General features: G+C 39.4%; 2 protein-coding genes and 1 long non-coding RNA gene across 3 annotated transcripts in view; 2 read left to right on the forward strand and 1 right to left on the reverse strand.

Moving 5' to 3' along the window:
- NR2E1 (nuclear receptor subfamily 2 group E member 1) overlaps positions 1 to 10,383 on the forward strand; it is a 20,619-nt gene extending 10,236 nt beyond the window's left edge. The window contains exons 5-9 of the mRNA XM_049899833.1: positions 970 to 1,116; positions 3,231 to 3,327; positions 3,715 to 3,864; positions 4,132 to 4,237; positions 9,043 to 10,383. Of these exons, the coding sequence (XP_049755790.1) occupies positions 970 to 1,116; positions 3,231 to 3,327; positions 3,715 to 3,864; positions 4,132 to 4,237; positions 9,043 to 9,205 (663 nt within the window). The 3' untranslated portion in view covers positions 9,206 to 10,383. The remainder of the gene's footprint in view (positions 1 to 969; positions 1,117 to 3,230; positions 3,328 to 3,714; positions 3,865 to 4,131; positions 4,238 to 9,042) is intronic.
- Positions 10,384 to 64,769: 54,386 nt separating this feature from the next.
- On the reverse strand, positions 64,770 to 103,282 carry SNX3 (sorting nexin 3). Its single transcript, XM_049900505.1, has 4 exons — positions 103,028 to 103,282; positions 74,631 to 74,726; positions 67,114 to 67,238; positions 64,770 to 65,526 (listed from the first exon to the last, which is right to left on the reverse strand). Exons 1-4 carry the CDS (start codon positions 103,187 to 103,189, stop codon positions 65,421 to 65,423), a joined length of 489 nt encoding a protein of 162 aa, XP_049756462.1. The 5' UTR covers positions 103,190 to 103,282; the 3' UTR covers positions 64,770 to 65,420.
- A 232-nt stretch (positions 103,283 to 103,514) lies between these two features.
- LOC126085449 (uncharacterized) lies at positions 103,515 to 121,693 on the forward strand. Its single transcript, XR_007519285.1, has 3 exons — positions 103,515 to 103,719; positions 120,068 to 120,159; positions 120,461 to 121,693. It is a non-coding gene; the product is annotated as an uncharacterized LOC126085449 (long non-coding RNA).
- Positions 121,694 to 121,896: the final 203 nt, after the last annotated feature.

The following is a 121,896-nucleotide window of genomic DNA, read 5'->3' on the forward strand; positions in this document are numbered from 1 at the left end:
GAAAAGAGCTGACCAAAGCTGGTCGCTGGTCCGAAGGACCCTTGGATGCAAACCTCAGGGATCTATTAAGCAAAATTGTGGGTCCCTAATGCAAGAGAGAAATGTGGAACTCACACTGTTAGGGTACTTTGAAGGACCTGGCTTGATTTCCACTCACCGCTCACTCTCTCCTGAGCTGCTTGGGTTTATACCAGGATTGAGCCCCTAGTGTAGGGGCCACTTCCTGAACCACCTCAAAAGGCTGCCACCTAGGGACTCCCCTCTGGCCTCTTGCTGGCACCCACCCAACCCCCACCTCCAGGCAGAGTTAGAGGGGCCTAGAATCTCCCCCAGAGGAGGGCCAGCTGCAGCCCCATACTGCAGGGAAGCCAAACACCTGGGCACACACACATGCACAATATTTAATATTGCTTTCTTACCCTTGATGTGTATAATAAGCTCGGGAAAGTAGTGTTATGAATATGTTGTCAGTTATGAATGGGAATGCTCTGTGAATGATTAAGATGTCTAATTGAAATATTTCCATAATATACTAATCCCTTCTAAAAATACTCATATGCATATTTGTGTTTGGGATGCCTATTAATTTATACTTTTTTCACATCTATTTTTATTTACACAAATACAAGCAGCTCTTGTCTAAATTGGGAGCCAGGCCTGGCACTTGGCTCAGCCTGAGGAAAATTTGCTGCAGGGGATAGGAAATCCAGACACCCCTCTCACCCCTCTAGAAGGAACAGGCCCCCAAAGAGTGGAAATGGGCCTCTCCCAACCATTTTTATTTCTCAAGCTATATCGATACAGATGTTTCATTTTTACTCACCTATGGCAACTGCACATCAAAACAGAAAGCTGGGATTCCTTTTTATTTCCTTCTTTGTTCTAATCACAAAATTAAAAGGTAGGCTCTTCTGGCAAAGCTGTGGTTTCCTCACTTCCAGGTGTCTTTTCTTTTTCCCCCACTCTCAGTACCCACATGAAGTGAACGGAACTCCGATGTATCTCTATGAGGTGGCCACGGAGTCTGTGTGTGAGTCAGCTGCCAGGCTTCTCTTTATGAGTATCAAGTGGGCCAAAAGTGTGCCAGCTTTCTCAACGCTGTCTTTGCAAGATCAGGTATGACCAAGAGGACACTCAGGTCTTGGGGAGGGGTGGCTGGGAAAAAAGCAAGAATAATCAGTCCTATAAAACTGCAAGTTACCTGGATAAAAATCACCAAGGCCAGACATCAGTTCTTAACAGCGATAAAGAAACTATTTTTACTAGCTTCTTTCTAGGGTTCAAAATGTATGGCTATGGAATTCTTAGTAAGAAAAGCTGAATCTGGTCTACAAAAAACAAATATTCAGAAATATTATATATGTATATATTTTAATTTAACTGAAACATCAAATTTAATCTCAAAATCGTATATTAATAAATTTTTAAGTTGTTGATAAAGCAATGCTTTCTTAAGAGCTTTGGAACTGAGGAAAAATACAAGGTGACAGGAGTGTTCTCCTGTGAGATTTTTGGAACTAGTCTCATTGTGATTTATAGTCTCCTTTATGGTCTCCAACATGATGTTCACAGCTCTGGCCATTGATTTATCAACTTGTAGGATCAAAGGATGCATTGCCTACCTCCTTCAGGCTGGGATCTTTTTTCATTCTTTAAGTGATTTTAGAGATTTTGTAAATAAATATACATTTGCATAATTCTATGGTTCCCAGATAACACCCAGAAAGAGGAAAAGTATGTGCTGTTAAAAATTGCATCGTACCAAAATGCAGAAATTTTGATGTTACGAATATCAGAAATGGTCACTACCAGCATTTTTCTAACCTTAAAGGAAAGAAAGAAAATGGAGTGCTCACAACCATTGGCTGTTATCAGCACATTCAGGAAATTAATGACAAATTCTACAAAAGGCTGAGAAGTAGTTCTACAAGCAAAGGATTTGTTTCTTTAAATCGTTTCATACCTAATTAAGGCATAATAATGCCCCTTAATCTGAAGTACATTTCCTACAGAGAAACCTGGCAATGTGCTAAAAACATTTAATCTTCTAGCGTGGGATATTCTTTTTTTCACAGCCTGGACTTCTAGACATGACCAGACTTAGATAATTTTTTATTTTGAATTTTGAAAGTATTATTTCCTGTACTTAATGAAAAAAAAAAAAAACTAAAAATAAAGCATTTTGAAAATTAAACCTTTTGGTCTAATTGTAATTTTGGCCACAAGCTTTCACAATTCGGCTCTTAACTCCACAAACAAAATCCTTTCACATAGATTATCCAGAATTGGCTACGTTTTAAAGGATTTTTCAAAATATGAGGCTATGAGAGTATTCTCATGTAGGATTTTTGGAACTAGTCTTATTATTTTTGAAGGATTTTTCAAAAATAGACATTTTTAAAGGTGGTTAGGTTTTTTCTGTGACCAGATTTACTGGTTGACTGTAACCATTTGTTGAACGTATGTATGTGTGTGTGCATAAATTGGCTATTTTTTTTCTTAAAACAAGTTATCTGTAGACTCTTTAATCCAAACAAAATTTTACTTGCTGTCTGACACTTAGTCCTTTGATCCAGTATATTAATTTGGAAAAGGAGCCAGATTTTTATCTTAAATATTCAGTAGCACATTTTATCAGAATGAAAATGACAAGCACCTTGCTGCTGTCCACTTATGATTCTCAGAAAAATCAGACAGTGAGATGAGGTAAACTCAGCAAAACCCCATTAACATAATTACACCCTGATTTCCAACCCCCCTCCCCATGCCTCTTGGGAATTAGTGGTCTCTCTCCCAGCCCAACCCCCTCAGCCCTCCAAGAAGATGGGGGTCCAGATCTGCAGGCTTAGTCAGGAATCCTCCACCCTGATAACATCAGCATTTTATGAGGGTGTCAGCCTGCTGGGCTGCTGGTGGCATTTCATACAGCCCGGGTCTTGTGAAGTTTCTAGGTGGTCAGGAATGAGTGGATACAAGGACGAGAGGAGTGAACCCTTTCCCGAGGGAAGCAACTTTGGGGAATTGGAAGGGCTGGCTCTCAAATGCCTGAGTTTCTCTATAGGCACCTTTTCAAAAAAATAAAGGGAAAGCTAGAATATTCAGTTTTTTTTTTTTTTTACTAAGACAGACATTTAAAACACTTTTTAAAATAATGGAAATTTACATACTGAAATTGTTTATAAATTTATAAATTACATGCTATATTATATTATACATCTATTGTATGACAGCTGATGCTTTTGGAAGACGCTTGGAGAGAACTGTTTGTTCTAGGAATAGCACAATGGGCCATTCCGGTTGATGCTAACACTCTACTGGCTGTATCTGGTAAGAATTGCACAATTTAATGACTTTGTTGTAGAAATTACCATAAAAATACATTACTGAAAAAAGAACAACATGTAAAGAATAACAAATTCCTGCTGAACAATAGAGTATACCTGTCATTTATAAATCTATATTTAAATGCAAATAATGTTGTTTTGTTGCATTCATGACTGCTTGCATTGTTATTTAAATGCAAATTACTGTGTTTGTTATCATCCAAGAGAAGATTTTATATTAACTTTCATACACTATAGCCAGTTTACATGGAATCAGATATCTTAGAGTGACAATTGAATAGATATTGATATGCAGGATTTTGTCAAAAATCAATATTAAATCATCAAAATGCCTTCTTATTAGAGTATTTATTCCATATTTTTATTCTAGGCATGAATGGTGACAACACAGATTCCCAGAAGCTGAACAAGATCATATCTGAAATACAGGCTTTACAAGAGGTGGTGGCTCGGTTTAGACAACTCCGCTTAGATGCTACTGAATTTGCCTGTCTAAAATGCATCGTCACTTTCAAAGCTGGTAAGCAGACAGAAGCCCCTGTCTCTTCCTTTTTGCCAGCTTTGTCACTTCACTAATTCAGCCAACTCAAAGTTCAGACCGGCTCTGCCAGAAGGAGGTGATGGTTTTGAAGGGAGCCAATGCTTTTAATGCTTCTAGTCAGGCCCCGTTTTCAATACCTGTGGGGACCTGCATGTTCTCCTGGCTGGCCATCCACTTCCAGAGAGGTGCTTTCCCCACCTGCATTCCCTGCACTGCATATTATAGTTTCCTGGTCTTCATTTCTAGTTCCTACACACAGTGGTTCTGAACTAAGAAGTTTCCGGAATGCGGCTGCCATCGCAGCTCTTCAAGATGAGGCTCAGCTAACTCTCAACAGCTACATCCATACCAGGTGACCCTCGTTTGCCTTGAATGTGTACTTAAGAAAATTGCTTCCATTGTGAATGTGTGAGCAGGCAGTAATAAGCCAGTTCAAACATTATGACTAATTATCCTGTTGCCAGTGAGTTAATTTAGTTAGAACTATGCCCTCACCTATCTCTCAGGGTGGGTGAGAGGAGCAAATCAAATTAGATTATCAGTGAAAGCATTGCCAGATACTCTACAGCTGTCCTGGTGAACAAGTCGAGCCATCAAAATAATTGAACACAATTGTGTGAATGGACTCAGATATGGGAAAAATAAAAAATGAAGGCCAAAGTCATGGTTGATATATTAGAGAGTAGCCAAATCATCCTTTAAAAAAGGCAGGTGCCTTTCTTTGGACGTCAATCCCACATAGAAGACCCAGAGAGCTGTCCAGAGAGGCTATCCTTATGCTTGTTTGGCTTTGGTGACTGGTATCTGGTGACAGGTATTTGTTGTTTTGAGTCATGTTGTTGCTGTTAGCAGTTATCAAGTTATTCCCTTACTCACGGTGACCCCATGCACAATGGGGTGGGACTATCATGATCCATAGGCTTTTCTCTGGCTGATTTTTTTCAGAAGTAGATTGCCAGCCCTTTTTTCCTAGTCTTAGTCTAGAATCTCACCTGAAATCTGTTCAGCATCATAGCAACATGAAAGCCTCCACTGACAGATGGGTGGTGGCTGCACTTGAGGTACCTTGGCTGGGAATTGAACCTAAGTCTCCCACATGGAAAAGTGAGAATTCTATCACTGAACCACCACTGTCCCCATTTTGAGTCATAGAACCAGATGACTCTGGCCACTCAGGGCCTGCTGGTGGAAGCTTGTCTTGGCTATTCATAGAAATTTTCAGCCACTGGGACTCCAGCAATGCTCCTTCCCATCCACTATTGGACAAGTGCACCAAGAGGACTTGGTTTCTGATTCCATTTTCAGATGAAAAATGCAAGGCTTTTAAAGAGCAGTGGAATTTCTCTAACCTAAAAAAAAAAAAAAAAAATTTTTTTTTTTTTTTTTACAGGTTAGGACTGTGGTAGATCTGAGGTTGGAATGTAGTTGCTATTCTTGTTTATGCTCTAGATTGATCTTGAAGGGGAGTCCATGGAAGCCTGTCTCTATCATCTCAACACCACCCACAGACACTGTGCTGGGAATGACTAAATCAAATGGTTATAGGCCATTAATGCCTCTCTCACCCAAGGGTTCATAGAAAGCCCGAGTCAATTATATCCACTTGGGGTGATACCACTTCTGCCAGGATCTCCTTATTTCTATTAAAAACCCTCTTTTGAATGCTAATGAATGAAATTGCTTTCTGCCTATGGAATAGCATCGGAACTGTGTTGAATGACAGTTCATATATCCTTTTCCAAGTTAATGTTCCACTGTTTTTTCATTTAAAATTCACATTGAATTTCAGAATATATAGATTGTTGTTAGCTGCCATAGAGTTGGCTCCCAACTCATGGTGACCCCATGCACAACAGAATCGGACCTGGAATATATATAAAAACCCTCATTGTTGTGGAGTCGATTCTGACTCATAGCGACCCTATAGGACAGAGGAAAACTACCTCATAGGGTTTCCAATGCTTTAAATCTTTACAGAAGGCGAGTGCCACATCTTTCTTCTACGAAGTGGCTGGTGAGTTCAAACTGCAGACCTTTTGGTTAGCAGACAAGCACTTAACCACTGTGCCATCAGGGCTTCTCAGAATATACACAGTAGGTTTTATAAATGGAGCAGTATGTAATTTGGGCACTTTAACCCCCTAAAAGCTAATTTGCATTTCGTAGCTGATCTTTGACATTTAGAACAATTAAGGTATAAAGAGTCTCAAACTGAGAAGAATGTGAGATCCAGTTACTGGTTCAGTCAAACCTTTACCTAGGATTCAGTCTGTGGAGGGCTCCCAGTGGGCACTGTGGGGTACTGGAAAGGACCAGACACCACCCATTATCATCATGTGATCTAGGCAGAAGTGTTATTCTGATTCAGACCATAGAAGAGAGAAAAGCAAAGTGGGAAGTGGGAAAGGCATATTCTAGTTGGAGGGGATGAGGAGAAAGGGGAAATCTGGAAAGGCTGCTGGACAAGACAACACGCAACTTAGTCCTTGAGTAGTAGAAGGGCTTTGGCAGGAGAAGGGATGCAATGGGAGAGAGTAGTGGAGCTGATGAAGAGGCCTGGTGGTGCAGTGGTTAAGCACTTGGCTGCTAATGGAAAGGCTAGCAGTCGAACCTACCGGCCACTCATTGGGAGAAAGATGTGGCAGTGTGCTTCTGTAAAGATTTATAGCCTTGGAAACCCTATGGGACAGTTCTACTCTGTCCTACAGGGTCACCATGAGTCGGAATCAACTCCACAGGAACGGTTAATGGGCCTGGTAGGAGTGTGTGGGAGGTGCTGGAGAAGCCTGTAGGGAGAAAGTCTGAGGGAACCTGAGGGAGCTGCTTATAGGGTAACCTGAGAAAATGAAGCCACAAAATAACAAACATGGAGAGACAGCAAGTATACCACTTCTCCCTTGCCCCCAAAACAAGGAAATTATTTATGGAAGGAATATTATCAGCTATGACATGGGATTCTTATTTCAGGATATCAGCTACAGCTGTAATTTAATATTACGATCTACAGTCATGCATGTGACAAAACTGACTATGCCTTTTTCCTTTGCTCCTTCAAATCAGTGAATACTCTTTTCATGAGCACTTTCATGTCTAAAAAAGTAAAATCCAGAATTGAAATGAAAAGTTAACATGCTCATTGAGCTAATTGTATGTTACAGCTCTGTTAGCTAGTTCTCTCATTAGGACATAAGGAGGCTAGGAATTAGCATTTCACACAAACTACATGTTATAATTAAAGGTCAAATACATGAAGCCGTGGTAGACCAAAAACACATATCTGGAGAGAGAACTTCTAATTATTCATGCTAACGAATGGAGTCAGGAGCATAGATACTCTACAAAATAATTGTGAGCAGTCCAAGACACCATCACACACACATTCTCTGTTTCTCTGTCTCTGTCTCTGTCTCTCTCACACACACACACACATTGTTATTGTTTCTGGGTAGTACAATACTCCACACATAATAGCCACTCAATTAATCCTCGTTAACTGACTAACCAGCCCCTTTCCAACTAGAGAATAAAAGGTGGGTGAGTAGATGAGTGGATAATCTACTCACAGAAAATCAAAGGCTAATTGTCTCTGGATTCTCCAAAATCTATCATTTTTGAAAGTATTTCCCACAGTGGTTTCTCACCATAGGAAACTTTCAGCACATTAGGTGGAGGCTGCAGGTATGGTGGAGACTTGTCTAGGCAGCCAGCACCTCCTACCCACTGCAGGGTTATCTCTTTTCCACCTGATGCTCTAAAGGGAAACAGAGATGTTGAAGAGGGGCTGTGGCCAAGATAAAAGGGAAATTGGGTCTTGGGATTACATTCCAGGGAACATAGGAGGTACATTCAGCAAAGAGAGCAAGTGGTGGGATTTAGGCATTAAAAAAAAAATGTAGATAAGCATCACCATTTCCATACCCTTATTCCTGGGTGTTCATGAAGCTGGGCAGTGAAAGAGTCAAATGAGGTCCTCGGAGACCCAGAATGAATTATCAGCCTAGCTAGAGTCTCTGGATGGTACAAACAGTTAGGAGTTTGAGCCCACCTACAGATGCTTTGGAAGAAAGACCTGGTGATCTACTTTTGAAAAAATCAGCCATCGAAAACCTTGTAGAGCACAGTCTTACTCTGACACACATGAGGTCACCATGAGTCAGAATCAGCTCGGTGGCAACTGGTTAGTTTATATCAGGTTGAGGTCTCATGTGCTCAAAGCTCAGAGACAAGCATGAAAGCTACTCTCTTGGAAGGTGAAGTTATCAGGTATTTAAACATAGTGTTCATCTATCTAACTCCTTTGAAGAAAATTTGATATACCTCAGTTTATAGCACCTTGTGGCCGTGGACTGAACCCAGCTTAGTCACAAATATGTCTCCTTGGGCACTTTTTTAGGTGCTTTGTTTCATTGAAATGAGCCCTCCTTGTGGAGTGTGTTGATACCTGATTCCAAGCGACTGGCTGAAGAAGTACCAGGGCTGCAGTGAGGGGTGGCTTACAGGCATCCAAAGGCAGCAGAAAATTGAACTTCCACATCTGAGCACGGATGTATGTTGCACGTCAAGAGAGGAATTTTTTAAGCAGTGTCTCACATCTTTAATTATATGCCAATTTCATTGACATGAATATTGGGTGGCAGTGCCATCCAACAGAACTTAGAGTTTAATTTGCAGGGTAAAAAGGATAGAATTAGTCCTGAGAGCGATTAAGTATAATGCCTGAATAATAATTTGGAGAATTTCTTAGAAGCCATTTCATTTGAGGGAAATAGCCTCATGAAGGAACCCTGAGAATTAGGAAATGTGGATTCTATTGCTAGCTTTATCATCGACACCGTGGTGGTTTTCTACACTGGCAACCAAAAGCTTATCATGTGGCCTAACATTAGTACCATGTTTCTTAAAACTGTTTTTTCTCCAAGCAAAATGCAACCCTTTTGCTAACATAGAAAGTGTTACCATGTGGTTTAACAACATCATTTAGGTTGCCCATGTGTCAGTTGTTCTACCTGTAAAGCAGGGATAGTGGTAACTGTCTAGGGCTCTGTTGCAGAGATAGTGTGTTCGTAAGAGTCCCAAAACTGGAAATCATATGTATAAGATTTTAATTACTGTTAATAATAGACTTTGACCTTGCTTTCACGGCCTCTCCTATTCCAGATATCCCACTCAACCCTGTCGCTTTGGAAAACTCCTGTTGCTTCTGCCAGCTTTACGTTCTATTAGCCCATCAACCATAGAAGAAGTGTTTTTCAAAAAAACCATTGGCAACGTACCCATTACAAGACTGCTCTCAGATATGTACAAATCCAGTGATATCTAAGCTCTGAAAGTATCCGCTTTTCAGGATGGGACAGTATCAGATGAACTTCTACCCATGGAGAACAAGCCTCAACTAACAAATCCTTCAGGAAGCATAAGTCTGGGAATGTGTAGCCTTCAGGAAAAAAAAAAATTTCCAACCGACACAAAACAAGTCCAGTAGCTCTGGCTTGCTGCTTCCACCAGGGTAGGGTGGCCCAGAAGGAAAGGGAGCCAAAGGGGACCACCTAAGCAGAGACCTCATGGCTGCCATGCCCTGGAAGTGGGGCGGAGTTGGGGTTACTACGGTCTGTGTCATTCTGCCTCTTACCTGGAAGACTGGGCTGAACTACCCAAAGCTGAAACACAAGTAGTGCTTTCTTTTCCTTCTTGGCATATAAAGTTAGGGAACCAAACATTGCTGTGTGTAACGTAGTACAGCAGCCTTCAGAACGATCATGTTGGAGCATTTATTTTAAAAATAATGGCTAGGTTTTAAATCATTTTATCGAAAGTTTCCCTTCTATTGTAATACATCATTAAGTGGCCTTCAGAACTGAGTTAGTAAGTGAAAAGTAGCTTATGCTATGTGATTTGCTTTTTCCCTGCCTTCCTTTTTCTTTTGTTTCTCTTTCATTCTTTCTTCTTCTTCTTTTTTAATACCATAGGCCAGGCAACCTTGTCAAAGGAACTGGTGGGTGGAAATGAGATTTTCACCAGGACTTCAAGTTGGATAACATCTCAAAAAATAGAAGAGCTTTACTAAAAGAACACAGTCGAGGGAGGATGAATAAAAACAGCAAAACCAAATAGAGTGGAGATGAGTGGCTAAGCGAGGCAGATTGCTGTCCCGTTAGCATAGTGCTGAAACCAAAGGCAGTGGGGGTCCAAACTCGTGGTTCGTTGAGTCACACCAGACATGGAAAGAACACAGACATAATGCCAGAAGGGACTTTAAGGAGATGAACACGAAAAGGTTTCTTGATTGGTCTATTGCAAACAGTCTGAGACTCTTGAATGCCTTTCAGAAAACTCTGGTGTCTAGTAAAGCCTTGGTCACATGCACATGCGTGTACACACACACACACACACACACACACACACAGACAAACTGTCCTACACTGTAAGCTGCTCCTTTGGTATGAATCTATACTGATGGAAATGTAGAAACAAACATTTAAAACTAGCTGCTGTACTTTTCACATTTTGAAATATTAGGTACTAGCACTGAGGAAAAAAAAAATCAGCACTTGGACTATCATAGGAGGAATAAAAATTTTCTTGTACAAAGTGGATTAACTGATTTGTGAAGTTAAAAAGTTGTACTCATTGTATTTACAAAGAATAAAAATATATTGAATTTAAATGAACTGTGCCTGATTTTTTAGCCTACCTTCCTGGCTGGTCTCACCCACCAGATACAAGGTGGCAGCAGCAGCTGGCATTAAATCAGAAGCTCAGAGCACTCCAGCCCAGAGCCGGAAGAACTGAACTACAAAGGCAATTTCCTTTTTACATTGAGTCCCATTTATAAAATGATGAATAAAGAAATAAAACATAAGATTCCGTGCTCTCGAATGTAATTCCATCTGTTAGGAAAAATTGCTGTGTGAGGAGGAAGAAGGAGGCCGGTTACCAGAGTCTTCATTCACTTCTCTGTTTTTAACTCTCTTGTCAACATTTCAATCGTGATCAGGAACCTGAAATCATTTAACAATCAGAAAAATAAAGTGCAGAGAATTATATTGGTGAGTGAGATGTGGAAGAAATAGTAGAAAGGGCATCCAGATGTTCTCAGAAAATCGCAGGGCACTGGCCCCACAGCCACAGGCAGGTGATAGAAATCAGAGGTGCCAAAGGCCGTGGGTGCTGTGGGCTCCTCCAGGCTGGCAGCTCCAGCAAGGGTCTGGGGCTGAGGCACATGCAACTCTTGGCTAAAGTGACCTTGCAGATTGTATGTGAGAAAGTTCTATTAGCACACACTCCTTGTCCACAGAAAATGAGAAATTTGTCTTACTAAAGAAAAGTGAGATACTCAAGGATGTAACAAGAGTGTTCATTGCAGCGCCTTTATATTTTTAACAATTTAAATGTCTGTTAACAGAGAGTAGATACATTGTAGGATATATCTACAATGTGGCAGTAGTTAAAGCGAATGGACTAGAGCCAATATATCACCATGGATAAATCTAGGATAAAATGTGAATGTGTGTGTGGGGGGGGGAATTAGAGGATACATATAGTTTGGTACCATTTATATCAAGTTTCATGAGGCATCGACGGTTCGGTGGTAGAATTCTCGCCTTCCACGGGAGAGACCTGGGCTCAATTTCTGCTCAATGCACCACCTGTCAGCGGAGGCTTATGTGTTGTTACGACGCTTGTCTTAGTTTCTTAGTGCTGTTACAACAAAAACATCACATGCAGGTGGCCTTAATAAACATACATTCATTTCCTCACAGTTTAGGAGGTGCCAGTTCTAGAGGAAGGCTTTCTTTGTCCGCTTTGGGAAAACAAAGCCCTGTCTTAGCTTCTCTAGCATTATTCTCGTTGTTCCTTGGAGGTGATGTCTATTTTTTCCACATTTGTGCTTCCTTGCTTCTGTGCTTAATCTGCTCTTTTGTATCTCAAAAGTGATTGGCCTAAGACACACCCTACACTAATATGGACTCATAAACATAACAAACAAAATTGTATTCCCAAATAGGATTACATCCACAGGTATAAAGCACCCAGAACCCATTGCCGCCGAGTCATTGCTGACTCCTAACAACCTATAGCACGGAGTAGAACTGCCCCATAGAGTTTCCAAGGAGCACCTGGTGGATTCGAACTGCCAGCCTTTTGGTTAGCATCCATAGCACTTAACCACTATGCCACAGGGTTTCCATCCACAAATATAGGGATTGGTATTTACAACACATTTTGAGGGGACACAATTCAATCCATAACAATGCTGAACAGGTTTCAATGGAGTGTCCAGACTAAGACAGACTAGGAGGAAAGGCCTGGTGATCTACTTCTCAAAATCAGTCAGTGAAAACCATATGGATCACAACAGTTTGATCTGTAACTAATCATGGGAATGATGCAGGACTGAGCATCCTTTCATTCCATTGTGCATGGGGTCACCATGAGCCGGTGGCTGACTCAACTGGAACTAACAGCAACAACAGCATATAAAGTTTTATAACATACAAAACCATACTACATAATGTTTATGGATTTGTAAATATATAGCAAAAGTATAAAAACAAGCACGAATATGATAAACACTAATTGCATGATAACAGTTATTTCCATGAATGGATGGGATTGGTGAAGTGTACAAAGGGACTTTCAAATGTTCCTGTAATGTTTTATTTCTAAGGAAAAAAACAATCTGAAATAAATGATACAAATGCCAAGATTTAATAAACTGGGTAATGGGTCCAAGACTGTTCATTAATGTATTAGGTTTTGCTTCAACAATGATGAATAATAACCCCAAATTTTTACAACAACAAACACTTATGTCTGAATCATGGGACTGCCCACCACTCATGGTTCTGCAGGGCTTGGCTGAGATCAGCTGGGCTACAGACTGGGATCAAGTCTGCTCCAGTGTTTCCTAAATCTGGACTAGTAACTTCCTGAAACATGCTCTTTTCATGGCAGAGTGCAGACATACAAGAGGGAGAGCCAAACCATGCAAGCACATTTAAAACTGCTGTTCACATCATCTTTGCTCATTTTCCACCAGCCCAATGTCAAGGGGACAGGAAATTGTACTCCTCCCTTGAAGGTGTGGGGAGGGGGGAATACTCCCCAAGTATAATGAAATCTATCAGAATCAAAATCTATTTTAACCTATTTAGAATATTCACAATAAAAGTAAAACGGGCTAAGATTCCTGTGACAAGCCACAGATTTCTGTGACTTGCCTTTGTTTTTGGCAACTTTCTCAGTCATCTAGTGCTGCTGTAACAGAAATACCACAAGTGGATGGCTTTAACAGTTTATTCTCTAACAGTGTAGTAGGCAAGAAGTCCAAATTCAGGGCATCAGCTCCAGGGGAAGGCTTTCTCTCTCTATCGGCTCTAGAGGAAGGTCCTTGCCATCAATCTTCCCCTGGTCAAGAAGCTTCTTAGGGGCAGAGACCCCAGGTCCAAAGGATGCACTCTGCTCCTGGTGTTGCTTTCTTTGTGAGGTCTCCTGTCTCTCTGCTCACTTCTTTCTTCCATATCTCAAAATTGTAGATTAATCCTGTAGATTGAGTTTACATAACTGCCGCTAATCCCATCTCATCAGTGTCGTAGAGATAGGATTTACAAAACAGGGAAATCACATCAGATGACAAAATGGTGGACAATCATACAATACTGAGAATCATGGCCTAGCAAAATTGATACACATATTTTTCGAGGACACAGTTCAATCGTTGACAGCATCTCTGCTGTTATGAACAAGAATCAAATTCAGTTTTCAACGCTTGTAAAGACTCAGGCTTAAAAACTCTGTGGCAGTCTGTCTCTTCTGAGATTTTGAGATCCCTGCTGGATGTAGACTTAGGATAGGCTTTCTTGGGTACTTTAAGAACTTCATTGCTTGCATAGATTTTAAGGCAGACATCCTGTATGGCTGGTATTGTTGGGGAGACTCCAAAGCAGGCTTTGAATATACAAATAAGAGAAGATGAGCCCAGTCATGTGGTTACTGCAATCAAAAACCAGTCTTTAGTGGTTCTCTGTGGACAAATGTTTTTTTCTAAATATGGGAAGGCCTTTTTTTTTTAATATAGATTTTATTTTTTAATGAAAATCTACACAGCAAAACATACACCAATTCCACTATTTCAAATGTACAATTCAGTTACATTGGCTGCATTCTTCAAGTTGTACAACCATTCTCACTATCTTTTTCCAAATTATTCCACCAACATTAAGTTAAACTCACAGCCCTTTAAGCTTTTCATCTAACATTTCAAGTTGCTATTGTCAGTTTGATTCCATATAGATAATTCCTTAAAAGATTACAGTACTCAAGGCAGACATTCTTCACTTATTAAGCTAAACAATTGCTTGGTTTAAAGATGACTTTAGGGTAAAGTTTCAGTTTAAGGTTTAAAGATTATCTCATGGCAATACCTTTTGGGGGGCATTCAGCCTCAATGGCTCCAGAAAATCTGGATTCCATGAGAATTTGAAATTCTGTTTCACATTTTTTCCCCTTTCAATCTTTGATCAACAATTCTGTAATGGTAACTCACCAGCCACTCCATGGGAGAAAGATGAGGCAGTCTGCTCCGGTAAAGATTACAGCCTTGGAAACCCTATGGGGAAGTTCTACTCTTACAGGGTCACTATGAGTTGGAACTGACTAGATGGCAATGGGTTATTTACTTATTTATTTATTTAAATAGTAAACAGGCACTATTCAGTTCTTCTGATCTTGTGGCAGAGGAGGCAGTTGTTCATGGAAGCAGCGAGACATGCCTTCCAGCTCCTCCTCCAATTCCTGCCTCTTCTTCTCGGGAACGTTGCTTTTTAAAAATGTGGTTTATACACTGTGACAACTAGTTATTGAGTCCTGCATTTGTCTTTGAATTACTTTTAGTTGTTCTTTGACACAGAGGAAGAGAAAGAACAGAGGATGAATTTAGGAACTGAATTGAGACTCCCAAATTATTTCACTTGTAGTTCAGGTTTTTAATCCAGTCTAGAGCCCAACAACTGAACCCATTGGCCAGAGACCTACTCAGTGGTTGACTCCCTTAACCATTTTTATAAAAATGGGGATACTCTACTTTTCTGTAACTTATTTTTTTGTGGCTATCTCTCCTGGTGTGTACATGTGGAGCTACCTCACTCTTTTAACATCCGCCATTCTATGGATGGACTACTGTTTATCCAACCAATTTCTTATTGATAGACTTGGGTTGCTTACAGTTTTTCACTATAATAAGGCAAACTCCGAGAACCATCTTTCTATGTACACTTCTGTGAACTTGTGGAAGTATTTCTGCAGGATAAATTCTTAGAAGTGGAGTTTCTAGGCCAAAGATTATATGCATTTTTAATTTTGATGGATACAGCCAAATGGCTCTTTAAAAGAGTTGTATCAATTTGCACTCCTGCCAAGAGGGTATGAGAGGGTCCATTTCATTGCTCAGAATTTAAAAGAGCTTAATCAGGCACTGGCTTGATGAACACTTCAGAAGCTGTTAGAAAAATAAAGGGAATGCATATATTTCTATTATAACTATGCCTCTGTAAGATGCTTACTGGACTGGTAAAGTAGGTTTCACCCTGTACTAGTGGTTAGAACTTGGTTTCCCAAACTTTTCGGTCTAGGCCACTTCTGTGAACTTTCAGGAGTATCCATGTCACGATGAATGTAGAGAGAAAGTGGATAAATGAAAATGTAGAAGCAGCTGGGCAGATGTTCTCTGCTGCTGAGATGCTCCTTTAAGAATCTCAAGCCACTCGTTTTACAGTAATACTTTTTATAAGCACTTTTGGAAATTGAAGAACAACAGCTTCTTTAACTGAATACTGTAACTCTAGTACCTTTACCACAAATGATTAATGGCTTATTTTCTACATAGTCTGTTTTTTAATTTTTTTAATCATGTTTTTAGACTTTGGAACCTCACTTTGGAATGCAAAGTGGCTTTTTTCCCTCCAATATTGCTGATCTGAATATAGACCACTAGGGAAGGTCATCAGACTTTCAGCTGCACACTCTGAGCTGGGTTCAGTCAGCAATGTGGCAGAGGGCAGGATATTGCCACATGTCCTGGGCATCTTCATGACATGTCAAGTATTGCAATGCTCCATTGGGAAACCGTGAGTGGGGTCAATGCATTGAGAGGGCCAAGGTCACAGCTTTGATCCTTAGGTGAGCCAAGAGGCTTTACTCTGTTCTTTGCACTGGTACCCCTAATATCAGTCAGTCATTACATCCCAGGACACGGAGCAAGAGAGAAGCTTGGGCACCTCTACCACCAACGCTGGAGGGCAGTGGTAGTTCAGTGGTAGAATTCTCCCCTTCCATGTGGGAGAACTGAGTTCAATTCCTGGCCAAAACACCTCCTGAGCAGCCACCACCTTTTCTGTCTTGTGCGTTGCTGTGTGTTGCTATGCTACTGAACAGGTTTCAGACTAAGACACACTAGAAAGAAAGACCTGGTGATCTACTTCTGAGAATCAACCAATTAAAACCCTACAAATCACAGTGGTCCAATCCCATTGTGCATGGGACCACCATGAGTAGGGGTGAGTCAACAGCAGCTAACAATAACGTCAAGGCTAGAAAACAGCTCACAGCTCCTGTCTCACCTATTGTTAACCCAGAGCATCTTTTTTGCACATGAAGAGGTTGCCCCAGTGGGGAGCCTGGTCAAAGGAGTATTGGCCAGGGTGAAGAAGCAAAGGTTCTAGTTATGACCACGTAATCTTGGGCAAGCCAGTTAGCCTCTATGCGCCTCCACGTTTTCATCTGTATAAAGAAGCACAAGGTTCAGTGATGTCTAATTTCCCTTTTTCTATCCTCACATCTCATGGTCATTATCTTTAAATGTGGCAGGAGACCACCAGGAGAAATTCTCCTCGGCAGTAAGAATTAGTCAGATTAAACATATTTCCAAATACGCTTCACCTTGGCTCCATTGCAAAAGAATTCTTTCATTTAGACAAGTTGTTCTCAACCTTAGCAGCACATAAAGTCACCTGGGGGAGCTTTTCAAGCTCTCATGCCCAAGCTACATCCCAATCCAATCACGTCAGAATCTCCGGGTGGGGCCCAGCATCAGAGTGTTTAAAGCAGCTTCCAGTGTGTGCTGAGGAGGAGAAACACGGTGCAGGCCTCAGTCAGGAACCCTGGGAAGGAGGTTCAGCTTCAGGCCCCAGAATTGTCTGTGCCCCTCATCTCTCACGCCTGCTTGCTTTCTCCCTACTCTCTGATGACCTTTAAAAAAGTTAATTCTTTCCCCCTTTTTCTGCTCTGGCCTGTCACTGAACTCACCCAGCTGATTGTGGCGCTTATGATTGAGAACCACTTCTGACCGCTTCCCTTTCCCCAGAAATTAACGTGATCATTAAGGCTTATAATTTCACTCACCAGTGCTATCAATCAAGGGGCTGTGAAACAGAGTTAAGAGTCCTCTTGTAATTGGCAGCAGCCTGTGATTCGGAGCCCAGCATCCAGGGTCTGTGGGAAGGCTGGAGGAGGGGAGGCCTGGGGTGCAGAGCTGTGTCCCTTGGGTGGACTCCCAAAGCTCTTTGTGGCCTGCTCCCCCAGAGGTTAGCCATGTTCCCACTTTTATATGCTCTGAATGTCAAAATGAAGAAGCCAGTTCTTGCCGACAGCACTGCAGGCTTGCCTACCCCAAGCGCTCTGCAACAGAAAAGGTCTTTTCAGCATCCCTGGGCTAGGGAAGGCCAGAGGTCCTTATGCTGGGGACTTGGTCTGACTGGGCAGAGGCAGTGGGTCCAGATTATCAGTTCAGAAGCAATGTTGAAACTGTCAGACACAAGAGAATGAGGTGTTCCTTTCCTTACCCCGTTGTTGAGAGATACCTTGGAGTCTCACACACAGCAGCTGAGCCCAGAGCAAGGCTCATTCTAGCCTCCTTGAGCCAGACTCCTCCACCCCCACCCCACACGCGCACACACACACAGCCCAGTGCAGCTCCGAGCTTCCTCCTGCCCACAGGGAGCTGCGTGGTCTGGTCTGGGACTAGAGTTGAGTTTTCCCCTCCTGAGAGGGTGGGCTGTCTGATTCTGTTTCTAATCCAGGCAGTGCCTAGAGGAATGAATATCTGATGCGTACATACACAGCAGGTGGCATTTGGACCAGAGGTGAGGAATAGTCATTTTATTTCAAATACAACATTAAAATAACATTAAAAGTGACTTTGTTTTAGGTAACACTATAGCAAAATCTGGAGGGAGAAAATCATCTATAATTTCACCTCTCTAATACAACTATTTGCATTTTTGTCCAGTTTTTCTAGTTCTTGCACAGTCATGTGTATATTTTAATATAGTTGTAATCATAATGTTATGGATCGAATTGTGTCCCACCAATATCTAAACCCCCCAAATCCTAACCCCTGTATTGCTGGTTATAATGCCATTTAGTAATGAGTTTTCTTTGTTATGTTAAGGAGGCAATATTAGTGTAGGATGTGTCTTAAATCAATATCTTTTGAGATATAAAAGCAGATTAAGCAAGCAGGCACAAATGGAGGGGAAGATGCATGTCCCATGATGGCCAAGGAACCTAGGAATAGAAGCTGAAAAGAGACAAGGACCTTCCTCCAAAGCAGTCAGAGAGAGAGAGAGAGCCTGCACCCTGAATTTGGACTTCATGTTTCTAAAATGTGAGAAAATAAATATCTGATTGTTAAAGCCACCCACTTGTGGTATTTCTGTTACAGCAGCACTAAATAAATAAGACACATAGTGACCATATTATTTTGCATTCTAATTAAGAACACTATTATTAATATTTTGTATTAGTAGTTACGAAGTCCTAGAATTCCTTTTTGGTGTTTACGTAATAATTCATTATTAAGCGTGCCATAATTTGCCTGCCATTTCCTGTTTGGATAATTAGGCTCAATGAAAATGTTTAATGAAATAAATTTATGGTATATGGAACAGTATGGTAAGGCCTACCAGTAAAGATTGTTAAAAATGTAGATTTCTGGGCCCCACCTACTGAGGTTGGGATTCAGCAGATGTGATCTGGGGCCCAGGCGTCTGTATTCTAACGATCCTGATGCAGTTGGTCCGAGCTCTGTGCTTCCAGAAGCACTGCCTTGGAGCTTGCTTTGAATGTTCTTTAGAGCCACTAAGGATAGTGGTTTGGTCATACTTCCACCATGGAGACGCCAAGAGAAATTCCTTTCATATTGGGCTCTTCCAGTTGGTACTGAGAATGAGCACAAGATCGGAGTTCAATGTCTCTTCAAAAGTGTAGGTCACAGTAGAGCTTCTTCCCCACCTGGCTGTTCCTCAATATTCACTGGGCATTGGCCCTCCTGGCAGGCCCCGAAGAAACAGGGAAGGCAGTGGACCCTTAATCATGGCAGGAACCCAGGAACTCTAATCCTGGTACCTTTGTTCCAGGAACTAATATCCAAATGATGGATGAGGGAATGCTATCTACCCTTTCTGCCTGTGGGGAGATGTGGGGGAGATCTGAGCAGTCCACCTGGTGAAGGCGGTCAGTGAAGGATGGTGTGGGTCACCATTTGGTTCGTTGTTGCTCCAGGCAGTTCAGCCTTCTACCTATGTGCACACACATGTTCTACCCTTCAGCCTTCTCTTCTCTCCCAAGCCAGAAACATTGGACAGTCCCCTCAGCCTGCAATCTTTCCTCACCATTGAGTTTTGGTGGTACACAGCTATGTGAAAAAAAGGAATATGCCTGCCTCACTTTCAACTTGTTTGCTTCAAACCCTCCAAGTCTTGGCCCGGCTATAAGCAAAGAAGCTGGGCAGGTCAGGATCCCTGGAATGAAGGCTGCGTTAAGGACAAGGCTCTGGAAACTACCTGGTGCACAATGAGTAGACTGTGGTGACAATCTGGAGTAATTGTTATGTGCTTCCCCCCAATATCTGGTTGCAGTTTGATTTCTTTCAGAAAGGAAGAGGAAGCCCCTCTCCCCCTTTTTAACTTCTGAAATCATGTGAGTGGCCAGGCCAGCTACCCCTGTGTGCCCTATTCTGAGTTTTGTTCAGGGCCACAGTCATGGGCTCATTCTTGCTTTGCCTTCATTTTAAGCACATGCTGTGTGATTTTTTTTTTTTAATTGTGCCTTAAGCGATAGTTTACAACTCAAGTTAGTCTCTCATACAAAAATTTATAAACATATTGTTACGTGACCCTAGTTGCAATCCCTATGATGTGAAAGCACACTCCCCCTTTCCACCCTGAGTTTCCCGTGTCCATTCAGCCAGCTCCTGTCCCTTTCTGCCTTTTCATCCCGCCTCCGGACAGGAGCTGCCCATTTAGTCTCATACGTCTACTTGAACTAAGAAGTACAGTCTTCACAAGTACCATTTTATGCCTTATAGTCCAGTCTAATCTTTGTCTGAGGAGTTGGCTTTAGGAATGGCTTTAGTTCTGGGTTAACAGAGAGTCCAGAGGCCTTGTCTTCTGGGGTTCCTCTAGTCTCAGTCATGACTATTAAGCTGGTCTTTTTATGTGAATTTGAGTTCTACAGCACACTTTTCTCCTGCTCAATCGGGGATTCTCTGTTGTGTTCCCTGTCAGGGCGGTCATTGGTGGTAGCCAGGCACCATCTAGTTCTTCTGGTCTCAGGCTAATGGAGTCTCTGGTTTATGCGGCCCTTTTGTCTCTTGGGCTCATATTTTCCTTGTGACTTTGGTGTTCTTCATTCTCCTTTCCTCCAGGTGGGTTGGTACCAATTGATGCATCCTTAGATGGCGGCTCGAAAGCTTTTAAGAGCCCAGACACCACTCAAGAAAGTGGGATGCAGAACATTTTCTTAATAAATTTTATGTCAGTTGATCTAAATGTCCCCTGAAACCATGGTTCCCGGACCCCCTGCCCCTGCTACTCTGTCCCTCAAAGTGTTTGGTTATGTTCAGGAAACTTCTTAGCTTTTGGTTTAGTCCAGTTGTGCTGACTTCCTCTATATTATGTGTTGTCCTTCCCTTCACCTAAGATAATGTTTCCTTCTGTGTTTTAGCCTTTTCTTGAGTTCTGATAATAGTAGTCTCATACAATATTTGTCCTTTTGCAACTGATTAATTTCACTCAGCATAATGGCTTCCAGATTCATCCATGTTGTGAGATGTTTCATAGATTCATTATTGTTCTTTATCATTCCGTAGTACTCCATTGTGTGAATGTACCATAGTTTGTTTATACATTCATCTGTTGATGGGCACCTAGGTTGTTTCCATCTTTTTGCTGTTGTGAACAGTGCTGCAATGAACACAGGTGTGCACATATCTATTCGTGTGACAGCTCTTAATTCTCTAGGATGTATTCCAAGGAGCGGAATTGCTGTATTGTATGGTACTTCTATTTCTAGCTTTTTAAGGAAGTGCCAAGTCAATTTCCAAAGCGGTCCTACCATTTTACATTCCCACCAGCAGCGTATAAGTGTTCCAGTCTCTCTACAACCTCTCCAGCATTTATTATTTTGTGTTTTTTGGATGGCTTTAACAAAGAAAAATTTATTTTCTCACAGTCTACTAGTTAGAAGTCTAAATTCAGGGAGTCAGCTCCAGGGGAAGGCTTTCTCTCCCTATCAGCTCTGGAGGAAGGTCCTTGTCATCAATCTTCCCCTGGACTAGAGAAGCTTCTCCTCACAGGAACTCCAGGTCCAAAGGACTCGCTCTGCTCCAGGCATAGCTTCTGTCGTGGTATAAGTTCTCCCAAAAATATGTGTCAACTTGGTTAGGCCATCATTACCAGTACTGAGTGGTTGTCTTCCATTTTGTGATTTTCCTGTGTGTTATAAATCATAATCTCTTCCTGTAGTTAAAGAGGATTATGGCGGGATGTAACACCCTTGCTCAGGTCACATCCCCGATCCAATGTAAAGGGAGTTTCCCTGGGGTGTGGCCTGAACCACCTTTTATCTTACAAGAGATAAAAGGAAAGGGAAGCCAGCAGAGAGTGGGAGACCTCATACCACCAAGAAAGCAGTGCCGTGAGCAGAGCGTGTCCTTTAGGCTGGGGGTTCCTGCACAGAGAAGCTCCTAGTCCAGGGGAAGATTGATGATGAGGAACTTCCTGCAGAGCTGACAGAGAAAGCCTTCTCCACGAGCTGATGCCCTAAATTTGGATTTCTAGCCTACTAGACTGTGAGAAAAAAATTCTCTTTGTTAAAGCCATCTACTTGTGGTATTTCTGTTTATAGTAGCACTAGATGACTAAGACAAGGGTCTTCCTCTTTTTCAGTGACCCTCTACTTTACCAAGCATGATGTTCTACTCCAGGGACTGGTCCCTCCTGATAACATGTCCAAAGTATGTGAGAAGTAGCCTTGATAGTCATCCTTGCTTCTAAGGAGCATTGTGGCTGTGCTTCTTCCACAAAAGATTTGTTCATTCTTTTGGCAGTCCATGATATATTCAATATTCTTCACCAACACCATAATTCAAAGGCATCAATTCTTCTTCGATCTTCCTTATTCATTGTCCAGCCTTCACATACATAGGAGGCAACTGAAAACACCATGGCTGGGGTCAGGCACGCCTTAGTCTTCAAGGTAACATCTTTGCTTTTTAACTTTGTAAAGAGGCCTTTCGCAGCAGATTTGCCTAATACAATGCATCGTTTGATTTTAGTTGTATTTATTTTCACTAAATTTTTTTCTTGAACTTTAGATGAAGGTTTTCAGAACAAACTAGTTTCTCATCAAACACTATACACATTGTTGTATGACATTGGTTAACAACCCCAAGACATGTCAACACTTTCCCTTCTCAACCCTAGGTTCCCTATTACCAGGTGTCTTGTTCCCTCTTACCTTCCAGTCCCTGCCTCAGGGATGGGCACCCCTTTAGTCTTGTTTTGTTTCATGGGTTTGTTAAACCTTTGGCTAAATGGTGAACCTCAGGAGTGGCCTCATTACTGAGCTGAAAGGGTGTCCGGGGGCCATACTCTCAGGGTTTCTCCAGTCTCTGATAGGCCAGCAAGTCTGGTCTTTCTTTTTGAGCTAGAATTTTGTTCTACATTTTTCTCCAGTTCTTGTCTGGGACACTGTATTGTGATCCCTGGCAGATCAGTCAGTGGTGGTAGCTGGGCACCATCTAGTTGTACTGGACTCAGTCTGGTGGAGGCCGTGGTAGATGTGGTCCATTAGTCCACTGGACTAATCTTTCCCCTTTATCTTCAGTTTTCTTCATTCTTCCTTGCTCCCGAAGGGGTGAGACAAGTGGAGTATCCTAGATGGCTGCTCACAGGCTTTTAAGACCCCAGATGCTACTCACCAAAGTAGAACAGAGAACATATTTTTTATAAACTCTATTGTGCCAATTGAGCTAGTTGTTCTCCAAGACCAGGGTCCCCACAGCCCTCAGCTCAGCAATTCGGTCCCTCAGGGAGTTTGGATGTGTCTATGAAGCCACCATAAGCTTGCCTTGTACAGGTTGTGCTGGCTTCCCCAGTATTGCATACTGTCTTACCCTTCACCAAAGTTACCAGTTATCTATTGTCTATTAAGTGCTTTTCCATCCCCACCCCTCCCCTCCCTCGTAACCATCAAATATGATTTCTTTTTGTATGTAAACCTTTTCATGAGTTTTTACAGTAGTGGTCTCATACAATATTTGTCCTTTTGTGACTGACTTATTTCACTCAGCGTGATGTCCTCCAGGTGCATCCATGTTATGAGATGCTTCACAGATTCATCGTTGTTCTTTAGCATTGCGTAATACTCCATTGTGTGTATGTACCACAGTTTGTTTATCCATTCATCTGTTGATGGGCATCTAGGCTGTTCCCATCTTTTTGCTATTGTGAACAATGCTGCAATGAACATGGGTGTACATATATCTATTCATGTGATGATTCTTATTTCTCTAGGATATATTCCTAGGAGTGGGATTGTTGAATCAAACAGTATTTCTATTTCTAGCTTTCTAAAGAAGCACAATATCATTTTCCAAAATGGTTGTATTATTTTGCATTCCCACCAGCAGTGCATAAGAGTTCTGATCTCCCTGCCTCCTCTCCAACATTTGTTATTTTCTGTTTTATTGGTTTGTGCCAGAAATACCAGGGTGAGATGGTATCTCATGGTGGTTTTGATTTGCATTTCTCTGATGGCTAGAGATGGTGAGCATTTCCTCGTTTGTCTGTTGGCCACCTGAATGTCTTCTTTGGTAAAGTGTCTGTTCATTTCCTTTGCCCATTTTTTTAGTTGGATTATTTGTCTTTTTGTTGTAGAGGTGTTGGATTTTCCTGTAGATTTTAGAGATTAGACCTTTGTCTGACTTGTAATAGCCAAAATTTTTTTTCAGTCTGTAGGTTCTCTTCTTACTCTTTTGGTGAAGTCTTTTGATGAGCATAAATGTTTAATTTTTAGAAGATCCCAGTTATCTAGCTTATCCTCTGGAGCTTGTATGTTGTTCGTTGTGATTTGTATCCTGTTAATGCCATGTATTAGGGCCTCTAGCTTTGCCCCTATTTTTTCTTCTAGGAACTTCATGGTTTTTGGCTTTATATTTAGGTCTTTGATCTATTTTGAGTTAGTGTTTGTATATGCTGTGAGCTATGGGTCCTGTTTCATTTTTTTTTTGCAGATGGACATCCAGTTTTGCCAGCACCATTTCTCAAAAAAGACTGTCTTTTCCCCATTTGATGGACCTTGGGCCCTTGTCAAAGATCAGGTGACCATAGGTGGTTGGATTTACATCTGGGCTCTCAATTCTGTTCCATTGGTCAACGTATCTGTTGTTGTACCAGTACCCGGCTGTTTTGACTACCGTAGCTGTATAGTAGGTTCTGAGGTCGGGTAGTGGGAGTCCTCCTACTTTATTCTTCATCTTCTATAGTGCTTTACTTATCTGGGGCTTCTTGCCTTTCCATATAAATACAATGACAAATTTTTCCATCTCTTTAAAGAATGTTATTGGTATTTGGATTGGTATTGCATTGTATTTGTAAATTGCTTTGGGTAGAACTGTCATTTTGACAATGTTGAGTCCACCTATCCATGAGCATAGTATGTTTTTCCATTTATGTAGATCTCTTTTGGTTTCTTGCAGTAGCGATTTGTAGTTTTCTTTATATAGGTCTTTTACATCCCTAGTTGGGTTTATTCCCAAGTATTTTATTTCTTTTTAGGGGCTATTATAAATGGCATTGTTTTCCTGATTTCTTTTCTCATTGTTCTTTTTACTGGTGCATAGGAATCCAATTGCAGGAATCCAATTGATTTTCTTTTTCTTTCTTTTTTTTATTAACTTTTATTAAGCTTCAAGTGAACGTTTACAAATCCAATCAGTCTGTCACATATAAGTTTACATACATCTTACTCCCTACTCCCACTTGCTCTCCCCCTATTGAGTCAGCCCTTTCAGTCTCTCCTTTCGTGACAATTTTGCCAGCTTCCCTCTCTCTCTATCTTCCCATCCCCCCTCCAGACAAGAGCTGCCAACACACTCTCAAGTGTCCACCTGATATAATTAGCTCACTCTTCATCAGCATCTCTCTCCCACCCGCTGACCAGTCCCTTTCATGTCTGATGAGTTGTCTTGGGGCATGGTTCCTGTCCTGTGCCGACAGAAGGTCTGGGGAGCATGGCCACCGGGATTCCTCTAGTCTCAGTCAGACCATTAAGTCTGGTCTTTTTATGAGAATTTGGGGTCTGCATCCCACTGATCTCCTGTTCCCTCAGGAGTTCTCTGTTGTGCTCCCTGTCAGGGCAGTCATCGATTGTGGCCGGGCACCAACTAGTTCTTCTGGTCTCAGGATGATGTAGGTCTCTGGTTCATGTGGCCCTTTCTGTCTCTTGGGCTCCTAGTTGTCGTGTGACCTTGGTGTTCTTCATTTTCCTTTGCTCCAGGTGGGTTGAGACCAATTGATTCATCTTAGATAGCCGCTTGTTAGCATTTAAGACCCCAGACGCCACATTTCAAAGTGGGATGCAGAATGTTTTCATAATAGAATTATTTTGCCAATTGACTTAGAAGTCCCCTCAAACCATGTTCCCCAGACCCCCACCCCTGCTCCGCTGACCTTTGAAGCATTCATTTTATCCCGGAAACTTCTTTGCTTTTGGTCCAGTCCAATTGAGCTGACCTTCCATGTATTGAGTGTTGTCTTTCCCTTCACCCAAAGCAGTTCTTATCTACTGATTAATCAATAAAAAACCCTCTCCCTCCCTCCCTCCCTCCCCCCTTCGTAACCACAAAAGTATGTGTTCTTCTCAGTTTTTACTATTTCTCAAGATCTTATAATAGTGGTCTTATACAATATTTGTCCTTTTGCCTCTGACTCATTTCGCTCAGCATAATGCCTTCCAGGTTCCTCCACGTTATGAAATGTTTCACAGATTCGTCACTGTTCTTTATCGATGCGTAGTATTCCATTGTGTGAATATACCACAATTCATTTACCCATTCGTCCGTTGATGGACACCTTGGTTGCTTCCAGCTTTTTGCTATTGTAAACAGAGCTGCAATAAACATGAGCGTGCATATATCTGTTTGTGTGAAGGCTCTTGTATCTCTAGGGTATATTCCGAGGAGAGGGATTTCTGGGTGGTATGGTAGTTCTATTTCTAACTGTTTAAGATAACGCCAGATAGATTTCCAAAGTGGTTGTACCATTTTACATTCCCACCAGCAGTGTATAAGAGTTCCGATCTCTCCGCAGCCTCTCCAACATTTATTATTTTGTGTTTTTTGGATTAATGCCAGCCTTGTTGGTGTGAGATGGAATCTCATCATAGTTTTAATCTGCATTTCTCTAATGGCTAATGATCGAGAGCATTTTCTCATGTATCTGTTGGCTGCCTGAATATCTTCTTTAGTGAAATGTGTGTTCATATCCTTTGCCCACTTCTTGATTGGGTTGTTTGTCTTTTTGTGGTTGAGTTTTGACAGAATCACGTAGATTTTAGAGATCAGGCGCTGGTCGGAGATGTCATAGCTGAAAATTCTTTCCCAGTCTGTAGGTGGTCTTTTTACTCTTTTGGTGAAGTCTTTAGATGAGCATAGATGTTTGATTTTTAGGAGCTCCCAGTTATCGGGTTTCTCTTCATCATTTCTGGTGATGTTTTGTATTCTGTTTATGCCCTGTATTAGGGCTGCTAGGGTTGTCCCTATTTCTTCTTCCATGATCTTTATCGTTTTAGTCTTTATGTTTAGGTCTTTGATCCACTTGGAGTTAGTTTTTGTGCACGGTGTGAGGTATGGGTCCTGTTTCACTCTTTTGCAAATGGATATCCAGTTATGCCAGCACCATTTGTTAAAAAGACTATCTTTTCCCCAATTAACTGACACTGGTCCTTTGTCAAATATCAGCTGCTCATACGTGGATGGATTTATATCTGGGTTCTCAATTCTGTTCCATTGGTCTATGTGCCTGTTGTTGTACCAGTACCAGGCTGTTTTGACTACTGTGGCTGTATAATAGGTTCTGAAATCGGGTAGAGTGAGGCCTCCCACTTTCTTCTTCTTTTTCAGTAATGCTTTGCTTATCTGAGGCTTCTTTCCCTTCCATATGAAATTGGTGATTTGTTTCTCTATCCCCTTAAAATATGGCATTGGAATTTGGATCGAAAGTGCATTATATGTATAGATGGCTTTTGGTAGAATAGACATTTTTACTATGTTAAGTCTTCCTATGCATGAGCAAGGTATGTTTTTCCACTTAAGTATGTCCTTTTGAATTTCTTGCAGTAGAGCTTTGTAGTTTTCTTTGTATAGGTCTTTTACATCCTTGGTAAGATTTATTCCTAAGTATTTTATCTTCTTGGGGGCTACTGTGAATGGTATTGATTTGGTTATTTCCTCTTCGGTGTTCTTTTTGTTGATGTAGAGGAATCCAGGTGATTTTTGTATGTTTATTTTATAACCTGAGACTCTTCCAAACTCTTCTATTAGTTTCAGTAGTTTTCTGGAGGATTCCTTAGGGTTTTCTGTGTATAAGATCATGTCATCTGCAAATAGTGATAACTTTACTTCCTTCTTGCCAATCCAGATACCCTTTATTTCTTTGTCTAGCCTAATTGCCCTGGCTAGGACTTCAAGTACGATGTTGAATAAGAGCAGTGATAAACGGCATCCTTGTCTGGTTCCCGTTCTCAAGGGAAATGCTTTCAGGTTCTCTCCATTTAGAGTGATATTGGCTGTTGGCTTTGCATAGATGCCCTTTATTATGTTGAGGAATTTTCCTTCAGTTCCTATTTTGGTAAGAGTTTTTATCATAAATGGGTGTTGGATTTTGTCAAATGCTTTTTCTGCATCAATTGATAAGATCATGTGGTTTTTATCTTTTGTTTTATTTATGTGATGGATTACATTAATGGTTTTTCTGATATTAAAGCAGCCTTGCATACCTGGTATAAATCCCACTTGATCATGGTGAATTATTTTTTTGATGTGTTGTTGGATTCTATTGGCTAGAATTTTGTTGAGGATTTTTGCATCTATGTTCATGAGGGATATAGGTCTGTAATTTCCTTTTTTTGTAATGTCTTTACCTGGTTTTGGTATCAGGGAGATGGTGGCTTCATAGAACGAGTTGGGTAGTATTCCGTCATTTTCTATGCTTTGAAATACCTTCAGTAGTAGAGGTGTTAACTCTTCTCTGAAAGTTTGGTAGAACTCTGCAGTGAAGCCGTCCGGGCCAGGGCTTTTTTTTGTTGGAAGTTTTTTGATTACCATTTCAATCTCTTTTTTTGTTATGGGTCTATTTAGTTGTTCTACTTCTGAATGTGTTAGTTTAGGTAGGTAGTGTTTTTCCAAGAATTCATCCATTTCTTCTAGGTTTTCAAATTTGTTAGAGTACAATTTTTCGTAGTAATCTGAAATGATTCTTTTAATTTCATTTGGTTCTGTTGTGATGTGGTCCTTCTCGTTTCTTATTTGGGTTATTTGTTTCCTTTCCTGTATTTCTTTAGTCAGTCTAGCCAATGGTTTATCAATTTTGTTAATGTTTTCAAAGAACCAGCTTTTGGCTTTGTTAATTCTTTCCATTGTTTTTCTGTTCTCTAATTCATTTAGTTCAGCTCTAATTTTTATTATTTGTTTTCTTCTGGTGCCTGATGGGTTCTTTTGTTGCTCACTTTCTATTTGTTCAAGTTGTAGGGACAGTTCTCTGCTTTTGGCTCTTTCTTCTTTTTGTATGTGTGCATTTATTGATATAAATTGGCCTCTGAGCACTGCTTTTGCTGTGTCCCAGAGGTTTTGATAGGAAGTATTTTCATTCTCGTTGCATTCTATGAATTTCCTTATTCCCTCCTTGATGTCTTCTATAACCCAGTCTTTTTTCAGGAGGGTATTGTTCATTTTCCAGGTATTTGATTTCTTTTCCCTAGTTGTTCTGTTATTGATTTCTAGTTTTATTGCCTTGTGGTCTGAGAAGATGCTTTCCAATATTTCGATGTTTTGGATTCTGCAAAGGTTTGTTTTATGACCTAATATGTGGTCTATTCTAGAGAATGTTCCATGTGTGCTAGAAAAAAAAGTATATTTTGCAGCAGTTGGGTGGAGAGTTCTGTATAAGTCAATGAGGTCAAGTTGGTTGATTGTTGTAAGTAGGTCTTCCGTGTCTCTATTGAGCTTCTTACTGGATGTCCTGTCCTTCTCCGAAAGTGGTGTGTTGAAGTCTCCTACTATAATTGTGGAGGTGTCTATCTCACTTTTCAATTCTGTTAAAATTTGATTTATGTATCTTGCAGCCCTGTTATTGGGTGCATAAGTATTTAATATGGTTATGTCTTCCTGATCAATTGTCCCTTTTATCATTATATAGTGTCCTTCTTTATCCTTTGTGGCGGATTTAAGTCTAAAGTCTATTTTGTCAGAAATTAATATTGCTACTCCTCTTCTTTTTTGCTTATTGTTTGCTTGATATATTTTTTTCCATCCTTTGAGTTTTAGTTTGTTTGTGTCTGTAAGTCTAAGGTGTGTCTCTTGTAGGCAGCATATAGATGGATCGTGTTTCTTTATCCAGTCCGAGACTCTCTGTCTCTTTATTGGTGCATTTAGTCCATTTACATTCAGCGTAATTATAGATAAATAAGTTTTTAGTGTTGCCATTTTGATGCCTTTTCATGTGTGTTGTTGGCAATTTCATTTTTCCACATATTTTTTTGTGCTGAGACGTTTTTCTTAGTAAATTGTGAGATCCTCATTTTCATAGTGTTTGACTTTATGTTAGTTGAGTCGTTACGTTTTTCTTGGCTTTTATCTTGAGTTATGGAGTTGTTATACCTTTTTGTGGTTACGTTATTATTTACCCCTATTTTTCTAAGTAACAACCTAACTTGTATCGTTCTATATCGCCTTGTATCACTCTCCATCTGGCAGTTCAATGCCTCCTGTATTTAGTCCCCCTTTTTGATTATTGTGATCTTTTACCTATTGACTTCCATGATTCCCTGTTATGTGTATTTTTTTTAAATTAATCTTAATTTGTTTGTTTTTGTGATTTCCCTATTTGAGTTGATATCAGGACGTTCTGTTTTGTGACCTTGTATTGTGCTGGTATCTGATATTATTGGTTTTCTGACCTAACAATATCCTTTAGTATTTCTTGTAGCTTTGGTTTGGTTTTTGCAAATTCTCTAAACTTGTGTTTATCTGTAAATATCTTAATTTCGCCTTCATATTTCAGAGAGAGTTTTGCTGGATATATGATCCTTGGCTGGCAGTTTTTCTCCTTCAGTGCTCTGTATATGTCGTCCCATTCCCTTCTTGCCTGCATGGTTTCTGCTGAGTAGTCTGAACTTATTCTTATTGATTCTGCCTTGAAGGAAACCTTTCTTTTCTCCCTGGCTGCTTTTAAAATTTTCTGTTCATCTTTGGTTTTGGCGAGTTTGATGATAATATGTCTTGGTGTTTTTCTTTTTGGATCAATCTTAAATGGGGTTCGATGAGCATCTTGGATAGATATCCTTTCTTCTTTCATGATGTCAGGGAAGTTTTGTGTCAGGAGTTCTTCAACTATTTTCTCTGTGTTTTCTGTCCCCCCTCCCTGTTCTGGGACTCCAATCACACGCAAGTTATCCTTCTTGATAGAGTCCCACATGATTCTTAGGGTTTCTTCATTTTTTTTAATTCTTTTATCTGATTTTTTTTCAGCTATGTTGGTGTTGATTCCCTGGTCCTCCAGATGTCCCAGTCTGTATTCTAATTGCTCGAGTCTGCTCCTCTGACTTCCTATTGCGTTGTCTAATTCTGTAATTTTATTGTTAATCTTTTGGATTTCTACATGCTGTCTCTCTATGGATTCTTGCAACTTATTAATTTTTCCACTATGTTCTTGAATAATCTTTTTGAGTTCTTCAACAGTTTTATCAGTGTGTTCCTTGGCTTTTTCTGCAGTTTGCCTTATTTCGTTTTTGATGTCTTGAAGCATTCTGTAAATTAGCTTTTTATATTCTGTATCTGATAATTCCAGGATTGTATCTTCATTTGGGAAAGATTTTGATTCTTTTGTTTGGGGGGTTGTAGAAGCTGTCATGGTCTGCTTCTTTATGTGGTTTGATATGGACTGCTGTCTCCGAGCCATCACTGGGAAACTAGTTTTTCCAGAAAATCTGCTAAAAAAAAAAAATGCAGTCAGATCCCTATCAGAGTTCTCCCTCTGGCTCAGGCTGTTCGGATGTTAATGAAGCCGCCTGGGGAGGGTGGGGGAGGGATCAGAGAGATAGGAGAGTAGCACCTCAGAATATAGCCAGAGTTGCTTGTCTTGCTTGGAATGACTATTATATCTGAGATTTCCGCGGGGCACATCGCCTATGTGTGCTGGCTGTGTGGAGATTGCCCCCGGGGGGTCTGGCCCGCTGGAGTCACGGTCAGATCCTCCGCTGCCAGCCTGGGACGGTGCCCTCCCGACTCCAAAATCAGTCACTGCCTCCTGGGGACTCCCCGTCCGGTCTGCCGCGTTGCCACGCCACCCCCGAGAACCGGCTGGGCTCCCCCCCGGGGTCAGCTCAGGTGAGCGGAGCTGCTCCCCGCGCCTGCACCGCGACCGCGCGTCCCGGCTGGGACGCCACTCTCCCCGCTCCAAGACCCGTCACTGTCGCCCGGGGACTTCTTCCACCGGCTGCGTCGCCATGCCATCTGCGCGAACGGGCTGGGCCCCCTCCCGGGGTTAGTTCGGGGGGTGGAGCAGCTCCCCGCACTTGTGCCGTGCCTGTTCCCAGCCAAAATCCCGGTGGGACAGCTCCCCGGCTGGGACACTGCTCTCCCCGCTCCAAGACCAGTCACTGCCTCCCGGGGACTTTTCCCACCGGCTGCACCGCCACGCTGCCCGCGTGAACTGGCTGGGCTCCCTCCCGGAATGAGTTCAGGGGCCAGGGCTAGGCCCCTTGTTTGTGCCATCTGCCCCCCGGGCTCTGCCGCAAATCAGGCGCCGAAGGTCACCTGACTAGTACGCTGGCTCCAGGCTCGGAAAACAATCGCTGCCTCCCCGTATTTGTTCGTTCTCCGTCTCTAAATCAGTGTTTGTTGTTCAGGGTTCGTAGATTGTTATGTACTTGATCGATTCACTTGTTTTTCTGAGTCTTTGTTGCAAGAGGGATCCACGGTTGCCTCCACCTAGTCCGCCATCTTGACCCTGCCTCCCCAATTGATTTTTGTATGTTTATCTTGTATCTTGCAACTCTGCTGAATCTTTCTATTAGTTCCAGTAGTTTTCTCATGGAGTCTTTTGGGTTTTCTGTGTATAGTGTCATATCATCCACAAATAGGGAGAGTTTAACTTCTTCATTACCAATTTGGATGCTCCTTATTTCTGTTTCTTGCCTTTGCATATACACCCTTTATTATGTTGAGGAATTTTCCTTCTATACCTATTTTATTGAGAGTTTTTATCAGGAATAGGTGTTGGACTTTGTCGAATGCCTTTTCTGCTTTGATTGAGATGATCATGTGATTGTTCTCTTTCTTTTTATTAATGTGGTATGTTATGTTGATTGATTTGCTAATATTGAACCATCCTTGCATACCTGGGATGAATCCTACTTGGTTGTGGTGTATTATTTTTTTTATATGATCCTGAATTCTATTGGCTAGAATTTTGTTGAGAGTTTTTGCATCTATATTCATGAGAGGTATTGGTCTGTAATTTTCTTTTTTGTAGTGTCTTTGCCTGGCTTTGGTATCAGGGTTATGCTGGCTTCATAGAATGAATTCGGAAGTATCGCTTCCTTTTCTGTGTTTGGAAATAGTTTGAGTAGTACTGGTGTAAGCTTTTCTCTGAACGTGTGGTAGAATTCTCCAATAAAGCTGTCTGAGCCCGGGGTTTTTTTTTGTTGGGAGTTATTTTTTTTTTGCCTTTTCAATCTCATTTCTTGTTATGGGTCTGTTTAGGTTTTCAACATCATTTTGTGTGAGTTTGGGTAGGTAGTGTGTTTCTAGAAATTTGTCCATTTCCCTAGGTTTTCAAGTGTGTTAGAGTATAGTTTTTCATGGTACTCTGTTATGATCCTTTTTATTTCAGCTGGGCCTGTTACAATGTCCCCTATTTAATTTCTTATTTGGGTTGTTCGCGTCCTCTCCTGTTTTTCTTTTGTCAGTTTGGCCAGTGATTTGTCGATTTTGTTGATCCTTTCAAAGAACCAACTTTTTGTTTTGTTGATTCTTTCTAGTGTTTTTCTATTCTCTATTTCATTTGTTTCTGCTCTGATCTTTATTATTTCCTTTCTTCTGGTGGCTGCGGGCTTCTTTTGCTGTTCTCTTTCTATTTGTTTGAGTTGTGTAGCTAATGGTTTGATTTTGTCCCTTCTTTTTTGATGTGTGCATCTATTGCTATAAATTGACCTCTGAGGACTGCCTTTGCAGTGTCCCAAAGGTTTTGGTGTGATGTTTTTGCATTCTCTTTTGATTCTAGGAATTTTTTGATTCCATCTCTGATTTCTTCTGTTACTCAGTGGTTTTAAAGAAAGGTTTTATTCAGTTTCCATTTAATTGATTTTTTTTTCCTTATTCTTCCTGTTGTTAATTTTTACTCTGATGGCATTGTGGTCAGAGAAGATACTTCATATTATCTCAATGTTTGGGATTTAATTGAGGGTTGCTTTGTGGCCTAAGATATGGTCTATTCTGGAGAACCTTCTATGTGCATTGGAAAAGAATGTGCACTTTGCAGCTGTTGGGTGGAGTGTTCTATATATGTGTATGAGATCAAGTTGGCTGATTGCGCTCTTTAGCTCTTCTGTATCTTTGTTGAGTTTCTTTCTAGATGTTCTGTCCTTTACTGAGAGTGGTGTGTTGAAGTCTCCTACTATTATTGTGGAAGCGTCAATTTTTGTTTTCAGTGCTGTTAGAGTTTGTTTTATGTATTTTGGAGCCATGTCATTGGGTGCACAGATTATATAGTGCCCTTCTTTGTCTTTTATGGTGGCTTTTGTTTTAAAGTCTATCTTATCTGAGATTCGTATTGCCACGCCTGCTCTTTTTTGGTAGTTATTTTCTTGATATTTTTTTTTCCTTTGATTTTTTAATAAATTTATGTCTTTGTTTCTATGGTGTGTCTCTTATAGACAGCATATTGATGGATCCCGTTTTTTTATCCATTCTGTCACTCTGTGTCTTTTTATGGGTGCATTTAGGCCATTTGCATTCAGTGTAATTATTGATAAGTGTGAGTTTATTGCTGTCATTTTGCAGTCCTTTTTTTTTTTTTTAAGTGTGCTAACATTTTCTTTGTTCCTCTTACTCTCCTCTGCTGAGTTCCTTTTGTTTGTGGATTTTATTTTCATTTCTTTTGTTTTGTAGATTTTGGTTTTATTGAGACTTTATGTTTTTCTTCTTTATTTTGATGAATAGGTTTGTTAACTTTCTTTGCAGTTACCTCGAAATTTTCCCTTATCTTCCTAGGTTTGAACCAGTGTATTATTTGTTGGTATCTTCTTGTCTTCCTCTCTATTAGAAAGCTCTATACCTATACTCTTTGTTCTCTCTTTTATTATCAAGACATTGCTGTCATTTACAGATTAACCTGTCTGGTTCCCTGTTGCAATACTTTTGGTTTGGAAAGTCCTCCAGAGTTCATTTCTGGCTGGTAAAATCTTGCATTCTAAATTTAGGCTGTGGTCTGATGTTGTTTGTTCTCAGATCGAAGGACTCACTTTAACAATTCTTATAAGTTTGGTTTGGTTTTTATGTATTCCCTTAACTTCTGTTTATCTGGAAATGTCCTAATTTTATCATCATATTTGAACAAAAAGTCCTAACATCCCTCCCCAGCCCGCTTCCTGTCAGCTGCGGTCTTTAAGCCAGGAGGCAACTGCTTCAGCTTCAGGCTGCTTGGATTCACCCTGCCCACAGTGGCCAGGCCTCTGAGCTGGTGTCAGTTCTTTCTATCTCTTTTGGTTTCTTCTGTGCCTCCTACCATCTCCTCCTTTCTCTGGAACACCTGGCTCCCTGCATCGTATTTGCTTCTTCTTGAAAAACTGTGAAGCCACACTCAACTGGGGAACCACTCACCAGATCTGCGACCACGCTGATGGGATCCCTGGGGCCTTTTTTCCCTCTTGTGTTGCTTTGTTCTGTTTCGTTTGTTTTTCTTTTTCTTTTCACGGCTTAGGAGCCCCTTGTAGCAGAGCTGCACTGCACAACTTAGGAGCCATCCCCCAATTTGTGCAGCCACATAGGTGGGATCCCTGGGGGGCATTTCTTTCCTTCTTTTTTTTTCTTCTCCCTCTCTACCTTTCTCCATTTCTCAGTTATCATCTCTCTACACTTATTTTCTTTTCCTGTCTCCTGAATACCTGGTGCTGTGTGAAATCCATTCCCGCTCTAGCCAGGCTATATGGGGCAGCCTGGGAGCCACTTCCCCAGTCTTAGCAGTCCCACCTGTGGGACTCAGGGACTCCTGGTGGCTTTTCTTTTCTTTCTTTCTTTTCCAAATTTTTATCTCGTTATTTTTTCTTTCTTTTCCCCTTTTCTTTCTCTTTTGCTTTTCTCCATTTCTCAGTTTCCCATCTATCCACTCCAATGGCAAGCTCCCTTAGCACTCTTTTTTTTTTCTTTATTTGTTTGCTTGTTTGTTTTTGGCTCCTATTTCTCTCTCCTCTTTCCCATACCCCTATTGGCTTGACACATCACAAGAGTTGGGTAAGTCACCTGGACTGTGAAATGAAGGGTTAAATTAGAGAGACCTCCAAACTCCTGCCCAGCTCAGGTACTCTAGCCTCCATAATTCAAAATAAGAATTTTGATTGGGGGAGGCAAGAAGATACCATAATCTCATGGGTTATGATAATCATCATTTGTTCATTCAGTCATTCATTCAGTAAGACTCACTGAGGGCCTACTGTATGCCAGGGCTCAAGCTAAGTCAGAAGGACACAAAGATGAATAATAAAGCTCTCAAGGACCTCCTGTCTAGTAAGGGAGAGACAGATACACAAAGAATTACTGTGAGGGGACACCATCACAAATAGAGACATGGACATTTTGCTAAGGGAACACCAAAGAAGAAGAACCTTAACTCTTCCATGGGACATGCAGTAAGCCTTCTTGAGCTGGTGATAGTTAAGCTAACTCTTGAATGATGAGGAAGGGTGAACCAGGTTCTGTAGTGGACGTGAACAGCAGTTTAGCTGGAACAGCATGTGCAAATGCCTGCTGCCATGGCATTTTAGGTTAAAGCTTCAGAGGCTGAAGGGCATGGTATGGCGGTTCGAGGGTGGGATTAGGATAGCAGATGATTTGGAAAATAGTAGGTTGGGGCCAGATTTTGAAGGGTGTATACAGCTTTCTTTAATATACTTTTTTCTGCCTTGAGTTGCCCTTCTTTACATACACACCTTCAGCTTACTAGACTGCAAACTCTTTGTGGGCAAGATTCACATCTGATTCGTGTTGTATTAAAACACCCAGAGTTGTGTACTGTACTTAGGAGGGAGTCAATAATGTTTGTTGAAGAGTTAAATGAACTAACAGAGTGTATGGGGCTAATTGTGCTGAAGAGATAGGTTCTCATAATTCATTTGACAAGCATAAAAACCAAGGTGATGAGGGGCTTGGGGACTTCTCTAGTGCAGTCAGTAAAATTTTGTGGTCACCCAGAACCCCTTTAGGAATTATTGACTGCTGTGTTTTCCACCAAACCCTTCAGGGTAACCAAATATCTGACATCTGTTCATGGATTCCATTTCATCCTGCACCGTCCCAAAGAACTTTACTTTTTGTTTAAAAAAAAAAAATTAATCTCATCTGCAACTGAAACTCAGCCACCCCTGGAGAAAGAAAATGGTAGCAGTCTATTGCACAACACTACCTCCATGATAGCTCAAAAATGTAAGAAGTGACTACCAGAGGGAATTTAGGTCAGCAGGCTATATTGCCTAAATAGCTGCCTAAGACCTGGAAATAGTATATCTCTTCTAGAGAGCAAGTCAGCAGAGGAATTAGTACCCCAACTTTACCTGCCAGCTGAAACAATACATCTACCAATAAGACATCTTCTCCAAATTAAAAGATTTGTTGTTGTTGTGTGCTTTCGAGTTGATTCCAAAACTCATAGCGGCCCTGTAGGACAGAGTAGAACTGCCTCATAGGGTTTCCTAGGCTATAATCTTTACAGGAGCAGACCACTAGGTCTGTCTTCCAAGGAGTGGCTGGTTGGTTTGAACTGCTAACCTTTTGGCTAGCCGCCAACTCTTATCCATTGTGCCATCAGAGCTCCTAATTAAAAGTAACACAGTGAACTAAGGAGCCCTGGTGGCACAGTGGTTAAGAGCTTGGCTGCTAAATGGTTAAGTGATTAAGAGTTGGCAGTTCAAATCTACCAGCTGCTCCTTGGAAATGCTATGAGGAAGTTCTGCTGTGTCCTGTAGGGTCGCTATGAGTTGGAATCGACTCGATGGCAATGGGTATGGTGAACTAGCCATTCTTACAAATTGCACATGACAGTAAGTTGGTACACAACTCTTGGGAAAAGCAATTTAGCAACTTGTATCACAGACAGGAAACCCTGGTAGTGTTGTGGTTAAGTGCTATGGCTGCTAACCAACAGGCTGGCAGTTCAGATCTGCAAGGTGTTCCTTGGAAACTCTATGGGGCAGTTCTACACTGTCCTTTAGGGTCGCTATGAGTCGGAATCAGCTCGACAGCAGTGAGTTTTGTTTTTTGGATGACAAGACAAAAAAATGTTCACTCACATCTTTGTATGTACTTCTGGAAGTCTGGCTCAAAGAAAAATCTAAAATGTAGGAAGAGCTTTATGCATGGAGATGCTCACCGTAAGTAGTGTTATTTAAAATATAGAAAAATAGAAACTTAAAGTCACTGAACTATACACATGAAGATTGTTGAAATGGTAAATTTTTACTACCTATATAAATATAATTACCACAATGAAAAGTTAAAAAAAAGAAACAATACAAATGTTCAATAATATAATGATGATTTTAAGATGGTAGTACAAACACCAAACCTCCCCGCCCTCCCCCCCCCCCAATTTATTGTTATATCTACAAGATTATTGTGTGGTTATTATTACAACATGAAAATCTACATGGAGCTATAGGTAAGTTATTTTTCCATCTATCTTTCACTCTATGGTGTGGTTTTATTATTCTAGAATGTTTGATATATATTAATTATATTTGTTTTATTTTATACTATTTATTTTTATAGTTAAACTATAAACTTATTCAAAATTTCCAAAGCTGGAGTACTGGCTGACTTTACTTCAGGGAATTTACAAGTGGTAGAAAGTCTGTGGTGATACATACAGTCTAGAAAACAGCATGTCTGTGAGATAAATTCCTAGAAGTGGAATCCCTGAGCTTATATTTTTGATAGTTATGGCCAAATGGCCCTCCATGGAAGTTATACCAATTTATCCTCCTACCAGACAATGCAAATGAGGACCAGTTCCCCTATATTCCTACCAACACAGATGTTATCTGCAAGATCCATTCACTTCAGTTTAAGTCAGACTGTCGACTCCCAAAATGGTCATGAATGAAACTCTCTAGTACACTGTTACAGAACAGTGGATATATTCTCAAGCAGGTAGTGGAGGCAAGCAAGGAGGAGAAGCCAGGCAGTAAAGAAGTGATAGCCAAATGATTTGTTGTTGTTGTTAGCTGCTGTCCAGTTCATCCCAGACTCATGGTGACCCCACGCACAACAGAACAAAACACTGCCCTGCCTGTGCCATCACTGTGATTGGTTGGGGGTCAGGCCATTGTGACCTATTGGATTTTCATCCACAGGGTTTTCATTGGCTGATTTTCAGAAGTAGATTGCCAGTCCTTTATTCCTAGTCTGTCTTAGTCTGGAAGCTCCACTGAAACATATTCAGTATCATAGCTACATGCAAGACTGCACTGACAGATGGGTGGTGGTTGTGCATGAGGTACACTGGCTGGGAATCAAACCTGGGTCTCCAGCATGGGAGGCAAAAATTCTACCATTGAACCACCAATGCCTCTATTGTTATTAGCTGCCGTCAAGTTGTCCCTGACTCAGCAACTCCATGAACAACTGAACCAAATGCTGCCTGGTCCTGCAATTAGCATTCCGTAAATCAATTACCGTACCACTGTCATCAAGAGAAGACATTCACAGAAGGGTATTGTCTCTGCTCCACAGCACACAAAGGGTCAACCCTCACAAATTCACTCATAGTGGGGGGAAAAAAAAACCTACAGGTCAAAGCGTTCAGATTACAGGTCCTGGAAAATCTCTTTGCAGAAAGAAGACAGCAAATACCCAGTGCAGTTGAAAGGACAAAACTTTATTCGCCTCGGAGACACTCCAAAGAATAACCGGTTAAACATGGTTTGGATTTACTGAACATGAAAACAACTGGATTAAAGTATAATCTAGGTAGAAAGGAACTGAAATGTACCGAGAAAGCTAAGTGATGACAAAACTTCAGTGTTTACACCTGCCAAGCAGGGATGGTCATTCCAGTTTTGTAATCAAATTCTCTGAAATGTTTAACTTTCCTTTAAATCAAGATAATAAGTCTCTGCTCCTGCTGGCCTCTCTGATAACAGCATTGACGTGAAGGCAACTGTGCAAGCAATAGGGCGCAACTGTGCAAGCAATATGCGCAGACACCAGCTGTCAGGGCAGGTGTTCTGGGATGGGGTCTGACTAGCTGCTAACAGTCTGTGCAATCCATACTGAGGCAGCATCGCACAGCTGCAGGTTTTAGAATCAGCAAGACCTGGCTTTGAATCCCATTTTCACTTTTCTTCTGGCTGTATACTGTCTCACTTCTTCTCTTGGTAAAATGGGACTAAAACCCAGCAGACAGGATTGTTTTGAGAATTAAATGAGATAATACATGTTTAGAACCTAGGCGGAAATATAAGCACTTAGTATATGGTAAGTAGGTGTTTCTTTCTCTTTCTCCTCTCTCTTTTTTCTTCCTTCCCTCCCTTGTACACACACACCTAAACACCAAGCAAACCTGCTCTACGTCATGCTGACTCAGAGCACATCCAAATCTCACTCTATGATGGGTGGGTTCAGAATATTCTATATCAGGGGTTCTTAACCTTTTTTTTTGTGCCAAAGACATCTGCTCAGATGTTTACAAAAGCATGAAATAAAATATGTAGTATTATGAAGGAAATCAATTATATTGAAATACATTTATTAAAATATCTTTTCCAAGATGAACGTTGTCATTCTCATCGTTAAAATAACATATAAAGTAATAGATGCATATTTCTTTTTGGACACATTAAATAAGATCTTAGGGTGGGTCTAATAAAAAATAACTACAATAAATTTCAAGTAGTAACGAGTGTAAATAATATTTCAAGAGCTGTAGTTACAAATGTAATACAAAATATTTGCATTTTTATTGGTGACAGTCACAAGTTCCACTTATAGTAATACTGTGGTGGTTTGCTCCTATATCCATAATGAAAAAGAAATGCTAAATTTTAGCCAGAGAATAAAAAATATAAAGATGTAACTTTTTTCTAATGCAAATTCAGACCACATTTTGAGAACCTAGGTGTTACAATCAAAATGTCACCACCCCTAACCTTAAGACTACTCATAAAAGTTATGTGAAAACTAGCAAGACAAGGGTGCCTCCTATCTCCACTTTTATTCAATACTGTATTAGAAGTCCTATCTAGAGCAATAAGACAAGAAAAAGAAATAAAAGATACCAAGATTGGAAAAGAAGTAAAATTATCTCTATTCATGGATATGATCTTATATATAGAAAATTTCAAAAAGTCCACAAGAAAACTTCTAAAGCTAATAGAAGAATTTAGCAAAGTTGCAGGGAACGAGGTCAACTAACAAAAATCTCTTGGGCTTCTATACACCAGCAGTGAGAATTCTGAAAGGGAAATTACGGAAACAATTCCATTTATAATAACATGTAAGAGAATAAAATATCAAAAAACCAAACCAAACCCACTGCCGTCGAGTCGATTCCGACTCACAGCGACCCTATAGGACAGAGTAGAACTGCTTCATAGAGCTTCCAGGGAGTTCCTGGAGGACTTGAACTGCCAGCCTCTTAGTTAGCAGCTGTAGCACTTAACCACTATGCCACCAGGGTTTCCAGAGATAAAATACCTAGGAATAAACCTAACCAGGAACTTAAAGGACATATACAATGAGAAGAATAAAACACTGCTAAAAGAGGTTAAAAAAGGCTTACATAAATGGAAAGATGTTCAATGTTCACGGATTAGAAGACTTATTATTGTTAAGATGTCAGTACTACCCAAAGTGGTCTATAGATTAAATGCAATCCTGATCAAAATTTCAACAGCCTTGTTTACAGAAATAGAAAAACTAATCCTCAGCTTAATGTGGAATGGCAAGGGGGCCCTGAATAGCTAAAATAATGTTGAAAGAGAAGAACAAAGTAGGAGGACTCATACTGCCTGATTTTAAAGCATACCGTGCAGCTACAGTAATCAAGACAGCCTCATACTGCTATAATGATAGACACATAGACCAATGCAATAGAATTGAGAGTCCAGAAATAAACCCACACATCTATGGTCAATTGATTTTTGACAAGGGTGCTAAGTCCATTCGATGGGGAAAGAAGAGTCTTTTCAATAAGTGATGTTGGGAAACATCAATAAATGATGTTCTGCATTTTCATATGCAGAAAACTGAAAGAGAAGCCGTCCCTCATACCATATACAAAAACAAGTTCAAAATGGATTAAGGACCTAAATACACATACTAAAACTATAAAATTCTTAGAAGAACAAACAGGGGCAACGCTGTCAGGCCTAGCTTTTCAATAATGGATTATCTAATATAATAACAAAAGCACAAACAGCAAAACGCAAAATGAATAAATGAGAATTCATAAAAGTTAAAAACTTCTGTTCATCAAAAGACTTTACCACAAGGAGGGGACACGAAAGCTAGTAACAGGGAACACAAGGTCGAGAGGGGGAGAGTGCTGACATGTCGTGGGGTTGGTAACCTAAGTCACAAAACAATATGTGTACTAACTGTTTAATAAGAAGCTAGTTTGTTCTGTAAACTTTCGTCTAAAGTACAATAATAAAAAATTAAAAAAAAAAAAGGCTTTACCAAAAAAAGTGAAAAGACAAGCTATTGACTAGGAAAATGTCTTTGGAAGCCATGTACCCAACAAAAATCGAATAACCAAATATACAACTTAAAAACAGAAAGACATACCACACAATCATAAAATGGGCAAAAGGCTTGAATAGACATTTCATCAAAGAGGACATTCAGATGACCACCAAACACATAAAAAGATGCTCATCATCGTTAGCCATCAGGGAGATGCAACTCAAAACCACAATGAGATAGTGTTTCACTCCCACTAGGGTGGTTAAGTTAAAAAAAACAGAAAACAGCATATGTTGGCAAGGACGTGTGGAAATTGAAACCCTTGCCCATTGCTGGTGGGAATGCAAAATGGCACAGCTGTTGTGGAAAACAGGCATTTCCTCAAAAACCTAAAAACAGAATTACCATATGACCCAGCAATTCCACTCCTAGGTGTATACCCAAAGGACTCGAAAGCAGAGACTCAAAAAGAGACTTGTATACCAATGTCCATTGCAGCACTATTCCCAATAGCCAAAAGGTGGAAGCAACCTAAAGACACATCAACAGATGAATGAATAAACAAAATGTGGTATATACATACAATTGAATATCACTCAACCAGTAGGAGAAATGAAGTCTTGATACATACGACAATTTGGATGGAGCTTGAAGACAGAATGCTGAATAAAATGAGCAAATCACAAAAGGACAAATATTGTATGACCTCACTTATATAAAAAGACAAGAAAAGGCAAATGTACAGAGAACCAAGTTTATTAGTGGTTACCAGGGGTGAGAGGGAGGAGAAAAAGGGAGGTTAACAATGATGGAAAAATCACATTTATTTAGGGTAGGGTTGCACAGCCAATTATTGTAATTGCTGTCATTAAATTAATTGTACACCTATAAAAAGTTGAATTGGTAAAAGTGTGATAGATATATTTACAAAAATAACAACAACAACAACAAAAAAGAATGGCTGCTGAGGCTGCTTATGGACAACCAAACACCTCATGGGATTTTGTTTCTTGGTTTGGGGGTTTAGGGTCATGGTTTCATAGGACATTCCAGTTAATTGGCTTAATAACATGTTTAGTGCTTCTGTGCTACCTCCTAGTTTGTTGCATAGTGCCTGGGGTCTGAAAACCTTGCAAGTGTCCATCGAACACACAACAACTGGTCTCTATTCATCTGGAGCAAAATAGGAAGAAGGAGAGTCAAGAATAGGAAGAGGACATGAAATGTGTCCCCACATGTCTGTTGTACTGTGGTGGCTTGTGTGTTGCTGTGATGCAATGCAGGAATCAAATCGACTACATCTGTGGAAAGAGATGATGGAAAAGCTCAATATCATCAGTCAGAACAAGGCCAGAGGCCAACTGCAGAGCAGACCATCAATTCTCATATGCAAGTTCAAGTTGAAGCTGAAGAAAATTAGAACAAGTCCACGAGAGCCAAAATATGACCTTGAGTATATTCCACCTAAATTTAGAGGCCATCTCAAGAATGGATTTAACTCATTAAACACTAATGATCAAAGACCAGATGAGTTTTCGGATGACATCAAGGACCTCATACATGAAGAAACCAAGAGGTCATTAAAAAGACAGGAAAGAAAAGACCAAAATGCATGTTAGGAGAAACTCTGAAACTTGCTCTTGAATGTAGAGTAGCTAAATGGAATGGAAGAAATGATGAAGTAAAAGATCTGAACAGAAGATTTCAAAGGGCTGCTCGAGAAGACAAAGTATTATAGTAAAATATGCAAAGACCTGGAGTTAGAAAACCAAAAGGGAAAAACTCGCTTGGCATTTCTCAACCTGAAAGAACTGAAGAAAATATTCAAGCCTTGGACTGCAATATTGAAGGATTCTATGGGGAAATATTAAACAACTCAGGAAGCATCAAAAGAAGATGGAAGGAATTCAGATAGTCACTATACCAAAAGGAATTGGATAATGTTCAACCATTTCTGGAGGTAGCATATGATCAGGAACCGATGGTAATGAATGAAGAGGTCCAAGTTACACTGAAGGCACTGGTGAAAAACAAGGCTCCAGGAATTGACAGAATACCAACTGAGATGTTTCAACAAACAGATTCAGCACTGGAGGTGCTCACTCATCTATGCCAAGAAATTTGGAAGACAGCTAGCTATGTGGCCAATCAACTGGAAGAGATCCATATTTGTGCCCAATCCAAAGCAAGATGATCAAACAGAATGTGGAAATTATTGAACAATATCGTTAATATCACACCCAAGTAAAATTTTGCTAAAGACCGTTCAAAAACAATTACAGCAGGGAACTTTGACAAGGAACTGCCAGAAATTCAAGCTGGATTCAGAAGAGGACGTGGAACCAGGGATATCATTGCTGATGTCAGATGGATCTTGGCTGAAAGCAAAGAATACCAGAAAGATGCTTACCTGTGTTTTATCGACTATGAAAAGGCATTCAACTGGGTGGATCATAACAAATTATGGATAACATTATGAAGAATAGGAATTCCCGAACACTTAATTGTGCTCATGTGGAACCTATACATAGACCAAGAGATAGTCGTTCAAACAGAACAAGAGGATACTGTGTGGTTTAAAATCAGGAAAGGTGTGCATCAAGGTTGTATCCTCCCACCATACTTACTGAATCCATATGCTAAGTAAATAATCTGAGAAGCTGGACTAAAAGAAGAAAAACGTGGCATCAGAATTGGAGGAAGACTCATTAACAACCTGTGGTATGCAGATGACATAATCTTGCTAGCTGAAAGTGAACAGGACTTGAAGCACTTCCTGATGAAGATCAAAGACCACAGCCTTCAGTAGGGATTACACTTCACATAAAGAAAACAAAAGTCCTCACAACTGGACCAATAAGCAGCACCAAGATTAAGTGGAGAAAAGATTGAAGTTGTCAAGGATTTCATTTTACTTGGACCCACAATCGATACCTATGGAAGCAGCAGTCAAGAAATCAAAAGATGCATTGGGCAAATCTGCAAAAGACCTCTTTGAAGTGTTAAAAAGCTAAGATGTCACTTTAAGAATTAAGATGCGCCTGGCCCAACCCATGGTATTTTCAATCACCTCATATGCGTGTGAAAGCTGGACAATGAATAAAGAAGACAGAAGAAGAATTGATGCCTTTGAGTTATAGTGTTGGTTAGGAATGTTGAATATACCACAGTCTGCCAGAAGAACAAACAAATCTGTCTTAGAAGAAGTACAGCCAGAACGCTCCTTAGAAGCAAGGATGGTAAGACTTTGTCTAACATACTTTGGACATATTATCATGCTTGGCAAAGTAGGAGGTCAGCAAAAAAGAGGAAGACCCTCAAGGAAATGGGTTGACACAGTGGCTGCGACAATGGACTCAAGCATCACAATTGTGAGGATGGCACAAGACCGGGCAGGCAGTGTTTTGTTCTGTTGTACATGGAGTTGTTATGAGTTGGAACCGACCTGACAGCACTTAACAACAACAACAAAATGGAATATGTGGCTAATTGCCTACATGAACAACTGTCTCCTTTGCCATGAGACCAGAAGAACTGGGTGCTGCCTGGTTACTATTACCAAACATTTGATCCAAGATTTCACTGAAGAGTCCTGATCAAAAGGGGGAAAATGGAGAAGAGAATTGCAAAGTCTCACGGACTTTAGACTTTCTGGAGCCATGGAGGGTGGATTAACCTCAAAAACTATTGCCCTGAGATAGTCTTTAACACTTAAACCAAAAATACTTCCTGAAGTCATCTTAAAACCAAACAGCAGTTTAGCTTAACCAGTAAAAAAGTATTATCCTCTTTTAAGGACTATCTATACATGATCAAATTGACAACAGCAACTCAAAAGATTAAATAGGAAACTAAGGGGGAAGTGAGTTTATGTTAATGGGGAAGGAACAACTCAGAAGAATGAGAATGGTTGCACAACTTCAAGAATATAATCAATGTCACTAAATTGTACATGTAGAAACTGTTGAATTGGTATATATATCTTTTGCTGTGTATATTCTCAACAACAGCAAAATAAATAAAATTTAGAAAAAAAAAAAAAGGTGTATAAAAATTGTCAAGCCGGCACCCCTTTATTTTACTTTTTTTCCTCTGGCTTTTTTCAAGACTTTGTCTTTGGTTTTCTGCAATTTGAATGCCTAAGTGTTTTTTTGTTTTTTGCTTTTTTTTAAATCCTGTTTATCCTGTGGAAACCCTGATGGTGTAGTGGTTAAGTGCTGCGGCTGCTAACTAAGAGATCGGCAGTTTGAATCTGCCAGATGGTCCTTGGAAACTCGGGCAGTTCTACTCTGTCCTATGGGTCACTATGAGTTGGAATTGACTCGATGGCAGTGGGTTTGTTTTTTTTGGTTGGATTTATCCTGCTTGGTGTTTTCTGAGCTTCTGGATCTGTGGCTGGTGTCATTAATTAGTTCTCAGCCATTATTATTTCAAATATTTCTTCTACTTTGTTCTTTTTCTTCTGTTATTTCAATTATATTTTTTGAAATCGTCCAAGTTTTTGGACTTTTTTTTCCCCCTCCCATTCTTTTTTCTTTTTGCATTTCAGTTTGGGAAGTTTCTATTGACTTATCTTCAAGTTCACTAATTCTTTCCTAAGCTTTGTCGATCCTAGCCTATGAGTGTATCAAAGTCATTCATTTATATTAGTGATTGCTAGTATCTTCCTTTGATTCTTCATTTCCATCTTTGATTACATTGCTCATCTGTTCTTGCATGTTGTCTAATTTTTTTATTACACTCCGTAACATATTAATCACAGTTATTTTTAAGTTTCCTGTTTGGTAATTCTAACGTCTGTGTCATATCTCTTTCTGATGATTACTTCCTTTCAAACTCTTCAGACTATTTTTTCCTGCTTTTTTGTCATGCCTTGTAATTTTTGTTGAAAGCCAGACATGTAGCTGAGGTAAATAGACCTTAAATGAGGATTTATTGTAATCTGACAAAGAGATGGGTCGTGTTTTCTTTTGTAGCTATAGGTGGAAACTCTGGTGGTGTAGTGGTTACATGCTATGACTGCTAACCAAAAGGTCAGCAGTTCGAATCCACCAGGTGCTCCTTGAAACTCTATGGGGGAGTTCTACTCTGTCTTACAGGGTCACTATGAGTCAGAATCGACTAGATGGCAGTGGGTTTTTGGTAGCTATAGGTGCTAACCAAAAAAAACAAATCCGTTGCTGCTGAGTTGATTCTGACTCATGGTGACCCCATGTGTTACAGAGTAGAATTTTGCTCCATAGGGCTTTTTTGGCTGTTATATTTATAGAGGTAGATCCCCAGGCCTTTCTTCTGTGGTGTGGTTGAGTGAGATCAAACTGCCAACGTTTATGTTAGTAGTTGAGTTTAAACTGTTTACACCACCTAGGGACATTGCCTATAAATGCTAGAGGCTTCAAGTTCCTCTAGTGTCCTTGTTTTTATCTCCACCTTTGACTTTGAGTTTGCCTAATTATGCCTCCTCAGAGAAAGCCTGTGTCTTTGTAATGTGGCATAAAGGATTGCCTAACTTTGTGAGGGATAAGAATCAGGATCAGCACAAAGCTGGTTCCTATGAGGTAGAGGTCAGACATACCTCCACTGTCCAACTTTCTCACCATTTCTGACACCAGCTATAGCTCCTGTGGCCCTCTCTGCTTCTCTGCTGAGTTTGATAATTTGTTGCAATGGCCACACAAAACTCACAGACCATACTCACAGTTATGCAGTTTATTAGGGAAGTAACAGGTTACAACTCAAGATCAGGATCAGCTTGGAAGTAACAGGAACAACTCGGGATCAGATTCAGAAAACACATGGGCAAAATCTGGAAGCATCCCCCGAAGTGGAGAGCACATCCTTCCCTTCTTTAGTGCAGGATGGCTTCCAACCAGGACATCTCTTTTAGCTGCTCTCTGCAGCTAGTAGACCTCTCTGCTTTCGACTTCTCTGCCTTCAGCCACTCTGCTGCTAACTGCCCCAATTCATAGCTAGTGTAGCAGCTTGCTCAGCTGCTGCCCTCTTAGCAGTAGCTTCTGTAGTCACCACTGGCTGTTGCTGGGCCTCTCCCAGGCCTCTCACTGTCTTCAGTGTTAGAGCCCTTGACCCGTAGTATAGCTCTTTTACAGATCTTTTTCCCCTCACAGGAACCCCAACTCTCCCTGGTCTTGAAGTTCCCTCCTTGCCTCTTCCCTCTTCTCTCAAATCCTCTTAGGGTTTGGCCGTTTATATAAGCAATCTCTTTGTCAGTTTCAAGGTGTGGCCTGGCCAGCAGGACCACAAACCAATGAATCCCTTCAGTGTACCACAAGCCACTCAATCATATTGGATGGTTTTACACACCACCTTTATAACTAGTAAATCGACCAATCCTGCAAGGTGAGTAAAATAAAACAATCACAAGGCAGACTGTGACCCAACCAATCTTTTTTTTTTTTTTTTTTTTTGCAGAATAATAAACTCAGGGCCAGAAAAGGCATATATAAGAGAAACACATTGCACTGTAGTCTTGAAGCTATTTTAGTATAATCCACTCTTTTTTTTTTTTTAATACTTTTTATTGTGCTTTAAGTGAAAGTTAACAAATCAAGTCAGTCTCTCACACAAAAACCCATATACACCTTGCTACACACTCCCAATTACTCTTCCCCTGATGAGACACTCTCTCTTTTTGTGTCCATTTCGCCAGCTTCTAACCCCCTCCACCCTCTCATCTCCTCTCCAGGCAGGAGATGCCAACATAGTCTCAAGTGTCCACCTGATCCAAGAAGCTCACTCCTCACCAGTATCCCTCTCCAACCCATTGTCCAGTCCAATCCATGTCTGAAGAGTTGGCTTCGGGAATGGTTCCTATTCTGGGCCAACAGAAAGTCTGGGGGCCATAACCACCGGGGTTCCTCTAGTCTCAGTCAGGCCATTAAGTCTGGTCTTATGAGAATTTGAGGTCTGCATCCCACTGCTCTCTTGCTCCCTCAGGGGTTCACTGTTGTATTCCCTGTCAGGGCAGTCATCAGTTATAGCCGGGCACCATCAAGTTCTTCTGGTCTCAGGATGATGTAGTCTCTGGTTCATGTGGCCCTTTCTGTCTCTTGGGCTCATAATTGCCTTGTGTCCTTGGTGTTCTTCATTCTCCTTTGATCCAGGTGGATTGAGACCAATTGATGCATCTGAGATGGCTGCTTGCTAGCATTTAAGACCCCAGATGCCACTCTTCAAAGTGAGATGCAGAATGATTTCTTAATAGATTTTATTACGCCAATTGACTTAGATGTCCCCTGAAACCATGGTCCCCAGACCCCTGCGCCTGCTACGCTGGCCTTCGAAGCATTCAGTTTATTCAGGAAACTTTGCTTTTGGTTTAGTCCAGTCGTGCTGACCTCCCCTGTACTGTGTGCTGTCTTTCCCTTCACCTAAAGTAGTTCTTATCTACTGTCTAATTAGTGAATGCCCCTCACCCACCCTCCCTCCCTCCCCCCTCTCGTAACCACAAAAGAATGTTTTCTTCTCTGTTTAAACTATTTCTCAAGTTCTTATAATAGTGGTTTTATACAATATTTGTCCTTTTGCAACTGACTAATTTCACTCAGTGTAATGTCTTCCAGGTTCCTCCATGTTATGAAATGTTTCACAGATTCATCACTGTTCTTTATCAATGCGTAGAAGTCCATTGTGTGAATATACCACAATTTACTTATCCATTCATCCGTTGATGGGCACCTTGGTTGCTTCCATCTTTTTGCTATTGTAAACAATGCTGCAATAAACATGGGAGTGCATATATCTGTTCGTGTGAAGACTCTTATTTCTCTAGGATATATTCCAAGGAGTGGCATTGCTGGATTGTATGGTAGTTCTATTTCTAGCTTTTTAAGGAAGCGCCAAATCGATTTCCTAAGCGGTTGTACCACTTGACATTCCCACCAGCAGTGTGTAAGTGTTCCAATCTCTCCACAGCCTCTCCAACATTTATTATTTTGTGTTTTTTGGATTAACGCCAGCCTTGTCGGAGTGAGATGAAATCTCATTGTAGTTTTGATCTGCATTTCTCTAATGGCTAATGATCGTGAACATTTCCTCATATATCTATTAGCTACCTGAATGTCTTCTTTAGTGAAGTGTCTATTCATATCTTTTGCCTATTTTTTAATTGGGTTATTTGTCTTTTTGCAGTTGAGTTTTTGCAGTATCATGTAGATTTCAGAGACCAGGTGCTGATCAGAAATGTCACAGCTAAAACCTTTTTCCCAGTCTGTAGGTAATCTTTCTACTCTTTTGGTGAAGTCTTTGGATGAGCATAGGTGTTTGATTTTTAGAAGGTCACAGTTATCTACTTTTTCTTCTACATTCTTTATAATGTTTTATATACTGTTTATGCCATGTATTAGGGCTCCTAACATTGTCCCTATTTTTTCTTCCATGATCTTTATCGTCTTAGATTTTATATTTAGGTCTTTGATCCATTTTGAGTTAGTTTTTGTGCATGGAGTGAGGTATGGGTCTTGTTTCATTTTTTTTTGCAGACCGATATCCAGTTATGCCAGCACCATTTGTTAAAAAGACTGTCTTTTCCCCATTTAACAGTTTTGGGGCCTTTGTCAAATATCAACTGCTCATATGTGGATGGATTTATGTCTGGATTCTCAATTCTGTTCCATTGGTCCATGTATCTGTTGTTGTACCAGTACCAGGCTGTTTTGACTACTGTGGGAGTATAATAGGTTCTAAAATCAGGTAGAGTAAGACCTCCCACTTCGCTCTTCTTTTTCAGTAATGCCTTATTTATCCGGGGCCTCTTTCCCTTCCATATGAAGTTGGTGATTTGTTTCTCCACCTCTTTAAAGAATGTCATTGGGATTTGGATCGGAATTGCATTAAATATATAGATCGCTTTTGGTAGAAGAGACATTTTTATAATGTTAAGTCTTCCTATCCATGAGCAAGGTATGTTCTTCCACTTATGTAAGTCTCTTTTGGTTTCTTGCAGAAGTGTACTGTAGTTTTCTTTGTATTAGTCTTTTACATCTCTAGTAAGATTTATTCCTGAGTATTTTATCTTCTTGGGAGCTACTGTAAATGGCATTGATTTGGTGATTTCCTCTTCAACGTCCTTTTTGTTGGTGTAGAGGAATCCAACTGATTTTTGTATGTTTATCTTGTATCCCAATACTCTGCTGAACTCTTCTATTAGTTTCAGTAGTTTTCTGGAGTATTCCTTAAGATTTTCTGTGTATAAGATCATGTCATCTGCAAATAGAGATACTTTTACTTCTTCCTTGCCAGTCTGGATGCCCTTTATTTCTTTATCTAGCCTAATTGCTCTGGCTAGGTCTTCCAGCACAATGTTGAATAAGAGTGGTGATAAAGGGCATCCTTGTCTGGTTCCCGATCTCAATGGGAATGTTTTCAGGCTCTCTCCATTTAGGGTGATGTTGGCTGTTGGCTTTGTATAAAGAAAAAAAAACATGCCCTTTATTATGTTGAGGAATTTTCCTTCTAGTCCTATTTTGCTGAGAGTTTTTATCATGAATGAGTGTTGAACTTTGTCAAATGCCTTTTCTGCATCAATTGATAAAGTCATGTGATTCTTGTCTTTTTATTTGTGTGTTGGATTACATTAATTGTTTTGCTAATGTTGAATCATCCTTGCATACCTGGTATGAATCCCACTTGGTCATGGTGAATTATTTTTTAATATTTTGTTGAATTCTATTATGTAGAATTTTGTTGAGGATTTTCGCATCTACATTCATGAGGGATAAAGGTCTATAATTTTCTTTTCTTCTGGTGTCTTTACCTGGTTTTGGTATCAGGGATATGGTGGCTTCATAGAATGAGTTTGGTAGTATTCCGTCCTTTTCTATGCTCTGAAACATCTTTAGTAGTAGTGGTGTTAACTCTTCTCTAAAAGTTTGGTAGAACTCTGCAGTGAAGCCGTCCGGACCAGGGCTTTTTTTTGTTGGGAGTTTTCTGATTGCCTGTTCAATCTCTTCTTTTGTTATGGGTCTATTTAGTTGTTCTACCTCTGCGTTACTTTAGGTAGGTAGTGCGTTTCTAGGAATTCATCCATTTCTGCTAGGTTTTCAAATTTGAGTATAGTTTTTCATAGTAATCTGATATGATTCTTTTAATTTCAGTTGGGTCTGTTGTAATATCGCCCATCTCATTTCTTATTCAGGTTATTTGCTTCCTCTCCTGTTTTTCTTTTGTCAGTTTGGCCAGTGGTTTATCAATTTTGTTGATTTCTTCAAAAAACCAGCTTTTGGTCTTGTTAATTTTTTCAATTGTTTTTCTGTTTTCTATTTTATTTAGTTCAGCTCTAATTTTTATTATTTGTTTTCTTCTGGTGCCTGAGGGTTTCTTTTGTTGCTCTCTTTCCATTTGTTTAAGTTGTAGGGATAACTCTTTGACTTTGGCCCTTTCTTCTTTTTGGATGTGTGCATTTATTGATATAAATTGGCCTCTGAGCACGATTTTGCTATATCCCAAAGGTTCTGATAGGAAGTGTTTTCATTCTCATTGGATTCTATGAATTTCTTTATTCCATCCTTAATGTCTTCTATAATCCAGTCTTTTTTGAGCAGGGTATTGTTCAGTCTCCAAGTGTTTGATTTCTTTTCCCTGCTTTTCCTGTTATTGATTTCCACTTTTATGGCCTTATGGTCAGAGAAGATGCTTTGTAATATATCAATGTTTTGGATTCTGCTAAGGCTTGCTTTATGACCTAACATGTGGTCTATTCTAGAGAATGTTCCATGTGCACTAGAAAAGAAAGTATACTTGCTTGCTGTTGAATGGAGTGTTCTGTATATGTCTACGAGGTCAAGTTGGTTGACTGTGGCATTTGGATCTTCCGTGTCTTTATTGAGCTTCTTTCTGGATGTCCTGTCCTTCACCGAAAGTCGTGTGTTGAAGTTTCCTACTATTATTGTGGAGCTGTCTATCTCACTTTTCAGTGCTGATAGAGTTTGTTTTGTGTATCTTGCAGCCCTCTCATTGGGTGCATAAATATTTAATATGGTTATATCTTCTTGGTGTATTGTCTCTTTAATCATTATATAATGTCCTTCCTTATCCTTTCTGATGGATTTAACTTTAAAGTCTATTTTGTCAGCAATTAATATTGCCACTCTTGCTCTTTTTTGATTGCTTGATTTTTTTTTTTCATCCTTTGAGTTTTAATTTGTTTGTGTCTCTAAGTCTAAGGTGTGTCTCTTGTAGGCAGCATATAGATGGATCTTGTTTTTTAATCCATTCTGCCACTTTCTGTCTCTTTATTGGTGCATTTAGTCCATTTACATTCAGGGTAATTATGGATAGGTAAGAATTTAGTGCTATCATTTTGATGTCTTTTTTTGTGTGTTGACAGTTTCTTTTTCCCAATTGATTTTATGTGCTGTGTAGATTTTCTTTTTATATTGTCCTTTCATCATAATTGTTGGCGTTGATTTTGTTTCTGCTGAGTCTCTATTTTTCCCTTGTATTTTATTTTGATGAGTAGGATAGTTTGTCTCCTTTGTGGTTACCTTATTACTTACCCTTATTTTTCTAAATTTAAAACTAACTTTTATTTCTTTGTATCGCTGTATCTTCCTCTCCGTATGGAAGGTGCATGATTACATTTCTTACTCCCTCTTTATTATTTTAATGGTGTCTTCTTTTATATAATAACATCGCTGTTACCATTTTGGGCTTTTTTTTTATCTTGCTTTGTTCTTTTGGATTTCCCTGTCTGGGTTGACTTCTGGTTGCTCTGCCCACTGTTCTTGTCTTGGGTTGATACCTGATATTATTGATTTTCTAACCAAAGAACTCCCTTTAGTATTTCTTGTAGTTTTGGTTTGGTTTTTACGAATTCTCTCAACTTGTGTTTATCTGGAAATGCCTTAATTTCACCTTCATATTTAAGAGACAGTTTTGATGGATATATGATTCTTGGCAGGCAATTTTTTCCTTCAATTTTTTAAATGTGTCATCCCTTTGCCTTCTTGCCTGCATGGTTTCTGCCGAGTAGACTGAGTTTATTCTTATTGGCGCTCCTTTGTAGGCGACTTTTTGTTTATCCCTCGCTGCTCTTGAAATTCTCTCTTTATCTTTGGTTTTGGCAAGTTTGATTATAATATGTCTTGGTGACTTTCTTTTCAGATCTCCCTTATGTTGAGTTCGATGAGCATCTTGGATAGATATCTTCTCATCTTTCACAATCTCAGGGAAGTTTTCTGCCAACAAATCTTCAACAATTTTCTCTGTATTTTCTGTTATCCCTCCCTGTTCTGGTACTCCAATCACTTGTAGGTTATTTCTCTTGATAGAGTCCCACATGATTCTTAAGGTTTCTTCATTTTTTTAAATTCTTTTATCTGATTTTTCTTCAAATATATTAGTTAGTGCCAAGTGATTTATCTTCAAGTTCAGAAATTCTAGCTTCTACTTTCTCAATTCTGCTCCTCTGACTTTCTATTGAGTTGTCTAATTCATAATTTTATTGTTAATCTTCTGAATTTCTGATTGCTGTCTATGGATTTTTCCACCTTATTAATCTTTTCATTATGTTCCTGAATAATCTTTCTAATTTCTTCAGTTGCTTTATCTGTGTGTTCCTTGGCTTATTCTGCATATTGCCTCATTTCCTTCCTGATGTCTTGAAGGGTTCTGTATGTTAAACTTTTGTATTCTGCATCTGGTAATTCCAGGAATGCACTTTCATCTAGAGGATCCCTGGATTCTTTGTTTTGAGTGCCTGTTGAGGTGATCATGTTCTGTTTCTTTATGTGACTTGATATTGAATGTTGCCTGCGAGCCATCATAAGTTATTGTATTAGTTTATGCTTACCTACTGTGTCGTAGCTGATTGCTTTGGTTTGTTTTGGTATATCCCTATGGGTTGCTTGAGTGAGCTAGCTTGATTATTTTCACCTTTGGCGCTCTGGTGTCCTGTCCCCAGCTGGCTAGAGCTGTTATCAGGTATATGAGTCTAGGAGTCCATTCAGCCTTCTTGTATGAATTCAGCTTAGGTTTCTAGGTAGCTGATATCAAGTGTGTGGTACAGGCTCTGTCCTACAGTCTTAGAGGGGCAAGGGTGATTGGCATATATACCAGGATCTGACTACAGCAGAGGGTCATGCTCTGAACAAGGCAGAGGCTGAGAATCAACCCTCAAGTGTCTCTGAGGAAAACGTGTCTCTGTTCCCTAGAGCATGCTGGTGGGTGGGTTCTGCAGACAGACCATGGGCACCCAAAGTTTTTGGTCATAAGGACTGGGAGGTACCAGTTACCTTTGGACTGCTGTCACACGTGGCTGGGTGGCCTGAGTGGAGCTACCAGTCCTTAGGTCACTGATGTGGGTAGGTGAGGACCTTGCTTAATAGGAAAGGCAATGTCAAACATCAAACACCCACCTCTCCACTGCACAGCTGAAATGGTTGGAGTTTGCCAGCAAGGGCCTATTCTCCCGAAATAGGCCCACACAGGTCCATGCAGAAGAGAAAGGTGCTCAAAGTCCACAGACGGTTTATGCCTGGACAGGAGCTGCTTCTGTCCTGAGCTCCCCCGGTTAATGGAGCTAGGAAATTATCTTTTCCCCCAATTGCAATTTTTTTTTCTTCCCCAAGGCCAGAAGGATGTCTCTAGGTGCTCACCAGGGTCTATCTCAGGCCCAAGGGTTCAGGCGCTGAAGCCAGCTTGGGGGTGGGGGGTGGCGCTGTAAAATATACACAGGTACTTAGCTTTTTCTGAGAGGCCATTCTCCTCAGGTTCTGGAGGTGTGAGTAGGCTGTGTGGCTGGCTCCTTCTCCCTGAGGAAACTGTGGCCAAACACTGGTAACAGCCCGCCACTGCTGCTGTCGCTGCTGCTCCAGAAATGGTGCCTGAGGCCTCCCCGTGATTCAGGCCTGGTAACTCCTCTCCACTTCTGAACAGTCTCTTCCTCCCCCTGCCCCTCAGTTCATTGTCTGAGCTTGCCTTTGATGCTCAGGGCTCCCAGCTTGTCACAAATATACTCGTTTCACTTGTTTTTTCAGGTCTTTGTTGTAAAGAGGGCTCGCTGGAAGCATCTATTACGCCATCTTGGCTACGCCTCCTATAATCCACTCTTTTTAAAAGAACTTTATTGTGATACAATTCACATACCATGAAATCCACCCATTTAAAGTGTAGAATTTGATGTTTATTAGCTTATTCCCAGTTGTGCAATAATCATTATGATTTAATTTTACATTTTTTGTCGCCCCAGAAAGAAATCCATACCCAGTAATAGTCATTCCTCAGTCCTCTCCCTACCCCCAGCATAGGCAACCTGTAATCCATTCTTATTACAATGGACCTCTATTGGCGTAGTGGTAAAGGGTCAGCGAGGGGGAGAGGTCAATACTGTGCTGATTAAATCTCAGAGTTTTAGAGTTCACAAATGTTTTTCCACTGGTACACTTTTTCCCTCTGCCCCCTACTCCATTCTCTGGCCACATCAAGCCCAACCTGTTTCCTTGAAGCCCTTTTTTATATTGACTATGTTTTTTTCCTCCCTTAGGTGGGACAGAAAGGCTTAGTGTTGCTGGTTGATTTTGTTGAGTCACTTCCCTTTATGGCACTCACTTTGACAGTAAAAAGCAGCTGTGATGAGGTGTTCCCCAGCAACCTCTAAACTCCCTTTTGTGCTTTTGAATTAATTTTCCTGGACTCCAAGTCAAGGTGTTATGATTTTTTAAACAATATTTTATTGAGTTTTTGGTGAAAGTTTACACAGTAAGTTAGGTTTCCCTTTAACAATCAGAGACATTGGTTACATTTTTCACAATGTTTTAATATTCTCATTAGTTACCGTCTGGATGTTTCACTTCCAGTAATCTGGTTTCCCTGTCCCCTTACCCTTTCATCTTTGCTTTAGAGTAATTGTTGACCATTTGGTCTCATATAGGTGATTTTTTAAATGTGTGCAGTACTCACCGGTAATACTATTTTATGAAACTTTTAGCTAAAAGTTGCCCTCAGGGGGTAGTTTTAGTTCAAGGTTTATGGAGAATCACAGGACGATAGTCTTGGGGAGTCCTCTAGTCTCAACTGGTCTAATACGTCTGGACTTTTTAATCCATCTATTGTAGCCCTGATCAGAAAAGCTGGTAGTGGTAGGTGGGCACTATCTAGTTCTTCTGGTCTCAGGGTAGGTGAGTCCTGTAGGCTAGTTTCCTCCCTGGGTCTTTGGTTTCCTTCTTTCTCTTTTGCTCTGGCTGAGATGAGACTGATAGTTGTAATTCAGATGACCGCTTGCAAACTATTAAGACCCCAGAGGCTACTCACCCAAAGTATAATGTACAACATACTTTGTGAACTATATTATGCCAAATGACCAAGTTGTCCCACGAGACTATGATCATAAGGCTTCAAACCCAGAAATCCAATTCCACGTGTTTGGTTCTAAGAAGTATCTGTAACTGTGCCCCTATGTGCTTTATTAGATCTATGAACATACAAGCACACACGTGTGCACACACACACATACATAGCTATATACATATGTGCATGCACACATACCCATGCAACTACACAAATATTTTTTGGTTGTTGTTGCAAAATTATATATTTTCTAGCATTTACCAGAAACGTCTGTTTGTGTGTCTGTGCAGTTTAGTGACATAATTTACCTTGGTTAAGCTGCGTGCACTTCACCGATATTCAGTGTTTCCTTTCCCATCACCAAAAATAACAAGTGTCTACTATCTAAGGAGTTATTCCCTCTCTTCCACCTACCTCTCCCTGGTAACCATCAATGAACACTGGTTTATATACATATTTTTGTCTTTTTATAAAAGAAGGATCATGCAATATTTGCCCTTTTGTGACTGACTTATTTTACTCAACATGTCCTCCACATTCACCCATGTTATATATTTCGAGTACTCATCATTGGTCTTTACAGTTGCATAGTCTTCTGTTGTATGTATGCACCACATTTTGCTTATTCATTCATCTGTTGATGGGCACTTAGGTTGTTTCCATTTTTTGCTATTGCTAGTGCTGCAATGAACATAGGTGTGAGGTCTTATTTTATTAGTAAGATTGGAATAAGGCAAACTTCACTTACTGTATCAAGATTTACAAAAGTAATTTCTCAAGATCCATCAAGTCCTGATTTTTCCTGATTTGGTAATGGCTTAAGTAGCTGGGTAAGGTCAAATCTGTTCAACGCCATCCTTATAAAAACTCCAACAGCTTTCTTTGCAGAAATGGAATTTTTTTTTTTTATTGTGTTTAGGTGAAAGTTTACAGAGCAAATTAATTTCTCATTAATCAATTAAAACACAAATTGTCCCGTGACATTGGTTGCCAACCCTGTGATGTGTCAACACTCTCCCCTTCTCCACCCCAGGTTCCCTGTTCTTTTCGTTCAGTTTTCCTTTCCGTTCCTGCCTTCTCGTGTTTGCTTTTGGGGCTGGCATGCCCATTTAGTCTGGTATATGTGATTGAACTGTGGAGCATGATCCTCAAGTGTGATATTGTTTGCCCTGTAGACCTGTCTAATCTTTGGTTGAAGAGCAAACCTCAGGAGTGACTTCACTACTAAGGTGTCGGGCATACTCTCAGGGTTTCTCCAGTCTCTGTCAGATCAGCAAGTCTGGTTTTTTTATGAATTTGAATTTTGTTCATTTTTCTCCCATTCGGTCCAGGACCCTCTATTGTGATGGATGTCAGAGCAGTTGGTGGTGGTAGCCGGACACCATCTAGTAGTTCTGGGCTCAGTCTAGTGAACGTTGTGGTAGTTTTGGTCCATTAGTCCTTTGGACTAATCTTTCCTTTGTGTCTTTGGTTTTCTTCATTCTCCTCTGCTCCAGCTGGAACGGGACCAGTAGAGGTATCTTAGATGGCCACTTGCAGACTTTTTAGACCCCAGATGCTACTCACCAGTTAGATGTGGAAAATTTTCTGTATAATCTGTTACGACAGTTGAACTAGATGTCCTCCGAGGCCATGGTCCCTAGCCCTCAGCCCAGTAACTTGGTCCCGCAGAGTTGGGATGTGTCTGTGAAGCATATATGACTTTGCCTTGGTAAGTTGTGCTGACGTCCCTGGTGTTGTGTATTCTTACTCTTCACCAAAGTTTCCACTTATCTACTATCTAGTTAGTGTTTTTCCCTCTTCACCCCTCCCCTCCCTTGTATAACCATCAAAGATTGTTTCTTTCAGTGTGGAAACCTGGAGTTTTTAATAATAGTGGTCGCATAGTATTTGTCCTTTTGTGATTGACTTATTTTATTCAGCATAATGCCCTTCAGATTCGTTTCTATTTGTAGCTTTTTAAGGAAGTGCCTTATCATTTTCTAAAATGGTTGTACCATTTTGCATTCCCACCAACAGTGCAAGAGTTCCAGTCTCCCCACAACCTCTCCAACATTTGTTATTTTCTGTTTCTTTTTATTAGTGCCAGTAATATCAGGATGAGATGGTATGTCATTGTTACTTTGATGTACATTGCTCTAATGGCTGCTGATCGTGAACATTTCCTCATGTGTCTGTTAACCGCCGAATGTCCTCTTTAGTGAAGTATTTGTTCATATCCTTGGATTATGTCTTTTTGTTGTAGAGCTGTTGGATTTTCCTATAGATTTCAGAGATGAGACCACTCAGATATGCCATAGCCCAAAATTTTTCCCTAATCTGTAGGTTGTCTTATTATTCTTTTGTTGAAGTCTTTTGACAAGCATAAGTGTTTAATTTTTAAAAGATCCTAGTTATCTAGCTTATCTTCTGGTGTTTGTGTATTGTTAGTTATGGTTTGTATCCTCTTTAAGCCATATATTACAATGGAAAAGTTAATTTTTTAAATTCACATGGAATTGCAAGGGGCTCTAAATAGCCAGAACAATTTTGAAAAAGAGCAAAGTAGGAATTATACTTACTAATAACAAAATGTACTATAAAACTACAGTAATCAAAACCATGTGGTGGATGTATAAAAATAGACACACAAAGCAATGGAACGGAATATATCTATTGTCAACTGATTTTCAACAAGGGCGCCAAGTCCATTCAATGAGGAAAGAACAGTCTCTTCAATAAATGTTTCCGGGGCACCTGGATCTCCACACGCAAAAGAACGAAGTTGGAGCCATACCTCATACCATAAACTAAAATTAACTCAAAATGGATCAAGGATCTAAACATAGTAACTAAAACCATAAAGCTCTTAGAAGAAACATAGGAGTAATGCTTTAGGACCTATTTTCTGATAATAGTCATCCTATTAGAGCAAAGTGTTATCTCACTGTGGTTTTGATTTGCATTTCCCTAATGATAATGTTTGACAATGGATTCTTTGATAGGACATCAAAAACATGAGAAACAGAAGAAAAAACAGATAAAATGGACTTCATCAAAATTAAAAAATTCTGTTCGTTTTATCAAGAAAGTGAAGAGGCAACCTACAGAGTGGGAGAAAATATCTGGCAACCATGTATCTGATAAGGGTTTAACAGCCAGAATATATAACCAAAAAGCAAACCAAACCCATTGCCGTCCAGTTGATTCCAACTCATAGCAACCCTATAGGACAGAGTAGTACTGCCCCACGGAGTTCAAGGAGTGGCTGCTGGATTCAATCTGTCAGCCTTTTCGTTAGCAGCCAAGCTCTTAACCACTACATCATTAGGGCCCCAGAATACATAAAGAACTAAAACGTAGTAACAACAAAAAAGAACTCCTAAAATGTAACAAAAAGACAACTCAATTAAAAATGGGCAAAGAACTTAGACATTTCTCCAAAGAAGATATATGGATGGCCAGCAAGCACATGAAAAGATGCTCAGCATCATTTATCATTAGGGAAATGCAAATCAAAACCACAGTGAGATAACACTTTGCTCTAATAGGATGACCATGATCAGAAAAACAGAAAGTAACAAGTGTTGAAGAGAATATAGGAGAAATTGGAACCCTCATCCACTGTTGGGGGGAATGTAAAATGGTATAGCCACTATGGAAAACAGTTGGTCATTTCCTCAAAAAGTTAAACACAGAATTGCCATATGGCCCAGCAATTCCACTCCTACGTATATACCCAAAAGAACTGAAAGCAGGGACTCAAACAGGTATTTGTACACCAATGTTCACTGCAGCATTATTCACAATAGCTAAAAGGTGGGAACAACCAAAGTGCCCATCAACAGATGAATGGATAAACAAAATGTGGTATATCCATACAATACTATTCAGCCGTAAGGAGAACTGAAGTTCTGATACATTTCAAGGATGAACCTTGAAAATATTATGCTGAATGAAGTAAGTCAGACTCAAAAGGCCAAATATTGTATGATTCCACTTACATGAAATATCTGGAACAGGAAATGTGGAGAGACAAAAGTTTATCAGTGGTTACCTGGGGCTGAGGGGAGTGGGGGTGAGGAGTGATTGTTTAAGGGGTACTGGGTTTCTGTTTGGGATAATAACATTATTAATCCTCCAGGGCCACTTCCAACATAGAATATCACTATATAGGTGACATTTAACCTGCTTCAACTGTAAGTCTAGTCATGATTAGGGTCTTGTTTTGAAACTGGAAAGAATAGAAATGATAGTATGGTGTAAAGGAAAAATATAGGATTTAGTTAAGAATTTTAGGTTCAAGTTTAGGTTTTACTATATTCATCTCTAAGGAGCCCTGGTGGCACAGCGGTTAAGTGCTCAGCTGCTAACCAGAAGGTTGACAGTTTGAACCCACCAGCCGTTCCGTGGGAGGAAGATGTGGCAGTCAGCTTCCATAATTACCGCCTTGGAAGCCCTATGGGGCAGTTCTACTCTGCTCTATAGGGTCGCTATGTGTCAAAGTCAACTTTACAACAATGGGCTTAACTTGGTTTATATTTGTCTAGTTTGGTTTATATTCATCTACAAATTTCTGAGTATTATAAGTACTGGGAAAAGCTTTATTTTGAAGGACGTGTAAGACAAACAATTTAAAAGACCTTTTTACCCTTGGGTGAATTCAGGTTACTCCATGAAGATGTGTATTTCAAACCTACCTAAGAATAATAATTAGTTAAGAGGAAAAAGCTGCAAGAATGCTTATATCAGTTTGGGTGGAACAGAGATAAATGAAATACTGTTCTCCGCATCAAGAACGCTCCTAACACCAAAACCAGCCGCTACTCTGGCGTCCTACTCTTTCTGCATTATACATTTCAAACTTAATCTTAGTATAAAAACATATACGTAAGTTTACTTCTAGCAGTACTTCCTATTTATTCTGTACATCTAAAATTCTTGGGATTTGTATGTTTTCTTGGATGCGTTATATACCAACTTATTTGCTCCATTGTAGACCTTGTTATTCGGACTCTAAATTTTATCCTTAAACAACAGTATACAGATTAACAAATAAAAAACAACGGTAGAGCCACATAATGGAATGCAACACAAATGAAGACTTCCAAGTACTGATATGGAAAAGGGGGAAAAAAGCAAGGTGCAAAGCAGTGTGTAGAATACGTTTTGTGTGAGAATGGAAACAAAAATGATTCACGTTTGCTTCCATTTGTATAAACACACACCGGAAGGATAATAAAAAATGAATAAAATTTAGTAGAGAAAACACGGTAGAGGGGCATGCAACTGTAAGACTTTGACATGTACCTTTTGTTTGGATTGTTGAACCTCATGAATTACCTGTTAAAAATAAATGAAAGTAAAAAAACCTCAAGTACCACTGAAACGTCAGAGGTATCGGCTGCCAATTGGATGGGAAGAATCAAAAAGTGAAACCTAAATGATCAAAATAGCTAGTAACTCTTCCAGATGGAACATGCCAGCAGCTGTTTGAGCCATATGGCTCAATTTGAAATGGACCAACATGCAAATACATTAAAGGAAAAGATTTGGAGGAAGGTAATTTGTTTTAAGAGTAAAGCTTGACATGATAATATTCACTTAAAATTTTTAATGAATGATAAACAAGTGTCATCTCAGCTAATTTATAATTTGTGAGTCTTTTTGTGGACCAAAAATGTTGTTTACCATTAGAACTGAGTTTCTCAACATCAGCACTATTGACATTTTTTGTTGTGGAGAGGCTATCCTGTGTATTATAGGATGTTTAGCAGCATTTCCGACTTCTACCCACTAGATTCCAGTGGCATTCCCCAGCTGTGAAAACCACAAGTGTCTCCAGACATTGGTGACGGAAAATCACTTCCGGCTGAGAACCATTAGAGGGATTACTCAGCTTTGCAGAGCTACCACCACTCCATTCTGCATATAAAGAAACTGACAGTTTTTTATTTTACTTATCTAGCTCACTGAAATAAAATTCACATGCCGCTTACTTTTGTACCTTCTCAATTTATAGTTACTGAAATATTCAGCATTATGGAATGATGAAATACTGTTTGAACAGAAAAGATCTTAAAGACAGCTCTTATGATTTCCAATCTGCTTCGGAGATTTTTTTTTTATATAAAAAAAAAAATATATATATATATATTTTTTAGGAGATACCCTAGTTTGGCCAAGATCTAAGCTTATTTCCTCTCAAGTGGCCTGATCTGGCTGAAAAGAGCCTCTGGAGTGGACAGACAGACTTTCCTTACCTTGGAGTTTAACTCTAGGTCACTATGGATCCCAATACTAAGTGAAGTTGTGCAGATTCAAACTAGAGACCACACTCTGCAGTGATTTGGCACAACACAAGTTAGGCAGCAAGGAGTCTTGGCACTAACAATTAAGTGGTCAGCTGCTAACTGAAAGGTGGGCAGTTTAACCCACCCATTGGTTCCATGGGAGAAAGATCTATCAATCTGTTCCCCTAAAGATTACAGCCAAGAAAACCCTATGGGGCAGTTCTACTCTGTAAACTGGGGCTACTGTGAGTTCAAATCAACTCAACGGCATCTAATACCACCACCACCAACACAGTTTATACTAGTCAGGCTAGAATATTGTGCCCTTCTTCCTTGTAAAGGCTAAAGTGTACCCCTATGTCAAGCCAAATTAAAGAGAAAGCATCAATCTGCTAAGAAAAGGGTTATTATAGCCTTGATAAGTTTATTTAAACAAATCACTTGGAAAGACTAGGAAAAAAAAATTCTTCTGAAAAACAGGAGGCATAGTATTGATTTATCTTAAAAGGCCTTTTGAAGAATGACTTAAGATTATAAAGCATTTTTCAAACACACAAAGTGCTTCATAAATGACTCAATAAGCCTTAAGGAATGCTTTTTTTAGTACATCACTGTTTTGTTGTTTAAAAGAAAATACCCCATTCAAAGGGCGGTAGTATATTTGATATCACCGTGTTTAAAAAGGAATGGAGTTACAGGAATGAGAAGTATATAATTAGTAAATAATCCCTCTCAGCAAGTGAGTTAAGCAGCAAAGCCTTAAAGGGAAAAAGAAGAGCCGGAGGCGACCCAATAAGTGCATGTCAGAAATGCATTTTTATTTTTATTTGAAAACAACTTAAAATTTTAGACAAATGATTTTTAGTATATAAATTTGATTTTGTTTTTATACAGAATATAAAGATGTCCCTCATTAATTTTCCATGTGAAGCGTTTTATGAGCCTGACGGAGATACTTTCTGCACACAGCTGTGTGTCTTACATGTGTGGTATTGGAGACCAGTGGTGTAGTGCTCCTACACATAAATTAGGACAAGTGACATCACATATTAAAAAGGGCATAACAGAAATATTCTAGTTAATCAGATTCAAGAAGCAAACATGACACAAAATCTGTGCAAGTAAGACCAAGGCAGTAACTTTAGTTAGGACACTGCAGATTATACTGGAGTAACTGGTTTGTGAGGCTATAAAGTGGTGTGCACCACATTAAAACAGCAGGGAAGAGCTATTTATAGAAAGGCTGGAATGAGGGATTTTCGCTAAAGCAAATTAACTTCTTGTCAACTGCCAAAACAAACAAAATTGAGCATCATAATGAGTGTTAGTATACTGAAGGCATGTCATACCATTTCTGTGCAGCATGCTAAAAGTTAGTAACTTCTTCACTGGTGCATACGAATAATAGTCACGGAAAGTTGTTTTTTTTTTTGCCTCCTCGCCAAATTTTAGGCATGTCTTATTTTGGATGGAGTATAGCTTTTATCTATTATTTCATCCTGTAAAAACATGTGAAGACAACGTTCATTCTGTGCCAGAGGATGACCAGCGACCCTAGGAGTAAAAATACAAATTTAGTCCAAAATTTTACAAAAGTGGCAGTGGGATGTCAACACACATATTTTAAAGTTAGGAAGCATGTATAATTTATTTATAATAAGTCTTATTCTGGACTGCCTGAAGATATGCTTTACCAATTAATGGTACATTTCCCTTCTTTTGGTTCCTGACAGTACTTGAGAAAATATTCAACCCCAGACTGGCTTTATACTGCTTCTGGTACGTGTACCCAATTAGCTTCTTTACCTATCAGTTGGTATATTTGTAAGAAACCTAAATGAATTTTATTTTTAAAAATGAAACATGTCATTGATGCTAAGAATTTATTTTAAAGAAGAAAGTATACAGGATTGGGGTTAAAGATACACAATAAAGTTCAAAAAAAGCCCAAAATACTAGAGAAACAGGCACAGATGTCCTCTTTTTTGTTTGGTTTTTTGCCTGCTTTTCAAAGTTTCTATTACAGGCTAAACATAAGGCCAGACTGGACAACTTCATTTTTTAATGTAGCATTAGGAGTCCTGGTGATACAACAATTAAGCACTCAGCTGCTAACCAAAAGGATGGCAGTTTGAACCAAGAGAGTAGCTTCGACGGAGAAAGACCTGGCAATCACTCCCATAGATATTATAGCCTAGAAAATCCCATGGGGCAGTTCTTCTCTGACACGTGGGGTTGCTATGAGTCGAAATCAACTCGACAGCACCTAACAATATAGCACTGCCTCCTCCTGAAGGAAAGTATGTGCATAAAAAGGCAAAGGCAGGCTGTATGCTCTAGTAGATACGCAAGAGTTAAAGGTGACTTTGCGTAGCCCTTTCCTTTCTTCCATTTGTCACTTGCAGATCTTCAAAGCACTGGATAAAATTTCAGGTGCTGCTACTAAGTAAGTTCACAGAACTATGTTCCCTAGGACTTGACCTGACTTGGTCGGGTCAAACTTAAGGCCAATGCACAACCATAGTGAACCCCTTCCTGGCATAATTCTCCCTATTACATTGCTTTTACAAAATAACTATGTTTCAAACAGGAATAAAATTGACAGGTAGAAATTTTCTAAAGTAAAAGACAAGCAATCCTAAGTCTTCTTTTATTTTCAAAAGAATACATTTTGCCATGGAAATTTAAAACGTGCACCTTTACACAAGACATGGGGATAATACCTCCATCTGCAATCACACAAAATGATGCAAGTGTATTGAAAGTTTTATTGTTCATGCCAGTACATACCTTAAATCAGAAAGAATCATAAGTAAAACTGTATTCTTTAAATACTATAATTTTAAATGTAATTTGCATAAATTAACCAAGAAAAACAGATACAAAACCTAGGTCAACACAAAGATACTCATTTCAATCACGCAAGTGTGTTAATATTTATCACCTGATATTCAACTTGTGAGATACTTTTACTTAGTTTAAATTATACAAAAAATTAGTTAGGAAATAACCAAAAGGAAAAACAACTAGTAGTTTATATTTAAAAAAAAAAAAAAATTTAGGTAGTCACCTAAATTTGAATCTATGAAGTAGTCTCAGAAAACCGTTCGTTCTTATACCTTGAGGGATAGAAGTACTTACTTGTTTATAAACTGCTCCAGCCCTTGCTTTCTTTCCTCAATAAAACTGTCATCAAATATTCCATCATCTCCTCTAAAAGGAAGTTGACGCAAAAATGCTTTTCCAGGGAGTGGGGGAACTACAACCTAAAAAATACACGAGGAAACAAAGTTCTGATCATGGTGACTTATTAACTGGATTATGAAAACTTACAAAACACAACATGAAGTCAAAGTATATCCTCACTGTAAGAGGCATACTACTCTCAAGCTAGTTTAAATTAAAAAAATAATCAGTAAAAAACACACTGAAATAAAGACATTTTGGAGGCAAGATAATCAAATGCAGAACTGTCTGTTAAGGGCAGGGCCAAAAGCTTAATCATAGTTGTTCCTGGCCTTACCAAGCACAAGTATACAAAGAGAACATTCAAGCAATACTGAAAAAAGGCTACTATGCCCCTCAGGCACCTTTGATGCCACTTGAGGAAGACAATGCCTTACTGCAATAGGAGCTGCAGAGATGAAAATCGATTCTCAATTAAATGAAGAATAGATAAAATACTAATAATGTTCTGTCTGGCATGGATATATAAGAATTCCGTAGTCAATTTCCTCAACCTCTCACCATGTGCATATAGGTCTTTACTCATTGTATTTGAGGCGATGACAAAATAAACAACCCTATACACTGCCACTCTTTCATTTCCTAGGCTAGACAACATGTCAGCTTTCTCCCAAATCCTATCTGTTCCCAAAGACTTGTCATTTCTTCCTTCTCCTACTATAGGAACATCCCAAATCTTCCCCTTCAAAGCCTAACAATTTCCAGGGTCAACTCATTCTGATCTCTCCCTTCTGGGAATTAGCTGGAGCTCACGTATTTGTTTCAATTAAATTTGTTGTTGTTAGGTGCTGTTGAGTTGGTTCCGACTCATAGCGACCCTATGCACAACAGAACGAAACACTGCCCAGTCCTGCACCATCCTTGCAACCGTTGTTATGCTTGAGCTCACTGTTGCAGCCACTGTGTCAATTCACCTCGATGAGGGTCTTCCTCTTTTCCGCTGACCCTGTACTCTGCCAAGCATGATGTCCTTCTCCAGGGACTGATCCCTCTTGACAACATGTCCAAAATATGTAAGACACAGTCTCGCCATCCTTGCCTCTAAGGAGCATTCTGGCCGCACTTCTTCCAAGACAGATTAGTTTGTTCTTTTGGCAGTCCATGGTCTATTCAATATTCTTCACCAACACCACAATTCAAAGGCATCAACTCTTCTTCAGTCTTCTTTATTCATTGTCCAGCTTTCACATGCATATTATGTGACTGAAAATAGCATGGCCTGGGTCAGGCACACCTTAGTCTTCAGGGTGACATCTTTGCTCTTCAACATTTTGAAGAAGTCCTTTGCAGCAGATTTGCCCAATGCAATGCGTGTTTTGATTTCTGGACTGCTGCTTCCATGGCTGTTGATTGTGGATCCAAGTAAAATGAAATCCTTGACAACTTCAATCTTTTCTCCGTTTATCATGATGTTGCTCACTGGTCCAGTTGTGAGGATTTTTGTTTTCTTTATGTTGAGGTGTAATCCATACTGAAGGTTGTGGTCTTTGATCTTCATTAGTAAGTGCTTCGAGTCCTCTTCACTTTCAGCAAGCAAGGTTGTGTCATCTGCATAATGCAGGTTGTTAATGAGTCTTCCTCCAATCCTGATGCCCCATTCTTCTTCATATAGTCCAGCTTCTCGGATTATTTGTTCAGCATACAGATTAAATAGGTATGGTGAAAGAATACAACCCGGACGCACACCTTTCCTGACTTTAAACCAATTAGTATCCCCTTGTCCTGTCCAAACAACTGCCTCTTTATCTATGTAAAGGCTCCTCATGAGCAAAATTAAGTGTTCTGGAATTCCCATTCTTCACAGTGTTATCCATAGTTTGTTATGATCCACACAGACGAATGCCTTTGCATAGTCAATAAAACACAGGTAAACATCCTTCTGGTATTCTCTGCTTTCAGCCAGGATCCATTTGACATCAGCAATGATATTCCCGGTTCCATGTCCTCTTCTGAAACCAGCCTGAATTTCTGGCAGTTTCCTGTTGATATACTGCTATAGCCATTTTTGAATGATCTTCAGCAAAATTTTGCTTGCGTGTGATAGTAATGATATTGCTCTATAATTTCCACATTCGGTTGGATCACCTTTCTTGGGAATAGGCATAAATATGGATCTCTTCTTGTCAGTTGTCCAGGAAGCTGTCGTCCATATTTCTTGGCATAGATGAGTGAGCACCTCCAGTGCTGCATCTGTTTGTTGAAACATCTCAATTGATATACCATCAATTCCTGGAGCCTTGTTTTTCGCCAATGCCTTCAGAACAGCTTGGACTTCTTCCTTCAGTATCATCGGTTCCTGATCATATGCCACCTCTTGAAATGGTTGAACATCGACTAATTCTTTTTGGTATGACTCTGTGAATTCCTTCCATCTTCTTTTGATGCTTCCTGTGTCGTTTAATATTTTCCCCATGGAATCCTTCACTATTGTTACTCGAGGCTTGAATTTTTTCTTCAGTTCTTTCAGCTTGAGAAATGCCAAGCGTGTTCTTCCCTTTTGGTTTTCCATCTCCAGCTCTTTGCACATGTCATTATAATACTTTACTTTGTCTTCTCGAGAGGCCCTTTGAAATCTTCTGTTCAGTTCTTTTACTTCATCAATTCTTCCTTTTGCTTTAGCTGCTCGATGCTCAAGAGCAAGTTTCAGAGTCTCCTCTGACATCCATCTTGGTCTTTTCTTTCTTTCCTGTCTTTTCAGTGACCTCTTGCTTTCTTCACGTATGATGTCCTTGATGTCATTCCACAACTCGTGTGGTCTTTGGTCACTAGTGTTCAATGCGTCAAATCTATTCTTGAGATGGTTTCTAAATTCAGGTGGGATATACTCAAGGTCAGATTTTGGCTCTCGTGGACTTGCTCTGATTTTCTTCAGTTTCAGCTTGAACTTGCATATGAGCAATTGATGGTCTGTTCCACAGTCGGCCCCTGGCCTTGTTCTGACTGATGATATTGAGCTTTTCCATCGTCTCTTTCCACAGATGTAGTCAATTTGATTTCTGTGTGTTCCATCTGGCGAGGTCCAAGTGTATAGTCGCCATTTATGTTGGTGAAAGAAGGTATCTGCAATGAAGTCATTGGTCTTGCAAAATTCAATCATTCGATCTCCGGCATTGTTTCTATCATCAAGGCCATATTTTCCAACTACTGATCCTTCTTCTTTGTTTCCAACTTTCACATTCCAATCGCCAGTAATTATCAATGCATCTTGATTGTACGTCCGATCAATTTCAGACTGTAGCAGCTGAGAAAAATCATCTATTTCTTCATCTTTGGCCCCAGTGGTTGGTGCATAAATTTGAATAATAGTCGTATTAACTGGTCTTCCTTGTAGGCGTATGGATATTATCCTATCACTGACAGCATTGTACTTCAGGATAGATCTTGAAACTTTCTTTTTGACAACGAATGCAACACCATTCCTCTTCAAGTTGTCACTCCCAGCATAGTAGACTATATGATTATCTGATTCAAAATGGCCAATACCAGTCCATTTCAGTTCACTAATGCCTAGGATATTGATGTTTATGCATTCCATTTCATTTTTGATGATTTCCAATTTTCATAGGTTCATACTTCGTACATTCCAGGTTCCTATTATTAATGGCTGTTTGCAGCTGTTTCTTCTTATTTTGAGTCGTGCCACATCAGCAAATGAAGGTCCTGAAAGCTTTACTCCACCCATGTCACTAAGGTTGACTCTACTTTGAGGAGACAGCTCTTCCCCAGTCACCTTTTGAGTGCCTTCCAACCTGGGGGGCTCATCTTCCAGCACTATATCAGACGATGTTCCGCTGCTATTCATAAGGTTTTCACTGGCTAATGCTTTTTGGAAGTAGACTGCCGGGTCCTTCTTCCCAATCTGTCTTAGTCTGGAAGCTCAGCTGAAACCTGTCCTCCGTGGTTGACCCTGCTGGTATCTGAATACCGGTGGCATAGCTTCCAGCATCACAGCAATAGGCAAGCCCCCACAGTACGACAAACTGACAGACATGTGGCTATTTACTTGAGTCCCTTGGTGGTGCAAATGGTTAATGTGAGCCACTGCTAATTGAAAGACTGGTGGGTCAAGTGTACCCAAAGACACCTTGGAAGAAAGGCCTTCAATCTATTTCTGAAAAATCAGCCACTGAAAACCCTATGGGGCACAGTTCTACTCTGACACACATGGGGTTGCCATGGGTCAGAATCGACTTCACAGCAATTGGTTTCAGAGGTTGCTGGTGAGCTTTGCAAGAACACTTTTTGTAGCCTGGTGAGCTAGACAGCCAGAATCCTAGTGAGGGTCAGGTGCAGTGGTCTAGGAGGGACACAAAAGACCACATGTTTCATGCTTCCATTTATAGGAAATGTCCAGACTAGGCAAATCCACTGAGACAGAAAGTAGATTAATGATTGTATGTGCTGGTGGGGGCAGGTATTGGAGGGGAATGGGTAGTGACTACTAATGGGTATGGGATTTCTTCTTAGGGTGATAAAAGTGTTCTAGAATTGACTGTAGTGATAGTTGCACAACTCTGTGAATATACTAAACACCATTGAATTCCATGCTTTAAATGGGTGAATTATATGGTAAGTGAATTATATATCAAAAAAGCTGTTCTTGGGAAAAAAACGTAAAGTATACATTCAGCAAAACACCCCAATGTGCCAGGTCTATGTTAGGCAAAGCCCAAAGTCTATCAAGGACCTTCTTTCCCATGATCATAAAAAATCTTCTTTTTTACTCAAAACTTTCCAAACTAACTTTGTACATTTACATCTTCAAACCACACATAATTTGTATATAAACAACAACAAAAAAACCCAAACTCATTGCCATCAATTCTGACTCATAGTGACCCTATAGGACAGAGCAGTGCTACCCCACAGGGTTTCCAAGGAGTGGGAGGTGGATTCGACCTTTTGGTTAGCGGCCTGAGCTCTTAACCACTGCACCACCAGGGCTCCAATTTGTATATACCAAAAAACCTGTTGTCATCGAGCCGCTGCTGATGTATAGCGACCCTGTAGGACAGAGTAGCACTGCCCCATATGGTTTCCAAGGAGCGGCTGGTGGATTGGAACCGTCGACCTTTTGGTTAGCAGCAGTAACTCTTAACCACTGTGCCACCAGGGCTCCAATTTGTATATAGTGAGCTGTAAATCTTACTACCAAATAGATATCTAAATGTTTCAATCCCATTTACTGAATATACATTCCTTTTCCCACTGATCAACAATGTTATTTTTGTTATAAACTAAAATTCCTATAAACATGAGTCAGTTTCTACATTCTACTAATCTATTTGCCCATCCCTAAACCAAAACCCTGGTGGTGTAGTGGAAACCCTGGTGGCGTGGTGGTTAAGTGCTACGGCTGCTAACCAAAGGGCTGGCAGTTCGAATCCGCCAGGCGCTCCTTGGAAACTCTATGGGGCAGTTCTACTCTGTCTGTAGGGTCACTATGAGTCGGAATTGATTCGAAGGCACTGGGTATGGTTTTGTTTTTTAAAGCAATACCACATTGGAGCCCTGGTGGCACAGTGGTTAAGAGTTATGGCTGCTAACCAAAAGGTAAGCAGTTCAAATCCACCAGCTGCTCCTTGGAAACCCTACTGGGCAGTTCTACTCTGTTCTACAGCGTTGCTATGAGTTGGAATCAACTTGACAGCACCTAACAGCAATAACAACAACCAATACCACACTATTTTAATTACTCCTAAGACATGTTCTAATGTCTCCTAGCTCAGTATTTATTCAAAATAATTTTTTGGCTATTTTTGAGACTTCTCTGATTCTAAAGCTCACATACAAATCTATAAGTTTATAAAGAACCCCTTTAAGGTTTCTATTAGTATTTTATGAATACGTTAGGAGATAATACCTTAGTTCCTTCAGGTCTGTGCTAAAATGTCATTTGTAAGTAAGGCCTCCCTTGGACCATGCAATATAAAAGAGTAACTCTCCTGGTACTCTTTATTTCTCTTACTTTAATTTTGCTTTTTAAAGCTTATTACCCTTCTGACATACTATGTATTTTAACATTTTTTTTTCTGTCTTCTCTTCCCTTCACCACCACCCTGATTTATCCAGTAGAATGTGCACACCACAAAAGCAGGGGTTTTATTTTGTTCTAAACTCCTACAACACTCAAATGTTTGTAGGATAAATTAATATTTAAAATAGTAAATATTGTAAACTGGGAATGTAGTATTTCCATTTATTAAGGTCTACTTTTATATCACTTAGTGAAGTATTACAATTTTTTTTACACGAGTCTTATATTGTTAGTTTTACTAACACATATTTTATGCTTTGATATTATTTTGAGTAACTTAGTTTTTCCTTGACGTTTTTGGTAGAATGCTATGATTTGTATATGTTGCTCTCATATCCAGCCACATTCACCTGGTTTAAGAAGTCTTGCTTCTAGTCCTAGCTTACGAAGCTTTAGAAACAAGCACAACACAGCCTTAACCTACTGCATGGCTCCTACCATACCCATGTCTTTCCTATCACACTCTAGTCATAAATAACTTCTCACCATTCTAAGCATACCATGTGCTTCCGTGACTCTATGCCTTCAGTGTCATTCTGACATAGGGCTGGAATGAGGGACATGAGAGTGAGACCTTTCTCCCTCAAATTTATTTTGTAGACGAAGACACCAAATTTTCTTCTGATAGAAGATAATCTTTATCAAGGTATTAAAAAAAAAAAAAAAATCCATTGCCATCAAGTAGATTTTGACTCAAAGTAACCCTATATGACAGAGCAGAACTGCCCCATAGGGTTTCCAAGGAGCGCCTGGTGGATTCGAACTGCAGACCTTTTGGTTAGCAGCCTTAGCTCTTAACCACTACACCACCAGGGTTTCCAAATTGCAGGTAGCAAACCCACTAGTATATTATGGCCATCATTTTAAAAAACTAACCCGAAGAGAATATCAGCATGTATTACCCAGAGTAAGGCTAAGTATTATTTTATAGAATTTTTATTTGTCATATGTATGTGTGTGCTAAAAAATGTATTTATGACTCAGTAAAAAAAAACTGGAAATACACTGCCATGAGATGTAGTGAGGAAGAGAAACTTGGCAAACGGTGTGTGTGGGGGATGTGGAACAGGAAGATGGGGAAAATGAAGGAAGTAATAGCAAGAAAGTTCTAAGAAGTAGGTGTTACAATCCAAGTGAGAGTCAACAAAGACCTCAACTGGGCCACTGAAGTAGACAAGAGAAAGAAGAGATTTTCAAGGAAATATTAAAGACTCCTTCTCTACCTCCCTTGAAACAACATGAAACTGAGCTATTTGAAAAAAAGAAATCCTATTTGCTTTTACCCATTTTATTCTGGATAATTTTCCTGCAAAATTTTTTAAACATTAAAACTCATAATGTTTTGCTTTAAGGTAGCATTAAAAATAATTCTTACCTTGCTCTCTCTCTCTAATTCACTTCGCAGCCATTCAAAGTCACTGTATCTTCTTCTAACAGTAGATTCCTTCAGCTTGAAAATAGGAAGATTTGTCTGAAACAATTAAAAGGTTACTCCTAAAGTGAAGCACTATGAAGTTAAAGGGGACTTCAAAGAAAGAGAAACCTAGGTTAATCAAATTGCTAATACAGCAAGCCCAGTTACATTTAGATAATAATAAAATTATTAAGATGGCATTTTATATCTCTAACAAAACAAAACTTTGCTAATTGTTAAAAAGTATATTTACACTAGAGTACAACTTTTAAAATGCATACTGCACATGTGCTCTGGGGAAACCATTCTGTGTTAGGTTACCTACATAAATATAGATCATTTTTCTATTATTTCAATGTGTTGTAAAATACCAACTGAGCAGGAATGAGAAAGTGCTATCTCTAACTGCCAGCCATTTAGATAGCACCTTAGGATGCAATGCTCATGGTGGAAAGAGACCTTATCCAAAACAAATCCACTGCTGTCTACTCATAGTAACCCTGTAGGACAGAGGAGAACTGCCCCATAAGGTTTCTAAGGATGTAATCTTTACAGAAGCAGACTGCCACATCTTTGTTCCATGGAGCTGCTGGTGGGTTTGAACTGCAGACCTTTCGATTAGCAGCCAAGCACTTCAACCACTGCGCCACCAGGGCTCTCTGCAAAGAGACCTTAACTACTTTAAAATAAAATAAAAAATATTTCGTCACTAGAGCTGGAGCCCTAGTGGCATAGTGGTTAAGTGCTACGGCTGCTAACCAAAAGGTCAGCAGTTTCAATCTACCAGCTGCTCCCTGGAAACCCTATGGGGCAGTTCTACCCGTCCTATAGGGTCGCTATGAGTCTAGCTCGACTTGATGGCAATGGGTTTGGCTTTTTTTTTTTTTTTAGTACTGGATTGTTGTACACAGGGTTGCTATGAGTCGAAATCGACTCAAGGGCACCTACCAGGACTAGATTTGCTCTTGTATAATGAAAGAAATGAATAAGCACTATTCATAATGGCCTTCTTAAAAATATGCCAGAAAAGAGCAGGTGAGGAGTTGCAGCATCCAAACTCTTACCGCTAGTAAGAAATTAAGAGTCACATACATTAAAAAAAAAAAAAATTTTTTTTTTTTTTTTTTAACATTAGATCAGGTTAATAGATCCCGAGTACAGGCTGGGGGCAAGTTTAAGAACTGAAAACATAATGCCCAGCACTTTGTAAGTTACATCTGAATGTAAAAAAGAAAAAAACTTTCAGAGACATTGTTCTCTACAAGATTACAAAGGCTACTACTTGCTACTTCTGTCAACTTCTAAACTTAAAAAAAGTTAACAAAGAAAGACTTCTATCTTTTACAGGATTCTTCTTAAAGAGAAAATATGCTATCGAATCCAATAAAAAAGTTTTCTGAATAAGCACTTCTAGCAGAGCTGTTTGATACTAGTATTTTATTATCAAGAATAGATTTTAAAATGCACATAAAGGTGTCATGGAAGTAAGGCCTGGTGACCTGCTTCCAAAAGGTTACAGCCTTGAAAACTCTATAGAACAGTTCTACTCTGTAACACACGGGGTTGCCATGAGTTGGAATGGACTCGATGGCAATCAATAACACCAACGATATCACTGAAAGTTTGTAGGGGACAGAAATGATCTAACACATTTCAAGCCATAACTTGCTGGAAATGTTATTTAATACCGCAAATTTTCTTAGATTGTATTTTGTCCTTAGTCTTTGAGTTTGTAGAATTGTAGAAAAAAGGTAAGTGCCACCTGAGGGAAAGACTGGCTTCCTACTTTGTATACAGGGACAACAACATTGTGCAAAATTCAACTCCTAAGAAAATTCCAGGCATTTGTTGAACTTAATGCCACTGGTTAAGTAAATGTCATTCAGCAAAAGAAAAGCTTTTTATTCAGGACCTGAAACCCATTTTGCAGCGGTCTCAATTTTTTTCCAAAGTGTATTAACTTCTATGTTGTATACCTTACAGCTTGAAATCTTCTACAGATGCTATTGGGCATAACACCGTATAGGTTTCAAGCATGAAACCAAATATCACAAGAGGTTTAAAAGCACTTGAATTTTCTTTCCCAGGTAACCACAACATTTGTTCATTGTATTAATGCCTAGGAGCAAAATTGCACCTAACAACACTCTTATTATACTAAAAGTCAAGCTTATATTTAGAGATGCCGTCTTGCTGTACAGAGGGGTATTCTCCTCCCCCACAGGGAATAAAATTAAGTCCCCTGGAGAGCAGGATGATAACTCCCAGCAAGAAAGCACTGGATTATTTCTCTCTAATTTCACCCATTGGCTTTTTAACCAGGTTCACCCTTCCGCATTAAAATATTAAGTCTTTGTAAGTGTCTAACGATAGAAGGGCCTTTACAGAATTGGGTGTTTTCTGCAGGTGAGATTTTACATTTTGAATTCCCTCCTCTCAAATTACTTTACAAAAGGGATTAACTGCTCTCTTTATTCAATACGTTAAGATCAAGCTTGTGAAAAGAGTTCCCTAAGAATTTTCATACTTCTGGGCACGGAAGTCTATAAAGTTAATCTCTGAAACAACATATCAAGCTTACAGGTACAATGTTGAGGGAAGTGAGCCAATTCAGCTCATTTTACCTTCCATTTTCCCTTTTGAACTTTTGACACAATCATGACTATATCTGACTCATTCTAATAGAGCAAGTAGACTCCACCTTTTGGGGAGGGGGAGTAGGAGGGGAATATCCCTTCTCTTCTATGACTAGCTTATAGTTGGATAGTTTATATATTAAAGGATCATGGTTTAGTTTAAGAAAATTCTTTTATTTAGTTTTCGTACCTGGCTATAATTTCTCTTCTTGTGTGAAGACTCCTTTAGAGCTTTGATAAAGCTGTGTCAAGAAATTTTTAATATTATTTGCCCATTACATTTAGAGTAATTAAGTTCTGCTTGTTAACTCCTTCTTGACCACAACAGAACCAAAATCAAATCCACTGCCACCTAGTCAATTCTGACTCATATCGACCCTATAGGACAGAGTAGAACTACCCATAGGGTTTCCAAGGCTGTAATCTTTACAGAAGCAGACTGCCACATCTTTCTCCCTGGGAGCGACTGGTGGGTTTAAACCGCCAACCGTTTAGTCAGCAGCTGAGCAATTAACCACTGGGCCACCAGGGCTCCCTTCTTAATCATTTCAAGAACTTTAAATTCAACTTACTTGATCAAAATAGACACATGGAAAGTGCTAAGGTTTTCTGTTTAAGCCACTGAATTATCACAGTTAATTACCAAACATCTCTGAGCAGGAAAGTGATATGCTAAAACTCTAGGCTTGAGTTACAGCAGTAGCAAAGGAGGTTACAGAACAAAGAAGTTAACACAGAAACAGAACCCACAGAATTTGACAGATTAGCCGCATGTATGCGTAAGGAGCAGCGCTTTATTTCCTAATGGGTAAAAGTGTCAAACTCTTCGGCCACTTGTATGAAATAATAATATTTGTAGGAAATATTTTACCTGCTCTTTGTAGGAAATAATAAATCAGCCAATATGATCTCAGTGATCAGAGAAAAGCAAAAGTAAAGTCTATCATCAGGCAAGAACCACAGCCTAAGCCACAGTCTTCATCTGTATCTGTATACGTGTGTGTTAGTAAATGCAGAAGAGGGTAAGTTTGAGAGATCTTTGTCTACTTTATATTTCAGACTTTTCAGTTTCACTCACAGGGTTATGAAAACTCTACGAATCATGTCTCACTGCATATACGAAACAAACACAGGGGTTCCTATAAATATTTATATCAAATACTCAACACTTTTAAAAGTAAGCTGTGTAGCTCTCACTAATGTCTATGAAGAAACCCAATATGAACAATAATTTAAAGGTATCCCAGAGCTAAGGACCAAAATAACACTTATAAAGGCAGAGAATTATAATTATCTGCTTCTCAAAAAGTTAAGTTTTATGCCTAGAAGCCATAAAGTCTACAAAAACTATTTTATTTTATATTTAAAATATGCCTTTGTTAATCATTAAAAGCTAAATTCTAGTTAATTTGTTACCATCATTTAAAAACACAAGGAGTCCTGGTGGCAAAATGGTTAAGCTCTCAGCTGATAACCAAAAGGTCTGTGGTTTGAACCCACCAGTGGCTCCAATCCACCAGTGGCTCTGCAGGAGAAAAGACCTGGCAACCTGCTCCCAAAAAGATTACAGCATAGGAAACCCTATGGGGCAGTTCTGCTCTGTCCTACAAGGTCACTAACTCTGTCCTACAAGGTCACTATAGGTCAGAATTGACTTGACGGCACACGACAACAACTTAGTAACATTTCTTTGGAAAACTGTAGATAGATCATCTGTATTATTGAGGGAGCGAGAAACCAAGAACATATTAACATTCACATCTGGCACTGAAAGGAGCTTTAAAAATCATATCTAAATATGGGACTCTAATGTTAGAAAGTCAGAGCAAAAAAGTCAATCCAAAATCACCATTCCATGCCCTACCCTACCCACTGAAGTAAAAAAATCAATAGTTCTTAAACCTGGTTATGCCTTAGAATCACCTGGGAAGCTTAAACAATTTCTTAATGGCAGTATAACACATATAGGAGCTTTGGTGGCACGATGATTAAGCATTTGGCTGCTAACTGAAAGGCTGGCAGTTCAAATTCACCAGCTGCTCCATGGGAGAAAAGAAGTGGCAATCTGTTCCCATAAAGATTCCAAAAAAACCAAACCAAACGCAGTGCTGTCGAGTCGATTCCGACTCATAGCAACTTTATAGGACAAGGCAGAACTGCCCCATAAGTTTCCAAGGAGCGCCTGGTGGATTCGAACTGCCGGCCCTTTGGTTAGCAGCTGTAGCACTTAACCACTACACCACCAGGGTTTCCCCATAAAGATTAGTGTCTAGAAAACCCTATTGGGCAGTTCTACTCTGTCCTGTGGGGTCACTGTGAGTCAGAATCAACTTGACAGCACACAACAGCATAACATATATAGAAAAATGTACAAATACTAAAGGATACCTGTAGCTCAATGAGCTTTCACATGGTAGCAACCTGGGTACTCTTTTAAAAAAAGTCAGGCCAGCTAAATCAGAATTTCTAAGGAAATTGGCCCTTTTAAAAAGTTCCCCAATGATTAGTACATAACAGGATTAGAAACTATTACATCACATGTCTGCCTGGTTCAAAAGATCATAAAAGCAGCTAAAGCTGTGCTTATAGAGAAATTCACAGCTATAAATACCCATATTTAAAAAGAAAGATCTCATATAAACAGCCTAACTTCTACCTTAGGAAACTGAATCAGAGCGGAAATAAATGAAATAGAGAAAATATAAATGAAAAGCCTTCAATGCTTCAATCAAAGCACAGGAGACTTCAATCATCTTTGATATTATTTTCAGTATTTGTTTTACAAAGCTTTTGACATATACTAATAATGAGAGAAAAAATCAAAGTCAGTAACCCTACTAGTTGTCATATCTTCTCTTTCTTACCTTCAATTCTCACAGAGAATCACTTCGTATAAAAGTACACACTCTGTGATATTCTATATTAGAATAGTGGTTAAGATCTCAGTTTCTGTCTAGGTTCAAATCCCATCAATACCACTTAGCTATGTGACTTGGGTAAGTTAACTTCTCTGTTTATCATTTGCTCATCTACAAATAGGGATAACAATGTGAAAGTATATTGTAATAGATGATTTAGAGCTTAAATTAATCCAGATGATTTATTTTGTACTACTTTGGAAATCATACTATATGGGATAATTATTTTGAAACAAATTAGATTTGTAACACTGGAAGACCATGGTCTTGTAATATGATCTCACATAGTTGTTGCAGTGATTAAATGAATACATATAAAATGCTTAGAACTGTACCTAACACTATAAGTGCACAATAAGTCTTTCTTTGTTTTTCTTATATTGCTCCTTTTGCATATTCTTCAAACTTAAAAGCTTAGCAAAAAGTTCTCATACTTTAATAAATTCTTCTATATCTTTTACCAATTGTTACTATTCTGATACATATGACTTATAAATCTTCTATACACACGCACAGAATTACTTTTGTTAAGCCATTTGAGAATAAGACGCAGACAAAATAACCCCTTTACCCCTCAGTACTTCATTGTTAATCTTCAATAAAAGACATTCTCTTATATAACCACAGAATAATGACCAAATACAGGACATTTTACATTGTATACAGTCCATATTCAAATTTTACCAGTTGTCCCAATGGTATCCTTCCTAACTTTTTAAAAAGCAGAATCTAATCAATAATTAAGCACGCACTTAGTTGTCTCTTTCAAACCAAAAACCAAACCTATTGCTGTCGAGTCGATTCCATAGAATTCTAGGCTGTAATCTTTACCAAAGCAGACTGCCACATCTTTCTCCCGCTGATGGGTTCAAACTGCCAACGTGTTTCGGTTAGCAGCCGAGTGTTTTAACCACTGCACCAGCAGGGCTCCTTTTAGTTGTCTTTTTATTCTCCTTTAATACAGAAAGGTACTCCCCTGCCCTTTTTGCCATTTAAGACACAGACATTTTTAGAGTCCAGACCAGATATTTGAGACATATTCTGCATTTGGGTTTGTCTGGCCGACTCCTCACGACCAGCTGCATGTTATGCATTTTTGGCAGGAATGTGCCTAAATGATGTTGAAGCCTTCTCACTGCATCACATCAGGAGAAGCATGTGTCAGTTTGCCCCACGACTGGATCACCTGGTTAACATTAGGCCAGTGAAGTTACTCTTTTTTTAGTTAAAAAGATTTCTTTCTTTTTTTTTAATTCTTGCACCTGCCCTTCATAATAAAATTTGGTGCCATTCAGAACTTGCCTAGCTAAATTAAAAACTTACAGAACTGTCAGAGCACAATTTACATTTTTTAAGTGAAGTTATTTGCCTGCCTTTAACCATTAGGAAAGGAGCCGTAGTGGTGTAACATTTAAGCACTTGGCTGCTAACTGAAAGGTTGGTGGTTTGAACTCACCCAGGAGCTCTGCAGGAGAAAGACCTGGTGATCTGATCCCGTAAAGATTACAGACTAGAAGAACCGAAGGTCGGGAATGGGAGACTGTTGACATGTCGTGGGGTTGGTAACTAATGTCACAAAACAATACGTGTGCTAATTGTTTAATGAGAAGCTAGTTTGTTCTGTAAAACTTCATCTAAAGTACAATAGTAAAAAAAATAAAACTGTAAAAAAAAAAATTACAGCCTAGAAAACACTATGGGTAGTTAGTTCTACTCTGTCACATGGGGTCACTATGAGTTGAAATCGATTCCATGGCACCTAACAACTACCACCACCACCATCAAGAGAGAGACTGGTTTACTGCAGGAAAGCCAAATACAGTGTAGATACGCAAGATACGTAAACACGTATGTTCAGAATTGGTGGATTTAGTAGACAGAGTAAGAAGAGGGTTGGTTTATAGTCCACTTGGCTATGGATATTTGTACCTGGTCCAGGAGAAACTCAGCTTCTGTGTACCTTGCCTTTTCATTTGCAAGATGAGAATACGTTTTATTTAGCTCATGAAAAGATGATGGACTAATTATATAAGATACCTGAGGTATTCAGAAAACTAGAAAAGAACAAGACTAAAAACCTGTAGAGAACTGATCAATATTATTTTGTTGCTGTTTTTGTTCTAATAATATACCAGAAGACAAAACTTCAAACAAATGAAATGTTATAAGATGTCTGTGTATCTGTATAACCCAAAACCGAACCTGTTGCCCTCGAGTAGATTCTGACTTGATAGCAACCCTATAGGATAGAGTAGAACTGCCCCATAGGGTTTCCAAGGAGTAGCTGGTGGATTCGAACTGCTGACCTTTTGGTTAACAGCCATAGCTCTTTACCGCTGTGCCACCAGGGCTCTATATACCTGATAAAAAAAAAAAAAACTCATAGATGCTCTTAAACTGTCATTTATATTTAAAAAACAAAACAAAAACAGCCATTTTCCAAAAGTAAAGTACAGAGTAAGACCATCAGGAATACAAACTGACATTATAATACTGAAGAACGGATTTTTGAAACCTTGGTACAGAGCGCTAAAACAAGTGCTCCCTTCAAATCTAAACACAGGAAGCTGCAACATTATTAGTCTCCAAAAAGGCAGGCCTTACACTGGCTGACCTATTAAAGTCAGCAGCTACAGATACCCTATATGTAACCTGATTATCACTGATTACCAAGCAGAAAACCAAGCCTCAAGATGTGATCACCTGAATATAGCTTAACAATAGATGTTAGAAAAATGTTTACTAGGTGTTTCTAGTATTTCTTCAGATAGTGTCACGTGTACATTTAAAAAAAGAGACTGGCAACGACATCAAAAGTATACTCAATAGGCCATAATCTATTCAACCAATCCTAAGAGATGTAAATGGATGCCCCACTACAGTTCTCATTAACGGCTGCATTTCTCCAAATATCTGCATCTAGAGATAAAGGATAAGCTGAGAAGTGCTTAAGCTATTACCTCTCCCTTCAGTACTTTTGATACTTGTTTTACCCAATCTGGAACCGCATGAATAACTGGAGATATGGTTTATAACCTAGATGAACTCTAAGTATGGCTGGGGAGAAGTCATTTAAGTGGAAGAATAAGCTTTTAGTCTGGAGAACCTTTGAAATGTAGATTGTCACTAAGCCAAGGTATTTAGTTTAGTTTCTTTCTTTCTTTCATTTTTTTTTCTTTCTATTCTTCTTTTTTAAAATAAGGACATGGCCTACCAGTGATACGATTCCCCGTTACTTTAAAAGAAGAACCCTTGTGTAATTTCCAAAACAGTAAAAAAAAAAAAAACACCGTTATTTAGACCTGTTTAATGCATAAACCAAGTAATTCCATATACCTTTTCAACTTTCATCAATATTAATTCTGCTTTGGTCTTCCTTATTCATTGCCCAGCTTTCATATGCGTATGAGGCGACTGAAAATACCATGGCCTGGGTCAGGTGCACCTTAGTCCTCAAAGTGACATCTTTGCTTTTTAGCACTTTAAAGAGGTCTTTTGCAGCAGATTTGCCCAATGCAATATGTCATTTAGTTCTTGGCTGCTGCTTCCAGAGGAATTGATTGTGGATCCAGGTAAAATGAAATCCTTGACTATTTCAATAGTTTCTGTTTAACACAATATGTACACATGCATATATAAGGTTGCGAGTCCTTGTGGTACAGTGGTTAAGAACTACAGCTGCTAAACGAAAGGTCAGCAGTTCGAATCCACCAGCTGCTCATTGGAAACCCTTTGGGGCAGTTCTACTCTGCCTTACAGGGTTGCTATGAGTCAGAATTGACAGCAATGGGTTTTTGGTTTTTACGTTAGGTTGAGTTTGCATAGTGGGCTCATAAAAAGGTATCCTTACAATTTAAAAAATTAGAATAATGCATGTTCATTTGTAGATATTTCATTTTGGTATATAACCACTCAGTATACAAATACAAATCTTGTTTTTACTAAATATACTTATATTATTAGCTTCTCACTTGGTATCCTTAACATGATTAAATACAGACATTATCTAGGTGGGAGGCAGTATATACAATGGTTAGGCATACAGGCTCTGTAAACAGATACTCTGGTTTCAATCCCAACTCCTTCATTAAGCAGCTCTCTGACCCTGGGCAAAAAATGCAATTGATGAGAGCTGACTGAGGCCGCTATATATACCTAGGGAATTTACATACTTTTCTTAGAATAAGCTCCTAAAGGTTGCAAACTGTTCTTCGGAGAAGCTATTTTGCTGTAGAGGAAGGAACATAACTGCAGCAGGCTATTACTTTGGTTGCTGTTATGGGTTGAATTGTGTCCCTCTAAAATGTGTGTTCGAACCCTAACCCCTATACCTATGAATGGAGCCCTGGTGGCACAGTGGTTAAAAGCTACGGGTTACTAACTAAAAGGCTGGTAGTTTGAATCCACCAACTGCTCCTTGGAAGCCCTATGGAGCAGTTCTACTCTGTCTTACAGGGTCGCTATAAGTTGGAATGGACTCAACAGCAATGGGTTATAGGTGGGGATGTAATTCCACTTGGGAACAGGGTTTTTCTCTGTTATGTTAATGGGGCCATCAGCGTAGGGCCCTGTTCTAAACTCAATCGCTTCTGAGTTTTAAGAAACAGCATGGACATAGAGATAAGTAAGCACAAATGGAGGGAGACAGATGCCTGTGAAGATCACCAAGGAGCCAAGGACTGCTAGCTACTAGAACCTGAGATAGACAAGGAGGGCCTCCTCCTACAGCCACACTGAATTTGAACTTCTAGCCTCCTGAATTGTGAGAAAATAAACTTCTGTTCTTTAAAAGCCACCCACTTGCGGTATTTCTGTTGCAGCAGCACTAAGAAACTAAGATAGCGGCCTACAATAAACGATGTCTCCCAGTAGTTAAACCTCTTTCTGTATCCTCTCCCATGTTGGCTTGGACATATGACTGTCTTTGATCAATGGTGTACTAACTAGCAAGCACTTGTACACTGGGGCTTGTCCACTTGGAATATTTGCTCATCAATATTTGTTCTCTTGGAACCTAGCTACCATTCTGTGAGAAGTCTAGCTATCCACATGGAGGAGAACTGAGAACCCCATCAACTGTCCCAGCTGAGCTCCTGGCTGGCAGCCGGCACCAACGTACCAGCCATCTGATTGAGCCATCCTGGAAATAAATTCTCCAGTCCCAATTACTGTGCTCCAGCAGGTGCCATGTGGAGACAGAGACAAGCTGTCTCTTCTAAGACCTGACTAAACTGCAGACTTGTGATAAAATGAATGTTTGATTCTTATTTTAAGCCACCAAATCTTGGGGTTGTTTGTCACACAACAATATATAATCGAATTAATAACCTAACCTTGGTAGAATTTTGCTACGTAAGAGTCAAAGAGACTCTGAGAGGACAGTATTTCATATATAAAAACTTGGTACCTCAAGTGTAGACTGTAATTTCTTTTTAATTCTTTGCTGTTTACTTCTTTTTTGCTTCCTTATTAGCTCCTGATTGTGTTCTGAATAACTGAGGTTCCCAGATAATCCAAAGTAGTTAATTCATTCTGGATTTTTTGGCAAGTGAATGTTCCTTCATTAAGAATCTGATAAAATGGGCTACACTGGTTTTTCCATGCTAAACAAAGGCAAGGTTATAAAATGAAAGATTGAGTTGCTCTGCCTACAATAAACAACTTGATAAACCTTCAACTAAGAATACATAATATGAAAGAGTTTGCTACCTATATTATAAAAGAATGAAGCTGAAATCCTTTTCCAGAACACAAAATAGTACCTGGAAAGCTATAAAAATACAAAAAAGGGTGTTTAATGAGTCTAAGGCATAAGTGATACATATGTTAATAGACTCTTTTCAAAGAGTCAGAGTGATTAGCTATAAGAGCAACTAGACAATGACATTAAACACTATATACATATATGTTTTAAATCTGCAGATTGACAGCAATGCCATTACAACATCTTACTCATTTCATAAAGCCCTACAAAGAGTGATTATTGTTCTAATAGCCGGACAGTACCCAAATCACTACCACAAAAATCTTCATTTTATTAGAAATATTAGAAATGTAAAGAAACTTTGTCTAAGAACCTACATAATAAACCATGGCTAAGAGCACAGGCAATAAGAGGAACTGTAACTAGTCATCAAAGGTTTCAATGCATAAATAATTAGATCAGCACAATTTAAAGTATTTTCTGGCAGCACATTCTCTTTGTTAGATATAATCAATATTTGAGGTTGGAATGGACAGCAGGATGTTCTGGTTCTTTTCCTCATAATTTAAGTCATTTCTGAGTACTCTGTCTAACCTCTTTTCTTCCCATACTTGCCCTTCCTTGCCCTCTGCCCTGAGTTGTAAAGTTTGTGAGAAAAGGAAATCATTACAGGTTCTTCAATTCTAATCCTCAAAGTCTACTTAGAAGTGTGGTAAATAAAGATATTTTAAGTCAGGACATTCGTAAATATTAATTATAAAGTCTCATGAACCACAGTAAAATTCTGCTGAAGATCATTTAAAAGTGGCTGCAGCAGTACATTGACAGGGGACTGCCCAAAATTCAAGCTGGATTCAGAAGAGGACATGGAACCAGGGAAATCACTGCTGATGTCAGAGAGATCCTTGCTGAAAGCAGCGAATACAAGAAGGATGTTTACCTGTGTTTTACTGACTATGCAAAAGCATTCGACTGCATGGTTCATAACAAATTAAGCATAACACTGCAAAGCATGGGAATTCCAGAACACTTACTTGTTCTCATGAAGAACCTGTACTTAGATCAAGAGGTAATCATTCAAATAGAACAAAGGGATGCTGCATGGTTTAAAGTCAGGCAAGGTGTGCGTCGGGGTTGCATCCTTTCACAATACTTATTCAGTCTGTATGCTGAGCAAATAATCTGAGAAGCTGGACTATAAAAAGAACAATGAGGCATCAGGATTGAAGGAAGACTCATTAACAACCTGCGTTATGCAGATGACACAACCTTATCTGCTGAAAGTGAAAAGAAGACGAAGCACTTACTGATGAAGGTCAAAGGCTACAGCCTTCAGTATGGATTACACCTCAACATAAAGAAAATAAAAATCCTCATAACTGGACCAATAAGCAACATTATGATAAATGGAGGAAAGACTGAAGTTGTCAAAGATTTCATTTTACTTGGATCCACAATCAACAGCCCTGGAAGAAGCAGTCAAGAAATCAAACAATGCATCGCATTGAGCAAATCTGTTGCAAAAGACCTCTTTGAAGTGTTAAAAAAGCAAAGATGTCATCTTGAAGACAAAGGTGCCCCTGACCCAAGCCATAGCGTTTTCAATTGCCTCATATGCATGTGACAGCTGGACAATGAATAAGGAGGACCAAAGAAGAATTCATGTCTCTGAATTATGGTGTTGGTGAAGGATACTGAATATACCAAGGTCTGCCAGAAGAATGACTAGATCTGTCTTGAAGAAGCACTGCCAAAATACTCCTTAGAAGAGAGGGTGGTGAGACTTCGTCTAACATACTTTAGCCATATCAGGAGGGACCATCCCTAGAGAAGGACATCATGCTTGGTAAAGTACAGAGGGTCAGCGAAAAAGAGGAAGACCCTCAATAACATGGACTGACACAGTGGGTCCAACAATGGGCTGAAACACAGCAAGAATTGTGAGGATGGCTCAAGACTGGGCAGTGTTTCGTTCTGTAATATACAGGGTGGCTACGAGTTGGAACTGACTCGATGGCACCTAACAACAATCTATACATTTAAGAAGCTCAATAAACTCTGAGTAGGGTTAAACACAAAGAGATTCATACCTAGACACATCATAGTCAAACTGATGAAAGCCAAAGACAAGCAGAAAATCTTGAAAGTAGCAAGGGAAAAATGTTTATCACATACAGGGGCCTTATGATAAGATTAACAGTTGACTTCTCATTAGAAATGAGAGAAAGATGCGGCAGTCTGCTCCTGAGAGAAAGATTACAGCCTTGGAAATCCTATGAGGCAGCTCAACTCTGTCATATAGGGTTACTATGAGTAGAATCAACTTCACAGCAATGGGTTTTCTCATTGGAAACAACAGGAACCATAAAGCAGCAGGATGGCATATTCAAAGTAGGGAAAGGAAAAGAAAAAAAAAAAAAAATTCTGTAACCAGTATGGCAGGTAGAATTCTAAGATGAATCCCAAGATTCCTACCCCCTGGTGTACACACATCTCCTTGAATGTGGGTGGGAACTGTGAATATGATGGATGTCACTTCCATAAGGCAAAGGTTAAAGAATTTTACAGATATAATTCAAATCCCCAATGAGTTTGACTTTGAGTTAATGAAAAGGGAGATTATTATGAGTGGGCCTGACCTAATCAGATGAGCCCTTTAAAGAGGATTTATGCCTTCCCTGAAACCATAAAAATTCCTTCCCTGGCCTTAAAAAAGAAAGCTGTCTACAGCTGCAAGAAAATGAATTCTGCCAACAGCCATGTGAGCTTGGAAGAGGACCCTGAGCCTCAGGTGGGACTGCAACCATGGCCAACAATTTGATGCACGCCTTATGAGAACCTCAGCAGAGGACTCAGTTAAGTTATGCCCAGACTTCTGACTTACAGAAACCAGTGAACTAGTATTTGCTATTGTTTTAAGGTGCTAAGTTTGTGGTAATTTATTATATAGCAATAGAAAACTAATACATTCAGCAAAACTATTCTTCAAAAATGAAAAAAATGAAGTATTACCAGATAAAGACTGAGAGAAGTCACAGCTAGCAGATCCGCCTTACAAGAATTATTATAGAAAGCCCTTCAGGTTGAAAAAAAATGGCACCAATGGTAACCTGAATCCACATAAAGAAATAACACAGTAAATGTAATTATGTAGGTAAATACACAAAAAAACAAACAAAACCCATTGCTTTCGAGTTGATTCTGACTCATATACAAGACAGTATAACTACATTTTTCTCTTCCCTTAACTGATTAAAAAGTCAACTGCAAAAAACAATTTTAAGACTGTATTCTTGGACTTATAATTGAAAATGATGTAATATGCATGATATTAACAGCACAAAGGGAGGGTAAGGAAATACAGCTATATTGGAGAAAAGTTTCTATATTATACTAAAATTAAGTTAGCACTAATCTGAAGTAGACTGAAAAGCTAACAAAAAGCTAATAGGCGTATTATAATTCCTAGGTCAACCAGCAATAACATACAATAAGTTTTTTTTAAAAAAGTAGGAATTAAAATGGTCCACTAGAAAATATCTAACACAAAAAGAGTAAAGGAAGCACAGAGAAACAAAAAGGCAGGAGATACATAGAAAACAACTAGCAAAAAAAACCCCAAAAAACCCAAAACCCAAACCCATTGCTGTTGAGTTGATTCCAGCTCACACAGACCCTACAGGAAAGAGCAGAACTGCCCCATAGGGTTTCCAAGAAGTGGCTGGTGGATTCGAACTGCTGACCTTTTGGTTAGCAGCTAAACACTTAAACCACTTTACCCACCAGGGCTCCAATAGCAAAACAGCAGATGTAAACTCAATCATACCAATAATTTCATTAAACATAAATGGATTAAGCATTACACTCAAAAGGCAGTGATCATCAGACTGGATAAAAACAAGATGTCACTAGATCCTATCTACGAGATACACTTAAGATTCAAAAACAAACACTGGCTAAAGGTGAAAGGGTAGAAAGTGATACCTTATGCGAATAACCCTAAAAAAGTTGGAGTGGTTATGTTAATATCAGACAATATAGACTTGAAGACAAAACAAAAATGTTAAGAACTGACACTAGCTTCTTGGCAAAAGATCATGAAGAACTGCCTTCCTCCTTCATTCTGGTAATTTGAAGGGAAAGATCATATAAATGACTGCCTTCCCTCCCCCATTACTTTTGTTTCTATATTTAAAACACTATATTCTATAAGAATATAATTAAGGGACTCTGGGACGAGTTCTACCTTCCTTAAGCATAGCCCAATAATAACCCAGACAGCCTGGGGGAAAAATGCAGATCTGGTCATTTATATCAGAAAAGTAATCATTTATTGAAAATCAACATTTTCATCTCTTTTTTGATGGTGCAACAGAAAGCTGGAACCATCCTTCAGATAATAATAATAGCAGCTAATACCGAATAAATGAGATAGTATATAAAGTCTATTAACACGTCATTTAATTCTCACAACTCTGAGGAAGATACTAACACTCTCATCTTTAGGTTGGAAAATAGGTACAGAGGGGTTAAGAAAATTGCCCAAGGGCTCTCAGTTAAAAGATGGGGGAAAAGTGGGCTATGAATCCATATCTATAATTTCAGTGTTCTTAACCCTCAAAGAGCAAAAACTTACTTAGTGGAGGGTCTAAAAGAATGGAAGTCCCTAGTACAGACAGTCCCAGGTTTTGAATATCTGACCCATAGTTATGAACCAACCCTCATAAAGCCTATTATATTAAAAATTTGAGCTACATACAATGGTTCGTAATAATAAACACGTGCTACTTTGCAACGGGTATCAAAACATTATTATTACTGTATTATAATGTTAAAGACATTTTAGTGTATCTGGAAGTGTTTCTTTAAAGTTTTTATGCATAAAAAGGTACAGTATACACTATGACAAACATTTGACTAACTGACATTAGGTAGAAACTATACCTGTTCTTACTCAAAGACGGATTTAAGAATGGAACTCGTTAGTAATCCAGGGACTGACTATGCGTAAGTACTCACAATACTTCTGCTCCTAGTCACACCTCTCTACCTACACAAAATACTGAAGTCGGCCCCCAGTACTTGGTAGGGAAAGATGGCCCCAGGTGAGGCCAAACTGATCAACTGGAAGAAAAGTCTACCTACTCAAAAAGGAAACTAGAACAATATAAGCAAGTTAACGAAGCCCAACAAGAATATGAGACATGGGCTCAGGTCTTCTGTTGGCAGGGCAGGGGTAGAGAGCTCTATATACGGACTGATGGAGAATGAGAGAAACAAAATGTAATGTCAGGGCAAGTGTGGTAATTAACAATACTAAATAGCAACTATTAATTTAAGAATAAAATTTCTCTGCAAATTCTGGCATAGAACACAATTCCTAGCAATACCAATATCAAAAACTGCAAGATGTCTCTGAAACCACATGAAACTAACTGGGAACAAACAGTACTCTTTCAATAAAGTCAGATGAAACTGAGACAAACACTAATCAGAACAGCAAGGTATCAGTGGTTGCAAAAGAAAGTGTTTCAACAATCGAACAATCTTTATACAAGTGACCTGTTCAACAACCAAGAATTTAAATTAGGAAGCTGTAAGAATGGAAGTTCTCTATGGTATCTCAAAGAAGCTATAACTGCTTTGGCTTTGTAGCTTGTTAAAGATGGCAATTCTTAATTCTCACCAATTTTTTTTTTTTTAATAAAATTGGTGTTTATGAAAAGAATATACCAATGTGTATACTTGAGGACAAAACTGATTTATAAAAATGCTTAAAATATAAATTTAATATCTACCAGAAATTTGTCTTAAGTTTGCCTACACAAGCACTTAAGTCATTCAGACTTCAATGATTTAATCTAACAAACTTTTCTGAGACCTTTATAAAGAACCTTTGAAGAAGGGCAGGAAGGGTGTTGGGGAAGCACTTTTTCCACTGGCCCACAACAAGACTGATTAAAAAGGTCCAAACCAAGAGATAACCCCAGGGGGTCTGAGCTGAAATCTTCGTATGGGCTGGGGCTCTCAACATACCTGAAAGCAGATACAACTGAAGTCTGTATGAGACCAGATAATTTTCACATCTTTAACATCTAACCTAAACAGGACTGAAGAGAAAGGAGTAAGATAAAGAGCACCATTTACTCTCATCCCAGTTCACTTTCAGTTAAGCTATGGTAGTCAAAGTAAACCATAGATTATAAACTTGTGTTCAATTTCCTAACTTAATAAAATGTTCCTATCCAAAAAATGTCTCTAACCTTTATTTGGTTCGATGAAGAAAAAAAAAAATTTTTTCCTATCTTCACCAGTAGAGAATGGGGTGTATATGAAATCAGTGCCATATACGGTGCTTGGCACAGGGGTAGCAGTAACCAGATCGTTAGAAACACAGTATAATGAGGCAAATGCAAAGAAACTCAAGAGAAAAGGCTCTGTGTACACTGATCCCTTCATTTATGAGCCATTCTGTATATTCCATAGACAGGCCAATATCACTTAAAAGTAAAGACAAGTCAAACAAGTCAACTTCAATTCCAAGGAAATTGGACAAACAGACGTCTGGTAGTTTGAGTATAACACTTAAGCAAATCATTGTTTGCTGTGAGATGCCCTCACTCTTACCTGAGACATGAAATATAACGCAGTACTGAGTTTAGAGATCACATCACCACCATAAAGTATAGAAAATGAATGAGGGCTGTAGGCTGAAATAAGAATTTATTCAGAGACAGCCAAAAACACGATTCTACAGCTTGAAAGAAGAGACAGGTCCAGACATAAAGTATTGGTGTCAGAACTAGGAGTTATCTATACAAGAGCTGTTAGCAGAAGGGTACCAAGGAATAACACCTTGTAGGCTAATCTCAGAAATCTTTAAAGTCAAATAACAAGTCCCAAAAGCAATCAGGAGACTAGGATGCCCCTGCACTTAACTCCCTTGAAGGCATAAACTGTGCTAATCTGCTTACTTCTAATTAGCTTGTACCAAAAAAGGATTTAAGGGGGCTGAAACTATGACTGAGACAGAAAAGAACACAGTACAGTAAGAGCTCAGTCTGCTGTTAATACAGAACAGGTCTGAATCCTGGCTTTGCCATTTACTGACACAGTAACCTTTGGTCATGTCTTTAAGCACTCTATGCCTCAATTTCCTCATCTTAAAATAAAGATGCTAAAGAATAAACGAGAAAATGTATATGAAGTACTTAGAATAACAGAGTTTAGCATTTGTTTTTTTTTAAACATTCATTCTCTTCATTGACCACCATGCCTATATATATATATTTTTTTCAATGGATTAAGAGATATCATTCCCTTACCAGCTCACAATTGTAGAGGTGGCAATATTCAAATTTATGGCTAGTCCATAAATTTGATTTTATCAATAGTTCATAAATTTTATTATATCAAAGATTCTCCCTTGGTTAAGTCTCCTTCCATATATTTATCCTTCCTCTTCTCCTTTATTCATCTACCTCTTCAGTTACTTATCTTCTAAAAAGGGTGGAAATCTGACAACTTGTAGAATGAAAGCAGAGGATGAGCAAGTCTATAGCTTCTTACTTTCTTATGCAGTGAATCTGTATTAACAGCATTAGACGCAAACCCAGTTTGAAAACTAGAGCTGAAGCAAAAGTGATACTAGACAGTATCTTCCCCAGCTTTGTCCAAAAGAACTTTCTGCAATGACAGAAACATTTTATAACCCGTGCTGTATTTATTATACGATAGACCCACTAACTAAATGTGCCTATTGAGCATTTGATGTGTGGCTACAACAACTGAGTAACTAAAATTTCAATTTTATTTCATATTCATTAACTTCCATTTAAACAGGCACATGTAGCTAATGGCTACTGTATTAGTCTGGGTAGTTCCAGACAAAGGCAGATCAAAGAACATATTCTTTCCAAATAATCCACTGAAGAGCTACATTCAGGTGGCCTACTTTAACCAACAAAGCTTTTCTTAAATAACTTTATGAATGTTTTATCAGATTCTAATTATAATCCCTCCTCTACATTGCTCCATTAGCTCTGACGTTCTTGAGTTTTCTTCGTATAGAAGCTCTGGGCTCAGTACATATTTGATACCTATTTTTAATATATTGCACAATCTTTTCTTACATCAGATTTTTAAAATCTATCCTACCACAAATGGATGCAGATGTTTCGAAAACAGATTATTCTTGTTCATTTTAAATGACCGCCTGAAGTTACAGTGCAGTTTTCCCAAAATGAAGGGAAAAAAAAAAAAATCACATGACATCTGAAAAAAACTGTGCAGTCATACATTTACTACCTGGAATGTTTAAATATATTCTGGACTTTGAGACCAAGAATCACAAGTTGCAAAAGTCAAAGTGCTTTTCTAATGTGGGCAACAGAATGGAAGATACTATTAGTTAAAAGACCTTACTTGGACTTATGAAGATTCAAAGGCCTAACGATAGGTATGAAACCTCTTTTAAGTTAAATTTTAATCAAGAGTCAACACCCTTAAGTATTCATCACCTAGTAATCATTATTTTACACTTGTCTAGTCTCAGAAACGATGCCTGATGGCACTGTGGTTAAGAGCTCAGGCTGCTAACTAAAAAGTTGGCAGTTCAAATCTACCAGCTGCTCCTTGCAAGTCCTATGGGGTAGTTCTACTCTGTCCTATAAGGTTGCTATGAGTCGGAATCAACTTGGCCGCAATGGGTTTGGCTTGGTAATCTCAGAAATCCACCACCTCTCTGTCAGTTTGTCATACTGTGGTGGCTTGCAAGTTGCTAGGATGCTGGAAGGTTTGCCATCAATATATCAATTACCATCGGGGTCATCCATGGTGGACAGGATTCAGCAGAGCTTCCAGAATAAAATAGGTTAGGAAGAAACCTATTTTAGCAAGCTACTTCAGAAAATTAGCCAATGAAAACCTTATGAATCCCAACAGAATACTGTCTGATACAATGCTGGAAGATGAACCTACAGGCTGGAAAACACTACATAACAGCCACAATAATGGACTCAAATACACCAACGATCATGAAGATGGTGCAGGATCAGGCGACATTTCATTGCGTTATACATACGGTCACCTTAAGGTCAGAAATTAGCCTTCTCTCATACAAAGACACTAGATTACAACAAGGATAAACAACTGTAGTAAAGAATATGCAATTCTTTCCCTTATATTGAGGTAACTTTAAAAAATGCTTTGGTCACTTAGCATTGTTAACTTGACTTATACTTAGGCAAAGTAACTTAGTTTTCTCTTTAGTTTGGAAAAATAACCCCCTACTGCCTATTGGTTTAAGACTGGCTATTTTCAGTACTTCTAATCCCACCTCAACTTCAAAGTATAACCCTTTCAAATATAACATGCCTTCATGAGATTCTCCTTTCTCTACCTATCAAAATCTATTCTCGAGAAGGGATCAAAACTCATTCACAATTAAGAAGCCAAAAATAATTAGAAGTCAATTGTATTTCTTGCAAATCAAATGACTCTTACTTTAAAATTTAAGACATCCACAAAAAGCAGAAAGCACTAAGAGAAATGACCTGTGTCATGAAAGCCATACTCTAGAAGGGCCTAGAAGGGCTAATCCCAATCACTTGTTTGCTACTTGTGGCAAAGCCTATTAGATGCCCAGAGTGTGTTCCCTTCTTCACATGGTTTCTAAGCTTGACCAAATTTCCCACTTTCATATGTAGCTACATGCAACCACGGGACAGGAATAGAAATGATACAGACAACTTCTGGATTGTGTCCTTCCAGGGCAGAAATATGTCTTCACCTTGTGGATATTATGTAAACTCATAGGCTAGTATGCGGATATGATGTAAACTCATAGTCAAGCCACCATACCAGCCCTAGACTGCTTCTAAGGCTTCTCTATGTGAAAACGAACAAACAACAAAAAACCTCTTTGGTCTTGAGGTCTTTGTGAAAACAGTTCAAAATGTACCCTAAATGATACCACCTTTCTGGCAATCTAGAGCCTACATAAAACTTTCTATGTCTAAACTCCTAGGTTCTAGGTCAAATATTTCTTGGAAGATGTAGAACTTTGGCTGAAAACTTTAAGTCTTTTAACTAAGGGATCAAATCAGTAAACAGCAGTATAAAGATTATAGTATTGCAAATGGAAAAACCAATCCTCAACTTTACATGGAATGGCAAGAGGCCCCGAATAGCTAAAGCAAAGTTGAAAGAAAAGAACAAAGTAGGAGGACTCATACTTCCTATTTTAAAACATAGTATACAGCTACAGTAATCCAAACAGCCTGGTATTGGTATAACAACAAAGACCAATGGGACAGAATTGGGAATACAGAAATAAACTCACGTTATCTACCGTCGATTGATTTTTGACAAGGATGCTAAGTCCACTTGATGGGGAAAGAAGACTCTCTTCAATAAATAGCACTGGAAAAGGTGGATTTCCACATGTGAAAAATGAAACAGGATCCGTACCTCACAACGTACACAAAAACAAATTCAAAATGGATTAAAAACCTAAATGTGAAAACTAAAACCGTAAAATTCTTAGAAGAACAAGCAGGGGCAATGATGTTGGGCCTAGCGTTTAACAATGAACTATCTAATATAATAACAAAAGCACAAACAGCAAGACAAAATAAATAGATGGAAAGTCATAAAAATTAAAAATTTTATTCATCAAAAGACTTTACCAAAAAAGTGAAAAGACAAGCTACCAACTTGGAGAATATCTTGGGAAACCACATATCTGATAATACCCTCATAACCAAAATATATACAAAACTTTGACAAACTTAATAACAAAAAGACAACCCAATCATAAAATGGGCAAAGGACCTAAATAGACATTTCCCCAAAGCGGACATTCAGATGGCCACCAAACACATGAAAAGACACTCTGTGTCATTAGTTATCAGAAAGATGCAAATCAAAACCACAATGAGATACCAGTTCACTCCCACTAGAATGATAAAGGAAACCCTGGTGGCGTAGTGGTTAAGTGCTATGACTGCTAACCTAAAGGTCAGCAGTTCGAATCCACCAGGTGCTCCCTGGAAACTCCATGGGGGCAGTTCTATTCTGTCTTACAGGGTCGCTATGAGTTGGAATCAACTTGATAGCAACAGGATGATCAAACCCTGATGTCTTAGTGGTTAAGGGTTATGGCTGTTAACCAAAAGGTCTGCAGTTTGAATCCACTAGGCGCTCCTTGGAAACCCCAATGGGGCAGTTCCACTCTGTCCTATAGGGCTGCGATGAGTTGAAATCGACTCGATGGCAATGGGTTTTTTTTGGGTTTAGGATGACTAAGATAAAATAAATAAATAAATAACAGAAAATAATAAATGTTGATGAGGATGTGGGGAAATTGGAACTCTTATCCTTTGCTGGTGGAGCTACTGTGTCACCACGATTAAGAGCTCAGCTGCTAACCAAACGGTCAGCAGTTTGAATCCACCAGCTGCTCCTTGGAAACCCTATGGCGCAGCTCCCCTATGTCTTATAGGATTGCTATGAGTTGGAATCGACTTGAAAGTAATGGGTTTCTGTTTTTTTTTTATCTATTTTTTTTATCTACATAAATATATACATAGAGCCCTGGTGGCACAATGGCTATGCTCTGGCCTGCTAAGTGAAAGGCTGGTGGTTTGAACCCATCAGCCACTCCACAAGAGAAAGATTTGACAGTCTGCTTCCGTAAAGATTACAGCCTTGGAAGCCCCAAGGGGCAGTTTTACTGTCCTACAGGGTCGGTAAGACTTGGAATCTGCTCAATGGCAACAAGCACATATGTATACATATGAAAGGATCTAGCACAATGCCTTGTACGTAATAGGTGCTAAAGTGACAGATCCCTTCACTTTTCAGCTTTAACGAGCACACACAAAAAAGTTTGACTTTTATAAGTATCACTAGCCAATTGTAATATTTTTTTCTTCAGGCTACCTCATCACAGCACATAATTTACCAGTAAGGTCTTTTCAGCTATTTATTTTTCCTGGGTGTAGCCTATCTACTGTAGGTCTCAAGGGTGCAAACACTGGGCTTTGCTTCAGAAAGTTCAGGCACTTGAGACTAGGCTGTAGATAACAAAGGTTTTAATGTACTGTTTTTAATTAATTAAGCTGCAACTGTGGATCAGTTCTGGACCAGGACCTAAACCAAACCAAACTCACTGCCATGGAGTCAATTCCGACTCATAGAGGCCCTACAGGACTGAGCAGAACTGCCCAACAGGATTTTCAAGGAGCAGCTGGTGGATTCGAACTGCTGACCTTTTGTTAAGCAGCCAAGCTTTTAGCCACTGTGCCACCAGGGCCCCAAGACAGAATAGAGTCCCTCAATAATCCAAAAAACAGGGCTACTTTTTAATTGCCACTGCCACCTCCCCTCCCCTCTTAAGGGATGGGCTAGGTAAGAACAGAATCTTCACTGCCAGCAACATGCCTATCTGTGATGGAGATGCTGGCATCAGAGGTGGACATTAGGACATCTCATGGCCAACTCATACAGCTAGAGATTCTGCAGATGCCGTGTGGCATCAAAATGCCTTGATTCTTTAAATTATTCTGGCACTACAGGCTTATAAATCCTAAATATAGGCCTAAAATTTAAGTTATTTCTCAGTTTACAATTCTGACACTAATGACTACCAACTTAAGGTGAAAGTACCAATCTAAAGAAAAACCACCTATACAGGTTCAGAATGGCAAACACATCAAGATGCTGCTTTTACTGAGCATTTTCCTTGCCAAAAATTTTATCAGTCAACTTTACCATTAAGCTTCAAGTTTTAATATGTCTCAACTGCAAAAGGCTCTTTCGTTAAGTACTAAACAAGATGGCTTCTTTTTATACCACACTTGCCTCAATGAAGGCATACTTCCATGCCCAGTGGTTTCTTTTTTAAGATCTTATTGTGGTTTGGGTGAAAGTTTACAGAGCAAATTAGTTTCCCATTCAACAATCTATACACATTTTGTCTCCTGACATTAGCTGCAATCCCCTCAATGTGACAGCATTCTACCCCCTTCCTCCTGTGGTTCCCCGTTTCCATTTGCCCATCTTTCCTGCCTTCTGAACTTTGTTTTTGGGCAAATCCTGCTCTTTTGGTCTGTTCTGAGAAACACGTTCCTCATGCGTGTTACTGTTCACTTCATAGGCCTGTCTATTGTTTGGCTGAAAGGTAATCTCCGGGATTGGATTCTGTTCCAGGTTTGAAGGGTGTCTAAGGAGCCTTCATGGTGCAGCGGTTAAGAGCTTGTCTGCTAACCAAAAGGTCGGCAGTTCAAAACCATCAGTTGATTCTTGGAAACCCTATGGGACAGTTCTACTCTGTCCTAGAGAGTCGCTACGAGTCCAAATCAACTCGATAGCAACTGATTTCGTTTGGTTTAAGGGCCATAGTCTCAGAGATTCTGCCAGTCTCTATTAGACCAGTAAGCCTGGTCTTTTTTTATGAATTTTGTTCTACATCTTTCTCCCCCAAATAGTTTTCTTGACACGGATATCTAACAATTTTAGCAACTCAACTGCATATTAACACACTGAAAATGTAGTTATCACTGACTTTTAATTTAGAAGACAGCTATATTTAGAAAGAGTTAACCTTTGCCTGCTTATTATGTGCCAGTCCCTGTGCTAAAGAAATTTATGTACATTACCTCATTAAGTCCTAGGAGATAGGTATTATTCTTAGCATGCCTATTTTATGGAGGAGAAATGGTGCTCAGAGAGATTTTGTACCTTACCTTGCTAATAAATGATAAATCTATTATTTGAACCCAGAGCTATCTCAGAGCTCAAGGAAGACTCTTAACTTCACTCCTGTTTGAAAGAATTGTATATGTACAATAGTAGATCTTAATTTAAAACCCTCAGGAAATTAAAGTTACATTATAGCACAAACTTCATAAGCAGTGACTAAATTACCTTTTCAACTTTCTCTTTAATATGCCAAAATAATTCTACACCCTGAGCTTTCCTAAACCTTTAATCATGTATGGTGCTCTGTGCTGTACCTACCCATTAGAACGATTTTTAAAAACATTAACACTGTGCCAATTATTTTCAAAAGCCCAGAGATACTAATCAAGTGATCGTAATAGTCTTAAACACTATCCTCAAACTGAAAGATAAATGGAGAGTGGGAAACTTGCATTCTAAAGTGCCACAATCCAGATAAAATTACTCTGCGAAATAGAGTAATTTCAATCAGATCCTGTAAAATTGAACATTTTTCTCAAGACCAGAATTACAGAGGAAATATAAGATAGTTTAAGAGCCTAAATTCTGGAACATAAAAGAGTTTTCCACAAGGCAAATTCAAAAGCAAAGGGCAGGCAGCAGGGGTTAGGGAGAGCAGAGAGAATTTAGAAAAACAGGAATAAATAAAATTACAAAATGATTAACCTATCCATCTTAATGGCTATTCTACCTTAAGACAAGCCTGCAATTACTTTCAAAAATCACATACTGCTTAAATAAGGTCTGGTAGCGCAGTGGTTAAGAGCTCGGCAGCAAACCAAAAGGTTGGCAACTCAAATTCACCAGCCACTCCTTAGAAACCCTATGGGGCTGGTCTACTCTGTCCTATAGGGTCACTATGAATCGAAATCAACTTGACAGCCAGTGTTTGGTTTTGGTTTTTAATGTCTTACTACATGGTGTCCTGAGTTTTAAGTTAACATGTTATATACCAAGAGAAACCCCAATGGCATCTTTTGAGCCTTAGAAACTTAATTACATTTTCTTAGTGGTTCTTTGCATTTATGACTGTAACAGCCATTAATACAAAACAAACTGTTTCATATAAAAATACAAACCAGTGTAGGTGTATATAATTTGTTAATTCCCTTACTCATTATTCATTATTAATATGGATTATTGTCTTTCAAATGCAGCGATCATACCACACCCACTGCTGTCGAGTCAATTCCAACTCATAGTGACCTTAAAGAGTGGAACTGCCCCATTTGGTTTCCAAGGCTGTAATCTTTACAGAAGCAGACTGCCACATCTTTCTCCAGTGGAGAAGCTGGTGGGATCGAACAGCTGACCTTTCAGTCAGCAGCACAGTGCTAAACCACTAAGCCACCAGGGCTTCTGATCATTCCATAAACAATTTAAGTGTCACATCAACTGTTTGGTAATAAGGTATACCAAAAACCAAACCTACTACCATCGAGTCGATTCCAAATCCTAGCGACCCTACAGGACAGAGTAGAACTGCTCCATAGAGTTTCCAAGGAGCGCCTGGCGGATTTGAGCTCCTGACCTCTTGGTCAGCAGCCGTAGCACTTAACCAGTACGCTATCAGGGTTTCCAATAAGGTATAAGGTTTATAAAAATATAATTATAGTGTTGTTGTTAGGTGCTGTCGAGTCAATTTCAACTCACAGAGACCCCATGTGGCAGAGTAGAACCGCCCATAGTGTTTTCTAGGCTGAAATCTTTACAGGAGCCAATCGCCAGGTCTTTCCTCCCAAGGAGCCACTGGTGAGTTTGAACTGTCAACCTTTTGGTTAGCAGCTGTGTGTTTAACCATTCTGCCACCCGGGCTCCTTTAAATTATCATACCACAGTTAATTTAATATAATGCACTCAGCAAGATAAACACAAAGTTATTAAATGAAGGAAGTGTAGGCAGGAGATTCCAATTCAATTCTGTGGCAGGAAGTACCAGCTATGGAAGTTTAGAAACAGGAATACCAAGTTCTGTTTTAACACAAGAAAAAAAAAAACCCCCATTGGTGAATAAAGGCAAAAGAGGAAGTTCTTTGTAGTGACAATCTGCTATGTATTTATGACAATTAAAAACCATTTCAAAAGTTTAAAAAACAAAAGAAAACAAACAAAAAAAATCCTCACTTTTTCACTAGGCTTTTGTGGGGGTGTACTTCCTAGGTATACTAAGGCCTGGCTTTTGCAGTTTCACTAAAACCAGACTGTTGATCACTCATATTTTACACACCCACAGGGAGGTAAGGGTGGCACGTAACATTGAACAGTTAGTTTCATAACTTAAAGTTTTTCTTTTTTTACCTTTAGTAAGAGAAACTCACAAAAAGGAATTCCTTTTAAAAACCGCCTAGTTAATGAAAAACCATTTAAATGGTAACAGTAACCAGTTATGTAAATTTTGGTTACTCTAAAACCAAAATCATCGTATGATTAATAATATGCTGTTGTCTTTAACAGCTGGATTAAGTTCTATGTAATTAATTTTTAAAGATATTTCCATACATGGGGAAGTTCTCTAATTCTGAACTACAGTGAAAGTGAAGCACTATTCTCAATTACCATCTTTCAAATAGTATGAATTATTGCCAACAAATACGAGTTATGAAATTATAAGTGTGTGTTTCTACTTCAGCTGATTCTTTCATTCAGTGAAGTGCAAATCTTGAAATTAGAGCACAAGATCCCCAAATGAGTAGGTTTTCCTTAATGCAGTTGTAGTTCTGTATTGTGAGGCAGGCCACATTCCCCACCTCAGCCTCTAGCATGTCGGTGGTCCAGAATGCTAAGGTCAAGCCCAGCAGCGCGACCATTTCCAATTAGCATTCCCGCCTGCCTCAGCCCTAGAAAATTTGCCAGGCTTGTTTTTTTCATTATGATCTGTTCACAAGAGTGTACAACTAAGGTAGTTTGGTGATTCTGGAAGGGCCTGGCGCAATCAACTTGGCTTGACTACCTTTGGAAAGAGTCTCCAGGAACGGAAAAATGGGAAGGCTTCAACTCTGAGCAAATCGCCTTTTTCACTCACAGCTCACACCCCGATGAAGCGCTGTGCTTCTCGAAAGATCTACCTCCTTCCCACCCAAATGTCATTCCCAGATCAGCTGTTTTACAGGCAAGCGGCGCTCAATTCACGCCCTCTTCTCCGAGCACCTTCGCCAAGTGCCAGCGCTGGGATCACCACGCAGACCCCACATAAACCTACACGACGTGGGGCCCTGGACCAAGACCCCGGCCCGCAGAAAGCCGGCGGGCTCCAGGCCTGGGCGGCGTGGCATCCTAGGGGTATCCGCTTCTGGGTCGGTTGAGGGCGATCAGGGCCGGCGAGAGGGGGCTTTCGGGAGAGGAGAAAGACGGCCTCACCTTGACCCTGATTTCGTAGGTGGTGAAGCGGCCCCGGCCGACCCCCACCGTCTGCGGGTTGCTCACATCGATCTCGAGGAAGTTGCTGGGCGGCCCGTAGGCGTCATTCAGGTTCTGCGGCTTGGTGATCAGACGCCGGGTGTCCGCCACCGTCTCCGCCATTTCGTTGTTGCAGCCGCCGCCGCGGGCTCCCTCCGCCCCCTCCGCCTTCCACCGACGCCGCCGCTGCCGCCCGCCGCGGAGACACCGGGCTCGCGCGCAGCGGTCGTGAAGCGAACGAGCACGTAGGGCGGGCGTTCAACCCGCGCGCACAGCTCCACCCCGTACCCCTCCGGCTTCCGCCTCTTCTGTTCAGGGGAGAAACAGCTGACTGGCAGCAACGCCGAGCCTCGGCTCCCGGAGGCCCAGCTGGAGCGGGAACAGGAGTTGCAGGGTGGGGTATTGAGACGAAGTGGTGTCACAGGACTTAAGGTCACGAACAGGTTCCAGCCGGACTACAACGCCCACAATGCACCGGGCGAGGGCGCCGCCGCTGGGCTGAGGCCGAGGTGCGGAGGAGCGGGGAGGGTCGGCGGCGGGCGTTTCCTGTCTTTCTGCGTCGACTCTAACCTTTGGCGGTAGATAGAACGGCGGAGTCTATCTTCGCGGCCTTGGGAGCGACGGGAGGAAAGTTAAAAGGCAAAATATGCAAGGTTTGTCCGCAAGCCAAAACAAAACTGCCCTGTATTCCAACTTGTCACCCTTCACCGGAAACCGCTAAAAATGCTTTACTAGATAACATTTAACAAATGCCTCAAATGATGATTTTGACTTGAGAGTTTCACCAGACACGTGTCTGGATGGATTAATTGAAGGGATAAAATGTGGGAGTGGAATTTTTAAAAAAGTTCGTGGGATCATAGCACTAAAGTCAGAACGTCCTTGAGACAGGTGAACCCTGTGCAACAAAATCACAGATTGTAGACAGGCAGAAACCAGCTTTGAGTGGCCTAGTCTAGGTGACTGACCGGTTTTTCTTAATTTTCCACGAAGTTCCAGTAAGTTAAAAAAAAGAATGTGTTTCTACAGCATTTGAAAAACCTCGGTTGCCCTCCAGCAGATTGCGACTCATAGTGACCCTGTAGGACAGGAGAACTGCCCCATAGGGTTTCCAAGGAGCACTGGGTGCATTCAAACTGCCGACCTTTTGGATTAGCAGCTATAGCTCTTAACCACTACACCACCAGGGCTTCCAGCACTTGAAAAGGAACTCATTATTAAAAATAAGTAGGCCACAACCGATGACTGCCCTGACAGGGAGCACAACAGAGAACCCCTGAGGGAGCAGGAGATCAGTGGGATGCAGACCCCAAATTCTCACAGAAAGACCATACTTAATGGTCTGACTGAGACTAGAGGAATCCCGGCGGTCATGGTCCCCAAACCTTCTGTTGGGCCAGGACAGGAACCATGCCCCAAGACAACTCATCAGACAAGGAAGGGACTGGACAGTGGGTAGGAGAGAGATGCTGATGAAGAGTGAGCTATTTGTATCAGGTGGACACTTGAGACTGTGTTGGCATCTCCTGTCTGGAGGGGGGATGGGAGGGTAGAGAGGGTTGGAAGCTGGCAAAATTGTCACTAAAGGAGAGACTGGAAGGGCTGACTCATTAGGGGGAGAGCAAGTGGGAGTATGGAGTAAGGTGTATATAAACTTATATGTGACAGACTGACTTGATTTGTAAACGTTCACTTGAAGCTCAATTAAAAAAATAAAAATAAATATATGAATAAGCTGAGTCGTTACGTGCCATGGAGTGGGTTCTGACTCATAGTGACCCTATATACAACAGAATGAAACACGGTCTGATACTGCATCATCCTCACAATCTTTGCTATGTTTTAGCCCGTTGTTACAGCTGCTGTATTAATCCATCTTGAGAGTCTTCCTCTTTTTCACTGATCCTCTACTTTACCAAGGATGATGCCTTCCTCTAGGAACTGGTTCCTCTTGATAAGTGAGAGGAAGTCTCTCAGCCCTCACTTCTAATGAGCATTCTGGCTGTACTTCTTTCAAGACAGATTTGTTTGTTCTTCTGGCATTCCACGGTGTCTTCAGTATTCTCCACCAAAACCACAATCAGTTTTTCTTGGTCTTCGTTATTTATTGTCCAGCTTTCACATGCATATTAGGCGATTAAAAATACCATGGCTTGGTTCAGGTACACCTTAGTCCTCAAGCTGACATCTTTCCTTTTTAACTCTTAAAGAAGTCTTTTGCAGCAGATTTGCTCAATGCAAATACTCATGATTTCTTGACTCCTACTTCTGTGGGTGATGATTGTGGATCCAAGTAAAATGAAATCCTTTACAACTTCAGTATCTTCTCTGTTTATCATGATGTTGCTTATTGGTACACTTGGGAAGATTTTTGTTTTCTTTATGTTGAGGGAAACCCTGGTGGCATAGTGGTTAAGTGCTACGGCTGCTAACCAAAGGGTTGGCAGTTTGAATCTGCCAGGCGCTCCTTGGAAACTCTGTGGGGCAGTTCTGCTCTGTCCTACATGTTACTATGAGTCAGAATCGATTCGACGGCACTGGGTTTGGTTTTTTCTTTTTGGTTTTATGTTGAGGTATAATCCATGCTGAAGACTGTAGTCTTTGATCTTCATCAGTTAGTGCTTCAAGTCCTCTTTACTTTCAGCGAGCAAGGTTGTGTCATTTGCATGTCACACATTGTTAATGAGTCTTTTTTCAATTCTGATGCTGTGTTCTTCTTCATATAGTCCAGCTTCTCGGATTATTTGCTCAGCATACAGATTCAATAAGTGTGGCGAAAGGATATGACCCTGACAGACCCCTTTCCTGATTTTAAACCACACAGTATCCACTTGTTGTGTTTGAACAACTGTCTTTTGGTCTTTGTTCCTCATGAACACAAGTGTTCTAGAATTCCCATTCTTCTCAATGTTATCCACAATTTGTTATTATCCACACAATCAAATGTCTTTATATAGTCAATAAAACACATTTAAACATCTTTCTGGTATTCTCTGCTTTCAGCCAGGATCTGTCTGACATCAGCAATGATATCTTTCGTTCCTCTTCTTAATTAAGTGGGTTTTATTGGGAGACCTAGTTAATTTCTAAGAGTCAATAGCAAATGCAGATTTTTGAACATTGTTGCATATAGCAAAACTTTTGTAAAAGGAGTGATAGAAGGATAAATTTCTATCCTTGCTTGGAGAGTTATCTCCCTGATGTTTTAGTCCTGCTACTATTTCTGCATTTTTTTGTATGTTCAGTTTCAATAACTACGTTCTCTTTAAATCAGATCTTTCCCCTTAAGCTGAAGAGTTTTCCAGAGCATCAATAGCAACCATCCCTAGTAAAAAATACTAAGAAAAACTGGGATGAAAAGAAATTATTTAAGCATAGTGGAGATAATCTTTCAGAAAACTCAACATTTGTTCTTTCAATAAATATTTATTGACAGCCTACTACATACTAGAGATATAAGGGTAAATAAGACATAGTTTTCTCTGATCTTATCAGGTATATAATCTAGTTGGGAATACAGATAATTAACAAAAAGATCAATGAATAATTTGCCTGCAGATATGAATTGGTGCCATGAAGAAAATAAAACTAGATAATGTGATAGTGACTGAGACAGGATAATTAGACAGGGTGGTCAGAGAAGTTGTCTCAGAGTATATTTCTGTTTGTAGCCATATTTGTTAAAATTATGAACGATATGGGGTGGCCTTGTGACTATTATTATTATTATTCAACATTGTTCTGTAGATCTAAGCTAATGTAATAAGACAATAAAATGAAATAATAAATTTTTAGGCTAGATAGAATCAAAATGGGAGTTGCTATTGTTAGTTGCCATTGAGTCACTTCGAACTGATGGCGACTCCCATGTGTGCAGAGTAGAGCTACTCCATAGGATTTTGAAGGCAGTGACCTTTCAGAAGCAGATTCCTAGACCTGTCTTCTGCTGCCTGTGGGTGGGCTGCAACCTCCAACCTCCAACCTTTCACCACTTAACCATTTGCACCCAGGGACTCCAAATGGGAGCTAGTACTTTCCAAAGTCCAAGCGACTCTCTGTACTGGTAAAATACAAACAAAAGAAAACAAAAAGAACCTTTCATAGACTAAGGGTAACATCAGAATAAATACACCCAGACAGAACTTCCCTGTGAACCTGTCTCCTGCTACAAGACACCAGACGGGAACTTGACTGGTTTGACCGTAGTAGTGAGCTCAGGAAGTGTGTATAAATGACTATGAATTGGGGTATATGAGAGCTAAGAGACTAGGAACCACTGTGTTCAGATATTCCTGGCACCAGAATAAAGCTTCTGTCTCCTTCCTTGGCGGCGACTCAGGGCAGCCTTGGGCAGGAACTCCAGTTGCCTGCAGTGGGAAGTGGCTACAGAGGATTGCAGCACAGCAGCATAGCACAGCCATAGAGCTAAAGAAGAGCTTGACATACACATCAGAAAAAAAGAATCATTCTTGTTTTCCAGGACGTATGATTTTATTCCTAGAAAATCCAAGAAGAATAAACTATTAGAATTAACAAGAGAATTTGGTGGCTGAATGCAAGTAAAGAACATAATTGATAGCTTTCCTCTTTCCAGGAAATGTCTAGTTAAGATGGATATGGGGGAAAAAATCTTATTTGTAACATTAAGCAATAAATAATAATTTGCAGCAGTGACTGTCCTATACTGCTGTGTTGCAGCCCTCTTCCCCTCTGCAGGCAACATACAAAATACTTAGGAATATATTTAAAAAGAAGGCACAGGATCCTTGAGAAGAAAATTATGAAATTTTATTAAAGGACATAACCTAAAACCCAAATAAATGATGTTGTTAGGTACTACCGAGTTGATTTTGGACTGATATATCAACCCCATGTAACAGTAGAACTATCCCATAGGGTTTTCTAGGCTGTAATTTAAGAAAAAAAAATTACTTTTTAAAAAATTGTGTGTTAGGTGAAAGTTTACAAAGCAAATTAGTTTCCCATTTAATCGTTTGTACATAAAAATTTGCAATGACATTGGTTTCATACCCCCACAATGTGCCAGCACTACCCCCATTTCTGTCCTAGGTTCCCCTTTTGTCCTGAATTTCTACCCCTTCCTGCCTTCTCATCTTTGCCTTTGTGCAGTTGTTGCCCTTTTGATCTACATTTGCTTGTTCTAAGGAGCATGTTCCTCTTGGGCATTCTTGTTTATTTTATGGGCCTGTCTATGGTTTGGCTAAAGGATGGTCTCTGGGAATGGCTTCAGTTCTTCTAGGCTGTAACCTTAACGGATGTAGCCCTGGTGGTTAAGTGGTTTAAGCACTCGGCATCTAACCAAAGGTTGGTGGTTCAAACCTACTGGCCGCTCTGCAAAAGAAAGATTTAGCAGTCTGCTTTCATAAAGATTTATAGCCTTGGAAACCCTATAGGGTAGTTCTGTTCTGTCCTACAGGGTCGCTAATGGGTTAATCTTAACGGGAGCAGGTTGCAGGGTGTTTTTCCTGAGGAGCTGCTGGGTGGATATGAACCACCAACCCTTCTGTTAGCAGCCAGGGGCTTAAACTTTGTGCTACCAGTGCTTCTCCTAAATAAGTAGAGAGTCCATGTTCCTGAATGGGAGAACTTAATATCAGAAAAATGTCAATCCATCCAAAATTAATACTTTGATACAGTTAGAATCCCAGTGTGGTTGGTTTTGCCCTCCTACCTGCCTTGGGTGGGTGGGTGGTGCTGAACAAGTTCTTTTTAAAAGTTCGTATGTTGGACAATAGCCGAAGTTATCAAAGTGAAAAACTTGAGGATATTGGTACACTAAATATTAAAACTTACTATAAAGCCACTGTAGACGAGTGTGTGGTTTTGGCTGAGTGTGAAATAGAGTACAGAAACAGACCCCGATATATAAAAATGTGATATGGAACAAAGAGCAGATCATTTGGAAAATGATGCTGGCACAGGTGGATGTCTGAAGGTGAGAGAGACCGCAAAGCTACTCCCCTGCGTTATACCATATGTGAAAACAATCCAGATAGATTTTAAATATAAAACTGAATATACTCATGGAAGATTTAGGAGAGAAGTTGTATAACCTAAAGGAGTACCTCCTAGACAGTATGGGAAATAAAAGCTGTTTATAAAATAGTAGTTATTTAAGTACGTAAATTTTTAATAAAATTTTTTAAATAAAAATTACGTAACAAAGGACACTATAATTTTAAATAAGCAAAAAAGATTGGAGAAGTGTATATACAACACATAGGATAGTAAAAGGCTGATATTTCTAATATGAAAAGAACTTCCATAAATTGATGAAAGATAACCCAATAGAAAAGTAGCCAAAGAATATGAATAGGCACTGTTCTAAGTTTTTTCAAATAATTAACTTATCAAATTCTTATAACAGTTTTATGAGTAGGTACCATTATAATCTCCATTTCACAAGTAAGGAAACTGAGGCACAGAGAGACGAACGTGCTGAAAATCATTTAGTAAATGGTAACACTAGCTCAAAAGGTTATACATAAAAAGCAAAACGAACCCGTTGCCATTGAGTTGATTCCAACTCATAGTGTTACAGAGTAGAACTGCTCCATCTCCATAGGTTTTCTTAGCTGTAATCTTTACAGAAACAGATTGTCAGCCTTTTTTTCCCAAGACATCCTTAGGTAGGTTCACACTGTCTACCTGCAGTTTAGTAGTTGAGTGCAAACTGTGCACCCAGGGGCCTTAGAGTTTATATACATAGTCATGATTTCATGCTGCCTCTTTAGGAAAAGAAACTCAAATGGACGAGAAGCATAAAAAATATGTTTAACCTCACTAATAATCAAATGTACATTAAAGCAAACGAAATATTGTTTTCTTCCCATTATACTGGCAAATATTCAATACAACAGTAGCATCCAGTGCTAAGGAGAATGTGGGAAAGCAGGCGCTCATAATTTGATGACATGAGTCTGAATTGCTACAAACTTTTAGAAAAGTAATTTGAGAATATTCATAAAAATTTAAAATATTCAGAACACTTTAACCCCCAGATCCAACTTTTGTTGCAAGGAGACCACAGTACATAAGGATATAAGTGCACAGATTATTGCATCATTGTTCATAGTGGCTAAAACTGGAAACATCCTGAATGCTCGTCAGTAAGAAAATGTTTGAATTGTACATTCAAACTATGGAAGATTATGTAGCCGTTGAAACAAATGAAATAATTCTATTTTTATGTATTGAATTCAAAGTGGAATATCCATGACATATTAGTAAATGATGAGCATCACAAAGTAATCTGTGTATTGTGATCCAATTTGAATAAACAAAACCCTAAAAGTTGATATATATATGTATAATTTTTTTATGTGCATGGGAAAAAGTGTGGAAGAATATACACAGGCCATTAACACTGGTAACTCAGGAGCGGGTACCAATTGAACTGGGGGGAAGGGGAGGAGACATGAGCATTTTCTAAGGACTGATTAAGATGTTAGAGAGAAAACATAACCAATTTTATGTTTTCCTAAATGGCCTAATTCTAGAAAAAATAATTTGTCAGTGTGCCTGTATTACTGTGGGCACCATGAGAGGCATGTCCCTTCAGCAGTGCAACATAATCATGGCTTGATGGCTCTGGTCGCTGAGATTATCCATTCCTCCCTATTCTGAGCTCTCTGAACAATTGGTTGATAGAGATTTTATTTCCCGTGAAGACTTTCTTACAGAGAAGAGGAGGTGCTGCCTGGTAGGAGCAGTTAGTTATATTTTTTATTTTAAATTAGTAAATTGGGGTTGTGTTTTATCAACTAATCTCTTGTGAGCTTGATTAATGCCTCATGCTCCCAAACCTGATCACCTCTGAGGAAAATGATAAAACCAAGTAGCTGCACCTTCCAGGAGTCAGACCCCGGAACTGTAGCAGGACTAATGAAGACTTGCTGATTTCTAAAGGTCCAGCCCAGCCTCTTTTATATTACTTTTCCAATTCAAAGCATTTCAATTCTTAAACCCTGACCTACTGCCTAAACTGACCCTAGGCTGCTGAACATTTTTGAAGAAAATCCCAGGCTAATTGGCACCTTTGCGAATGTATGGCTTCCAACTGCAGTTGGTCCTTCAACATGCCTCAACGATTCCTTACTTTATCATTTTCTTAATTTCTCACCTGGCTCCCTTCCTTTCTACAGGTAACCTCACTTCTGTACTGCAGAGAGAATACTAAAAGCCATGAAGCTCAGTACCTCCCTCCCCACCACTGAAAGTTTGCTTACAACATGAGTCATCCTCTGAAGTTTTCAGAACATGAGGCAGGCATAGGCTACTACTGACTTTTGAGGACATGGACCTTTGAGATTTTGATAGTGAGAAAACTTATAAACACTGTGGTTTGCTTTTTATTTTAAATAGACAATGTGTTTACATAATTTAAAAGTCAAAATGTTCTTAAGGGTATTTCAGTGAAAAACTGCCCTCCAAACCCTGGTGGTGTAGTGGTTAAGTGCTAACCAAAAGGTCGGCAGTTCAAATCTACCAGGCATTACTTGAAAACTCTATGGGGCAGTTCTACTCTGTCCTATAGTGTTGCTATGAGTCAGAATCAACTCGACAGCAATGGGTTTTGGTTTGGAATCCCTATCTCCCAGCCATCTGGTTCCCATCCCGAGAGACGACCACTGTTACTGGTGTCTTGTATATCTTCATATCCTTCCAGAAATATTCTACCATGTACAACATATGTGTGTGTGTGTATGTAGGTGTATACAAATATATAGTGAACAAAAATGGTACCATAGGATACATGTTCTTTTATACTTTACTTTTTTTGTATCTTGAAGATTGTTGTACATCTGTATGGCTGCAGAGTATTCCATTATATGATGTACCATAATTTATTAACTTGTCCCCTATTGATGAAGATAAAAGTTGATCTCAGTCTTTCACAATAATGATGTTGCAGTGAATGTGGTAGTCATTCATACACACCGAAGTATATTTATAGGATAAATTCCTATAAATGGAAGTACTGGACCTAAGGATATATACATTTATAATTTTGAGAGATATTGCAAAATTTCCTTCTATACAGGTTTTACCAGTTCACACCCTTTTCAGAAATGCATGGAAATGCCTGTTTGTCTGTAGCTCCACCAATACTGTGTGTTATCAAACTTTTGCTCTTTACTAGTGTGAATAGTATCCTCACTTGAATTTTCTGTATTATGAGTGCAGTTGGTATCTTTTCTTATGTTTAAGAGGCATTCATATTTCCTTTTTTTGTGATTTGTTTAGATCTTTTTTCTATTTTTCTATTGATTGTTGTTCATTTTCTTATTGTTGGGTAATATTGGAGCTTATGAAATATTTTTGCTTGTCTATGATAAAAAAAACAAAATAAAAAAAAACCAAACCCAGTGCCGTCAAGTCGATTCCAACTTATAGTGATAGAGTAGAACTGTCCCATAGAGTTTCCAAGGAGCGCCTGGTGGATTCGAACTGCCGACCCTTTGGTTAGCAGCCGTAGCACTTAACCGCTACGCCACCAGGGTTTCCAGTCTATGATATGAATTAGAAATATTTTCTCCAGTTTAACTTTTGATGTTTGACTTTGCCAACGGTGGTTTTTATCGTGTATTTTGTAATTCAGTTTATGTAGTTGAATTTATCCTTCTTTTCTTTTTATGGCTTCTAGGAATGCTCCTTAGAAGTGAGGATAGCGTTAGAGCAAAAGAGAATGAAGGAAATCAAATGTTCAAAGAAGGAACTAGTCCCTGGGACTAGTAGCCCACACAAACCACAACCTCTTCTAACCTAACCTGAGACCAGAAGAACTAGATAGTGCCTGGCTACCAGTACTTACTGTTCTGACCAGGGACACAATAGAAGGTCCTGGATAGAATGGGAGAAAAATATAGAACAAAACTCAAATTCCTAAAAAAGGCCAGACCTACTGGGTCGATAAAGACTAGAGGAACCCCTGAAACTATTACCCTTAGATACCCTTTGAACTTGGAATTGAAGTTATTTCTACAGGTCACCTTTCACCCAAATAATGGATTAGCTGATAAAATAAACATCACCCAAGAGTAATGTGCTCCCTTAAACAATTAACTGTGTGAAATCAAACAGTCAACATTTACCCAGAAGCAAAGGTAAGAAGGCCAGGAGGGGAAGGGAAGCTAGATCAATGGAAACAGAAGGAACAGAATGGAAGCAATGAGAATGCTGACACATTGTTAAAAATTGTAGCCAATGTGTCATAGAGTTTATATAAAATTTGTATAAAAATTATTAAAGGGGAACCTAATTTGCTGACTTGAAGAATTTACTGGATGAAGATCAAAGACTACAGCCTTCAGTATGGATTACACCTCAACACAAAGAAAACAGAAATTCTCACAAGTGGACCAATAGGCAACATCATGATAAATGGAGAAAACATTGACATTGTAAAGGATTTTATTTTACTTGGATCCGCAAACAACGCCCTGGAAGAAGCAGTCCGGAAATCAAAAGACGCGTTGCATTGGGCAACTCTACTGCAAAAATCTCTTTAAAGTGTTAGAAAGCAAAGATAATCACTTTAAGGTAGAAGGTGCCCCTGACGCAAGCCATGGTGTTTTCAGCTGTCTCATATGCGTGTGAAAGCTGGACAATGAATAAGGAAGACCCAAGAAGAATTGATGCCTTCGAATTGTGGTGTTGGCGAAGAATATTGAATATACAACGGACTGCCAAAAGAACGAGCATATCTGCGTTGGAAGAAGAAGCAAGGACGGAGAGACTTCCTCTCACATACTTTGGACGTGTTGTCAGGAGGGACCACTCCCTGGAAAAGGACATCGTGATTGGTAAAGTAGAGGGTCAGCGGAAAAAAAAGGAAGACCTTCAACGAAATGGACTAACACAGTAGCTGCACCAATGGGCTCAAGTATAACAATGATTATGAGGATGGTGCAGGACTGGGCAGAGTTTCATTCTGTTATTCACAGGGTTTCTATGAGTCAGAACCAAGTCGACAGCACCTAACAGCAATTTGCTGTGTAAACTTTCACCTAAAACACGGTAAAATATTATTTAAAATATTTTTAAAATATTATTTTAGAAAAAAGGGAGCAAGATATAGTTTGAGACTTTGTCTTGCTTACTTTGCACGTGCCGTCAGGAAAGATGAATCTCTAGAAGTACATCATGTTTGGTAGAGGGTCAGTGAAAATAAAGAAAGCCTTCAATGAGATGGATTGATGCAATAGTCTCAAGATGAGCTCAAACATATCAAAGATCGTGGGTATCAAAGGTCAAAGGTAACGCAGGTCTGGGCAATGTTTCATCCTGTTATACTTAAGATCATTGTGAGTCAGAGCCAACTGGACAGCAACTAACACTATGTTTTCAAAGATCTTCTTCCTCCTATATTAAAAACAATCCATTTTTTTCTAGTGTGCTTATGGGTATTTTTTTACATTTAAATATTTGATCCATCTTCTATTTACTTTGCATAAGAGAAATATGGATCTAAATTTTTTGTTCCCATTCAATCGTCTAGTTGTCCCAACACAATTTATTAAAAATCTTTTCCTCACTGATTTGAGATGGTTATAGTATACTTGGAGTTGCATAAGGAATGTATTCTCATTTAATCGTATATATTTCTGTGACAGTATATGTAACTTTGGAGATGATGTTCATGCCTTTGAAGGCCCTTTGTGACTGGACAAAATGGCCTTCTTGGGAAGCCCTGGCTGACCCTGCATGAAGGGCCCTGCTCATCCAGATCTGCTCCCATAGCACATCAGATAGTCTCTCCCCTTCCCTCCAAGGTTAACTTCTCTACTTCTCTGTTAAGGCCGGATAAGCTTGCTCCCTGGACAATCTAAAAGCTTGGTATCTTTAAGAGACTAATACTTTCATTGAACACATCTTCAAACAGATTTTCTTTGTATATTCACAGTTTTTTTACGAGATGAGACTAGGTACTGCTGGAGGCAAGAGCTAGAAAGAGCCAGACCCCTGCTTTCATGCCCCAGTCAGCAAAACAAGGCTGCTGGTAATCCCACCCTCACTCTTCAAGTAGCAGGTAACTGCTTTGTGTGTCTTAGGCATGTCATTTGAGAGGTCTCACTCCCCACTCCAAGAAACTTTATGAAGTATCTCTTCCGAAACACACAATTTTTAATTTTGTTATATTTTTTATGGTTTAGTGCTCCTTACATATTGGTAAACTAGCAGTGCCCCGCTAGTTTTATCAACATCAGAACTACCCTCTCTTACTTTTTTTCAAGTTTCCTTCCATCAAGTATTCCTTTTTTTCCCTATATCTTCTCCTTACTGTTTGTGGTAGCCATAAGAATGTGCTTCGCCGATCTCTAGCCACAGGAAGCATAATTAACATATGTCCTCAGCTGCTGTGCTCTGAGGACATACGTTACTTTCATTACTGCATTTGCTCTGAGTCCACACTTCCCATGGGCTCTTCCCAGCCAGTGGCTAAGCAAGGCAAGGTTACTAAGGCAGGCCCATTCCTGGGAGAGAAGGACTCCTCTGATAGATGACGTTGGCTTGAGGATTCCCATCGGCCTTGCTGAACTTTCCTTAGTTTTACACTGCATTCAAAGACACTTTCACCCAACCTTCCTTTCTTCAGTTTATCCTTCACTTAAGGTCAGACCTGCATTCCAGTTTGTATGGCTTTGCCAGCCTTTTCTGGTTCTCTCCACATTTTCTCTCACAGATGGTTCAACTAATAAATTTCTTGAACGTTTAATCCTGTCTTGGCATCTATATCTTTGCAGACCTGGCCTAACATACTCTATAAATATGTTCAAAGTCTCCCCCATCATAAAAAAAAACAAAATCCTTTATATATCCCCCTTTTCTGTTCCCCTGAAGCTACCATGCTATCCATTTATTGTTAACCTTTTTCAAAAAATAACCTATACTCCATGTTTCCACTTCTTTCTTACTCACTGTTCAGTTCACTGCATTCTGATCTACTCCATTGAACTGTCCTTGCCAAGATCACTAATGACTGCTTTGTTGCTAAATCCAGTAATCACTTTCATCATTTTCTTACTTGAACTTTCTTCAGCTTGACCTCTCCGGCCATTATAATCTGTTTTTAACATTGCTTTTCTTTTCCTTTAAAAGTTTGTGTTCCTAGAGTTTCATTTTCCACAGTTTTCCAACTACAACCAAGGCAAAGCAGGTTGGAGTAATAGACTTAAGGAGGCAAATAGAGGGCAGAGACAGGAAATTTTCCTGGGACTTTGGAGTGAAGAGAGAGAGAGTTTTGTTTGCTTGTTTTATTTCCAGGAGATAACTGTTAAAAGGACTTTTGTTGATTGGATATCACCGTTCTTCCCACTTTTTATCCCTCAGACTTCCTCCCATGAATGGAAAGGTCAGTTTTTCCCAGTGAGTTCAATTAACATTTGTTATTTTCAGCCCAAAGCTTTCCAACTAACATTAAGGTCAGCAGAGTTCTGGAGGAAGAAGTTAATCTCTAAAATGTCTAGAAGGGCACTATTGCTGGTAGGGTGACATCATAGCACATAAGTAAACTTAGGCAGGTCCCTCCCAAGGTGGGATATGATCTCCCTTCTGGAGTCCCACCCCTGTTCATACTCTCCTCTGAGTAGTCCTGGAGCTCTTGGTAACACTGCTATACAAAGGTGCCTGCTGTTCACATGGTACTACCTCAGGTTCCCAATCAGGTAATCTCTAGGGTGAGGAGAACATCTACCAATCCCTGAGACTCGTGTTTCTGAGTCAAAGGCAGCCATGACAATGAGCAATTCCTATCTCCAGTCGGGTGGTTGACCTCCACTGGGGTTGCTTCTGAGAAAAATAAACACAGGATTCCTTTTGAGATAGGAGGGCTCCTGACAGGCAGAGTGAGTGATTTCAAACATGTAAGGCCAGGCAAGGTTAGTATAAGCCTGGATCAGTACAGAAATAAAAAGATTTTCAGCAGCAGGAACACTGGGAACCAGACAATTCAATTTCTTCTTTGGAGAAGATGGATTATCAACTTTTTGAATAAAGAGCCATCAGTATTATCTAGAGCAGTGTTTCTCAAATGTTAATAAGCATACAGATCACTTGGAAACCTTGTAAAAATGAAGGTTCTGGTTCAGTAGTTCTAGAATGAGACCTGAAATTTTGCATTCCTAACAAGTTTCCAGAGCGCATCTGCTAACCAAATGATTGGCAGTTTGGATCCACCAGCCACTCCTGGGAAACCCTACGAGGCAGTTCTACTCCGTCCTATAGGGTTGCTATGAGTTGGAGTTGATTGCGCAGCAACGGATTTGGTTTGGTTTAACAAGTTTCCAGGTAATACCAATGCTGCTGTTGCCCAAACCACACTTTGAGTAGCAAGAATCTCAAGAATGCCAGATATATTTGATTAACTGGTGAGGCATGGTGGAGGGTCTCATTCCAGAATCAGTTGCACCTGTGGTCCCTTTGGCTGAATAGATATGGCCCCCTTAGGACTTTCAGAAATTATTGGCCATTCATTTGACAAATATGTGCCGAGCACCTGCAGTGAGGCAGGCAGTGTGCTAGGTGCTGTTTGGGGATGTTGGGAGAGGAAGGACGGTGGTAAACAAGATAACAGTTTTTGCTCCCAGGATTTTTTAAAATAAACCAGCCATGTCCGTAGAGCACTGTAAGAATCACGTAGTCCGGTCTTACTAGAAGGGGTAGGGGGAGTCGGACAGTAGGGAAAGATTCCTGAAGGAAGTGACAACAAAACTGAGACCTGAAGTTAGTGAAGCAAAGTGCCCACCTTCATTTCCTAGTGCTGCTGTAATACAAATACCACAAGTGGGTGGCCTTGAAGAAGAAAAATTAATTTTCTCACAGTACAGGCTACAAGTCCAAACTCAGGGCATCAGCTCTAGGGGAAAATCTTTGTCTCTTTCAGCTTCTGTAGCCCCAATATTCCTTGATTCCTTGGTGATACTCACATTGCATTTGTCTTTTCTCCTTTGTGCCTGTTCCTGTGTCTAATCTGTTCTTTTTATAACTCAGAAATGATTAGGGGTTTAGGACACACACTACACTGATGCAGGCTTGTTAACATAATAAAGAAAACCGTATTCCCAAACAGGTGAGGATTCCAACATGTATTTTGGGGGGACACAATTCAGTCCATTACAGTCCCAATGTTTTGGGTGTGTTTGTGGGGGGTAGGGAGTGCATTCTGGAGATAAGAATAAGCATATGCAGAGGCCCAGAGGAAAGAACATGGCACATTTGGGGAACTATTTTAGTATTTCAGTACTAGTAGCATGAAAGGGAAAAAGACAATTGCTAAGGCCAGAAGGCCAGAGGGACAAGATGAGATGCCACAGCTCAATGATACAGGCCTCAGCTCTTCCAGCAACATACAAATACATAATTTTCTACACGTGCCTTGAAGAAAAACTTTGACTAGAGAGATAAACGTTCATAATAAGAGCTACTATTTATTAAACATTTGACAATATGCTAGTCATTTTCACACATTATTTCAAATTCTCACAATGCAGATGAGGAAACCAAAGAAGGGTTTAGTGACTGCAGAGCTATAATGGCTGCAGAGCTGTAAGGGGTGGAGCCAGGACTACAAGCTCACATGTGTCTGGCTCAAAACCCACTTTTTTCTCATTCCCCCTGATTTAGGAAATAATATTGTAGTCATTATTCCCTGTCCCTGAGCATAGAGAATGTGACCCAGTTGGAGTTGAGCTCACAAGGGCTCACAAGGACTAACAAGGACACATTAACTGGGCCCTGAGGTATAAAGACAATAGCTAAAATAATCTTGGAAAATGTCTTTTAGGGAACCTTTTGCTTAAGCCAGAACACAAAATACTTTCCACTCTTATCTTTTTCTGTTAACATTTAGTGAATAGAAATTTGTTGGACCAGTGAAGACCTTCTTGACTGTCATTACTGAAACCTGTACCAATGATTGTTGAGAGGGACAATTCAAAATATGGGATCACAGTTCTTAGCGAATCTGTGAAAAGGTGAAGCTTTCAATGGTTTTGCCCATTTTGTAGTGTTAACATATACTGATGACTCTGTAATGTTCTTTGGACTCAGGCAGACATGGCTGTGGCAGCATGCTTGTCCGTTTTCCCATTCTTACTTATTCTGTAATATTTCCTTAGATGCAGGGAGGCATGGCTCTAGCGACATGCCCATCACTTCCCACTTTTGCCTTTTTGGATATATGCCGAATAAAACTTTCTTTTTGCTTTAGTAAATTTTATGATGTTTTGTTTTTCCAACCTCCACCATAGAGACAAAGTAGGAAAAAAAAAACATAAATATGATTTCTATATTATTATTATTATGGTATATTTTTATAGTATAACTATCTCAGCTATAATTTTATATTTTATATTTTATATAAGTATGTCTACTTGAAGACAAAACTATGAGCAAATCAGTTCAGGGCTTGGTAGAGGAGCTGGGGAAAATCTTGACTAGCTGCACAATCTTTGGCAAGCTACTCTGCCTATCTGTGTTTTCATTTCTTCAGGTATAAATTAGGGACAATAATAGTACCTACCTCTCGACAGCACTGGGTTGGGTTTCTCATGGGGTTGTGAGAATTGGAAGAGTTAATATTTATAAAGCATTTAGAACAGTGTCAGACATACGGTAAGCCTAGAAAAAGAAATCTGTGTAGGAGTCAGTAAGGAAATGAGCTTGTCTAGAAACAAAGAAGGAGCCCTGGTGACGCAGTGGTTAAAGAGGACACTGCTAACCAAAAGGTCAGTGGCTGGAACCCACCAGCTGCTCTCTGGGAGTGATATAGGAAATAATATTGGCGTCATTATTCCTTGTCCTTGAACATAGAGAATGTGACTCAGCTGAAGCTGGGCTCACAAGGGCTCACAAGGACACATCAACTGGGCCCTGTGATAAAGACAATAGAATAATCTTCGAAAATGTCTTTTAGGGAGCCTTTCACATTAAGCCAGAATGCAAAAGACTTTCCACTCATCTTTTTCTATTACCATTTAGTGAATAGAAAATTTGTTGGACCAGTGAAGACCCTCCTGACTGTCGATTACTGAAACCTGCACCAATGATTGTTAAGAAAGACAATTCAAAATGTAAGATCACAGTTTCTAGCCAATCTGTGAAAGGGTGAAGCTTTCAATGGTTTTGCCCATTTTTAATGTTAATATATACTGATGACTCTGTAAGGTTCCTTGGACTCGGACAGACATGGCTCTAGCAGCATGCTTGTCTGTTTTCCTATTCTTGCCTATTCTGTAATATTCTCTGGACTCGGACAGACATGGCTGTGACAGCATGCTTGTCCACTTCTCACTTCTGTCTTTTTGAATATATGCTGAATAAAACTTTCTTTTTGCTTTACTAAACTTTGTGATTTTTTTTTTCCTACTGCAGGATTAAGATGTGTCAGTCTGCTTCCGTAAAGATTTACAACTTTGGAAACCTTATGGGGCAGTTCTGCTCTGTCCTACGGGGTCCCTATGAATCCGAATCAACTCGATGGCAGTGGGTTTTAGAAAGAAAGAACATGGCTTCAAAGTTACAAGATGAGGCCAGGAACACCATGATAAGAAATAACTTTGGTGGTGTCTGGCTAGGTTCATGAACCAAGGATATTGAATGAGTGCCCTATCTAGATGGATCTAGGAGTGGAACGCCGGATGATCCTCTTGACCAGAAACCTGAGCTTACGTCTATCAATAGAGTGTTCCAAAAATTCCATTTGTTTAAGTGTTGTTTTATATTCAAAACATTGGTTTCACAGGCATTTCAGTTTAATGTAATGTTAATTAGCTCTTAAGTAAAACAGCTGCCATGAGAGGTTTACATTACCATAGCTTGCATTTGAGAGTCAAAATTTTCAAAATATAGTAAGTTCCAAACTATATTTTTGATAAACTAGCTTGAATACCGCATTGTGGGTAACAAGGTTAAATAAAGGTTCTAATAAGACAAACAGCGACAATTTAAACAAATCAGATGTTTTTGTCGAAGATTACTCTGTGATTTTCCCCAATTATTCATGACATTTCACCCATTCATATTGTGATCTGCTTTAATAGTGGAAGAAAAAAAAACCTTGTCTCCTTGTTTATTCTTTGTTCTCAAGGAGATAAGCTGTTTATAAAGATACGTTATTTGTTATTTAAATCACTTTTACTGAAGTTGTTTATCTCCTTGTTTCAGTTTCTAAAAATATTTCAACAATTGTAATGCTTCTTAGAGATGTCTATTCAATTCAGAGTGATTTGTACTAAAATTCTTTGCTAAATGGGCACAGGTGTTGATGTGTATAGCGTGCTAGAATGAGTCAAAACTTATAAATACTTTAAAAAAAGATAACAGGGATATAATTGTGTCAGCTTTTGAAATCTGTGATTAAAAACATTTTACACCTCAAAGTCTTGGATAGTTGTAAAGGTCTACCTCTATACATGCCATTTCATAAGTATTTAATAATAGTAATAATAATAATGATAATAAATTAGATATAACACCAAAGCTATAAGCAGAAAAACTGCACAATTTAAATCCAGAAATCTATTTCTTAGAAAATGCCCTTTAATCACTTCACAGACTTTCAAGATAATAATTATTATATAAAAATAATAACATTAAAAGATAATTTACCTGGTAGTAAAGTATCAAATTAAAGCTGAAAAACATTACTTGTAAACAGAATTATATATAAAAAAAAATTCTTGAACAGCAAATGTGAAATTATATATCCTGCTTTTCTCTTTGCTATGCATAAAATTACCTCTGGAATAAATTTTGGTAATTTGATACTAAAAAGCTCTATAGTAGTATAGCATATAGCTTACATTACA

This window comes from Elephas maximus, chromosome 1 (genome assembly GCF_024166365.1).
Source record: "Elephas maximus indicus isolate mEleMax1 chromosome 1, mEleMax1 primary haplotype, whole genome shotgun sequence".
In the NCBI taxonomy this organism is placed as follows: Eukaryota; Metazoa; Chordata; class Mammalia; order Proboscidea; family Elephantidae; genus Elephas; species Elephas maximus.

What these genes read in the sequence shown, in the direction of transcription:
- SNX3 (XM_049900505.1), bottom strand. Translation starts at nt 103,189, where the DNA reads ATGGCGGAGACGGTGGCGGACACCCGGCGTCTGATCACCAAGCCGCAG. An exon ending in CCTACGAAATCAGGGTCAAG is followed by an intron (nt 74,727 to 103,027) that starts GTGAGGCCGTCT and finishes TAATTGTTTCAG; the next exon opens with ACAAATCTTCCTATTTTCAA. An exon ending in CTGGAGCAGTTTATAAACAA is followed by an intron (nt 65,527 to 67,113) that starts GTAAGTACTTCT and finishes TTTTACTCCTAG; the next exon opens with GGTCGCTGGTCATCCTCTGG.